The sequence below is a fragment of the Castanea sativa genome, chromosome 12, assembly GCF_040712315.1.
Source record: "Castanea sativa cultivar Marrone di Chiusa Pesio chromosome 12, ASM4071231v1".
NCBI lineage: Eukaryota > Viridiplantae > Streptophyta > Magnoliopsida > Fagales > Fagaceae > Castanea > Castanea sativa.
Genome location: NC_134024.1, coordinates 49,284,584 through 49,385,739, shown reverse-complemented (window position 1 = coordinate 49,385,739; position 101,156 = coordinate 49,284,584). Strand labels below are relative to the sequence as shown.

The window sequence follows — 101,156 nt, the reverse complement described above, 5'->3', positions numbered from 1 at the left end:
AAACATTGCTTTCTAATTAGGGAAAAATTTGTTACATACACGGTGTAATAACTAATAACCAGTGCACTTCTAATTAAGTGTGGCCTCAATTTCATGTTGTAGAATCTCATCTTGGCTGGCTCTGACACTACATCTCTAAACTTGACATGGCTCCTTTCCATATTATTGAATAACAAGCACGCTTTGAAGCATGCTCAGTAAGAGCTTGATCGCAAGGTTGGTAGAGACAGGTGGGTGGACGACAAAGATATCAAAGATCTAGTTTACCTCCAAGCCATAGTGAAGGAAACATTGCACTTGTACCCACCAAGCCCCCTATCAATTCCACATGAGGCCATGGAGGATTGTCATGTTTGTGGCTATTATGTCCCAAAGGGTACTCGTTTGCTTGTTAATGTGTGGAAGTTGCACCGAGATCGAATTTGGGAGGACCCAAAAAAAGTTTCAACTAGAGAGGTTCCTCACAAGCCATGCAAGTATAGATGCTTCAGGTCAACATTTTGAGTACATACCATTTGGGTCTAGGAGACGAGCTTGCCCGGGTTACACATTTGCATTGCAAGTATCTTACTTAGCACTAGCTCACTTGCTTCAGGGATTTGAGTTCACGACACCATCAAATATGCTGGTAGACATGACGGAAGGGTTAGGCATTACCTTACCTAAGGCAACTCCCCTTGAAGCTCTTCTCACTCCACACCTTGCTTCCAGACTCTATCAATCCCAGATAAAAATATAAACCATGCTTTCCAAAAGTATCTGTTTTCAATAAGCTTGCACATGCAAGGAGCTTTATCGTTCAACAATATTGTTTGTCTCCTTTATATGGAGAACTCAATTCAATCTCCGTTCGATTGAATGTAACAATAATTATAAAAGAAAAATAAGCTTGCCCGCTTTTTTGACTTCATGCCATATATATGGATGGATTTGAGCCCCTAATATGGTCACATGTCACAACTGTAAGTTGAAGGATCATGATCGGTTGGATGGCATTATTGTTAATGGTGAGGATGGACCTATTGGTTTCAATGTTTTTTAAAAAGGATTTTACTAAGAGACACCCTTAGGAACTTTTTATGGGAAAAAGAAAAAAAATAATTAGTTTTTTTTAGCTTTTTTGTTTAATTTTTTTTTTTATACAAGATAGAATTTATACTCTAGCCTAATCTAAGTGTATATATTATATTATATAAATATATTGATATCTTATAAATGTTTGATGTGCACATTGTATGGAAACGTTGACTATTTGTTATATGAAAAAGTTGTGAGACAATCTAGACTTATTTAAATTTGTATGTGTGGAGAAATCTTTGTATTTTTTAGTATTATGACTGGATTATTTGTTGTGGACATTTTGAATTTATTTTAAATCCTATGGCAAGTTGTGATTAAAAGCTTAGTGTTGTGTTAGTCCTTAGTAAGAAAATATCATATTGTAACTAGTCCTTAGCAAGGGACAGTTTCAGAAAATGGAGCAATGCACACTTGGTAGCTCGTTAGCAGGTATGATTTTCCCCTGCTCTAAATTTAGAAAGTTTGAATATTCAATGGCTAGCAATTGTCCCACACTTACAGGAAAGACATGGGTTTGCACATGAAGTTATTTTAGTACCTAGTCCATGAACCTAATCTATCACTATATTAGTGGGAAAAGGACTCCTATAATTGTTATCATACTTAGACTAGGCAAGTACATATAGGCTTGTGTCACGGAATGGAGCTAAGAGGCGTCGGTCTCATGAATCTCCACCTATCCTTGTATTAATGGAAAAGATGACCTATAATTCTTATTGTATTAGATTAGGTGGCAAAATATGATTTTTTAGACTCACCCACATTTTTGTTCTGACCAATGACCAGAGTGTTATGTAAGGTTTAGTACCGAAAAAATGGGATTCAATTGCCTTTGGGTACTGCATTTTAGGTACTGCTGATTATGGATGCAAATTTTTGTTGTTGTCTTCGGGTTTACATCCTGTACGTGCCTTTTAGGAGCAAATTGTCTAGAGGTTCAAATTGACAGTACTCGAGGATTTACTAATGTTGCTTTAATGTTGGGGCTTAATAATTTTTGAACTATTTGTTTACGTTTGTTGCTTGAGCTGTTAGTATAACTAGAGTTTGGGAAGTTTTTCCTCCAATCAAATGATTAAACGTAGATGAATCAGATGTTAACGCGAAACTTAAAATAGAAAATAAATTTTATAAGATCAATAGATCATGGTAAATGGAAAGCTGAAACTATACTTGGTTGACTGTTTGTTAATTTAGAGCAACCATCAACGAGAATGAATCTCTAAAGAGAATTTATGCTGCTTAAAATGAGTACTATCTAGAACAAAAATCGATCACCTGTCTCCTCCCTCATTGAACATAACTTTTCATTGAAATTATTATTACTATTATTATTATTATAGGGAAAATGGGCTTTTGCCCTTTTCACGCAAAAAAATCAGCGTATTGCCCTATTTCCCAAACTAATTAGGGAAATGCCTTTTTTAAAGACCTAGAGTAGCGTTTTGGAACTCGAGTTTCCATGCAAGTTTTTCTTTTTCTTTTTTTTACCTATAACTTGAGTTCATGGAGCTCGAATTCCAAAACGCCACTATAGGCTCCTTAAAATGCCACCATAGGTCCTTAAAACGCCATTATAGGGCTTAACTTGATTTTGAGAAAATCAAGTTTTAAAATAGAGGCATTTTCTTAATTAGTTTGGGAAAGGGGGCAACACGCTAATTTTTTTGCATGAAATGAGCAAAAGCCCATTTTCACTTTATTATTATTATTATTATTATTATTATTATTATATGTAATAGGGACATGAGAGTAATTTTATACAAGTTACATTTTCTATCATCTTATTTTTTCTTTCCAATCTAACAAAAAAGTTTTCTATTCCTTTACTTTTTCATCCTTTCAACTAAACACACATGAGCAAAAACTAAGGTTATGTCTGGTAACCGTTTTTGTTTTTTTGCTTTTTTGTTTTCAGAAACTTGTTTTTAGTAATAGAAATAAAAAATACCTTTCTTCTATTTTCAAAGTCAAAATTTTAATGTAAAGATTTTGGTTTTATTTTTTGTTCCCACCAAGATTTGAATCTTGGACTTCACTTAAGTGCATAGTTACACTTGTTTTCTTTGTTTTTTCAAGCTCCCTTGGAAATTGAAAATTAAAAACACCGATTTGTTTGTTTTACTTTCATTTGCAAATTTTGATGTGGAAACTGTTGTTTTTTTCCTATTTGTTTTCAATTACCAAACAAGTTTTCAAGTCTAGAAAATAAAAAATAAAAAAATAAAAAAATTGAAAATAGAAAACTGGGGAAAAAATAGTTACCAAACTATGGGGGGTCAAGAACACAAAGCTACGATAACTAGCTTTGAATTCAGGATCAACAAAACTAATTTCTTGACGATGGAAGATGGAATCCACAAGGGGAGGATCACAAAGATAATTGGTGACGAATATAACTAAATTAAGGCTTTATATGCATAGAAACCGTATTCTCGAGGTACAAACAGAGGTTTTAAAGGATATACAAGTGAAGATTCTTCTCACTTTCACTCTCCTGTTGTTCCTTTGATTTTTTATGGATCCCCCTTCTTGTTGCTCTCCTCTTTCTTTTATAGCGATCCTCCTCTTCTTTTAGCTGTCCTGCTCTTAACTTGATTTAGGGGGATACTTGTCACAAGAGCACATTCTCCAGCCATTTCTTGATCATGAAGATAGACTTTTGTGATTGTTTCCATTATCCAAACCAATCATTTAACATTCAATGTGGCTAACATTAGGTGAGAAAAGCCCTTAATGCAAAAGTGGTTGTTATATTGGGCTCTATGTTTTCTTCGACGTGATTCCCAGGAAAATAGGTGTATAAAGGGTGTTCTTGGCAAAGAGAATGACCGCTTCTCAGCTGAGCCATGTTTCCTCGGGAGGATGAGTCTCACGAATTACCTTTGTAGTGGGCCCAAATGGTCTTTTCTCAACAAGAAGTCATTTTATGCCTCATTGACCCCTAGGTTGGGCCCACTCTGCGGATAGGGTTTCTTGGGACTTCCTTTTTGGGCTAAGGTCTTCGGGGAAAATATAGATCCAATCCCCCACACAAACATACCCTAAATTTTTTTTATCACCTCACTATTTTATATCACACACACACTTTTCCATCCCAACCAAACAAAGCCTAAAGTGTCGGTCAATCAATCTTGAGGCGCGGGCAATTTTCTCCATTACAATTAATATTTGAAAACTATTAGTACATTAAGGATTTAATGTTTGAAAAAAAAAATCAAAATTTCAATGACTTTTTGTGCAATGGGAAAGGTTTTGCTACATATATTGATATGTGGTAGCAAAAAGAAAGCAACATGTGTCTAAAGGTTATGTGCAATGTACATATTATTAGCTAGACCCCTAGACACTTGTCTTTCTTTTTTTTTTTTTTTTTTTTTTTTTTGCTGCCACATAAACCTATATGCAACAATTGTTGCATACAAGTATGCAGCAAAACCTTTCCTTTATGTAATAGGCAATGATGCATAACTGTGGGCACAACCACAAAATGAGGCGTCTACAATAATATACTTTACAACAACCAATCACCCAGATCATATCTCTTCACTATTCCATCATTTAAATCAAACATACACAAGTGAAAACTTTTTTTTTTCCTTCTTTCGCACACATTTTCATCCCCTCACCATTTTATATCTCACACTTTTCCATTCTCAACCAAACAAAGTCTAAAGTGTTGGCCAATCAATCTTTAAGGGGCAGACAATTTTCTCCATTGCAATTAATGTTTGAAAACTATCAAAATCTCTAGGATTATCTCTCTCTCTCTCTCTCTCTCTCTTTATATATATATATATATATATATATATATATATATATATATATTAATAGGCAAAACTTAGAGAATGTCTAATTAAAATTTCAAATTAAAGTCCAATTTTATGCCATGTGCCTCAAATTTTTTATTTTTAGAGAATTTTATTTCCTATTTTTTTTTAGATAATTTTATTTCCTAATTTAGAATCAAATGTGAGACTACATCATAAATATTCACCCAAGTGAGTTATTGAGTACAAAAACTAAAATGAGTCTAAAAAAAGCTTCACAATAACAAAAATTAAGAAGTAATAAAAAAAATGAACAGTTTATATTTTATACCTAATAATATTCTTACAAAACCTTTTTTTTAAGTTGAAAAAAAATAATAATAACTATCAATAATATTTAATTATATATGTAAGAATAAGACTATGCATCTTAGGACCCATTTGATAAGAAATTTTTAGTAACATTATTTAAGTGTTGTGAAAATACATGTGGATGAAAAAATGTTGTGAAAATACGTGTACTGTAGTTTAAACAACAGAACCAAACAGATCCTTAATGTATATGATTAAGATTTTGAGTTTGATTTTAGAGTCCATAATTAACGTTTAGCTTAAAATGCACTTTGTCTTCTTTGCTCACTCCACGTTCCTGGAAAAAGATGATAGTGGAATGTTGAATGTAGCGTACGTAGAATGTAGATGGGATCATGGGATGTTAAAAGGAGTACAGCGACGTGGGTCTAACTTATCGAGTGTCCTCTCGCATGCTACAAGAAAAAAATATTGACCGAAGAATTTGAGTACCTAGGCTGTGTTTGAGATAAGCCTGGACAGTTGTTTTAATATCTAACTTATTTTTACTATTATTTGTGAGTTTTATTACACTTTTTGTACTATTTATAAGTCCTACTGAATTATTTTAGCTAATTTTTAACTTTATTAACAATACTTTCAACAAAATATTTTCAATTTCAACTAAATAAGTTGTTTATAAACAGACACTTAGCTGCGTTTGGATTGTGTTTTGAAGAAAAGATTTTTGCATTTTGCTAAAAATTTGGTGGGTCTCATGTTATTGTTTATATACTTTTTTGTACCATTCATGAATTTCACTGTACTTTTTAGTACTCTTCATGGACTATATTGTACTATTTCAACTAACTTTTATACTTTCAGTAATAAAATTTTAGTTTCAACAAAATAAGCGGTATTCAAACACACTAGCCACCTGAGTTACCTTTGTGCTAGTTTAATGTAATCGCCTAATAGTTAGTGATGCACAATATATTTTACAACCCCCGATCACCCTGGTCATATCTTGAGAGAGGGAGAAAATTCCACTCATTTCCACGTTTCAAAGGGACATTCCACACTTTTCCATCCCTAAACAAACAAAGAAAAAAGCGCCGGCGGCAGACTATTCTTGAGGTGGCGGAAAATTTTCACCACGTTCTAAAATTCTTCAGTACTTCAAAGAATTTAATGATCGAAAAGGACGAAGGAGACTGGCAGAATTAGACTCTCGCAGTCTGGCTTTGATGCAAAGGGTCCTGAACGTGTCAAATCAAGAAAAATCACGGCCGCCTAAACTGGGTCCTCACGTTTTTTTATTTTTTTATTTTAGTTTCATCATTCTCTTTTTTGTCTTCTATATATAGATTGCATCAGACCCGATATTTGATATACTATTTTTTTTTTAAAACAAAACTTTAGAAGTGAGTTCCTAGCTGCTACCATTAACTTGTAAAAAAATAATGCCTGTATTCGGTAGGCTAGAGACTGAAGTAGCGGCTACGGCTCCTGCTCATAAGTTCCACGAGGTTAACAGCAAGAGAATACATGAGACAGCCAAAATTTGCCCCAAGTATTTTCAGAAAATTGACTTAAAAGAAGGTGAATGGGGAGGAGAGGGCTCTGTCACGTGCTGGTATTTTGTCATTGGTAAGTTAACTAAGATTTTTAATTTGTTGTTCATCTTCATCAAGTATCTTTGGATTCTCTAACGTTTTATATGTCAGGTTGCATGAAAACTTTTAAGTTCAGTGGCAGCTCCAAAACTTTTTTCTAGAGGATTCAGTAGTAGTGAAGTTAGGAATTTGTCACGGGACGATTAAAAAATAAAATCATTAATTTTTTTTTTGTATATATACAACTTCCATATTATATACAATAATCCAAAATAAATACAATTTAGTCCACAATACAACTATACCGAATGATAGTCTAAAAAATTTATTAATAGTTTAAAGATTAGTAAGACAACAACCATTAAATGCATAATAACTTGTTCTTTTTATATGTAATATTAATTAAATAAAAATATATGATAAAGAAGAATATTTTTTTATAAACAAGATAGAAATTCTATTATAATTTAATGTAAGTGTATATGTGTGTAGATAAAGAAGAATAATAACAAACCTACGAGTATGTGAAACTAAGAAAAAAAATTGATATAAATGTTTACTTTTGAAGTGTATGACTTTTTAACCATACACGTGGTCACTCTCTTAGAATTGGAGCAAACAGAGATAAAAGCTAAGAAAACTACTTGATCAAACAAAGATAAAAGCTAAGAAAATATAGAAGGGAGAAAGAGAGATAGAGAAAATGAGGAAATAATCACAGATATAAATATAAATATGCTGGTTGGAATGATAGTGTAAATTTTTGTTGACAAGGAAGAAAAGTGCAGGGAAAAACAGCTTCATTTTGCTGTCAACTAAAAAGTAAGCCAAAGTCCCAGATAGAAGGTTTTTTTTTTTTTTTTTTTTTTAACGAATGAGCAAAAATTTGAAACATTTTTTTATTATAAAATTAAATATTTTAAGAGTAGTGCTATTGACACAACACTTAGACAAAAATTTCACACCAAAATATAGGTGACAAGTTGTTAAAGGTAGGTAAAAAAAAGTGATATATTTGCAAAAAAAGAAAGGTAAAATAGTGTGTCAGTTGTGTGTCAAAGTAAAAAATAGTTATAACTTATCACTGAACTTCCATTATAAAATTAATTATTGTGAAAATATTGTAAAAGTAGTATTAAAATGATCATATTCAAGTTTATTTTAGTTGAATTTAAACTAAATTTAAGGTAAGGATGTTCAAATATTTATTTTAGGGGAGTCAAATTTTTTTTTTTTAATTTAATATAAAAAAAATTGTCAGGCTAGGGGGAACCCCTAGCCAGCGCGTAATGCCGCCCCTGTTTACGTTGTATAATATAGATTCTCCTCTTCTACACATTTTTAGTTAACTTTATATTGTGGATATTGACAATTATATATATATAAATATATAATGAGAAACCATTATATATTTTATAAATGTATGGTTTAAAAAATATGCAAACTAATATTGTATATAATTTAAACCGTATAATTATGATTGTTTTTAATTGTACCCATGCAAATGCACCAGATTACAGGCTAATTTTCTTAATAAACGAAGAAAATTAATAATTATGGTTCTCTTGAAACAATTTATAGGTATAAAGAATTCGAATCTGCAAGATTTTTATTCCAATTTTTTTTGAGTAAAAGTGCATCCAAATATTGAGAGGATGGGTCGAACTCTGATGTCCAAAGAAGCCGATTTCAAAAATTTTATTTTTCTTTATAAAAAAATTTCTTCCAAAGGAAATCTTGATGTCCATTTTTCGCATCTTTTTTTCCCTTATCCAATCTATTTTTTCTCTCTACTAACACCACCATCATCATTATTATTATTTATTTATTTATTAGCTTTATTAATAGTAGGAATAATAAATATATATATTTTTAGAGAGCTTTAACCTATGACATCTATTCTTGATAATAGCTCTTTATCATCAGACCAAGACACTAATCAGTTATTTGTATAGGAAGAGATTGAACCCTAGATCTCTTATTCAACTATCAGAGACTTTACCAGTTGAGCTAATTGGAATCTATGGAATAATAAACATCTTATTGTTGTTATTATTATTATTGTTAGTAATTAGTCATATTATTAGTATTGATATTAGAAGTTAGAAGTTTGAACTATAATAATAATTAGTAATCCTATTTTTTATTTAAGTATAATCATTATCATTATTATTGCTACTACTACAACAATTATCATTATCATTATTATTGCTACAACTACAACAATTACTCCAAACTACTATTTACATTTTCATTCTCATAGTAAATAATAAACCCTATGAATTCAGTAATATTGTAATTTTTATGTTTTTGTTGTTATCATCATCCCTAATTCCCTATTTTTATTCTTCAATACAAAGATAGTTAAGACTGGAAGAATTTGAACGATAGATATTTCTTTATTATTTAATTATCATTATTAGTACTACTACTATTGCAACAACAATAACAACTGCTACTACTACAATTACTTGAAACCACTATTTATATTTTCATTATCACAATAAATAATAAACCCTAAGAACTTAATAATTTGTTTAATTCTTATGTTGTGTTGTTGTTATTGTTATTATTAATATTATTATCATAATAATAATAATAATAATACAATGCTTAATTTCTTTATCTATTGACGAAAAACTAACAATTGCCTCTCCAATTGTCTTACTTTTATAATATCTCAAATAAATACATTCATTCCTTTTGAGAAATTTAATTTCTTAGAACTTGGTTAAGGCAAAAAAAAAAAGTAATGCTGTTAACACAGTTTTTATGTTTTTCAAGACAAATTTCATCACTGTTGAAGTTGTGGGTACATGCATGAGTTTCATATGCCTCCATTACTTACGGATGATCACTTTAACAATTGTAAAATTTGTTGTGAGAAAATTTGAGTTCGTAGCATTATTAAAAAAAAAATTGTTATGTTAACCAATGTCTTTTGTACTCATCAAAATGGTTTCGACAAGTACCACCTGCAATGAAAAATAGTAAAAACTAAAAAAAAAATATAAGATTTAAACTAAAATTGAGTTACACGAATCCTAGAACCAATAGATTTCATTAAAAAAATTCAACTTGAATGGGATCCAAAAGAAAATACTCCTCTCTCAAGCTCTCTCAAAAATTATATATTTCAACTAGCCACTTTATTAATACATGCACTTCTTCTAAAATATATATATATATATATATATATATATATATATATATATTGTAGCTCTTGTCAACAAGTTTCATCAAACCATTTTTTTCACTCTTTTAACCTTGAACTTATTATCACAGGTCATATTTAAGATAAGTAAATTCATTTTATGTTTTGCTTAATATGCTTTATATACAATTGTTGTTAAAAACTCTATTCTTAATTTGATTTTAAGTGAATTTGCCAACTACTTGTAAAGGATTTTCTTTTTAAATTTTTTTATTAGCCAAAAACAATATATAACACAACAATTAAGTGAAAATCACACAAATAAACCGAACTATATTTTTTTTACTTAAAGTTATCACCTTAAAACTAAAATTCTATCAAGGCGGTTTGAAATGAGAAAAATTATATATAATAGGGATTTGCTTTCGTATTCAAAATTATTAGAATATATATGCACGTCCTTCAATGCCAAGCCCAAAAAATGAAAATTTTTATTGATAATCCAACAAATCCGAAGAACTTCTTCAAACATAACCACAGCTGAATCTGAGAAAAGGACAAGAGCTCGCAAAGGTAAAAGTGCAAATGATATTGAGTCTAAAAACAAACCTGAACAAACTATTTGGAAATGCCTTTTGTCTCTGAGAAAATGAGGTTTCCTTGGAGATTTTCTTTAGCCCTTTGCTCACCATGTCCTGTTCAACCCCAAATGTTTATAGATATCTTTGATTTAATATATATATAAAATTTATTTACTTATAATTTAATCTATGTTATAAATATCATATTTATATACATACTCTACTACCATCCCTAAAACATTTCTCTCTCTTACCAATATTTTTCTATATATTGTATTATTATAGCATATATTTATAATTTTATTTTTATATATCCTTGATCTATGCGGATTTGATTGATAAGTGTGTGTATTTACTTTTATTATATATGTATGTATTTGGCCAGTAGTACGTTTAAAACGTGTCTAACATGTATGGAAAACTACATACATACATATATATATATATATATATATATATATATATATATATATATATATATATATATATATATATATATTAAAGTGAACAAGAATATAAAAGGGTGAAGTTTACCGTGTCCATTCTTGTTTTGATATTTTTATATTGATTGTTTTTGTTTGAGACTGTAGATGGGAAAGCTGTAATGTCTAGGGAGATACTTGAAAAGGTGGATAACGAAAATCAGTCAGTCACATACAATGTGATTGGAGGAGTACTCAAGGAGACTTACCAGAGTTTCAAATTCATTGTTCAAGCCATTCCAAAAGATGAGGGGAGTTTGGTCCGTTGGACTTTAATATATGAGAAACTAAATGTAGATGTTCCTGATCCAAATGCAATGCTTCAGTTTGGAATTGATGTGACCGCAGAAATTGATGCATATCTAATCCAGGAGGAGCTGGAAAAAAAGACTATAGCATGATGCATATGAAATAGCATAATATGTTTTAGCAAAAAAACCAGAAGAAGAAGAAGAATAAGCACAATATGTTGTGTTAAATAAAATTTGCGGACCTACTTGTATTATTGATAATATGTACTCGCCGTATGAATCTTTTTTTTCTTTTGAAAACCCTCCTTTTGTGTACTATAAAAGTTCGGGAGAATAAAACTTACTCGTATTGTTTCTCATGTGTACTTTCATGTTATCTTTGTATGCACATGATATGGGTATCTTCCTTTATTGCCTCATGCAGCTTGTTCTCAGGATTGTACTATTGTATACTTTAAATTAATATTGCTTCCAGTTTATGTATTGAAAACTGTATTGAGTAATATTACATTCACAAACTATTTTATAACATTTTTACAAAAACGATGTTGTAGCCAACTTTTTATTGGTTCTCATTTGAATTAACTATGAACATCACCTTTTTATTTATTGAAGAGGATGAAATAGGAGATGGATCTCTCCTTGAAGCATGACAGTACGGTATTGACATGTGGATGGTCGACGAGTTAATGTTACAAGGACACGTAGTGGACGGTTGTAACATTAGGCCTCCGTTTGTATTGATTAGGCTTTAAGGATTCCTAACCGGAATCAACTTGCATCTCGCGATAAGTCTGATATGGCTTTGCTTGATCTTCACGTAAACGTGAATAAGGAGAGTTCTTGCGTCACACGTTAAACCATAATCAAAAGACTCCTATAAGGAAAAAAACTCTATAAGGTATGCAGAATCAAAGATGTGCTATCCTAAAAGGAAAGGGTTTCCTGGCCAAGGCATGAATGATAACCCTACACTAATATAAATACCCCAAAACCCTCATAAATCAAGGTATGCATAATTGACTCAACTCTGACACTTTAGGGTTGTGAAAAGTTCTAACTTGACCTTTGGAGGGTTTTTGGCTGGCACCACACCGGTGCTCTCTGATAGGTCTCTATTCTTCTTTTGTAGGTGCTGTTTCGATTTGAGAGTGCGTGTAGCTTACTGGTAATTTTTTAAGCATCATCAATTGGCGCCGTCTGTGGGAAGGATTATCAGCATCGGAGGGTAATCAGCCTTTGCTCTACCCTTGAGACAAAAAGCTGCATGGTACTCATTCGATCGATGGCAACAACCAACAATCAAGGCGACAAACCGCACGCCACAACTTTAGAGAGGCAAGTCCAAACGCTTGCGGCGAAAGTTGAGTGCCTAACCAAGCAAAATCATGATCTAGAAGAGCAACTGTGGCAAAGGAATGCACACCCAAGCACACCAGAGTAAGCCCAGGAAGGTGCAAGTGCGGAAGGGAGGAACCCGAAAGGGCCTGAGGGTAGCAACACTCCAAGTAGACCGAAATGGTAGGACACTAACCAGCCATCCATCTCAGACACCCTACCACATCACATAGCAGCTAAGATGCAGGAGATGAGGGAAAGGATGGATGTGATGATGAACGCCCTAAGAGGTCGAATCTCCAGCAACCTAGATGACTTAGTCCATAGAACTGATTCGCCTTACATAGCGCTCGTAAGTTCATGCCCCCTTCCCCCAAAATTTCGCATGCCTCAGGTGGAGAATTATGACGGATCCAAGGACCCATTGGATCACTTGGAGTCTTTCAAGACCCTAATGCATTTTCAGGGTGTACCGGATGAAATCATGTGTAGGGCTTTTCCCACCATATTGAAAGGACCTGCAAGGGGCTAGTACAGTAGGCTGACGCCTAATTCCATCAGCACTTTTAAGGAATTAGGCGCACAGTTCATATCACACTTTATCGGGAGTCACCGGCATAAGAAGTCTACCGCGTGTCTGATGAACATTAGACAACGAGAAGACGAGACTCTAAGATCATACATAGCTCTCTTTAACAAGGAAGCCCTCTTGATAAACGAGGAGGATGACAAGATCCTTGTAGCAGCGTTCACAAACGGGCTACGGAAGAGTAAGTTCCTGTTTTCTCTGTATAAGAATGACCCAAAGACTATGTCCGAAGTGTTTTACAGGGCAACGAAGTACATGAAAGCTAAGGATGCCTTGCTGGCCCGAGAGAAAAAGCCTAGAAAAAGGGAAAGGTAGGAAGATACACGACCGGATAAGGGACGGAAGATGGCTAGAACCGGAGAGCGACGGGAAGATCGACGACCCAAACTGCCCGTGGGAAGATTCACGAACTTCACCCCTCTCACAGCCCCAATCCACCAAGTGTTAATGTAGATCAAAGATGAAGGAACCCTGACGTTTCCTAGCAAGCTGAAGGGAGATCCGAACAAGAGGCCAAAAGATAGATACTGTCGTTTTCATGGCGACCATGGCCACGATACGACGGATTGTTATGACTTAAAACAGCAAATTGAAGCCCTCATTAGGTAAGGAAGGTTGCAAAGGTTTGTAAGGAAGGAGAGAACGGATCAACTCCAGGAACAAAATCCTCGACGGGAGAACAAGCATCCCAAACCACCTGTAAGAGACATACGAATGATTGTAGGGGGCATTACTTCTGCAGGGTCGTCCAAAAAGGCCAGAAAAACCTATTCACGGATGGTTTAAAGCGTCCAGTTTACAGGTTCCTCACTGAAAATGACGCGACGTGATAACCCCAGCATCAGGTTTTCGGAAGAAGATGCGCGACGCCTTCACCACCCACATGACGACGCGCTCGTCGTCAGCATACGGGCAGGGGACTACAACATGCATCGAGTTTTGGTGGACAACGGAAGCTCAGCAGATATCCTCTACTACCCTGCTTTTCAGCAAATGGGGATTGGTAGAGAATAACTGGTCCCAACGAATGCACCCCTTGTTGGCTTCGGAGGGACAAGGGTTTACCCTTTGGGCATCCTCACGTTGTCTGTGACGTTCGGGGATTACCCACAGCAAGTAACCAAGGATGTAGCTTTTCTTGTGGCCGACTGCTCTTCTGCTTATAACGTCATCCTCGGACGACCCACTCTCAATGCATGGAAGGCTGTTACCTCGACCTACCATCTAATGGTCAAATTCTCCACCCCTCCCCCCCCCCCCCCCGAATACAGAGTTGGAGAGCTGCGTGGAAATCAGGTGGCCGCATGGGAATGCTACATCGCAATGATGGAAATGGATGACCACCTACAAGCAATGAGCATCGAGGAACAGTGAACGGTGGCAGAACCAGTGGAAGAGTTAGAAGAAGTACACTTGGATGATTCTAAGCCCGAACGGACCACAAGAATCGGTACCTTGGCTAGCCAAACAGTCCGACATGCACTCGCATTATTCCTCAAGGAAAACCAAGATGTTTTTGCATGGAGTCATGAGGACATGCCGGGGATAGACCCGTCGATCATAGTTCATAGGTTGAACATGTCACCCTCTTTCTCCCCTGTCTGGAAGAAGAAAGGAGTGTTCGCCCTTGAGCGAGATCGAGCCATAGCAGAATAAGTACGGAAGCTACAAGAAGCGGACTTCATACGCGAGGTGTACTACCCTCATTGGTTGGCAAATGTAGTAATAATTAAGAAGGCCAATGGGAAGTGGAGAATGTGTGTTGACTTCACAGATCTGAATAGGGCCTGCCCTAAGGATAGTTACCCACTCCCACGTATTGACACCCTGGTAGACTCCACCGCAAGACATGAACTCTTGAGCTTCATGGATGCCTTCTCTGGTTACAACCAAATTAAATTGGATAAGGTTGATCAGGAGAAAACCTCGTTCGTAATGAGTCAGGGGATTTTCTGCTATAAAGTAATGCCTTTTGGGCTTAAAAACACAAGAGCCACATATCAGAGATTGATGAACAAGATGTTCATGCACCAAATTGGCAAAAACGTGCAAGTTTATGTAGATGATATGTTGGTAAAAAGCGTGTGGGAGTACGATCAGCTGTGGGACCTCCAGGAGACTTTCGATACTTTTCAGTCATATAAAATGAAGCTGAATCTGAGCAAATGCGCGTTCGAAGTAACTGCAGGAAAATTTTTGGGATTTGTGGTATCCCAAAGGGGCATTGAAGTCAACCCAGATAAGGTAAAGGCGATCATGGAACTATCTCCTTCAAGGACGGTAAAGGAAGTACACAGCTTGACCGGCAAAATCGCAGCCTTGAACAAATTCATATCAAGAGCGACGGAAAAATACCTCCCACTCTTCCGCATATTGAAGAGATCATTTGAATGGACAAACGAGTGCCAAAAGGCATTTGAAGAGTTAAAGGTGTATCTCCTCGCTCCGCCGTTGCTCAGCCCATCTATGCCGGGGGAAGAATTATTCCTATACCTTGCCGTCTCCTCAGCAGCGGTCAGTGCAGCTCTCATTAGAGAAGAAGGTAAGGTACAAAGGCCCGTCTACTTTATAAGCCGAGCACTGAGAGGGGCAGAAGAGAGGTACCCTCAGATGGAAAAACTCACATTTGCTCTAGTAACCATAACTCAGAAACTCAAACCATACTTTCAAGCGCATACCATAAATGTCCTGACAGATAAACCCTTACGAAGAGCAATGAGTAATGTCGAAGCTGCCAGGTGGATGGCGCTATGGGTGATCAAGCTGAGTGAATTCGATATTCAATATCAGCCACGGGCAGTCGTGGAAGGACAGATGTTGGCAGACTTCATCACCGAATTCACTATCATAAAAGATCAGGGGGCAGAAGAGACGCCCATATGGAGAGTCCATACAGATGGATCTGCCAATAAACATGCTGGAGGTGTTGGAGTTGTACTCCACACCCCGGAGGGAGATAGGATCGAATGCATGATCCGTTTGGACTTCTCTACTACCAACAACGAGGCGAAATACGAGGCCTTGATAGTAGGACTAGACTTTGCAATAGCGGTAGGAGCTAAGAGTGTGGTCGTATACTCCGATTCTCAAATCGTGACCAGCCAGGTTAATGGGAGCTATGACTGCAAGAATGAAAGGATGAAAAGGTATCTCGAGAAAGTGAAAGGTCGAACGAATAACCTCCAAATCAAGATGATTCAAATCCCAAGGGAGGAAAACCAAGAAGCCGACTGGCTCACAAAGGCAGCTTCGGCCAAACCTATGATCATCCCTAAACAGGTCTTGTCTTTTGTCCAGCTCTCATCATTATTAGATGACCTTAGCATGCAGGAGGTAAGCAATGAGTGTTGTTGGACGGCTCCAATAGTGGCGTATCTCAAGGAAGGCAAGTTACCCGATAACAAAGAGGACGTAAGGAAGTTGAAGGTTAAGGCTGCCCGGTTCGTTTTGATCAAAGACGTCCAGTACAAAAGAGGATTCTCCCAACCACACCTTAGATGCCTCGACCGCGAAGAAACGGACTACGTGATGAGGGAAGTCCATGAAGGAGTTTGTGGAAACCATTCTGGATCAAGGTCTTTAGTGCACAAGCTACTCCGAGCAAGATACTACTGGCCAACAATGCAGAAGGATGCCCACACATATGTTAGAGCTTGCAACAAGTGCCAACGATTTGGCAATTTCATAAGGCAACTAACGGAAGAACTTACCCCTATGACGGCCCCATAGCCGTTTGTACAATGGGGATTAGACATCATGGGTCCGTTCCTGACAACGATGAGGCAGCTAAAGTTCTTAGTGGTTGGTATTGACTACTTCACCAAATGGGTGGAAGCAGAGGCTCTGGCCACTATCATGGAGAAGGATATCCGTAGTTTTGTATGGAGAAGTATTATTTGCAGGTATGGAATTCTGAGGGTGCTCATTTTGGACAACGGGAAACAATTCGACAACGACACATTCAGAGACTTTTGTTCCCAGCTTGGGATCAAGAATCACTACTCGTCACCCGCTCACCCTTAGGCCAACGAACAGGTTGAAGTCGCGAACCGGTCCTTGCTTAAGATTATCAAGACCCGGCTCGAGGGGGCAAAGGGCATATGGCCGGACGAGTTACCGAGTGTTTTATGGGCGTACAGGACAATGGCGAGAACACCAATAGGGGAAACACCGTTTCGATTGGCGTATAGTAGTGAGGCTCTCATACCGGCAGAGGTAGGATTAACAAGCTACCATGTGGAGAACTACGACAAGAGTAAGAATGACGAAGCTTTACGTTTACAGCTCGACCTTGTGGACGAAGTCAGGGCCGCAGGTGCACAGAGATTAGCGCGATACCAAGACCTGATGGCAAAGCATTACAACTCCAAGGTTAGGCACATGGATTTCCAGGTGGGAGATCCGATCTTAAGAAAAGTACTCGGTGCTACAAAGGATGCCTCCCAAGGGAAACTGGGTCCTAACTGGGAAGGACCATACAGGATCATTTCATGGCATATGAAAGGAACGTACAACGTAGAGACACTGGACGGAAGAAAGCTGAGTCATCCATGGAACATGGAGCACCTGAAAAAATACTACCACCAATAGACAAAGGGCAAAGACAACAGCAACATTTACCTCCTCATTTCCAGTTTATTTTTAGATAGTCATAATTTTTACTTCCTAAAACCAAAGTTTTTTTTATTATTTTCTATAAACAATATAGTCTACTAGTCCGTTTTAATAAGAGGAGTTTGATTCAGAACGTATGGAATATGTTTTGCTCAAAATCTACAAAGTCCACATAGTGGACGGATCATCCAAAATGGATAAAAATGTATTAAGTCCACTAAGTGGACGGATCATCCAAAAAGATGAAAATGTGTCAAGTCCACTAAGTGGACGGATCATCCAAAAAGGGTGAAAGATTATCAAGTCCACATAGTGGACAAATCATCCAAGAAGGATGAAAATGTGTTAAGTTCACATAGTGGACGGATTATCCAAGAAGGATGAAAACCTACCAAATCCACAAAGTGGACGGATCATCCAAGAAGGATGAAAACCTACCAAGTCCACAAAGTGGACGGGTCATCCAAGAATGATGAAAATCTAACAAGTCCACACAGTGGATGGACCATCCAAGAAGTATGAAAGTTTAACAAGTCACATAGTGGACGGATCATCCAAGAAAGATGAAAATTTATTAAGACCACACAGTGGACGGAACAACCAAGAAGGATGAAAGTCTACAACGTCCATGATGTGGACGGATCATCCCAGGAAGGATAAAAATTGATCAAGTCCATGATTTGGACGGGTCATCCCAAGATGGATGAAAATCTACCAAGACCACGCATTGGACGGGTCATCCTATCCAGAACGCAATGTACAGGTCCACAAAATGGACGGATCATCCTCTCAAGGATGAAATGTATAAGTCAAAATTGTGAGATGGACGGACCTCACAAGTAAACGATGACTTAATCGTACATACAAGTCCACATTTGGACGGACACCTGTGATATGATTAGATTACCTATTGTACGAGCCATAAATTAAAAAATGCACGTCGGATAAAAACAAGCAAATAAGCTAGTTAAACCCTACAAGAGGAATTCTGTCCATAAACAAAATACGACGATTAAAAGTTGTCCTTAACATTTAAATAAAATAAAAAAAACTACTACTACTAATGCTGGTAGGGAGTGCTTTCAAGCTTATGTTCATTGTTTGGTTGATCTTGAGCAGGAGTCTGGCCTTCGTCCACAAGAGGAGCATTAACAGCAAACAAGTCTTATGTACTCTCTGAATGGACGGAGTGGGCTAATGTCTGCCCTTGGACGTCTATGGAGACATGGGACACGTCTAAATCTGGATACAAGGCCTTAACTTGACAGAGGGCATCATCAAATCCTTCAGCAAAAGAGCTCCCAAGTTCTGCTAAAAGAAGATCAGAGTCATGATACTCCCAGATCGCCTCCTTTTTGGCTTCACGGAGCTAACTCCTGGCGTCCGTCACCTCCTTTTCTTTATCCTTCAAGATTTGTGTTAGCTGCTCCGTCTGCTTTTCTAGCTCTCCTCTGACTTGCTCAGAACAGGTAAGCTTTCTCTCCATGCTAATCTTCCAAGCCTTCAGATCATGAAGCTTGTCCTCCATCAACTTATTTTTCTTCCTGAGACGGTCCAAGGTTGTCTCATGATTCAGACAATGACCCATCAACCCCTTCATCATCAACATGGCCTAAAAGCAAAGTCAAAATGAATACGATAAAATGACGAATAAGGAAGGACGGGTTCAAGGCTATGGACGGGTTTAAAATACTTGAGCAACGGTAAAAAGGCTCGTCTCTCCCATCGCCTCTGTAGCATGATTACCAAGGTTCTCGTAGTCGTCGACAATCATGATAGACGAGAGTTTTTCTAAGGCATACTCGAAATCTTCTCGCAGGAGGACGGGTGGTTTCTCACCAACAGGAGCTGGACCTTTCATCAAACCTTTACCCTTTCCATACCCCATAGGAGTGACCGTTCTTTTGGTCTCGGCTTCCAGCACTACGACGGGCTCAGGGGTTGTTTTCTGTTTCTTTTGTTGACGGTCCATTTTCTCCGGTTGCTTCCGTTTGGACGGAACGGATGAACTTGTCCCCTTAATATGTTGACTGGCCTTCTGTTTCTTCTTAGCTGCTTACTGCTTGCTGCTTGATGAAGGCTCTTCTTTTGGCAGCGTCCATTTCTGCAAAAAAAAAAAAATGGATGTGCAGCATTAGAAAAGTATGAGTAAAAGAAACTGAAAGTGTTTAATGACAGGCTTTCGTTTGCGAACTCTATTATTGTAACTACGGGCGGCTGAAATTGGTTCAGGACCTTCACAATACCAGTGGAGTGTGTCGAGGGTGACTAATTTTTCCCATGTCCTCTCTTCAAGCTTGGTCTTATTAAAAATCCTCTCCAAAAAGCTCCACTGCTCCAATGAAACTTGCGGACGGTCTCGAGCTGCAAAAGACGACGTTTAGAGTAACTTACAAAATATAAAAGCAAGGTTTGAGCATACACGGGAATACTAAACTAAGTGCATACCCAACGGAGGCATTATGCCCTATGTTGTGTCGACGGGCATATATTTGTTATCCCCTGGATGACACATCCACTCGTCCCCTTCCATGAAAAAATACCTACTCTTCTAGTCCCTATTAGAGTCGGGTGTATCACGTACGAGCCTCAACAACGGGCTCCTAGCCACAAAACTATACATGCCCTTTGACTTTGTGATCTCAGTAGGACGGTAACAATGAAAAAATTCTTCCACCGTTAGCCTTCGTGCACCGTCTGACATGGCCCCGTATAAGACCTCCACGCCTATGAAAACCCTCCAGGTGTTTGGGGAGATTTATGCGATGGATAAGCCAAGATACTGAAGGAGTCGATGGTGGAGAAAGCTCAGAGGAAATCTGAGCCCTGCCTTTGAGCGTGGACCTAAAATCATTGACCGTCCACAAGGGTAGCATTACGAACTCCCTAAGGCCGTCAAGACAAATTACAGATTGGACGGGGGGATCGACGCCGTCTAGGCCATCACTTGAAGCCTCCTCTGAACTATCCGACTCCAAACCTTCGTCATCTAAGGAAGGAGAAGTAGCGGATGGATTCCTTTCTTCACTTGAAGTGTCAAGGTCTTTTTGACCTGACGGGAATCCTTCATCGTAGCCCGCCCCATCGTGGACAAACGAATGATTACTTGACGCACTAGACATTACCTACATATGACGGTAAAACCTAAAACACAGATGGATCTACAGAAAGTGCGTGGATTCAAAAAAGAAAAAGTTCAGTGAAGGGAGTACATACCGGATTGAAATCAAACAGTATGAGAAGATGGAGAGATTAGAAGGACGGTACAAGTGCGCAAAGTAAACGACGGTGGTGCTCCGATTGCAAAATTTCTATAAGAAGGTGAGAATGAAGAAAGAGAAGGCAAGTTTTTATAGAGCAAAGGGCACAGAATACGAAGGGATGCCTTGCTTAGGGTGAACAGCTAATAGATGAAAGTCGCGTGTCCCTTGTCATAAATAATCTTAGCCAACCTGTCTTGATAGGTTACCATGAAAAAGGAAGACTGCCACTCCATGGGTCCGTCTAGTTTGTAGTGACGGACTCAAGGAGTGAGGGGGCAACCGAAGAGGATGAAATAGGAGACGGATCTCTCCTTGAAGCATGACGGTACGGTATTGACATGTGGATGGTCGACGGGTCAATGTTACAAGGACACGTAGTGGACGGTTGTAACATTGGGCCTCCATTTGTATTGATTAGGCTTTAAGGATTTCTAACCGGAATCAACTTGCATCTCGCGATAAGTCTGATATGGCTTTGCTTGATCTCCACACAAACGTGAATAAGGAGAGTTCTTGCGTCACACGTTAAACCATAATCAAAAGACTCTTATAAGGAAAAGAACTCTATAAGGTATGCGAAATCGAAGAGGTGCTATCATAAAAGGAAAGGGTTTCATGGCCAAGGCATGGATGATAACCCTACACTAATATAAATACCCCAAAACCCTCATAAATCAAGGTACACATAATTGACTAAACTTTGGCACTTTAGGGTTGTGAAAAGTTCTAACTTGACCTTCGGAGGGTTTTTGGCCAACACCACACCGGTGCTCTCTGATAGGTCACTCTTCTTCTTTTGTAGGCGCTATTTCGATTTCAGAGAGCATGTAGCTTACTGGTGATTTTTTCGGTTTCATCATTTACCAATAACCGTTCACCACATCATAAATTTTTCTAAAAAAGTATATATCTCTAACATTCTTCTTATATATTAGAATAGTTAATATGTGCAATAAATGGGAATGCATTGGGGCTTACAATTCACTTTGTGACTCATTCCTTTCTATCTAGTGTTCTTAACACAAACGTCCAAATGCCACCTTAGGCTAAGGATAATGTAGGGACAATATGCAAAATAATCAATGGTAACATGGAAAGCAGCCGTGCTTTTTGGAAATACATCTCAAATGGTCCAATATTGAAATAAGCTTTTTGGTGGTCTGCGATTTGAAAATGCTCAATTTGAAAATCTCGTGATTTAAAAATCTTAACAAGAAGCATCCAAAATTGAAAAGTTTCCCATTTTGAAATTGCAAACTTGCTTTTTTGGGAAAAAGCAATGAAAGCATCCTTATTTGAAATCGCAAATATGTTTTTCATTGGCAAAATCAATGAACCAAAAATGGGCCCTACTTTTATAAAGAAAAATCTAAAGAAGATTGAAAACTTAATTGATATTGACACAAGGTCTAGAAGAGGTTAGGAATGGTCATAAACTCTGCACGGGGTAGGCCTCGAGAAGAAATGAAGGGCGGAGTTGAATTTGAGAGACTAATCAAAATGCAAAATCATTTCCAACCTCATGAGAATCCCCAATATGAAATATCCAACATCCTATTTCTGTCTGTGCTCCGTAGAAGTTGGGTTTTCCAACCCTCAATAAAAGTCATGACTAAAAGTCATTTCCAACCCTCGCCAAGATGGACAGCTGATACCATTACTATCAATTATATTACAACTAGCGGTTGTCCAGTGCGATGATATTGTAATATAATATATGAATATATATAAGTAATCATAATTAATTAGACCCTAAAAATGCCACTATATGTTTATTGATTTTTTTTTATCAAGTGTACATGTATATTTGATTCTAACATTTGATGTTTTTAAAATAAAAATTCTTATTATTTTTTTTAGAAATATTTCTTTTTTTAATATAAAGAAAACATGTGAACTTTTGAAGGCTGAATATCTAAGATTTAAGGTTTTTAATTTTTAATTTGTAAAACTAAATATACATGTCAAGAGATTAAAAATATAACTGCAATTAAGCAGATAAATATAATATTATACTATTTCAAATTTTAAGTTTAATTTTATATACATTTGAGTACCTTAATCACTTATAAAGATTAAACACTTTCCAAAAATATAAATAAACACAAATAGCAAATATAAAAACTCTGTCTTCCCTAAACGTACCTTTTAGAAACTTCAAATGTTGCTGAAGCACTATATCAAGTTTTGAGGTTTAAATCATATGCACCTAAACAATTTCATACTTTTCTATCTCTCTCTCTCTCTCTCTCTCTCTCTCTCTACTTTTCTTTTGGCCCTTCAATATTTTGTGAAACTGAAATATATAAAATAATAGGTGTCATAACATGAAAAACTAACATTGAATACAAAAAATCTTTCATTTTTGAAATTGATGTAATTAAAAGTTGAAGTGTTCAAAAAGTTGGAAAAAGTGATGGAGCCAAATCTCTTAATCTTCTCCGTTTATAGCTTAAATTGGCCATTGATAAGAAGATGGGGTGAGATGAAAGGCTAAATGAGATACTACTCATACAAAGCGCCACATGGTAGAATCTCATGGTAGTCCGCATGAGGTTTCTACTTTTATTTATTTATTTATTTATTTATATATATATATATATATTTCCACTGACAGAAGCAAAAAAGAAAAAAAAAAGGAAAAAGAAAAGAAAATATTGATAAGAGATAAGTGGAAACGAAGAATAAGAATAAAAATCCTAGCCCTCCAAACATAAATTCATAACAAAAATAAGAATAACGTTATATGCACAATATTTTTACAATGAATTCATAACAAATCCTAACCCTCCAAACAAATATAATCCTTAACCCCTTAAACAAATAAACAAACAAAAAAGAGCTTAAATAATATCAATAAAAATTAGCTTAAATAACAACAAAAATAACCCAAACAAAAACAAGACTAGACAACCAAACAATAAGTGAACAAAACAAAAAGATAAAAATCTTTAATCATTCAAATTTGTAGCTCGTTCACCCATTCAATAAAAATTTTATATAATTTTATTTCCTTGGTGCTGACAGTAGTCATGCTTTCTTTGGTTTTGCAATCAAAACAATTTTTCTCTCTTTAGCGGCTCAACTCTCATTTGTAGCAAATTATTTATATAAATATAAATATATATATATATATATATATATATATTAAATTTTCTCTTCTCTATTATCATTTTAGAATCTCTTACTTTATTACTCTCTTCTCAGCATTCTTAGTTCTCACCTCATTTATTATAAATCCCTTTTCTCTTTATCTCTTTGTTAGTATAAAGAAATTGTAACTTGTTTTCTTTTTTGGTGACGTTGATATATATAAGTTATCTCTTTATGAGATTTTGTATAACTTGAATTTCTTAGTAACCACCATAAAAAAAATTCTAGAGTCGCCCTTAGTTATCTTTGTTGTTATTTGGACTAATTTTTATTGTTGTTATTTAAACCTTTTTTTATTTATTTAAGGGGTTAAGGATTATGTTTGAGGGAATTATTTTTAGAGTAATATTATATCTACAATATTTTCACTATAAATCTTTTGTGACGAATTGTTATTAGTGGGTTAAAAGTGGTGTCATTAATATTAATTGCAAATTAGAATTAGCAATTGCTTACTAGTTACTACATAGAATTTATTGTGAAAATGTTATGAATGTAGCATAACTCTTATTTTTATTAAACTCAAATTCTTGTGATTCTCAAGTTAAGGTATTTAATATTTTATTAAAATGGTTAAAATAGATTAGATTACTTTAATTTCTTTGGTATATAATGTTTTTCTAAGTGTGTGTGTATATATATATGCACTTTTTTTTTTGCAAGTCAGGACCACCTAAAATATAAGAGAGCCGCTCTTGGCTTCATCCATTCCAATTTGTTAAAAATATATTAGACATATTAGCTCAATGTAATAAGCCTAAGCTCACTCCTACTTGTACTAGTAATTTAGGGTTTAGTCGTCTATATATACTCATGTTATAGTTCATTGTAAAACAAGTTATTGTACTATACTTTTATACAATAAAGATGTAGTCTTTAAGGGTTTCTTTCGTGGATGTAGGCCAATAAAGTTGAACCACGTAATCCTCGTGTTCTCGGTATTCCTATTCTATATTTTCCCTTCTGCATTCACTCTAACATATATAACATGGTATATCACATCGTAATGCTAATATATTTAGCATAATTAAATAGGATGAGAACCCAAGTCAAGAAACTCAACACCATGGTACATTTGAGAGGCAGTGCAAGTCTACAACTATGACTTTCAGCAAAATAAATAAATTTTACAACTTTGACTAATACAAATCTCTTGTACCATAACAGTTGAGAGGCATAGCAAGTCTACAACAATGACTTTCAGCAACAAAAAAGAAGTGTCTACAACTATGACTTGTCAAGTAATGAGTCACAAAAATCAGCCCATGATTTTTTCTTACCGTTATAAAATACTACCAAGTTGTGGGTGGAAAGTTCTCCATTCCCTCAAGTTTGAGGCAATCATGGAAATTACTGCCCATCTACTTGCAATTGCAGGGTTTTTTCTATTGGCTCTATTGTACAATCAATGGAGGGTGAGAATTTGAAGTCACAAAATTAAGGGTACGTTGGCTCCAGAGCCATCAGGTGCCTTGCCAATCATAGGTCACCTTCATAAACTACGCGACCAAAATTCAAAATCTTTTCCAACCTCATGAGAATACCCAATATGAAGCTGGGTTTTCTATAAGAAGCCAGAAGCTGGGTTGGAAAAACGTAGCCAAATTCGTCGCACTCATTATAATATAAACTGAAATTTATATAACCCAAGTACTTTGATTAAGGTTTCCAAAGAAACTTTACATAATATGATAAAGTGATAACCCTACATATAGCTATAATTAAACTCTAGGCATCGAACTTTCACGGGTTCTTCTGAAATAAATGGTAAGTTGACTAGAATGAGAGAACCTATAACACCAAATTCGAGCTTTCCTGGGTCGTAAAATCCAGAAGGAACCGGAATGGCCATTGGAAATTGATCGCCACCACCGTCTGCCACTCCGTTCACATTGCATACGCAGTTGGAAAATAAATAAATAGGATGAGAACCCAAGTCAAGAAACTCAACACCATGGTACATTTGAGAGGCAGTGCAAGTCTACAACTATGACTTTCAGCAAAATAAATAAATTTTACAACTTTGACTAATACAAATCTCTTGTACCATAACAGTTGAGAGGCATAGCAAGTCTACAACAATGACTTTCAGCAACAACAAAAAAGTGTCTACAACTATGACTTGTCAAGAAATGAGTCACAAAAATCAGCCCGTGATTTTTTCTTACCATTATAAAATACTACCAAGTTGTGGGTGGAAAGTTCTCCATTCCCTCAAGTTTGAGGCAATCATGGAAATTACTGCCCATCTACTTGCAATTGCAGGGTTTTTTCTATTGGCTCTATTGTACAATCAATGGAGGGTGAGAATTTGAAGTCACAAAATTAAGGGTACGTTGGCTCCAGAGCCATCAGATGCCTTGCCAATCATAGGTCACCTTCATAAACTACGCGACCAAAATTCAAAATCTTTTCCAACCTCGTGAGAATACCCAATATGAAGCTGGGTTTTCTATAAGAAGCCGGAAGCTGGGTTGGAAAAACGTAGCCAAATTCGTCGCACTCATTATAATATAAACTGAAATTTATATAACCCAAGTACTTTGATTAAGGTTTCCAAAGAAACTTTACATAATATGATAAAGTGATAACCCTACATATAGCTATAATTAAACTCTAGGCATCGAACTTTCACGGGTTCTTCTGAAATAAATGGTAAGTTGACTAGAATGAGAGAACCTATAACACCAAATTCGAGCTTTCCTGGGTCATAAAATCCAGAAGGAACCGGAATGGCCATTGGAAATTGATCGCCACCACCGTCTGCCACTTCGTTCACATTGCATACGCAGTTGGAAAATAAATAAATAGGATGAGAACCCAAGTCAAGAAACTCAACACCATGGTACATTTGAGAGGCAGTGCAAGTCTACAACTATGACTTTCAGCAAAATAAATAAATTTTACAACTTTGACTAATACAAATCTCTTGTACCATAACAGTTGAGAGGCATAGCAAGTCTACAACAATGACTTTCAGCAACAACAAAAAAGTGTCTACAACTATGACTTGTCAAGAAATGAGTCACAAAAATCAGCCCGTGATTTTTTCTTACCATTATAAAATACTACCAAGTTGTGGGTGGAAAGTTCTCCATTCCCTCAAGTTTGAGGCAATCATGGAAATTACTGCCCATCTACTTGCAATTGCAGGGTTTTTTCTATTGGCTCTATTGTACAATCAATGGAGGGTGAGAATTTGAAGTCACAAAATTAAGGGTACGTTGGCTCCAGAGCCATCAGATGCCTTGCCAATCATAGGTCACCTTCATAAACTACGCGACCAAAATTCAAAATCTTTTCCAACCTCGTGAGAATACCCAATATGAAGCTGGGTTTTCTATAAGAAGCCGGAAGGCTGATGTACTTATCTGTCAATAAAAGTCATGACTATGTCATTTCCAACCCTTGCTAAGATGGACAGCTGATACCATTACTATCAATTATATTACAACTAGCGATTGTGCGATGCGCTCATTATTAATTAATATTGTAATATAATATATGTATATATAAATAATCATAATTAATTAGACCCTGAAAATGCCACTACATGCTTATTGATTTTTTTTTTTATCAAGTGTACATGTATATTTGATTCTTACATTTGATGTTTTCAATAAAAAAATTCTTATTATTTCTTTTTCTTTTTTTAGAAATATTTTTTTAAAGAAAATACATGAATTTTGGAAGGTTAAAGGAGTGTTTGGTTTGTGTTTTCAAACAACCATTTTAAGTTTTTAAACAACATTACACATATTTTTACACACTTTTTCACCTACACATATTTCCACAAATGTTTTCAAACAATAATTTTCAATTTTTAAACACATATACCAAATGGACCCTAACATCTAAGATTTTATTTTTTTAATTTTTAATTTACAAAACTAAATGTACATGTCAATAGATTAAAAATATAACAAGAATTGAGCAGAGAAATATAAAATTATACTATTTTCATATTTTAAGTTTGATTTTACACACATGTGAGTACCTCAATCACTTATAAAAAAGTACTTTCCAAAAATATAAATAAACACAAATAACACATATAAAAACTATCTTCTCTAAACATACCTTTTAGAAACCTCAAAATAACAGGTGTCATAACATGAAAAACTAACATTGAATACAAAAAATATTTCATTTTTGAAATTGATGTAATTAAAAGTGGAAGTGTTCAAAAAGTTGGAAAAAGTGGTGGAGCCAAATTTCTTAATCTTCTCCATTTATAGCTTAAATTGGTCATTGATAAGAAGATGGGGTGAGGTGAAAGGCCAAATGAAATACTACTCATACAAAAAGCCATATAGTAGAACATTATGTTTTCTCACATGATGTTTCTGCTTTTATATATATATATATATATATATATATATATATATATATATATATATATATATATATATATATATAAATTTCTTTCTACCGACAAAAGAAAAAAAGAAAACAGAAAAGGGAAAAAGAAAAAAGAAAAGAAAATATTGATAATAGATAAGTGGAAATGGAGAATGATGAGATAAGAGTAACAAAAATAAGAATAAAATTATATTCACAATAATTTCATAACAAATCCTAGCCCTCCAAACATATATAATCCTTAACCAATTAAACAAACAAACAAACAAACAAAAAAGAGCTTAAATAACATCAATGAAAATTAGCTCAAATAAAAACAAAAATAACCAAAACAAAAAACAAGACCAGACAACCAAAAAATAACAAGTGAACAAATTATTCAACAATAAAGCCTATTCAAAAACAAAAATATAAAATTTTTTAATCATTCAAACTTGTAACTCGTTCACCCATTCAATAAAAATAATCTATAATTTTATTTCCTTGGTGGTGAGTTTGGTGACAGTAGTCATGCTTTCTTTGGTTTTGCAACCGAAACAATTTTGCTCTCCTTAGCAACCTAACTCTCATTCGTAGCAAATATCATATATATGTATCTCTCTCTCTCTCTCAATTTTCTATTCTCTATTATCATTTCAGAATATCTCACTTTATTACTCTCTTCTCAGCATTCTTAGTTCTCACTTTATCTATTATAAGTCCTTTTTTTCTTTGTCTCTTTGTTAGTATAAAGAAATTGTAACATTTGTTTTTCCTATGATGTTGATATATATATATAGACATAAGTTATCTCTTTATGAGATTTTGTATAATTTAAATTTCTTAGTGACTACCTTGAGAAAAAAATTATAGAATCGCCCCTAGTTATTTTTGTTGTTATTTGGACTAATTTTTATTGTTGTTATATGTGTCCGTTTGAAACAGCTTATTTAGTTGAAATTGTAAACCTTTTGCTGCAAGTGTAGAAAAAATGTTAAAAAATAAGTTGAATAGTGTAGTAGGACCCATATATAGTACCAAAAATGCAGTGAGATCTATGAATAGTAGCAAAAATAAGCTAAAAGTGGAGATAATCCAAACACACACTAAAACTCTTTTTATTTATTTAAGGGGTTAAGGATTATGTTTGAGGGATCGAGCAAAGTTATTTTTAGAGTAATATTATGTTTACAATATTTTCTCTATAAATCTTATGTGACAAATTGTTATTAGAGGGTTAAAAGTAGTGTCAATATTAAGTGCAAATCAGAATTAGCAATTGCTTACTAGTTACTACATAGGATTTATTGTGAAAATGTTATGAATATAGTATTACTCTTTTTTTTATTGAACTAAAATTTTTGTGATTCTCAAGTTAAGGTATTTTGATATTTTTATTAAAATAGTTAAAATAGATTAGATTACTTTAGTTGCTTTGGTATATGATTTTATATGTATACTTTTTTTTTTTTTTGCAAGTCAAGACCACCTGAAATATACAAGAGCCACCCCTGACTTTCATGCATTCTAATTTGTTAGAAATGTATTAGACATATTAGCCCAATATAATAAGCCTAAGTACACTCCTACTTGTATTAGTAGTCTAGGGTTTAATCTCTTATATAAGTCATGTTATAGTTTATTGTAACACAGGTTATTATATTACATTCTTATACAATAAAGATGCTGCCCTTAAGGTTTTCATTTGTGGATGTAGGCCGACAAGGTTGAACCACGTAACTCTCACGTTCTCGGTATTCTTATTCTATGTTTCCCCTTTCGCAACCATTCTAGCATATACAACATGGTATAACATGTTGTGTTGTAAATATATTTAACATAATTATAGAGGATGAGAACCCAAGTCAAGTCTCAACACCATGACAGTTGAGAGGCAGTGCAAGTCCACAACTATGGCTTTCAGCAAAAAAAAGAATTGACAACATTGACGAATACAAATCTCTTGTATCATGACAATTGAGCTCCGAGCAAGTCGAAAACTATGACTTTCAGCACAAAAGAAGAAGAAGGGTCTACAACTATGACCAGTCAAGCAACGTGAGTCACAAAAATCAGCCTGTGAGTTGTTCTCACCGTTATAAGATACTACCAAGTTGTGGGCAAAACGTTCATAGTATTCTCCATTCCCTCAAGTTTGAGGACATCATGGAAATTACTTCCCATCTACTTGCAATTGCAGGGTTTTTTCTATTGGCTCTATTGTACAATCGATGGAGGGTGAGAACTGGTAGTCACAAAATTAAGGGTATGTTGGCTCCAGAGCCATCAGGTGCCTTGCCAATCATAGGTCACCTTCATAAACTACGCGGCCAAAACCCAATTGCACGAACCTTAGGTGCTATGGCTGATAAAGATGGTCCCATCTTCATGATCAGACTTGGCATGAAACCTGCACTTGTGATTAGCAGTCACGAGGCAGTGAAGGAGTGCTTCACTACAAATGACAAGGCTTTTGCTGCACGTCCAATGTCTAGCCAAGGAAAGCACCTTGGCTACAACTATGCAGTATTTGGGTTTTCCAGTTATGGAAAATATTGGCTCAAGATGCGAAAGCTAACCAAGCTAGAACTCCTCTCTAGTCGTCGGCTTGAAACACTAAAGAATGTGCAAGTATTCGAGGTGGAAACTTTGATTAAAGATTTGTACACTCTCTGCAAGAGCAACGAGGGCAACCAAGCCAAAGTGGTGATTAGTGAGTGGGTTGAGCGCCTAACCTTTAATATTATCACTAAAATGATTGCAGGGAAGAGATATTTTGATAACTTCAATCATGGAAATGATGGAGAGGCACAACGTGTAGGGAAAAATATTAAAGCCTTCATGTACACAGCTGGGGTCCCTATCATTTCGGATCTGATTCCATTTCTAGGATGTTTTGATTTGCTGGGCCAAGTAAAATCTATGAAGCGTATTGCAAGGGAATTGGACTCTGTGGCAGGAGGTTGGGTTGAAGAACATAGTATGAGAAGGCTGAAGGGTAGTGAACCAACCGACGAGCTGGACTTCATCGATGTCATGTTATCCGAAATTGAGGATGATGCCGCATTTGGCCATTCGCGTGAAACCATTATAAAGGCAACAGCAATGGTAAGTTATAGTCATTTGTCGCACAACTTAATTAATCAACCATGTTTTTATTTTATTTTGTAATTTCAGTTAGTTCAATTGGTAAATTTTTTTATTTTGTTAAATAAAAGATATAGATTAAACTCTGTCTACACTTAAAATCAATTGGGATATATATATATATATATATATATATGAGATGGGTTCAAGTTACACTTGATGTAACTCTAAAGAGTTAAACCTTTTTTAAACTATCGGATTTAAGTAGATCCAACAGTAAAAAAAAAACATTCATTAGTGCTAATATTTTTATTAGGATCTCATTAATTATTCCTCATTTATTATATTTTATATTTATTTCTAAACCCAAAAAAAGTGTTATATTCGAGAACTATTTCAAAGCCAAATCAGACTTTGTCAAAGAACCAGTTCTAGAGACAGGACTTGAGGGACTTTGGCAAAGGTTATTTCAAGAAGACGGTCCTTTGATGATCTTTAATCCATATGGGGGAATGATGAGCAAGATTCCAAAGTCAGAAATCCCATTCCCTCACAAAAATGGAACTTTGTTCAAAATCCAGTACTTAACTCTGTGGCAAGAAGCAGGTGATAAAAATGCGGCAAATATGGTGTAACTCTTTAGAGATAATGCAATATGGTGTAACTCTTTAAAGATGGGTAACATGGCTATTAATCTTTGATTATCTTGAAATTTTGCAAGCACGACGAATACATGAAGATAATGTAATTTAACGATGGATTTATCAATATTTATATCCAATTAAAAAATATTGAGTGGTGTAACATTGTTTAAAATTACCCACCTAGTAACTTATTATTGAATTAATGTTTTGAAAATCCAACCGTTGAATTACATATTCTATATGCTCTTAACGTGCATGTAAATTTTCATATCAATTGGATGTTATTTACCATTTAATCCATAAACTCATCTTTTATGCATTATTTTAAACTACAAAAACTTGAATTTTAACAATTGATTGATGACATGGCTATTAATCTTTGATCACCTTGAAATTTTGCAAGCATGACAAATATACGAAGATAATGTAATTTAACGGTAGATTTGTCAATATTTGCATCTAATTAAAAAATATTGAGTAGTGTAACATTACTAAAAGTTACATCAGGTGTAACTCTCTCTCTCTCTCTCTCTCTCTCTCTCTCTCTCTCTCTCTCTCTCTCTCTCTCTCTCTCTCTCTCTCTCTCTCTCTCTCTCTCTCTCTCTCTCTCTCGACTTTGACCCATGTTCATTCTAATTTATTATATATTGACCGTACTTTCTTTTATTTACAAAGAATATAATACCCTATAAAGAAACATTGCTTTCTAATTAGGGAAAAATTTGTTACATACACTGTGTAATAACTAATAACCAGTGCACTTCTAATTAAGTGGGGCCTCAATTTCATGTTGTAGAATCTCATCTTGGCTGGCTCTGACACTACATCTCTAAACTTGACATGGCTCCTGTCCATATTATTGAATAACAAGCACGCTTTAAAGCAAGCTCAAGAAGAGCTCGATCTCAAGGTTGGTAGAGACAGGTGGGTGGACGACCATGATATCAAAGATCTAGTTTACCTCCAATCCGTAGTGAAGGAAACGTTGCGCTTGTACCCACCAAGCCCCCTGTCAGTTCCACATGAGGCCATGGAGGATTGTCATGTTTGTGGCTATTACGTCCCAAAGGGTACTCGTTTGCTTGTTAATGTGTGGAAGTTGCACCGAGATCCAAGAATTTGGGAGGACCCAGAAAAGTTTCTACCAGAGAGGTTCCTCACAAGCCATGCAAGTATAGATGCTTCAGGTCAACATTTTGAGTTCATACCATTTGGGTCTGGGAGACGAGCCTGCCCGGGTTACACATTTGCGTTGCAAGTATCTTACCTGGCACTAGCTCGCTTGCTTCAGGGATTTGAGTTCACGACCCCATCAAATATGCCGGTAGACATGATGGAAGGGTTGGGCATTACGTTACCTAAGGCAACTCCCCTTGAAGTTCTTCTCACTCCACGCCTTGCTTCCAGACTCTATCAATCCTAGACAGAAATATAAACCATGCTTTCCAAAAGTATTTGTTTTCAATAAGCTTGCATATGCAAGGAGCTTTATAGTTCAATAATATTGTTTGTCTCCTTTATATGGAGAACGCTTGCCAAAAGTATCTGTTTTCAATAAGCTTGCATTATATGCAAGGAGCTTTATAGTTCAATAATGTCGTTTGCCTCCTTTATATGGAGAACTCAGTTCAATCTCCTTTTGATTGAATGTAATAATAATTATAAAATAAAAATATACTTGCACGCTATTTTGACTTCATGCCATATGGATGGACATGAGCCCCTAATATGGTCACATTTGACTTCATGCCATATGGATGGCATTGTTGTTAATGGTGAGGATGGACCTTTTGATTTCAATGTTTTTTTTCAAGGTTTTTACTAAGAGGCGCCCTTTAGGAACTTTTTAGCTTTTTCAATTTTCCATAAAATATTTCTTGAAATGATTTATTAATAGGTGTCCTTAATGAAAATTATGATGGAAAATAATTCTCCCATTTAAGTAAGAACAGCATAATAAACCAAACATGGCAAAAAGATTATAAAATAAACCAAATATGGCAAAAAGATTCAAACAAACATGAAAAATAATTAAACACAATTAATTAACCTAAACATAGTCAAACAGAATCAAATATCATGTGAAAAATAACTAAATAAACGGAAACAAGAATTTTTCCCTAATCTAGGTTCGGGGTACGTATGCATACTCAACTATGCGTATGCATGGTTGAACCATGCGCACGCCTACTTGATGGATGTGTACACATCCTTTAGCACAGATTCAAAAAATTACATTTATAAAGATTAATCAAAGAAAGATATAATATGTGAGATCAAACAAGCATGTTAGAAGCCTAAACACTAAATAAACATGAAGCAAATAAAACAAACATCAACTTAAAAAAAATAATTTAGAAACAAACTCAAAGAATTAAATTAAACTACATTAAATAAATAAATATGTTAAACTTTACATAAAACTAAAATAACAAACCAAGAACAAGAAGAACAGATTATAGACAACCTAAAATTATATTAGAACATATAAAAAAGATCATAACATCAATCAAACATGATAAGAACACTTATGATAACATCAAACAAAGAATCATGTGAATCCTATATAGCAAAGTGAGAAATCATGGAAGAGAGACTCACGTTGCTTTAAAATCACAGATTTGAGATAGTTTAACCGACCCCTCTGTGCCTACAACACAAATATTAGATTGAGATAACAAAAATAATTAAAGAACACAACAATGGTTAGTAATCATAACTCAAGAACAAAATATTTTGAAAATGTTTTAGAAAAACAATTTGAAAAAAAAAATTTCTGCCTTGGAACTAACTAAAGAGAGCTTTTTTATTTGTAAAAAAACGTACAAAGGTGTTGTGTTAGGGTTTTGAAAAAAGAAAATAGGGTTTTAGAGAAGATGGAGGCCAAAAAATCACTCTTTCTAACTAGGGTTTTGATTGCAGACATAAAATGAGTATTTATAAGTTAAAATTAGGGTTTTCGGAGATTTTTAATGGTCTTTGGATGTTCCCAAGGGTCTAGGGGCCGGCCCACATCAAAGAAGGCACTTAAAAATGAAGTTCTATTGCCTAGAAAATTAGCCTGCATACGCATCTTTTGAGGGTGCGCATACACCCTTGATTCTTGCGTACACATGCCCTAATTCTTGACAGTTTTAATGGCTTGACTTCAAATAGTCATAAATTACTCAATATAAATCCAAATTATGAAAAAATTGTGTTCAAATTGAAGCCAAAGATTCTACTTTCCAATTAAACAAACCTCACTAAAAAATTCTTTGTAGATCAAAAGTAATGGTCAAACAGTGACCAAATGTTTTCAACGCAATTTGAGCACTTTTAAGTTGTGAATTGTGATTACTTCCAAACTACTGTAAACTCTCTAAATACCTTTGGTAATTGACATATGTCAAGCTTATCATTGGGGCTAATGACCAAAATTTATTAACGGGTACATAATGAGGTGTATACTCCCCCTAAACAATATTATCGATTCTTTTAAGAGTAATGCTAAAGCCACAAAATTTTCTTTAATACTTTTACAAAACTTCTGATGTAATAAATTCTTATTAGTTCATATTTAGGCTCATTACTGACATCACTTTTTTACTTACTAATAACCGCTCATCACAATAGAAATTTGTAAAAAAAATTGTAACTTTAGCATTTTCCTCCTTTCAAAAACTATAAAAAAAAATTATGGATCTAAAATATAATACAAAATATTCATTCAAAAAAAAATTAGCCCAACAACAAAAATTACCAATAGTAAAGTTAAAAACAATTAAGCTTAATTAACCAATTATACCAAAAACGAACAACCCGGCCCTTTTAAAAATTAAAAAAAAAAATGTGTCCTTACCAGGAAGGAGACACACACATAAAAAATAAAAATAAATAATAAATAAAAAAATGAAAATCTCTGTAGTAGCTAAGGAGCAAAACTGGATGCGAGAGTCATTGTACACAATTTTATTTATTTATTAAATCACTAAAATCCTTAAACCCTTCAATTCCTGTTAAAGACGTGGTTCTCTCTCTCTCTCTCTCTCTCTCTCTCTCTCTCTCTCCATAGTTTATCATTTCAATCATAATGTCTTTGCATCAAGTCTCTTCTCTTGTTATTCCATTTCTAATTCTTTTGTTATTCCATTGTTTTCCAAGAACATAATGGTAAGTCTAAATCAGTTTAATTAGGGTGTTGGGTGCAAATTGCAAACTAACCTACTACTATAGATATACCATACTACAACAAAACTTTTTCAAGGTTACATTAGGCAGTGTCAATATTACAACTGACTGCACTTTTGTCACATTTAGCGGTTCTTTTATTTTTTTTTTACTCACATTTGATGGTTCTATCATCACATTAAGTAGTTTCAACATTACATATAATTGTATTTTTGTCATATTTGATGGTTTCCTTATTTTTTTTGTTTACTCACATTTGATAGTTCTATTGTCACATTAAGTATTACGCTATTACTAACATCATATATGATATAATCGTACCCAATCCACCCAATAATTGACCAATATTTAACAAAAAAACCCTTAAAACCTAAACAACTAAAAAAAATTATATAAATACTCTTAGAACCTAAAAAATGGCCGAATGACCTTGAAACTTAAAAAATGACCAAAGTGACCCTGAAATCTAAAAAATTACTAAAATACCCTTATAGCCTAAAAAAAGATTGTAATTCCCCCGAAACCTTAAAAATTATCGAAATACCATCGAAACCTAAAAAAAAAAAAAAGTGTATATTTTAGTTTTGTATTATAAATATTAGTACTTTTCCCCCCTTCAATCTGCATTTTTTCTAATTCTTTTGTTATTCCATTTGTTTCCCAAGAACATATTGGAAAGTCCAAACCAGTTTGGTCAAGGTGTTGGGTGCAAGTCAGTAAATAACCAAAATACCCCTCAAAAACATTTAAAAGGTGTAAAATATCCCTAAAACTTTGAAATAACCCAAACACACATAATGACAGTGATGATAACGGTGATGGTTGGGAGAACATGTAAGTTTAGGCCCATTGACCTAGCACATGTACGTGCTTCTATGAGTTGGGATAATTTCAAATTCAATTAAGTTAGCCCAACACTTTAATAATATTTTATAAAGTCAAAGTTGAAACGATGGTTTCCTTTTTTATATTAAATATATTTCAAATGAAATTACTAAAATAGTTAGCTTTAAATGAAACTTTAATATTAAAAATTTCAATTAATTAAAAAAACCTTCTAGTCAAAACAGTGTTCATAAAAATTTTAAAAGATCTAATAAAAGTTTGTGGGGAAAAATTTGTGCCTTTATGTCATCTAATGATTGGTATTTTCCAAATAAAAGAAGACCACTTGACTGAAACTTTCGCAATTGTTGCTTTGTGCATTTGGAACAATCAAAATGCAAAACACCATGACAAGGTTATGACAACTTGCAAAATTTATAGTAGAGCAGTGGAATTGATGCAAGAGTACCGATCTGTGATTCAGGATATTCATGTTTTAGCCAAAAAGGAGAACATCGTAATTGCTAACAAAACATTTAGAAACTGCATATAATCAAAGAGAAAGAGAAAGAATGGCCTTGTTGGTGGACTTGATGCTCACATATAAACATCTGCATTGTTCCATATACAATGATATATATATATATATAAACAGAAAAAGTAGGAGTTTATGTCAATAATATCTTTATACTACATGTAAACCATATGTGAATATGTTTGTCTAGATCAAAACCATAAAGCCCAAAGATAGCAGCTTCAGTCTCACGATTAAGAGATATCCTTGTACTGGTCAAGTTTCATATTAGCTCCATCTAATTGAGCTTCTACATGAAAAAGAATAAAATTCCCTTGGCAACATATCATCCCTTGAAACACCAATAAAGATATATGTCAGTATAGGCTGTAATGTGTTCATTATAGGTTCACTACAAGTTTTTGAAGCTATTACCTCACTGAGGAAAGCCAAAGGAACCTCGGAATTTTCATCAGCCAAAGAAATCCATAGAAGATCAATGTTCTAAATTACCATCTAATTGACATGCATTAGATTTTTATTTCAAGCAAATTTTAAATTTTTTTTATTGAGTTCTAACGTTTAACAACAATAAGGAAATAAAATTCAAGACTTAGTATTTACCTCAATTTTTACTAATATTTTAAATATTTGAGTTCAAAATTGAGTGCAAAATATCGTATCTTGATACTATCAATTGTTGAACAGTACTCAACATCCTTAGACAGTTAGACCACGCTATCTTTTCTCTTAATAGAATTTCTTAAACACAAAGATAACTTGATTCTCTCTTCCCTTTAATCTATTGTCAATGGACTTCTGCTCCAGTGCACTATTTGCATCTCCTTAGTCAGGGGGAAAAAGGAACTAATTAAAAACAACCAAATCTATGAAATAAAAACATTATCAAAATATGTCAGACCAGAGAATCCAATGAGGGCATAAGCCCAACACATATAGTAGTAGTCTCTCCAAAAAATTTAGACATTACATGATACTACGCTTAAAAAAAAAATGTTTTTGCTATTGTCCTCAGCTAGTAGTATAACTGAATATCAATAATCAAGTCATATTTTGACAACTCTGAACTTTAATGTTGGAACCCAAAAATCTTGGTGTTGCTTCTAAAGTTTACAGACTCATAGACTAATCAATAAAAATAATCAGATCATTCAAACCCTCAACAACTACACCAAGTCAACATTTTTACATTCAAATAGATATTCCTAGAAGTCCTTCAATGTCAAGGTTTTATACAAGAGATAAAGTTAATTATGTTAGAAAGCATGCAAAAAAAAAAATGTTCTTCATTACATTAATGATCAATTGTGACAAACACCACTATAAAATGCACAAATGAACATTCTAATTCACATTATGTGCCAAATTGCGAATATCAAATTTTCTAAACAATTGAAAATAAAAATAATTGAATACGCAATTGAATTTAGTAGCTAAAATCATGCCCACGACATTATCAAACATAACATAAAAGTCAAAAAGTAATGAACATAAGTTATCACAACTAATTCCTGCGAATGTAATCCAAGAAGCTGATTTCCAATTCTCTTTTGCACTGAATGTGCCCTCAAGACTTGTAAGCACTTCCAACAAAACCAGTAAAGCAATAGTGTACCTAAAGCCTAGTTTATCATCATACACATAAGACCATCTGCATTTTCACCAAATTCACACAGTTTTATATTCAAAGTACCACTAAACAAATACAGTCCCTAAAGCATTCAGAGTAAATTTCACAAATTAGAGAGATGTCACTTAATCATTGAAAGGCTTGTATTTTCATTGATACAGTTGTAAAGAAACTATTTCTTGTGGAAAGCTGTAGAACATTCTTTTTTTTTTAGAAAAGGCGATAGAGCTGTACATTCTTACATGTTGAACTCTCATTATAATTTCATTTATTATTTTGTTTGTTTGCCTTTTTGTTCTTTGATTTAGGTAGATTTTGTTCCTTTTAACAATCTTGTCATAAATAGGTTTTAAATTTATGATGTTACCCTCCAATTATATGTTTTGTGGAAAGTAATTTTTGTTATAATTATGTTTTAGGGCGGAGGCTGTGTCTACACTTGTAGGCCATCCACAATGCGTATCTTCTGTGGTGATATAAAGTAATTTCTTAATAGGAAACAATATATTCTGCATCATGGGATCATTCTGTTAGATTATGGGATGCCAAGACTGGCAAAATAATCTGACATAAAATACAATGATGTGATATAAAGTAATTTCTTAATAGGCCGACATGATAATATTAACATTTCCCTTAGGTAGTGCGATACCCACTATAATTTACAACCATCAATCACCCTGATCATATCTTGAGGGGTGGAAAATTGCACACTTTTCCACGTTTCAAAGGAGTATTCAACCCTTTTCCATCCCTAAACAAACAAAAAAATAAAGTGCCGGCGGCGGATTAATCTTGAGGGGGCGGAAAATTTTCACCCCTTCTTAAGACTTTCAGTACTTTTAAGAATTTAAAAATCGAAAGCGATGAAAGAGATCTATTGACGAAAACGAGAAGACTGGTAGAATTAGACTTTGACTTTGCTGAAAAAGGTCCTGAACAGAATAATAGAGTAGTTAGATTGTCAAATCAAGAAAATCCACAGCCGCCTAAAATGGAAAAAGGGTCCTCACTCTTTTGTTTTTTTCGTTTCATCATTCTCTTTTCTGTCTTCGTTATATAGATTGGATCGGACCCAATATTTGATATACTACTCTTTTTTTTTTTTAAACAAAACTTTAGAAGTGAGTTCCTAGCTGCTACCATTAACTTGAAAAAAAAATGCCTGTATTCGGTAGGCTAGAGACTGAAGTAGCGGCCAAGGCTCCTGCTTACAAGTTCCACGAGGTTAACAGCAAGAGAATACATGAGACAGCCAAAATTTGCCCCAAGTATTTTCAGAAAATTGATTTAAAAGAAGGTGAATGGGGAGGAGAGGGCTCTGTCACGTGCTGGTATTTTGTCATTGGTAAGTTAACTAAGATTTTTAATTTGTTGTTCTTCTTCATCATGTATCTTTGGATTCTTCAACGTTTTATATTTCAGGGTTGCATGAAAAGCTTTTACGTTGTATAATATACATTCTTCTCTTCTCCAAATTATTAGTTAGCTTTATATTGTGAATATTGACAATTTTATATATAAAATGAGAAATTATTACATATTTTATAAATGTAAAGTTTAAAAAATATGTAAACTAATACCATATATAATTTAAACTATATAATTATAATTATTTTTAATTGGTTTACAATGAGTTACAACCAGTAAGATTAAGAGAGGAGGTAATAAGGTAGCACATGTTTTAGCTCAATATATTAGAAACTTAGATTTTGATTTGTATTGGATGGAGGATTCTCCCCTACCAGCTTTGAAAGCTTTGTATCAGGATTTTATTTTATTATAATTGAATGAATGGCATTCCCTTCTCAAAAAAAATTGTTTTTAATTGTACTCGTACATATGCATGAGATTATACGCTAGTTTTTCTTAATAGACGAAGAAAATTAATAATTATGGTTCTCTTGAAACAATTAATAGGTATAAAGAATTCGAATCTGCAAGATTTTTATTCCAATTTTTTTTTTTGAGTAAAACTGCATCCGGATCTTGAAAGGATGGGTTGAACTCTAATGTCCAAAGAAGCCGATTTCAAAATTTTTATTTTTCTTTATAAAAAAATTTCTTCCAAAGGAAATCTTGATGTCCATTTTTTGCATTATTTTTCTCTTATCCAATCTCTTTTTTCTCTCTACTAACACCACCATCATCATTATTATTATTTATTTATTAGCTTTATTAATAGTAGGAATAATAAATATATATTTTTTTAGAGAGTTTCAACCTATTACGCCCATTCTTAATAATAACTCTTTATCATCAGACCAAAACACTAATCGATTGTTCTCTTTATCATCAGACCAAAACACTAATCAATTGTTCGTGTAGGAGGGGATTGAACTCTAAATCTCTTATTCAACCATCAAAGACTTTATCAGTTGAGCTAACTGGAATTCATGAAATAATAAATATCTTATTGTTGTTGTTATTATTATTGTTGTTAGTAATTAGTCGTATTATTAGTATTAGTACTAGAAGTTAGAAGTTAGAACTATAATAATAATTAGTAATCCTACTTTTTATTTAAGTTTAATCATTATCATTATTATTGCTACTACTACAACAATTATCATTTTCATTATTATTGCTACTACTACAACAATTACTCCAAACTACTATTTACATTTTCATTATCATAGAAAATAATAAACCCTATGAATTTAGTAATATTGTAATGTTTACGTTCTTGTTGTTGTTATCATCATCCCTATTATTATTCTTCAATACGAAGATAGTTAAGATTGGAAAATTTGAAAGATAGATATTTCTTTATTATTTAATTATCATTATTAGTACTACTAAAACTGCAATAACAATAACAACTGCTACTACTACAATTACTTGAAACCACTATTTATATTTTCATTATCACAATAAATAATAAACCCTAAGAACTTAATAATTTGTTTAATTCTTATGTTGTGTTGTTGTTGTTGTTATTATTAATATTTTTGTTATAATAATAATAATAATAATAATAATAATAATAATAATAATAATAATACAATGCTTAATTTCTTTATCTATTGACGGAAAACAGCCAATTGCCTCTCCAATTTTCTTACTCATATAATATCTCAAATAAATATATTCATTCCTTTTGAGAAATTTAATTTCTTAGAAATTGGTTAAGGCAAAAAAAAAAAAGAAAGTAATGCTGTTATACAGTTTTTATGGTTTTCAAAACAAATTTCATCACTGTTGAAGTTGTGAGTACATGCATGAGTTTCATATGCCTCCATTATTTATGGATGATCACTTTAACAATTGTAAAATTTGTTGTGAGAAAATTTGAGTTTGAAGCATTATTGAAAAAAAAATTGTTATGTTTACCAATGTCATTTGTACTCATCAAAATGGTTTCGACAAGTACCACCTGCAATGGAAAATAGTAAAAACTAAAAAAGAAAAGATTTAAACTAAAATTAATTTACACGAATCCTAGAACCAATAGATTACATTAAAAAAATTCAACTTGAATGGGACCCAAAAGAAAATACTCCTCTCTCTTGCTCTCTCAAAAACTATATATATATATATATTTCAACTAGTCACTTTATTAATACATGCACTTCTTCTCAAAAAAAGAATAATATTGTAGCTCTTGTCAACAAGTTTCACCAAACCATTTTTTTTCTCTCTTTTAACCTCGAACTTATTATCACAGATCATATTTAAGATAAGTAAATTTATTTTATGTTTTGCATAATATGCTTTATATACAATTGTTGTTAAAAACTCTATTCTTAATTTGATTTTAAGTGAATTTGCCAACTACTTGTAAAGGATTTTCTTTTTAAATTTTTTTATTAGCCAAAAACAATATATAACACAAAAATTAAGTCAAAATCACACAAATAAACCGATTTTTTTTTTTTTTTTACTTAAAGTTATCACCTTAAAACTAAAATTCTATCAAGGCGGTTTGAAATGAGAAAATATATATATATATATATATATATATATATTTATATAATAGGGATTTGCTTTTGTATTTAAAATTATTAGAATATATATGCACGTCCTTCAATACCAAGCCCAAAAAATGAAATTTTTTATTGATAATCCAACAAATCCGAAGAACTTCTTCAAACATAACCACAGCTGAATCTGAGAAAAGGACAAGAACTCGCAAAGGTAAAAGAGCAAATGATACTGAGTCTAAAAACAAAACTGAACAAACTATTAGGGAATGCCTTTTGTCTCTAAGAAAGTGAGATTTCCTTGGAGATTTTCCTTAGTCCTTTGCTCACCATATCCTGTTCAACCCCAAATGTTTATAGATATCTTTGATTTAATATATATATTTAATTTATTTACATATAATTTAATCTATGTTATAAATATCATATTTATATACATACTCTACTACCATCCCTAAAACAATTCTCTCTCTTACCAGTATTTTTGTATATACTATATTATTATAGCATATATTTATAATTTTATTTTTATATATCCTTGATCTATGCGGATTTGATTGATAAGTGTGTGTTGTGCGGGTATTTACTTTTATTATATATTTATGTGTTTGGCCAGTAGTATGTTTAAAACGTGTCTAACATGTATGGCAAAACTACATTGTACATACATACATACATACACACATACATACATACATACATACATACATACATATATATATATATATATATATATATATTAAAGTGGACAAGAATATAAAAGGGTGAAGTTTATCATGTCCATTCTTGTTTTAATGTTTTTACAATTGATTGTTTTTGTTTGAGACTGTAGATGGGAAAGCTGTAATGTCTAGGGAGATACTTGAAAATGTGGATAACGAAAACCAGTCAGTCACATACAATGTGATTGGAGGAGTACTCAAGGAGACTTACCAGAGTTTCAAATTTATTGTTCAAGCCATTCCAAAAGACGAGGGGAGTTTGGTCCGTTGGACTTTAATATATGAGAAACTAAATGTAGACGTTCCTGATCCAAATGCAATGCTTCAGTTTGGAATTGATGTGACCACAGAAATTGATGCATATCTAATGCAGGAGGAGTTGGAAAAAAAGACTACAGCATGATGCATATGAAATAACATGATATGTTTTAGCAAAAAAAACCAGAAGAAGAAGAAGAATAAGCACAATATGTTGTGTTAAATAAAAGTTCGGGAGTATAGGACTTTGTATTATTGATAATATGTACTCGTCGTATGTTATATTTTGTATGCTAATAAGCACAATATGTTGTGTACTATAAAAGTTCGGGAGAATAAGAGTTACTCGTATTGTGTCTCATATGTACTTTCATGTTATCTTTGTATGCACATGATATGGGTATCTTCCTTTATTGCCTCATGCAGCTTGTTCTCAGGATTGTACTATTGTATACTTTAAATTAATAATGTGTCCAGTTTATGTATTGAAAACTATATTAAGTAATACTATATTCACAAACTATTTTAGAACATTTTTACAAAATGATTTTGTCATGTTGTAGCCAACTTTTTATTGGTTCATATATGAACCAACTACGAACATCACTTTTTTATTTACTAATAACCGCTCACCACACCGGAACTTTTTGTAAAAAAGTTTTTCTCTAACATTTTTCTTATATATTAGAATAGTTAATATGTGCAATAAATGAGAATGCATTGGGGCTTACAATTCACTTTGTGACTCATTCCTTTCTATCTAGTGTTCTTAACACAGACGTCCAAATGCCACCTTAAGCTAAGGATAATGTAGGGACAATATGCAAAATAGTCAATGGTAACATGGATAGCAGCCGTGCTTTTTGGAAATACATCTCAAATGGTCCAATATTGAAATAAGCTTTTTGGTGGTTTGCGATTTGAAAATGCTCAATTTTCAAATCTCGCGATTTGAAAATCTTAACAAGAAGCATCCAAATTGAAAAGTTTCCCATTTTGAAATTGCAAACTTGCTTTTTTGGGAAAAAACAATGAAAGCATCCTGATTTGAAATCGCAAATATGTTTTTTATTGGCAAAATCAGTGAACCAAATGGGCCCTACTTTTGAAAAGAAAATTCTAAAGAAAATTGAAAATTTAATTGATATGACACGAGGTCTAGAAGAGGTTAGGAATGGTCATAAACTCTACGCGGGGTAGGCCTTGAGAAGAAATGAAGGGCGGAGTTGAATTTGAGAGACTAATCAAAATTCAAAATCATTTCCAATCTGAGAATCCCCAATATGAAATATCCAATGTCCTATATCTGTCTGTGCTCCGTAGAAGCTGGGTTTTCCAACCCTCAATAAAAGTCACGACTAAAAGTCATTTCCAACCCTCGCCAAGATGGATAGCTTATACCATTACTATCAATTATATTAAAACTTGCGGGTTGTCTGGTGCTATGTGCGTGCTCATTATTAATTAATATTGTAATAATATATATATATATATATATATATATGTATATATAAGTAATCATAAGTGGATTCCAGCTAGTTCAACTGGTAAAGTCTCTGATAGTTATATAAGAAATCTGGGGTTCAATCCCCGCCTACACCAAAAACTGATTGGTGTCTTAGTTCAATGATAAAGAGCTATCATCAGGAGTAGACGTCATGGGTTGAAACTCTCTCCAAAAAAATAATAATAATCATAATTAATTAGACCCTAAAAATGCCACTATATGCCTATTGATTTTTTTTTTTTATCAAGTGTACATTCTTACATTTGATGTTTTCAATATAAAAATTCTTATTATTTCTTTTTTTTTAGAGAAATATTTCTTTTTTTAATATAAAAAAACATATGAACTATTGAAGGTTGAACATCAAAGATTTAAGATTTTTAATTTTTAATTTGCAAAACTAAATATACATGTCAAGAGATTAAAATTAAATATAACAGTAATTAATCAGAGAAATATAAAATTATACTATTTCATATTTTAAGTTTAATTTTACATAAATCTGAGTACATTAATCACTTATAAGATTAAGCATTTGCCAAAAATAGAAATAAACACAAATAACACATAAAAACTCTATGTCTTCCCTAAACATACCTTTTAAAAGCTTCAAATGTTGCTGAAGCAATATATCAAGTTTTGAAGTTTAAATCATATGCACCTAAAATCAAAGTCAATTTCATACCTCTCTCTCTCTCTCTCTCTCTCTCTCTCTCTCTCTCTCTCTCTCTCTCTCTCTCTCTCTCTCTCTCTCTCTCTCTCTCTCTCTCTCTCTCTCTCTCTCAATTTTCTCTTCTCTATTATCATTTCAGAATGTCTCACTTTATTACTCTCTTCTCGGCATTCTTCGTTCTCACTTTATCTATTATAAGTCCTTTTTTTTCTTTGTCCCTTTGTTAGTATAAAGAAATTGTAATTTTTTTTTTCTTGTGATGTTGATATATATATATAAAAGTTATCTCTTTATGAGATTTTGTATAATTTAAATTTCTTAATGACCACCTTAAGAAAAAATTATAGAGTCGCCCCTAGTTATGTTTGTTGCTATTTGGACTAATTTTATTGTTGTTATTTAAGTGTCTGTTTGAAACAGCTTATTTAGTTAAAGTTGAAAACCTTTTGCTGCAAGTGTAGAAAAAATGTTAAAAAATAAGTTGAATAGTACAGTGAGACCCATGTATAGTATCAAAAAATACAGTGGGATCCATGAATAGTAGCAAAAATAAGCTGAAAGTGGAGATAACCCAAACGCACACTAAACCTCTTTTCATTTATTTAAGGGGTTAAGGATTATGTTTGAGGGAGCAAAGTTATTTTTAAAGTAGTATTATATTTACAATATTTTCTCTATAAATCTTATGTGACAAATTGTTATTAGAGGGTTAAAAGTGGTGTCAATATTAAGTGCAAATCAGAATTAGCAATTGCTTACTAGTTACTACATAGAATTTATTGTGAAAATGTTTTGAATGTAGTATTACTCTTTTTTTTTATTGAACTCAAATTTTTGTGATTCTCAAGTTAAGGTATTTTAATATTTTTATTAAAATAGTTAAAATAAATTAGATTACTTTAGTTGCTTTAGTATATTATTTACCATTTGATCCATAAACTCATCATTTATGCATTATTTTAAACTACAAAAAGTTGAATTTTGACAATTGATTGATGACATGACTATTAATCTTTGATCACTTTGAAATTTTGCAAGTATGACGAATATATGAAAATAATATAATTTAACAATAGATTTGTCAATATTTGCATCCAATTAAAAAATATTTATCATATAATGACCGTACTTTCTTTTATTTACAAAGAATATAATACCCTATAAAGAAACATTGCTTTCTAATTAGGGAAAAATTTGTTACATACACGGTGTAATAACTAATAACCAGTGCACTTCTAATTAAGTGTGGCCTCAATTTCATGTTGTAGAATCTCATCTTGGCTGGCTCTGACACTACATCTCTAAACTTGACATGGCTCCTTTCCATATTATTGAATAACAAGCACGCTTTGAAGCATGCTCAGTAAGAGCTTGATCGCAAGGTTGGTAGAGACAGGTGGGTGGACGACAAAGATATCAAAGATCTAGTTTACCTCCAAGCCATAGTGAAGGAAACATTGCACTTGTACCCACCAAGCCCCCTATCAATTCCACATGAGGCCATGGAGGATTGTCATGTTTGTGGCTATTATGTCCCAAAGGGTACTCGTTTGCTTGTTAATGTGTGGAAGTTGCACCGAGATCGAATTTGGGAGGACCCAAAAAAAGTTTCAACTAGAGAGGTTCCTCACAAGCCATGCAAGTATAGATGCTTCAGGTCAACATTTTGAGTACATACCAATTGGGTCTAGGAGACGAGCTTGCCCGGGTTACACATTTGCATTGCAAGTATCTTACTTAGCACTAGCTCACTTGCTTCAGGGATTTGAGTTCACGACACCATCAAATATGCCGGTAGACATGACGGAAGGGTTAGGCATTACCTTACCTAAGGCAACTCCCCTTGAAGGTCTTCTCACTCCACACCTTGCTTCCAGACTCTATCAATCCCAGACAAAAATGTAAACCATGCTTTCCAAAAGTATCTATTTTCAATAAGCTTGCACATGCAAGGAGCTTTATCGTTCAACAATATTGTTTGTCTCCTTTATATGGAGAACTCAATTCAATCTCCGTTCGATTGAATGTAACAATAATTATAAAAGAAAAATAAGCTTGCCCGCTATTTTGACTTCATGCCATATATATGGATGGATTTGAGCCCCTAATATGGTCACATTTCACAACTGTAAGTTGAAGGATCATGATCGGTTGGATGGCATTGCTGTTAATGGTGAGGATGGACCTATTGGTTTCAATGTTTTTTAACAAGGATTTTACTAAGAGGCACCCTTAGGAACTTTTTATGGGAAAAAGGAAAAAAATAATTAGTTTTTTTTATCTTTTTTGTTTTTTTTTTTTTTTAATTTTTATACAAGATAGAATTTATACTCTAGTCTAATCTAAGTGTATATATTATATTATATAAATATATTGATATCCTATAAATGTTTGATGTGCACATTGTATGGAAACGTTAACTATTTGTTATATGAAAAATTTGTGAGACAACCTAAACTTATTTAAATTTGTATGTGTGGAGAAATCTTTGTATTTTTTAGTATTATGACTCGATTATTTGTTGTGGACATCTTGAATTTATTTTAAATCCTATGACAAGTTGTGATTAAAAGCTTAGTGTTGTGTTAGTCCTTAGCAAGGAAATATCATATTGTAACTAGTCCTTAGCAAGAGATGATCCAAGAAAAGAGAGCAGTGCACACTTGGTAGCTCGTTAGCAGGTATGATTTTCCCCTGCTCTAAAGTTGAAAAGTTTGAATATTCAATGGCTAGCAATTGTCCCACACTTACAGGAAAGACATGGGTTTGCGCATGAAGTTATTTTAGTACCTAGTCCATGAACCTAATCTATCACTATATTAGTGGAAAAAGGACTCCCAGAATTGTTATCATACTTAGACTAGGCAAGTACATATAGGCTTGTGTCACGGAATGGAGCTAAGAGGCGTTGGTCTCATGAATCTCTACCTATCCTTGTATTAATGGAAAAGATGACCTATAATTGTTATTGTATTAGATTAGGTGGCAAAATATGATTTTTTAGACTCACCCACATTTTCGTTCTGACCAATGACCAGAGTGTTATGTAAGGTTTAGTACCGAAAAAATGGGATTCAATTGCCTTTGGGTACTGCATTTTAGGTACTGCTGATTATGGATGCAAATTTTTGTTGTTGTCTTCGGGTTTACATCCTGTACGTGCCTTTTAGGAGCAAATTTTCTAGAGGTTCAAATTGACAGTACTCGAGGATTTACTAATGTTGCTTTAATGTTGGGGCTTAATAATTTTTGAACTATTTGTTTACGTTTGTTGCTTGAGCTGTTAGTATAACTAGAGTTTGGGAAGTTTTTCCTCCAATCAAATGGTTAAACGTAGATGAATCAGATGTTAACGCGAAACTTAAAATAGAAGATAAATTTTATAAGATCAATAGATCATGGTAAATGGAAAGTTGAAACTATATATACTTGGTTGACTGTTTGTTAATTTAGAGCAACCATCAACGAGAATAACTCTCTAAAGAGAATTTATGCTGCTTAAAATGAGGACTATCTAGAACAAAAATCGATCACCTGTCTCCTCCCTCATTGAACAAAACTTTTCATTGAAATTATTATTATTATTATGTAAAAAATGGGCTTTTGCCCTTTTCACGCAAAAAAATCAGCGTGTTGCCTCATTTTCCAAATTAATTAGAGAAATGTCCATCTTTTAAAACTCGATTTTCTTAAAATCGAGTTTCAAAAAAAAAATTCTGAAGCCTTATAGTGACGTTTTAAGGAGCCTATAGTGACATTTTAAGGACCTATAGTGGCGTTTTGAAACTCGAGTTCCATGCAAGTTTTTCTTCTTCTTTTTTTACCTATAACTTGAGTTCATGGAGCTCAAATTCCAAAACCCCACTATAGGCTCCTTAAAACGCCACTATAGGTCCTTAAAATGCCATTATAGGGCTTAACTTGATTTTGAGAAAATCGAGTTTCAAAAGAGGGGCATTTTCCTAATTAGTTTGAGAAATGGGGCAACACGCTAATTTTTTTGCACGAAATGAGCAAAAGCCCATTTTCGCTTTATTATTATTATTATTATTATTATTATTATTATTATTATATGTAATAGGGACATGAGAGTAATTTTATACAAGTTACATTTTCTATCATCTTATTTTTTCTTTCCAATCCAACGAAAGAGTTTTCTATTCATTTACTTTTTCATCCTTTCAACTAAACACACATGAGCAAAAACTAAGGTTATGTTTGGTAACCGTTTTTGTTTTTTTGTTTTTTTGTTTTTAGAAACTTGTTTTTAGTAATAGAAATAAAAAATATTTTTCTTCTATTTTCAAAGTCAAAATTTTAATGTAAAGATTTTGGTTTTATTTTTTGTTCCCACCAAGATTTGAATCTTGGACTTCACTTAAGTGCATAGTTACACTTGTTTTCTCTGTTTTTTCAAGCTCCCTTGGAAATTGAAAATTAAAAACACCGATTTGTTTGTTTTTACTTTCATTTGCAAATTTAGATGTGGAAACTGTTGTTTTTTTCCTATTTGTTTTCAATTACCAAACAAGTTTTCAAGTCTAGAAAATAAAAAATAAAAAAAATTGAAAATAGAAAACTGGGAAAAAAATAGTTTCCAAACTATGGGGGGTCAAGAACACAAAGCTACGATAACTAGCTTTGAATTCAGGATCAACAAAACTAATTTCTTGAGGATGGGAGATGGAATCCACGAGGGGAAGATCACAAAGATAATTTGTGACAAATATAACTGAATTAAGGCTTTATATGCATAGAAACCGTATCCTCAAGGTACAAACAGAGGTTTTAAAGGCTATACAAGTGAAGATTCTTCTCACTTTCACTCTCCTATTGTTCCTTTGATTTTTTATGGATCCCCCTTCTTGTTGCTCTCCTCTTTCTTTTATAGCCATCCTCCTCTTCTTTTAGCTTTCCTGCTCTTACCTTGATTTAGGGGGATACTTGTTACAACAGCACATTCTCCAGCCATTTCTTGATCATGAAGATAGACTTTTGAGATTGTTTCCATTATCCAAACCAATCATTTAACATTCAATGTGGCTAACATTAGGTGAGAAAAGCCCGTAATGCAAAAGTGACTATTACATTGGGCTATATGTTTTCTTCGACGTGATTCCCAGGAAAATAGGTGTATAAAGGGTGTTCTCAGCAAAGAGAATGACCGCTTCTCAACTGAGCCATGTTTCCTCGGGAGGATGAGTTTCATGAATTACCTTTGTAGTGGGCCCAAATGGTCTTTTCTCAACAAGAAGACATTTTATGCCTCATTTGTAACACCCCAACCTAATTGCATAATTAAATTCATGAGTTTATATGTTTGTTATTACCTTAATTATTTTAAGTGCATTAAAACTTTGCTATTGTGATATTATAGAAGACATATGCTCTTTTAATGATGTAGAAAAGAAATGCTAGAAAGATAAGGATATATATATATATATATATATATATATATATATATATATATATATATATATATATACACACACACATACACACACACACATACATACATATATGCAAAGTTATATTGTCATTGGACCTTTCTTGAAATATAAGTTTATATGGGGTGAAAAGTATAAATGCCAAAAAGTGGAAAAGAGTGGGAAAAAGTGGTCTTTGATTTTTTTCTCCTATGCTATACACGTACAAGCCCTCAAAGTCAATTCCTCATCTTTTCTTCTGCTGTACCAGAAGCTTCTTGCTTCATTTCTCTTGCTTTTTCTTTTCTTTCTCTCTTTGCTTTCACATGGCAAGACCTCTCTCTCTCCCTCTCTCACCAAAACAATAAATCTCACTCTAAAGAAGGATTTAAGAGCCTAAAACTAAAGTTTCAGCTTCAAATTGGTGGGTAAGTAATTAAAACTTTATTTGATTTTAGAGTATTTTGATAGTTTAATTGTTTTCCCTTCTTTGTTCTCAAATCTGATTTTAGGGGCTAAACTTGTGATTCTGTTTTTGTAAGTTGAAAGTTTGATGGTGTTATGGTCTATTGGATGCTTAATAAGTCATTTTAATGTTTATTTTATTGGTATAAAAATACCCAAATGAATTGAAGACCATTTGAATTTAGTTGATGAATTTTGTATCAACATGCACTGAAGCTGTCACTGTGACAGATTTGATGTTCACTACAATAAAATTCTGTATTAAATCATTTGCTGTGAATTAGGATGCTAGGAGTAGTTTTTATGAATCCTAAGACACATATGGTTGTTTTGGAAGTGGTCTCACTGAATTTGGATTAATACAAAAATAATGGTTTAATTTCTAAGTTGTATGATTTTCTGTCAGGACAGATTTGAGCACGTTGCCTTGTACGATTTTTAATAAATTATGTTTTTATGCCTTGACTTTGAAATTTATATTACGGTATATATTAGACATACAGGGGAGTATCTCTGTAAAATTTCATGACAATTGGATGTGTTTTGACAGCCCATTAGTATTTTACAAATGGGGAATTTGCTACTGGAATGATCAGTAAACAGTGTAGGATAACTATGACTTTGTAGATTTAATTTTGAAGTTAGGGTAAAGGTTTTGAGCTATAATTTAATGTGCTTATCTTTTGGTATGTTTAGATCATATATGAATTTTTATGGCTTGGTTTCTCTATGTTTTGGTATGTTATGAGTTTGGTTATTGTACGTTGTTTTAGGGGAAACTCTATGTGATGGGAATTAAGATTTTACTAAGTTGAGAGTTAGGTTGTGTTTGAGGTATAAGTTTATATTTTAGGAAGAGTTGTTAGTAATAAGTTTTGGTCTTTCATTTAGGTGACGAGAACGAGAACACGGACACTTGAGCTCCTCTGGTACAAATCTCTCGCGTCTTCTGTTTTCAGGTAAGGGATTTGTGACATGTGCGTTTGATAAGTATAAGGACTATTTAGAAAACTATAATGCATTAAAACCTTTTAATTAGAGATATTACATATAAGCATGATTCAAGTAAAGATTTATGCTCGTGACTTATTAAATCCAATATATATATATATATATATATATATATATATGATAATTTTAGCATATTGATGCTGTGGGGAGTAAAAAGACCCTGATGGAGATGTGGGCCTTTGGGCCATGCTAAGGAAGGCCGACCTGCTCTTGGGTTTAGAACTTGTTAGTATTACGGGTCGGCCCATACGCCGAGAATCCGAGGATCCAGCCGAGGGTGAATTTCTCTTCGGACGGACACCGGAGAACCCGGGACTTCATGGTAAAGGTTAGGGAATGACACGGTCAACACCAATGGTTAAAGGGGGCAAACCCTTGAATGTCCTAGAAGCACCGATGTTAGAGAAATACCAAAGATAAAGGCTGCCACCTCCACATTAAAGACCCTGCACCTACCACCCTGGCCGCATTAATGGGGAAGTGACACCTGAACAGTGGAAGGGAAACTTCTGGTTACTATTCAAAGGCACTGAGAAAGAAATATCTAGGCTAAGGGGGAGTTGGGGCAACACGTGTACAAAGTATCAAAAAGATGAGTATTTAAGGAGCAACTTAGAACAGAAAGGGGGGCTCCCTTCTTTGTAAGCTAAAAAGAAAAAGAAAAAAGAGAAAGAGAGAATATAAGAACATCTCTCAGCTTACGTCCGAGCAGGTTGATTTACAATATTCCTTGTTGTTTTCAAGTGTTTGCAATCTTTGACTTGTCATTTAATCCTCAAACACTTCTAACCTGGGTTTCAAGCCCACACTCTACAAATTCATATTGTTTAAGGTTCATTGGGCCTGAGCCCGTAACTGTTCTTGGGGCCAAGTGCAATTGTGCACTTACAATTGTCGCCGTTTGTGGGAAATCTAGTCTAGAAGAGGTAGGGATACTATGGCAGGCTTAGGTGCTCACCATGCAGAGTTACATGGATCACAGCCAGAAGATCATTTCGAACGTCTTGAACATCTAAGGGATCGTAAGGGGAGTGTCCATACAGAATACCCAGGCGCTAGCCATACTCATGGTGGGGGTAGAGCCCCCCAGGAGGATGGTTCTAAAGTCATGCAGAAGGAGATCAACCATTTAAAGAGAAAGCTACGCCGCGCCAAGCGTAGGCTTTCACCGTCTTCATCTAATCCCTCCTCAGAGGAGGATAGGGGAGGTGGCTACAGCTCAAGGTCACGCTTTCCCACCAGTGCAACATCCTCCGGTGAGGAGGACGACCAGTCAACTCGCAGACGTAAGAAGCCTCATTCTAGGGGCTTAGGCAACGATGCTATGAGTTGCACCAGCTCTCCAAATCTCCATTCACACGGAGGATTGAGAAAGGAAGGCTTCCCAGAAGGTTTACCCAGCCCACTTTCACCATCTATAATGGCAGGACTGATCCGGTGGAGCATGTGAGTCACTTTAACCAGAGGATGGCGGTGCATTCTCACAACGAGACCTTGATGTGTAAAGTTTTCCCCTCTAGCCTGGGACCTGTTGCTATGAGGTGATTCAACGGCCTTAAGTCGAGGTCTATAAGTTCGTTTGGGGAGCTTACTAGAGCGTTCCCTTCACGGTTCATTACGTGTAGCAAAGTACCACGGCCATTGGACTCGCTATTATCCATGACCATGAGGGAAGAGGAGACGTTGAAAGCATACTCCGACCGTTACTGGGAGATGTTTAATGAAATAGATGGCGACTTTGATGAGGTGGCGCTTAATACCTTTAAGGTAGGCCTTCCTACTGATCACGACCTGAGAAAGTCTTTGACTAAAAAGCATGTTCACAGTGTACGTCGCCTCATGGACCGTATTGACGAGTATAAGAGAGTGGAGGAAGACCAACAGCAAGGAAAGGGAAAGGAAAAGGTTATCCCGCAGAAGAGAAGGGATTTCAGGTCGGACAGATACCACAATAACAGGCCGAGGAGAGATTACGTCGGACAGTCCGCCTCGGCAGCACCTCAGGCCGTGAACACTGTATTTTGGGAACCAGTACATCAGCTGTTGGAGAAAGTTCGTAAGGAACCCTTCTTTAAGTGGCCTGATAAGATGGCAGGAGACCCTGCGAAGAGGAATCAGAACCTCTTTTGCCAGTACCACCGGGATGTGGGCCATACTACTGAGAACTGTCGGACCCTTTGGAACCACTTAGAGCAGCTTGTCAGTGAAGGAAAACTGAAGCAGCACCTGTGCCAACCTAGCGGGCAGGGCAGTCAATCTGGTTCAAATAACCAGAGGAACAATATATCTCAGCCAGCATTGGGAACAATTAATGTTATCTTCGCTGCACTTGGTAGGACCAGCTCAGGCCCCACTAGGGTGATGGCGGTTTCCCATCCTCAGGCCGAGGATGTGGGTCGCAGGCCGAAGAGGTTGAAGGGCACCTTGCCCGTCTTAGGTTTCTCCGAGTAGGATAATGTAGGGACTATCCAGCCCCATGACGATGCTCTTGTGGTCACCCTCAGGATAGGGAACTATGATGTGAGAAGGGTGATGATAGATCAGGGCAGCGGTGCAGATATCATGTACCCTGATCTATTTAAGGGGTTAAGGTTGAAGTTGGAAGATCTTACTCCTTATGATTCGCCGCTTATAAACTTTGAAGGGAGAGCCGTTGTGCCGAAGGGACAGATCCATTTGCCCGTTCAATCCGGCCCAGAAACGGTTGAGGTGGACTTCATCGTGGTTGATGCGTACTCTCCATACACGGCCATCCTCGCCAGGCCTTGGCTGCACGCTCTGGGAGCTGTCTCCTCTACTTTGCATGTTAAAGTTAAATTCCCCTCGGGAGAATGTGTTGAGGAAATCCTCGGCAGCCAATCGGTAGCCAGGCAATGCATATCGGCTGCAGTACTGCATCAGACAGAAGCCGAGTCTTCGGCTTTAATCACCGAAGACTTATAGCAGTTAACAGCTCCTGGTTCATCTGGGGTGGTGACAGGAGAGGAGACACATTGTGAGGAGTTAGAGAAGTTTCCAGTAGTTGATAATCCAGAGAGGTTCTTCCAGGTCGGCATACTCCTGCCACACCGAGAGAAGATCGAATTGTTAAAATTTCTGAAGGACAATATTGATGATTTTGCGTGGGATCCTTACGAGGCTCCAGGCGTTGATCCGAGCTTCATTTGTCATAATGTAAATGTCAACCCAGCTATTGTTCCGAAAAGGCAGTCACCTCGGCGCTCTTCCAGAGAACATTCCGAGGCTGTGAAGGAAGAGGTGCTTAAACTCAAGAGGGCTGGGGCTATCAAAGAAGTTTTCTACCCAGAGTGGTTGGCCCATACAGTTGTTGTTAAGAAGAAGAATGGAACGTGGAGTGTATGTGTAGACTTTACTGATCTGAACAAGGCCTGTCCCAAAGATTCGTTCCCAATGCCGCGTATTGACCAACTGGTGGATGCCACTGTCGGACATCCTCGGATGAGTTTTTTGGACGCTTTCCAAGGTTACCACCAGATTCCCTTGGCATTGGAGGACCAAGAGAAGACTGCCTTCATTACTCCGACGGGGAATTATCATTATAAGGTCATGCCATTTGGTCTGAAAAATGCTAGGGCTACTTACCAAAGAATGATGACCAGGATGTTCGAACAGCAGTTGGGCAAGACTATTGAGGTGTATGTAGATGATATGGTGGTAAAGAGCAAAACGATACCTTCACACGTGAAAGACCTGGCTGACACCTTTCAGGTGTTAAGAAAGTACAGGTTGCGCCTTAATGCCTTAAAATGTTCTTTTGGCGTTGGGTCTAAAAAGTTTTTGGGGTACATGATCACTCATAGAGGTATAGAGGTAAACCCAGCATAGGTGAAGGCTATTCAGGACTTGCAGCCTCCTCGCAACCCATAGGAAATCCAGAAATTGACTAGGATGATTGCCGCGCTAAATAAGTTTATCTCTCGGTCAGCTGACCAATGCCGTCCCTTCTTCCAATTATTGAATAAATGGAAAGGGTTTTAATGGACCGAGGACTGTGTGTTAGTTTTCTAGCAGCTTAAATAATATCTTTCTCGGCCACCCATTTTGTCTCGCCCCGAGGCGGACGAGGTCTTATTTGCTTATCTGGCAGTGGTCGTACACGCGGTTAGCCTGGTCCTTATCAAAAATGAAAGTGGGATGCAAAGATCGGTCTACTATGTTAGTAAGTCTTTGGGTGAAGCCGAGGTGCGCTACTTGCTCTTGGAGAAAACGCTTCTGGCCATAGTTCATGCCACGCGGAAACTTCCTCATTATTTCCAGTCTCATACTGTGGTTGTTCTAACCTAATTGCCTCTCAAGGCAGTGTTACGCAGCGCCGACTACACTGGTAGGGTAGCAAAGTGGGGAACCATATTAGGAGCTTTTGATGTTAAATACAAACCTCGCACCTCGGTGAAGGGCCAAGTCCTCGCTGACTTGGTGGCAGAGTTTACCGAACCATTGCTAGAAGAAACTCTAAAAGAAGCACACATGGATGAAAAATCAGTTGGTGTGATTACAGCTGCCATGCCTCCGATTTGGAAAGTGTATGTGGATGGGGCGGCTAATCAGAGAGGATTTGGTGTTGGACTTGTTCTAACGTCCCCTGAGGGAATTGTCTTCGAAAAATCTTTGAGATTGGCGTTCTCGGCTACTAACAATGAGGTTGAATATGAAGCAGTCTTGGTAGGCATGCAGATGGTACGTAAGATGCGTGGAAAAGAAGTCCATGTGTTCTTGGACTCTCAGTTAGTTGTCGGCCAGGTCAGGGGGACCATGGAGGCTAGAGACCCAAGAATGCAAGAATATCTGGCCCAGGTTAAGCGTCAGCAAGCAGAGTTCGACTCCTTTGTCTTAGCTCACATCCCTAGGAGTAGGAACACTCATGCCGATTCCTTGGCTACGTTAGCAACATCCTCGGCTCAGGACTTGCCTAGGATTGTTCTGCTGGAGGATCTGCTGGAGCCTACTCTTATCATTGCCAATGCACCTCACATCCATCTAATAAGGCCTGGACCTAGTTGGATCGACCCGGTCATATCTTTTCTTAGGAATGATGTCCTTCCTGAGGACAAATCTGAAGTAGATATGATACGCTGAAAGGCACCACGTTTCTGGTTGTCCAAGGACCAGAAACTGTACAAACGATCCTTTTCAGGACCGTACTTGTTGTGTGTACACCCTGATTCAACGGAAGGGCTTCTAGAAGAATTGCATGAAGGGATTTGTGGCAGCCACACTGGGGGTAGGTCCTTAGCCCACAGAGTTCTGACTCAGGGCTATTGGTGGCCCAATATGCAAAGGGAGGCTCAAGACTATGCCAGGAAATGTGATCAATGCCAGAGGTTCGCCCCTAATATTCATCAACCTGGTGGGGTTCTTAACTCTCTCTCCAGTTCTTGGCCTTTTGTGCAATGGGGATTGGACATAGTGGAGCCATTTCCGAGAGCAGCAGGAAATAAAAGATGGCTCCTTGTGGGAATAGACTATTTCACCAAATGGGTTGAAGTCGAGCCCTTAGCAAATATCAGAGATATTGATTCCAAGAAGTTTGTTTGGAAAAATATTATCACTAGATTCGGTATACCACACACACTTATCTCCGACAATGGCGTTCAATTTGACAGCAAGGCCTTTAGGCAATATTGTGGTGACATAGGTATCGTAAACAGATACTCCACCCCAGCGTATCCTCGGAGAAATGGGCAAGCCGAGGCCGTTAACAAGGTCTTAGTAAGTGGGCTTAAGAAAATGCTGGACGATGCGAAGGGCAGATAGGTAGAAGAGCTCCTTCATGTTCTATGGACGTATCGGACTACACCGCGCAGGTCCACGGGAGAAACGCCATTCTCTATGACTTATGGAGCCAAGGCGGTGATACCTTTGGAATCTGGTTTTTCCACCCTAAAGACGAGCTCCTTTAGCCCAGAAAATAACAATGGACTCCTGGAGAAAGATCTTGATTTACTCGAGGAACGACGTGAGGCAGCTATGGTCCAAATGGCTTATTATCAACAGAAGCTAAAACAAGGATATGATGCCCACGTGAAGCTAAGGCCACTTGCACCTGGTGATCTTGTGCTAAGAAAAGTTGTGGGCACCTCTAGGAACCCAGCTTGGGGTAAAGTAGGAACCAACTGGGAAGGCCCCTATCACATTGTTTCAGTAGCAGGCGTAGGGTCATATCGGCTAGCCGACCTAGATGAAAAAATTGTATCACGCCCATGGAATGTAAATAATCTTAGAAGGTATTATTATTAATAAAATGTGCTTTTGTTAGTTAACATTTCAAAGTTATGAGTACCTCTGACGCATGAAGTTACTACTCTTAAGAATCAAACAGAAACTTGGTTAAGTGTCGTCCTCAGACCATAAACCTTGTGGAAATTGATATCTTTTCATTTGTTAAACAGAACCTTAGTTATGCCGGGTCCTCAGACCTCCTACTTTGGGAAAATTAACATTTGAAGTTACTGTTCTTAAGAATCAAACAGAAACTTGGTTAAGTGTCGTCCTCGGACCACAAACCTTGTGGAAATTGATATCTTTTCATTTGTTAAACAGAACCTTAGTTATGCCGGGTCCTCAGACCTCCTACTTTGGGAAAATTAACATTTGAAGTTACTGTTCTTAAGAATCAAACAGAAACTTGGTTAAGTGTCGTCCTCGGACCACAAACCTTGTGGAAATTTATATCTTTTCATTTGTTAAACAGAACCTTAGTTATGCCGGGTCCTCAGACCTCCTACTTTGGGAAAATTAACATTTGAAGTTACTGATCTTAAGAATCAAACAGAAACTTGGTTAAGTGTCGTCCTCGGACCACAAACCTTGTGGAAATTGATATCTTTTCATTTGTTAAACAGAACCTTAGTTATGCCGGGTCCTCGGACCTCTTACTCTGGGAAAATTAACATTTGAAGTTAATGGTCTAAAGAATCAAATGGAAAATTAGTTAAGTCTTGTCCTCGGACTATAAACTTGATCAAAGTTAAACTTCTTATTGTGTCTGGGAGTTAGTACCTTACCGTTCAATAACTCGGATCTTATGTTTTATTTCTTTAAAAGTATTAAGCAAATTTATGTGAGGAAGGAATGGTCCTCGGATCTTACATCTTGCTAAAAACAATGCTACACATTATGAGGTTTTAATCGTTATATGAGGTCTCTCTTTTTTAACCAAGGCATTGTTTAAACATATTAGCCATTTCACTTTTTATTAAATTTTTAATAACACGTGAATGACTGCTTGGAGGTTATGATTGTGCAAAAATTGAAGTTAGATTTGTTTGCTCTGCCCCTTTTTGACCATGTACTAATGGTAATCTTTATGACCAATATAACAAGAATAAAGTAAAATGGATGCGACATAAATCAGGATCAAACAAAATAGTTCTTCATTAATCACTTAAATGTACATTACATATTTAATCCAGATGTAGAAAAAGAAAAGTCCTAAAGCTAGGTCCTAAGCTTTTGGAGGGGGGTCTTGCTGAGAGGTACTAGTGGCCTCGGTCTTTCTCAACTCCAGCTCAAAGGGAGTCAGGACTTGCTTTCTTTTGTTTGCTGTCTTCGTTGGAAGGACGTGGGGTTCCACTTTCTGGCTCAAGTCCTTCTCTTCATCCTCGCCTCCTTCCTTCTCTTTGTTGGAACCTGAAGGTTCTGTAGGATCTTGAATTAGCTGTGGGACCATCAGAGGCAGAGCAGGGAGAGTTGACTCAGGGGTAGGAGTAGCAGCAGGAGCCTCTTCAATCTCCTGTATCTCTAGGGGAAGCCAAACGTTCTCGGACTTCCTCAGATCCGAGGATAGAGGAACTCCAGCTACGTTTAGGGCTTCCCCCCAGACTTTCTGACAGTACTCCCGGCACAAAGCCGCGAAGGCCTCTGTCAGCTGCTCCTCGGTGTTGGCTACCCCTTCCTCGTAGCTCGTCTGCTTGGCAGCTTGTAAAGAGCGATGGAATGAGCTGGCTTCTTCCTTCATCAGCGCAAGTTCCTTTTCCAAATCCGAGCGTTCCCTTTGGGCTCGGGAGAGCTCATCATCTTTTTCGTGAAAGAGCTTGCGCTACCCTTCTATTTGGGTCTTCATGGTCTTCAGATTCGCCTCGGCCCCATTCTTCTCTCTCTTTAGATCAGCCACTTCTGAGGTAAGCTTCTCATTCTGAGCAAGGGCTGTGCCCAAGGACTTCTCAGTCTCCATCCTAATCTCTAGCTCAGTTCTGGCCTTCTTCCGAGTGTCTTCTATGAACTTCTCGGCTACAAAGACCTCCTGAATGGCCTGTAACAAAGTATGATGGAATCAGGAATAGTAAAAAAACTTATGAATATTGTTAAAAGTGGAATCTTCCTAAAAAGGGGTAAACTTACCAGCGCTAAGTCTCTTTTTAAAGAGAGGAATAGTTATGGCTGGCTCATTTTTTCCAAGGTCTCCATGTCCTTGGGTAGTAGAAGAGGGCGCTCCAACACTTCGGCCAAGTGGTGGGCATGGCCTTGTTGAACCGCCCTTATACTGGATTGACAAGAGATGGGTGCGCCATCCAATCTTAAGTTAGGGGACCAGGTGACCGGTGCTTGGCGCACTTCGGCCTCGTCCCTGATCTCCCCGCTTTCAACTGAGCGGGCCCTACCCTTGCCTTTCTCCAACTTCTGCTGCTGAATCGGTTGAGGTTGTTGTCATGGTTTCTTGGGGTCCTTGTTGATCGTCCCCTCTGTCTCCCCTTTTCTCTTCTTTTTATGATCCTCGGCTGGAAGTTTTGGCTCAACTGGAGGAGGGGGAGGTGGCAAAGATTGAAGAGCTTGGGACCCCCCCGTCTTTCTTTCCACAACCTTCGCAGCTCTATTGGTTAGGAGACCCTTCATCCTGTCCATATCCTCCTCGGATTCGTCCTCTGGTTGGGCAACGACTAGCCCTGCAATTCCAGAGGTCTCGGTGGCTTCTTCCTCCTCGTCAGAAAGTACGACGAACTGATTCCCTCGAGGTCTTTCGGTGTCTTCAAGTTGGAATTGATCTATCTCTTCGTCTAGTGTATGTGAAGAAGACACCTGCTCTTCTGGAACAACAGTTGCCTGAGAGTGCACGGCGAGGGGAATTGCCGCTATGGGCTGGTTGTACAAAACGGTGTGAGGGGCGTCAGGTAGATTGTGGTCGTCCAAAAAGTGGGGCCGGGCTACGTTTATTCTCCTTCATCTTCGGTCACCCGCGATTATGGCATTTTCTATCTCCTGGAAGTCCGAAGAGATGGGATTGTACCCCAGAATCAGATGAGCAGCTCTAAGTTGTAAGTCCTCGCTGACAAACACCTCGGAGCGAAACACTCAGTTTAGATCGGCAACGCTGCAGTGGCTCAAGCGCAGACGCACGTGTTGCTTATCTGCAAAGAAAGACGTGAAAGTGAACAACATGGTCAGATTCACACAGCCAGTGATAAAGTTAAACAAATGTAAGCACATGTTAGTGTGCATGTTTGTGAGTATTAAAGGAAGTTGTGAGATGGGGAGGTTAATCCTAAGGTGTCGCACCTGGATTTCCCCACTCAACTGGGCAGTGGAGGCCGTCGTGCCAATTCCCAAAGACGATCAGGTAGTCATCCTTCATGCCTTTGTTGGATTTGGGCAGACAGGAGATTAGCCTAACGACGCTGGAGCGGGATTTAATATAGTAACCTACGTTGGAGAGTTTATGGGACTCGTACAAAAAGACAACATCATGCCAGGTGAGGTTTAGACCCATCTGCTCGTTTAAAGCATCGACGCTACCCAAAACTCTAAAAACGTTTGGAAGGCACTGATCGGGACACAACCGGTGGTTGCGAAGGTACTCCCTAGTTACAGGCCTCATTGGGAGGGTCATCCCACCCTCTATAAAGGCTATCATTGGGATGATAACCTCTCCCTCCTTTCTAGAGCTGGCCACGGCTTCCGCCGGGCAATATTTTAAACCTACATCGCCGGGAATGTGATACTTGGCTCTAAAACCTTCCATTCTAGCGGCGGTATCAACTAGACACTTAAACCTACCCATCAGAAAAGAATGAAAGGCTAAACTCTAAAGTGGAGAATATCTACGAGGACAGCCGAGGACTATATCTAAGGAGAAGAGGTTAAAGATAGAGAGAGCAAGAACTTACAAAGTTAAAGGCGTGCAAATTTTCACGGTTTTCTGCAGGTAAAGTATGATTACTGATGTTTTGATGGGATTAGCCCCTGGGGAATTAAATGAAGGTGCAGGTTCCCGAAGTGTTACGATGTGCAGAAAAGCGGCCTCGAAATTATATTTGTCCCGCCCAAATTTTCGTGGAGTAACAAGGACCGTTGGATGACCATCTCGCCGTTGAACCTGGAAGACAAAGTGTGACTTACAGCAATAAATGCACGCGTTTTTGAAAATAAAACCGCCAAGTGGCATCTTCTGGGACGCGAAACGATTTCCACACGTGTAATCACTCACAAAGTGTGTGGAGTAGGTTCTCGTCAGATCAAAACCCTATTTTTCTCCTCGGACGTTGAAAATTAGTGTTTTGAGGGGCTATTGTGGGGAGTAAAAAGACCCAGATGGAGATGTGGGCCTTTGGGCCATGCTAAGGAAGGCCAACCTGCTTTTGGGTTTAGAACTTGTTAGTACTGCGGGTCGGGCCATACGCTGAGGATCCGAGGATCCAGCCGAGGGTGAATTTCTCTTCGGACGGACACCAGAGAGCCTGAGACTTTATGGTAAAGGTTAGGGAACGACACGGTCAAGACTAACGGTTAAAGGGGGTAAACCCTTGAATGTCCTAGAAGCACCGATGTTAGAGAAATACCAAAGATAAAGGCTGCCACCTCCACATTAAAGACCCTGCACCTACCACCCTGACCGCATTAATGGGGAAGTGATACCTGAACAGTGGAAGGGAAACTTCTGGTTACTATTCAAAGGCACTGAGAAAAGAAATATCTAGGCTAAGGGGGAGTTGGGGCAACACGTGTACAAAGTATCAAAAAGAGGAGTATTTAAGGAGCAACTTAGAACAGAAATAGAGGCTCCCTTCTTTGTAATCTAAAAAGAAAAAGAAAAAAGAGAAAGAGAGAATATAAGAACATCTCTCGGCTTACGTCCGAGCAGGTTGATTTACAATATTCCTTGTTGTTTTCAAGTGTTTGCAATCTTTGACTTGTCATTTAATCCTCAAACACTTCTAACCTGGGTTTCAAGCCCACACTCTACAAATTCATATTGTTTAAGGCTCATTGGGCCTGAGCCCGTAACTGTTCTTGGGGCCAGGTGCAATTGTGCACTTACAGATGCTATTACTCATATCACGAACATAATGTTTAAAGAAAGAATTGGATATGCTACTGTTATTAAATAGTTATGTAAAAGTATAGTATCTGAAAAGTATAGTTTTTAGTTATTCCATTGTCATGATCTGAACTCAGCCAGTAGGGGTTATAGTACTGGTATTTCCATGGAGATTCTGTTTGACCATTATAAGTGGGACTGGCTCTGCTGTACCCGCCCTTGTTGGTAACCGCCAACTTGTGGAGGATGTCAACCTACCCCCATGGTTGAAAGTATGTATTATGATATGATTCCGGAATTACCTAGCATTGTGGGGAATGCTGGATGCCTGGCACTAAGTGCTGGAAGCCTCCCAAAGTTGTGACAGACTTACAATTGGACTAACTAATATGTATTATAAAAGAGCTATTAAGCTATTTGGAAGTTATAAGAAATGTATGATGATAAGAAAAGTATGTTGAATTATGTTTAAGTTCCTTATCATGTTCTTTTATTATTATATGAAAGGAAAATGAAGTATTTTCATTTGAAAGTTCATAAGTTAATTTAAGAACAATATGAATAGTAATGAAGGCTATTTTATCAAAGCTAGCATGTCCGTAAAATATTTGATTTACATGCATTCTTATCAAAGGCCCATGGAGCTTAAAAACCTTACTGGGCTTCGCAGCTCACCCTATTATATTTCAGTGCACAGGTTCTTCCTGGAAGCAGCGAAAGTATTAGAGGTGGCAAGATTCTGTGATTCTCTTTTGTTTAGATTGTATAGTCTTTTTTTTTGTTGTATAGTAGTTTAGCTCTTTTGTTGTATAAGAGGAATCAAGATGTACTTGATTCTTCGAGCACAGATGTAATTCTGAACTTTAGTTTGGTTTGAACCCCAGTGGTATGTCTTTGGGGTTGGGTTTGTAAATAAGAGTTTTTGCTAAAGGTTTAGCTATGTAATATTTGCACGAATACCTGAAGTTTCAGCCAAGTGGCAATCTTGCAAAGTTCAAATGAAATGAATTTTCAAGGTTTTCACATTTTTGTATATTATGGCTTTTATGCAAGAAAATAAGCAGGTATACAGGAAACAATTCTTGATAAGCACCTTCTGTTTAGGTTGGTTCGTGTTAGTATTAAGGTAAACTTGATATTAACATGCTGGTCATGCTCTAAATTCTGAAGTACAGGTTTGGGTCGTGACATCATTGGCCCCTGGGTTGGGCCCACTCTGCAAATAGGGTTTCTTGGGACTTCCTTATTGGGCTCAGGTCTTCGGGGAAAGTATAGACCCAATCTGTCAGGACCCAAATTCATGAAACATGAATTTAGACACATGACTAACTTGCTAACCTTACCTAACTCAATAAACATAATTTATTTAAACTTAATTCAATAAAACTTCAAATAAACAATGCTTCTGATAAACCTCTTATAATAACTAAAATCCACAATTTATAATAATCTCCAAAATATTGCGAAGTCTAAGCAGAAAAAAAAAATAACTAATAATCTTTTCAAAACTCCACAAATTGAAAATGTTCTCCATTATATAAAAAGTGAACTACAAAACAAATGTAACTAAAATTTTTATGAGTTTTCAAGTAACACTGAAGCCACCTACAACTTCCACGCTCTACCTTGCACCTCACAAAGCGATCCAAGGGTTCTATATTCCCAACTACACTTTAATCTGAAAATAGTGATTGATGGGGTGAGCCACACATCTAGTAAGTAATTATACAGAATACACAACGGAATAGAGTCAAGCAAAGCACGAGTTTGATTTCACAATTTCACTCAAAATATCCAATATAGTTTTCAAAACATGTAAAGAATCACTTAATACACATATAATCATATCTTAAGTCTTTTGGAAACACATACAAATAATTGATCAGAGCACAGTGTCACATATACACATCACACATTCTCACATACAATCCTGTAAGCAAATACCAACATCTAACCCCTGCTGGTAAGGGATCAACACATATTCTCACATACAATCCTGTTAACGGATTTACACATATATCTGATCAATTTTAAAAACACTCATTTTGAGTCACATATCACAAACAATAAAGTTTATACAACATATAATAATTTTCTCAATATTAACAATTGTTCCAACAATAAAGACATATTGAATATCACAATATCAAACTGAAACATAAATCAAAAGATGCTTGACTCTCTTAGGGAACGAATAGGAACTAAAGAGTTTATATAAATATTTTTTTTACAATTCTTGAGTAAGTTTGAAAATCCAGTTTGCTAAAAGGAACGTCTTAAATACCATTTGAAAAACAAGAATATGACTTCGAAATCACTTGGTTTGAAACAATTTAAAGAACAAAAATCTTTTTAGAAAACTTACTGTGTGGAGCAAAAGGACCCTGGTGGGAACGTGGGCCTTTTGGGCCTTGTTAAGGAAGGCCGACCTGACCCTGGGGTTAGAGATTGTTGGTGCTATGGGTCGGCCTATACGCCGAGGATCCGAGGATCCAGCCGATGATGGTTTTCCCCTCGGACTGACATCAAAGAACCTGAGACTTCATGGTAAAGGTTAGGGAATGACACGGTCAAGACCAATGGTTAAAGGGAGAGAACCCTTGAATGTCCTGGAAGCGCCGATGTTGGAAGAATATCAAAGGTAAAGGCTGCTACCTCCACATTAAAGACCCTGCACCTACCACCCTGGCCGCATTAATGAGGAAGTGACACTTAAACAGTGGAAGGGAAACTTCTAGTTACTGTTCAAAGGCACTAAGAAAAGAAATATCTAGGCTAAGGGAGGAATTGGGGGCAACACGTGGATAAAGTATTAAAAAGAGGAGTATTTAAGGAGGGACCTAGGACAGAAACGGGACGGAACTTTTTGTAACCTAAAAAGAAAAAGGACAAAGAGAGAGATATAATATAAGAACAGCTCTCGGCTTACGTCCGAGGAGGCCTATTTACATTACTCCTTTTTGTTTCCAAGTACTTGCAATCTTTAGTTTGTCATTTCATCCTCATACACTTCTAACCTGGGTTTCAAGCCCACACTCTACAAATTCATATTGTTTAAGGCTCATTGGGCCTGAGCCCATAACTGTTCTTGGGTCCAGGTGCAATTGTGCACTTACACTTACTTTGAAACTCAATTATTTTTAGAAAATAGTTTTGTTAAAAATCATCTTTTAAATGGGTTTTGGACATTCAAAACGTTATTTAAAATTTGAAATTTCTTTTAAAACATTATTTAAAAGCCAATTAAAATTTCTCTTTCAATAGTGTAAAAATGCTTTTTGATAAACTTTTAAAAAATGTAAGCTTAAAAATATAACTTTGAAAATCTTTAACTTCTAAGAACCTAAAGAACAAAACTTGTGCATATTATGCATAATTACCTACCGCACTCGAATCACTCTGAAAGTCCAGCCAAAATAATCTCCAAAGAGCCTCAAGACACTCTTAAATAGGACCTATAATCAATCATGAAAATATACTCAATATTCTCTACAACCATAAAGCTTATAGAACTATACATCTAACTCACTATGATTATATTTTGTTGGACTTATTAATAACACCAATGTAAGGAATCTCTGCCCAAAATGTTTTCTTGAATTTATCAAACCTTAGAGGCAGTAACCAATATATGGTAACTCAGGATTTGATATATGCCCCTACAAAAGTAAACCTTATACATTATTTAAGCTTTAAAATCTTGATTTTTGCTCTAGAATACAAGTTGTAGTAACCCTAGGATTTAATATATGTAGATATATAAAACCCAAAGAACGTAAAAGCCTATTTCAACTCTAATATATATAACCTTAAGGCATAGCATAATCACAAAAAAAAAGTCCCAGAGGCAATGAAACATAGCCGCATTATTTGACTTCTAGGCTTCTAGCATAATCTCAAGGAAAGGTCTCAGAGGCAAAACACAACCGCAATCTTTGACTTCTCCTATATCTATTATATATGTGTGTGTGTGTGTGTGTGTGTGTGTGTGTGTGTGTGTACCAATTCAATGGAAGAAGAATAGCCGCATTGTTTGACTTCAATCTAGGATTATATGTACAAATCCAATGGAAGACTTAACCCAAATTATTGATTCGTGAAATCCCATGGCTCAAGTCTAACATCTAATCCAGCAGCAAATCTAAACGTTAGAATATAAATTTTAGGATCAAAATCAAATTTCCAAATAACCTTATAAAATTCTTTTTTTTTTTTTTTTTTTTGTTTCTAATTGTGAGAAATCTTACCTTGAACAATTTGATTGTCTCTTCAATTGTATGTGCTCTAACTCCAAGGAAAACACCTTTCAGCTTCTTAGATAAAACCCTGACTATCTCTTCCTCTATCCTATAGTTTGTATTATAAGATGTGGGCTTAGTGGGTAGTGGGCTGCAGTCATAATTAAAAGAAAGCCTATAGTCCATCAATTATATTTCAAAGAAAACTCTTAAATAAAATTATGTGGGGTATTACAACATACCCTAAATTTTTTTTTAATCACCTCACTATTTTATATTACACACACACACTTTCCCATCCCAACCAAACAAAGCCTAAAGTTTTGGTCAATCAATCTTGAGGTGCAGGCAATTTTCTCCATTACAATTAATATTTGAAAACTATTAGTACATTAAGGATTTAATGTTTGAAAAAAAAATCAAAATTTCAATGACTATTTGTGTAATGGAAAAGGTTTTGCTACATATATTAATATGTGGTAGCAAAAAGAAAGCAACATGTGTCTAAAGGTTATGTGCAATGTACATATTATTAGCTAGACCCCTAGACACTTGTCTTTTTTTTTTTCTTTTTTTCTTTTTCTTTTTTTTTTTTTGCTGCCACATATACCTGTATGCAACAATTGTTGCATGCAAGTATGCAGCAAAACCTTTCCTTTATGTAATAGGCGATGATGCATAATTGTAGGCACAACCACAAAATGAGGCATCTACAATAATATACTTTACAACAACCAATCACCCAAATCATATCTCTTCACTTTTCCATCATTTAAATCAAACATACACAAGTCAAAACTTTTTTTTTCTCCTTTCGCACGCATTTTCATCCCCTTACTATTTTATATCTCACACTTTTCCATTCTCAACCAAACAAAGTCTAAAGTGTTGGCCAATCAATCTTTAAGGGGCAGACAATTTTCTCCATTGCAATTAATGTTTGAAAACTATCAAAATCTCTAGGATTATCTCTCTCTCTCTCTCTCTCTCTCTCTCTCTCTCTCTCTCTCTCTATATATCTATATATATATATATATATATATATTAATAGGCAAAACTTAGAGAATGTCTAATTAAAATTTCAAATTAAAGTCCAATTTTATGCCATGTGCCTCAAATTTTTTATTTTTAGAGAATTTTATTTCCTATTTTTTTTAGATAATTTTATTTCCTAATTTAGAATCAAATGTGAGACTACATCATAAATATTCACCCAAGTGAGTTATTGAGTAAAAAACTAAAATGAGTCTAAAATAAATGAATTTAAAAAAAAAAGCTTCACAATAACAAAAATTAAGAAGTAATAAAAAAAATGAACAGTTTATATTTTATACCTAATAATATTCTTACAAGATTTTTTTTTAAAGTTAAAAAATAATAATAATGACTATCAATAATATTTAATTATATATGTAAGAATAAGACTGTGCATCTTAGGACCCATTTGATAAGAGATTTCTAGTAACATTATTTAAGTGTTGTGAAAATACATGTGGATGAAAAAATGTTATGAAAATACGTATATTGTAGTTTAAACAACAGTACCAAACAGGTCCTTAATGTATATGATTACGATCTTGAGTTTGATTTTAGACTCCATAATTAACGTTTAGCTTAAAATGCACTTTGTCTTCTTTGCTCACTCCACGTTCCTGGAAAAAGATGATAGTGGAATGTTGAATGTAGCGTGCGTAGAATGTAGATTACACGAATCCTAGAACCAATAGATTACATTAAAAAAATTCAACTTGAATGGGATCCAAAAGAAAATACTCCTCTCTCAAGCTCTCTCAAAAATTATATATTTCAACTAGCCACTTTATTAATACATGCACTTCTTCTAAAAAAATATATATATATATATTGTAGCTCTTGTCAACAAGTTTCATCAAACCATTTTTTTCTCTCTTTTAACCTTGAACTAATTATCACAGGTCATATTTAAGATAAGTATATTCATTTTATGTTTTGCTTAATATGCTTTATATACAATTGTTGTTAAAAACTCTATTCTTAATTTGATTTTAAGTGAATTTGCCTACTACTTGTAAAGAATTTTCTTTTTAATTTTTTTTATTAGCCAAAAACAATATATAACACAAAAATTATGTGAAAATCACACAAATAAACCGAATTTTTTTTTTTTACTTAAAGTTATCACCTTAAAACTAAAATTCTATCAAGGCGGTTTGAAATGAGAAAAATTATATATAATAGGGATTTGCTTTCGTATTCAAAATTATTAGAATATATATGCACGTCCTTCAATGCCAAGCCCAAAAAATGAAAATTTTTATTGATAATCCAACAAATCCGAAGAACTTCTTCAAACATAAACACAATTGAATCTGAGAAAAGGACAAGAGATCGCAAAGGTAAAAGAGCAAATGATAATGAGTCTAAAAACAAACCTGAACAAACTATTTGGGAATGCATTCTGTCTCTGAGAAAGTGAGGTTTCCTTGGAGATTTTCCTTAGCCCTTTGCTCACCATGTCCTGTTCAACCCCAAATGTTTATAGATATCTTTGATTTAATATATATATATATATATATATAATTTATATACTTATAATTTAATCTATGTTATAAATATCATATTTATATACATACTCTACTACCATCCCTAAAACATTTGTCTCTCTTACCAGTATTTTTGTATATACTGTATTATTATAGCATATATTTATTATTTTATTTTTATATATCCTTGATCTATGCGGATTTGATTGATAAGTGTGTGTATTTACTTTTATTATATATGTATGTATTTGGCCAGTAGTATGTTTAAAACGTGTCTAACATGTATGGAAAACTACATATATATATATATATATATATATATATATATATATTAAAGTGAACAAGAATATAAAAGGGTGAAGTTTACTATGTCCATTCTTGTTTTGATGTTTTTATATTGATTGTTTTTGTTTGAGATTGTAGATGGGAAAGCTGTAATGTCTAGGGAGATACTTGAAAAGGTGGATAATGAAAATCAGTCAGTCACATATAATGTGATTGGAGGAGTACTCAAGGAGACTTACCAGAGTTTCAAATTCATTGTTCAAGCCATTCCAAAAGATAAGGGGACTTTAATATATGAGAAACTAAATGTAGATGTTCCTGATCCAAATGCAATGCTTCAGTTTGGAATTGATGTGACCGCAGAAATTGATGCATATCTAATCCAGGAGGAGCTGGAAAAAAAGACTATAGCATGATGCATATGAAATAGCATAATATGTTTTAGCAAAAAAACCAGAAGAAGAAGAAGAATAAGCACAATATGTTGTGTTAAATAAAATTTGCGGACCTACTTGTAACCATTGGGCGCTGCCAGGATGAATCTTTTTTTTCTTTTGAAAACCCTCCTTTTGTGTACTATAAAAGTTCGGGAGAATAAAACTTACTCGTATTGTTTCTCATGTGTACTTTCATGTTATCTTTGTATGCACATGATATGGGTATCTTCCTTTATTGCCTCATGCAACTAGTTCTCAGGATTGTACTATTGTATACTTTAAATTAATATTGCTTCCAGTTTATGTATTGAAAACTGTATTGAGTAATATTACATTCACAAACTATTTTATAACATTTTTACAAAAACGATGTTGTAGCCAACTTTTTATTGGTTCTCATTTGAATTAACTATGAACATCACCTTTTTATTTACTAAAGATGATGAAATAGGAGACGGATCTCTCCTTGAAGCATGACGGTACGGTATTGACATATGGATGGTCGATGGGTCAATGTTACAAGGACACGTAGTGGACGGTTGTAACATTGGGCCTCCATTTGTATTGATTAGGCTTTAAGGATTCCTAACCGAAATCAACTTGCATCTCGCGATAAATCTAATATGGTTTTGCTTGATCTCCACGCAAACTTGAATAAGGAGAGTTCTTGCGTCACACGTTAAACCATAATCAAAAGACTCCTATAAGGAAAAGAACTCTATAAGGTATGCGGAATCGAAGAGGTGTTATCCTAAAAGGAAAGGGTTTCCTGGCCAAGGCATGGATGATAACCCTACACTAATATAAATACCCCAAAACCCTCATAAATCAAGGTACGCATAATTGACTCAACTCTAACACTTTAGGGTTGTGAAAAGTTCTAACTTGACCTTTGGAGGGTTTTTGGCTAGCACCATACTGGTGCTCTCTGATAGGTCTGTCTTCATCTTTTGTAGGTGCTGTTTCGATTTGAGAGTGCGTATAGCTTACTGGTGATTTTTTTGGCATCATCAGTTGGCGCCATTTGTAGGAAGGATTATCAGCATCGAAGGGTAATCAACCTTTGCTCTATCCTTGAGACAAAAAGCTGCATGGTACTCACTCGATCGATGGCAACAACCAACAATCAAAGCGACGAACCGCACGCCATAGCTTTAGAGAGGCAAGTCCAAACGCTTGTGGCGGCGTTTGAGCGCCTAACCAAGCAGAATCATGATCTAGAAGAGCAACTGTGGCAAAGGAATGCACACCCAAGCGGACTAGAGGAAGACCAGGAAGGTGAAAGCGCAGAAGGGAGGAACTTGGAAGGGCCTGAAGGTAGCAACGCTCCGAGTAGACCGGAACGGCAGGACACTATCCGGCCATCCATCTCAGACACCCTACCACATCACATAGCAGTTGAGATGCAGGAGATGAGGGAAAGGATGGATGTGATGATGAACGCCCTAAGAAGTCGAATCTCCAGCGACCTAGATGACTTAGTCCATAGAACTGATTCGCCTTACATAGCGCTCGTAAGTTCATGCCCCCTTCCCCCAAAATTTCGCATGCCTCAGGTGGAAAATTATGACAGATCCAAGGACCCATTGGATCACTTGGAGTCTTTCAAGACCCTAATGCATCTTCAGGATGTACCGGATGAAATCATGTGTAAGGCTTTTCCCACCACATTGAAAGGACCTGCGAGGGACTGGTACAGTAGGCTGACGCCTAATTCCATCAGCACTTTTAAGGAATTAGGCGCACAGTTCGTATCACACTTTATCGGAAGTCATCGGCATAAGAAGCCTATCGTGTGTCTGATGAACATTAGACAACGAGAAGACGAGACTCTAAGATCATACATAGCTCTCTTTAACAAGGAAGCCCTCTCGATAAACGAGGTGGATGACAAGATCCTTGTAGCAGCGTTCACAAACGGGCTATGGAAGGGTAAGTTCCTATTTTCTCTGTATAAGAATGACCCAAAGACTATGTCCGAAGTGTTTTACAGGGCAACGAAGTACATGAAAGCTGAGGATGCCTTGTTGGCCCGAGAGGAAAAGCCTAGAAAAAGGGAAAGGCAGGAAGATACATGACCGGATAAGGGATGGAAGATGGCTAAAACTGAAGAGCGATGGGAAGATCGACGACCTAAATCGCCCGCGGGAAGATTCACAAACTTCACCCCTCTCACAGCCCCAATCCACCAAGTGTTAATGCAGATCAAAGATGAAGGAACCCTGACATTTCCTAGCAAGCTGAAGGGAGATCTGAACAAGAGGCCAAAAGATAGATACTGTAGTTTTCATGGCGATCATGGCCACGATACAACGGATTATTATGACTTAAAACAGCAAATTGAAGCCCTCATTAGACAAGGAAGGTTGCAGAGGTTTGTGAGGAAGGAGAGAACGGATCAACTCCAGGAACAAAATCCCCGACGGGAGAACAAGCATCCCAAACCACTTGTAAGAGACATATGAATGGTTATAGGGGGCATTACTTCTGCAGGGTCGTCCAAAAAGGCCAGAAAAATCTATTTACGGATGGTTCAAAGTGTCCAGTTTATAGGTTCCTCGTAGAAAATGACGCGACGTGATAACCCCAGCATCGGGTTTTTGGAAGAAGATGCGCGACGCCTTCACCACCCACATGACGACGCGCTCGTCGTCAGCATACAGGCAAGGGACTACAACATGCATCGAGTTTTGGTGGACAATGGAAGCTCAGCAGATATCCTCTACTACCCCGATTTTCAGCAAATGGGGATTGGTAGAGAACAACTGGTCCCAACGAATGCACCCTTTGTTAGCTTCGGAGGGACAAGGGTCTACCCTTTGGGCATCCTCACGTTGTCTGTGACGGTCGGGGATTACCCACAGCAAGAAACCAAGGATGTAGCTTTTCTTGTGGTCGACTGCTCTTCTGCTTATAACGCCATCCTCGGACGGCCCACTCTCAATGCATGGAAGGCTGTTATCTCAACCTACCATCTAATGGTCAAATTCCCCCCCCCCCCCCGAATACGGAGTTGGAGAGCTGCGTGGAAATCAGGTGGCCGCACGGGAATGCTATATCGCAATGATGGAAATGGATGACCACCTACAAGCAATGAGCATCGAGGAACAGCGAACGGTGGCAGAACTGGTGGAAGAGTTAGAAGAAGTACATTTGGATGATTCTAGGCCCGAACGAACCACAAGAATCGGCACCTTGGCCAGCCAAACAGTCCGACATGCACTCACATTATTCCTCAAGGAAAACCAAGATGTTTTTGCATGGAGTCACGAGGACATGCCGGGGATAAACCCGTCGGTCATAGTTCATAGGTTGAACGTGTCACCCTCTTTCTCCCTTGTCCGACAGAAGAAACGAGTGTTTGCCCTTAAGCGAGATCGAGCCATAGCAGAAGAAGTACGGAATCTACAAGAAGCGGACTTCATACGCGAGGTGTACTACCCTGATTGGTTGGCAAATGTAGTAATAATTAAGAAGGCCAATGGGAAGTGGAGAATGTGTGTTGACTTCACAGATCTGAACAAGGCCTGCCCTAAGGATAGTTACCCACTCCCACGTATTGACACCCTGGTAGACTCCACCGCAAGACATGAACTCTTGAGCTTCATGGAGGCCTTCTCTGGCTACAACCAAATTAAATTAGATAAGGTTGATTAGGAGAAAACCTCGTTCGTAATGAGTCAGGGGCTTTTCTGCTATAAAGTAATGTCTTTCGGGCTTAAAAACGCAAGAGCCACATATCAGAGATTGATGAACAAGATGTTCATGCACCAAATTGGCAGAAACGTGCAAGTTTACGTAGATGATATGTTGGTAAAAAGCGTGCGGGAGTCCGATCACCTGAGCAAATGCGCGTTCGGAGTAACCGTAGGAAAATTTTTGGGATTTATGGTATCCCAGAGGGGCATTGAAGTCAACCCAGATAAGGTAAAGGCGATCATGGAACTATCTCCTCCAAGGACAGTAAAGGAAGTACAAAGCTTGACCGGCAAGATCGCAGCCCTGAACAGATTCGTATCAAGAGCAACGGACAAATGCCTCCCACTCTTCCGCATATTGAAGAGATCATTTGAATGGAAAAACGAGTGCCAAAAGGCATTTGAGGAGTTAAAGGTGTATCTCTTCGCTCCGCCATTGCTCAGCCCATCTATGCCGGGGGAAGAATTATTCCTATACCTTGCCATCTCCTCAGCAGCGATCAATGTAGCTCTCATTAGAGAAGAAGGTAAGGTACAAAGGCCCGTCTACTTTATAAGCCGGGCACTGAGAGGGGCAAAAGAGAGGTACCCTCAAATGGAAAAACTCGCATTTGCTCTAGTAACCGCAACTCTGAAACTCAAACCATACTTTCAAGCACATACCATAAAAGTCCTGATAGATAAACCTTTACGAAGAGCAATGAGTAGTCTCGAAGCTGCCGGGCGAATGGCGCTATGGGTGATCGAGCTGAGTGAATTTGATATTCGATATCAGCCACGGGCAGCCGTGAAAGGACAAATGTTGGCAGACTTCATCACCGAATTCACTATCATAAAAGATCAAGGGGCAGAAGAGACGCCCATATGGAGAGTCCATACAAATGGATCTGCCAATAAGAATGCTGGAGGTGTTGGAGTTGTACTCCACACCCCAGAGGGAGATAGGATCGAATGCATGATCCGTCTGGGACTTCTCTACTACCAACAACGAAGCGGAATACGAGGCCTTGATAGCAGGACTAGACTTTGCAATAGCGGCAGAAGCTAAAAGTGTGGTCGTATACTCCGATTCTCAAATCGTGACCAGCTAGGTTAATGGGAGCTATGACTACAAGAATGAAAGGATGAAAAGGTATCCTGAGAAAGTGAAGGGTCGAACGAATAACCTCCAAATCAAGATGATTCAAATCCCAAGGGAGGAAAACCAAGAAGCCGACCGGCTCGCAAAGGCAACTTCGGCCGAACCTATGATCATCCCTAAACAGGTCTTATCCTTCGTCCAGCTCTCATCATTATTAGATGACCTTAGCATGCAGGAGGTAAGCAATGAGTGTTGTTGGACGGCTCCAATAGTGGCGTATCTCAAGGAAGGCAAGTTGCCCGATAACAAAAAGGACGTAAGGAAGTTGAAGGTTAAGGCTGCCCGGTTCGTTTTGATCAAAGACGTCCAGTACAAAAGAGGATTCTCCCGACCATACCTTAGATGCCTCGACTGCGAAGAAGCGAACTACGTGATGAGGGAAGTCCATGAAAGAGTTTGTGGAAACCATTCTGGATCAAGGTCTTTAGTGCACAAGCTACTCCGAGCAGGATACTACTGGCCAACAATGCAAAAGGACGCCCACACATATGTTAGAGCTTGCGACAAGTGCCAACGATTTGGCAATTTCATAAGGCAACTAACGGAAGAACTTACCCCTATGACGGCCCTATGGCCATTTGCACAATAGGGATTAGACATCATGGGTCCATTCCCGACAATGGTGAGGCAGCTAAAGTTCTTAGTGGTTGGTATTGACTACTTCACCAAATGGGTGGAAGCAGAGGCTCTGGCCACTATCACGGAGAAGAATATCCGTAGTTTTGTATGGAGAAGTATTATTTGCAGGTATAGAATTTCGAGGGTGCTCGTTTCGGACAACGGAAAACAATTCGACAACGACACATTCAGAGACTTTTGTTCCCAGCTTGGGATCAAGAATCACTACTCGTCACCCGCTCACCCTCAGGGCAACGGACAGGTTGAAGTCACGAACGGGTCCTTGCTTAAGATTATCAAGACCCGGCTCGAGGGGGCAAAGGGCATATGGCCGGACAAATTACCGAGTATTTTATGGGCGTACAGGACAATGGCGAGAACACCGACAGGGGAAACACCGTTTCAATTAGCATATGGTAGTGAGGCTCTCATACCGGCAGAGGTAGGATTAATAAGCTACCGTGTGGAGAACTACGACAAGAGCAAGAATGACGAAGCTTTACATTTACAGCTCGACCTTGTGGACGAAGTCAGGGCTGCAGCTGCACAGAGATTAGCGCGATACCAAGACCTGATGGCAAAGCATTACAACTCCAAGGTTAGGCACAGGGATTTCCAGGTGGGAGATCCGATCTTAAGAAAAGTACTTGGCGCTACAAAGGATGCCTCCCAAGGGAAACTGGGTCCTAACTGGGAAGGACCATACAGGATCATTTCATGGCATAGGAAAGGAACGTACAACTTAGAGACACTGGACGGAAGAAAGCTGAGTCATCCATGGAACACGGAGCACCTAAAAAAATACTACCACCAGTAGACAAAGGGCAAAGACAACAGCAACATTTACCTCCTCATTTCCAGTTTATTTTTAGATAGTCATAATTTTTACTTCCTAAAGCCAAAGTTTTTTTTATTATTTTCTATAAACAATATAGTCTACCAGTCCGTTATAATAAGAGGAGTTTTATTCAAAACGTATGGAATATGTTTTGCTCAAAATCTACAAAGTCCACATAGTGGACGGATCATCCAAAATGGATGAAAATGTATTAAGTCCACTAAGTGGACAGATCATCCAAAAAGATGAAAATGTGTCAAGTCCACTAAATGGACGGATCATCCAAAAAGGGTGAAAGATTATCAAGTCCACATAGTGGACAAATCATCCAAGAAGGATGAAATTGTGTTAAGTTCACATAGTGGACGGATCATCCAACAAGGATGAAAATGTGTTAAGTTCACATAGTGGACGGATTATCCAAGAAGGATGAAAACCTACCAAATCCACAAAGTGGACGGATCATCCAAGAAGGATGAAAATCTAATAAATCCACACAGTGGACAGACCATCCAAGAAGGATGAAAGTTTAACAAGTCACACAGTGGACAGATCATCCAAGAAGGATGAAAATTTATTAAGTCCACACAGTGAACGGAAAAACCAAGAAGGATGAAAGTCTACAACGTCCATGATGTGGACGGATCATCCCAGAAAGGATAAAAATTGATCAAGTCCATGATTTGGACGGGTCATCCCAAGAGGGATGAAAATCTACCAAGACCACACAGTGGACGGGTCATCCTATCCAGAACACAATGTACAGGTCCACAAAATGGACGGATCATCCTCTCAAGGATGAAATGTATGAGTCAAAATTGTGAGATGGACGAACCTCACAAGTAAACAATGACTTTATCGTACATACAAGTCCACATTTGGACAGACACCTGCGACATGATTAGATTACCTATTGTATGAGCCATAAATTAAAAAATGCACGTCGAATAAAAACAAGCAAGTAAGCTAGTTAAACCCTACAAGAGGAATTATGTCCACAAACAAAATATGACAATTAAAAGTAGTCCTTAACATTTAAAAATTAAAAAAAAAAAATTAAAAAAAAAAAAAAAAACTACTACTACTAATGCTGGTGGGGAGTGCTTTCAAGCTTATGTTCGCCGTTTGTTTAATCTTGAGCAGGAGTCGGGCCTTCATCCACAAGAGGAGCATTAACAGCAAACAAGTCTTATGTACTCTCTGAATGGACGGAGTGGGCTAATGTTTGCCCTTGGACGTCTATGGAGACATGGGACACGTCTAGATCTGGATACTAGGCCTTAACTTGACAGAAGGCATCATCAAATCCTTCAGCAAAGGAGCTCACAAGTTCTGCTAAAAGAAGGTCAAAGTCACGATACTCCCAGATCGCCTCCTTTTTGGCTTCACGAAGCTGACTCCTGGCGTCCGTCACCTCGTTTTCTTTATCCTTCAAGATTTGTGTCAGCTGCTTCGTCTGCTTCTCTAGCTCTCCTCTGACTTGCTCAGAACAGGTAAGCTTTCTCTCCATATTGATCTTCTAGGCCTTCAGATCATGAAGCTTGTCCTCCATCAACTTATTTTTCTTCCTGAGACGGTCCAAGGTTGTCTCATGATTCAGACAACAACCCATCAGCCCCTTCATCATCAACATGGCTTGAAAGCAAAGTCAAAATGAATACAATAAAATGACGAATAAGGAAGGACGGGTTCAAGGCTATGGACGGGTTTAAAATACCTGAGCAATGGTAAAAAGGCCTGTCTCTCCCATCACCTCTGTAGCATGGTTACCAAGGTCCTCGTAGTCGTCGACAATCATGATAGACGAGAGTTTTTCTAAGACATACTCGGAATCTTCTCACAAGAGGACGGGTGGTTTCTCACCAGCAGGAGCTGGACCTTTCATCAAACCTTTACCCTATCCATGCCCCATGGGAGTGACCGTTCTTTTGGTCTCGGCTTCCAGCACTACGACGGGCTTAGGGGTTGTTTTCTGTTTCTTTTGCTGACGGTCCATTTTCTCCGGTTGCTTTCGTTTGGACAAAACGGATGAACCCGTCCCCTTAATATGTTGACTGGCTTCCTATTTCTTAGCTGCTTGCTACTTGCTGCTTGCTGCTTGATGAAGGCTCTTCTTTTGGCAGCGTCCATTTCTGCAAAAAAAAAGACGAATGTGCAGCATTAGAAAAGTATGAGTAAAAGAAACTAAAAGTGTTTAATGATGGGCTTACGTTTGCGAACTCTATTATCGTAACGACGGGTGGCTGAAATTGGTTTGGGACCTTCATAATACCAGTGGAGTGTGTCGAAGGTGACTAATTTTTCCCACATCCACTCTTCAAGCTTGGTCTTATTAAAAATCCTCTCCAAAAAGCTCCACTGCTCCAATGAAACTTGCAGACAGTCTCGAGCTGCAAAAGACGACGTTTAGACTAACTTACAAAATATAAAAGCAAGGTTTAAGTATACACGGGAATACTAAACTAAGTGCATAACCGACGGAGGCATTATGCCCCATGTTGTGTCGACGGGCATATATTTGTTATCCCCTGGATGACACAGCCACTCGTCCCCTTCTATGAAAAAATACCTACTCTTCTAGTCCCTATTAGAGTCGGGTGTATCATGCATGAGCCTCAACAACGGGCTCCTAGCCACGAAACTATACATGCCCTTTGACTTTGTGATCTTAGTAGAACGGTAACAATGAAAAAATTCTTCCACCGTTAGCCTTCGTGCACCGTCTGACATGGCCCCGTACAAGACCTCCACGCCTATGAAAACCCTCCAGGTGTTTGGGGAGATTTATGTGACGGATAAACCAAGATACTGAAGGAGTCGACAGTGGAGAGAGCTCAAAGGAAATCTGAGCCCTACCTTTAGCATTTGCTCATAAACCCCAACACCTTCAACACCCTTATAGTAACATATCTCAGATTTATAGGGGAGACGAAGACGGATGTTGTCAGAAATTTGGTACTTGGCCCTAATAGTTTTGAAATGAGATTCTTTGACCGTGGACCTAAAATCATTGACCGTCCACAAGCGTAGCATTCGAACTCCCTAAGGCCGTCAAGACCAATTACAAATTGGACGGGGGGATCGATGTCGTCTAGGCCATCACTTGAAGCCTCCTCTGAACTATCTGACTCCAAACCTTCGTCATCTAAGGAAGGAGAAGTAGCGGACGGATTCCTTTCTTCACTTGAAGTGTCAAGGTCTTTTTGACTTGACAGGAATCCTTCATCGTAGCCCACCTCGTCGCGGGCAAACGAATGATTACTCGACGCACTAGACATTACCTACATATGACGGTAAAACCTAAAACATTGACGGATCTACAGAAAGTGCATCGATTCAAAAAAGATAAAGTTCAGTGAAGGGAGTGCATACCGGATTAAAATCAAGTAGTATGAGACAACGGAGAGATTAACAGGACGGTACAAGTGCTCAAAGTAAACGACGATGGCGCTCTGATTGCAAAATTTCTATAAGAATGTGAGAATGAAGAAAGAGAAGGCAAGTTTTTATAGAGCAAAGGGCACAAAATACGAAGGGATGCCTCGCTTAGGGTGAATAGCTAATAGATGAAAGCCGTGTGTCCCTTGTCATAAATAATCTTAGCCAGCCTGTCTTGATAGGTTACCATGAAAAAGAAAGACTGCCACTCCATGGGTCCGTCTAGTTTGTAGTGACGGACTCAAGGAGTGAGGGGGCAACTGAAGATGATGAAATAGGAGACGGATCTCTCCTTGAAGCATAACGGTACGGTATTGACATGTGGATGGTCGACGAGTCAATGTTACAAGGACACGTAGTGGACGGTTGTAACATTGGGCCTCCATTTGTATTGATTAGGCTTTAAGGATTTCTAATCGAAATCAACTTGCATCTCGCAATAAGTCTGATATGGCTTTGCTTGATCTCCAAACAAACGTGAATAAGGAGAGTTCTTGCGTCACACGTTAAACCATAATCAAAAGACTCCTATAAGGAAAAGAACTCTATAAGGTATGCGGAATCGAAGATGTGTTATCCTAAAAGGAAAGGGTTTCATGGCCAAGGCATGGATGATAACCCTACACTAATATAAATACCCCAAAACCCTCATAAATCAAGGTACGCATAATTGACTAAACTCTGGCACTTTAGGGTTGTGAAAAGTTCTAACTTGACATTCGGAGGGTTTTTGGCTGGCACCACACCGATGCTCTCTGATAGGTCTCTCTTCTTCTTTTGTAGGTGCTATTTCGATTTTAGAGAGCGTGTAACTTACTGGTGATTTTTTCGATATCATCATTTACCAAAAACCGTTCACCACATCATAAATTTTTGTAAAAAAGTTTATATCTCTAACATTCTTCTTATATATTAGAATAGTTAATATGTGCAATAAATAGGAATGCATTGGGGCTTACAATTCACTTTGTGATTCATTCCTTTCTATCTAGTGTTCTTAACACAGACGTCCAAATGCCACCTTAGGCTAAGGATAATGTAGGGACAATATGCAAAATAATCAATGGTAACATGGAAAGCAGCCATGCTTTTTGGAAATACATCTCAAATGGTCCAATATCGAAATAAGCTTTTTGGTGGTCTGTGATTTGAAAATGCTCAATTTGAAAATCTCGTGATTTGAAAATCTTAACAAGAAGCATCCAAAATTGAAAAGTTTCCCATTTTGAAATTGCAAACTTGCTTTTGGGGGAAAAAGCAATGAAAGCATCCTTATTTGAAATCGCAAATATGTTTTTTATTGGCAAAATCAGTGAACCAAAAATGGGCCCTACTTTTATAAAGAAAATTCTAAAGAAGATTGAAAACTTAATTGATATTGACACGAGGTCTAGAAGAGGTTAGGAATGGTCATAAACTCTACGCGGGGTAGGCCTCGAGAAGAAATGAAGGGCGGAGTTGAATTTGAGAGACTAATCAAAATTCAAAATCATTTCCAACCTCATGAGAATCCCCAATATGAAATATCCAACATCCTATTTCTGTCTGTGCTCCGTAGAAGTTGGGTTTTCCAACCCTCAATAAAAGTCACGACTAAAAGTCATTTCCAACCCTCGCCAAGATGGACAGCTGATACCATTACTATCAATTATATTACAACTAGCAGTTGTCCGGTGCGATGATATTGTAATATAATATATGAATATATGAGTAATCATAATTAATTAGACCCTAAAAATGCCACTATGTGTTTACTGATTTTTTTTTTTTATCAAGTGTACATGTATATTTGATTCTTACATTTGATGTTTTTAATATAAAAATTCTTATTATTTCTTTTTTTTTAGAAATATTTCTTTTTTTAATATAAAGAAAACATGTGAACTTTTGAAGGCTGAATATCTAAGATTTAAGGTTTTTAATTTGTAAAACTAAATATACATGTCAAGAGATTAAAAATATAACTGCAATTAAGCAGATAAATATAATATTATACTATTTCAAATTTTAAGTTTAATTTTATATACATCTGAGTACCTTAATCACTTATAAAGATTAAGCACTTCCCAAAAATATAAATAAACACAAATAGCACATATAAAAACTCTATCTTCCCTAAACGTACCTTTAAGAAACTTCAAATGTTGCTGAAGCACTATATCAAGTTTTGAGGTTTAAATCATTTGCACCTAAACAATTTCATACTTTTCTGTCTCTCTCTCTCTCTCTCTCTCTCTCTCTCTCTCTCTCTCTACTTTTCTTTTGGCCCTTCAATATTTTGTGAAACTGAAATATATAAAATAATAGGTGTCATAACATGAAAAACTAACATTGAATACAAAAAATCTTTCATTTTTGAAATTGATGTAATTAAAAGTTGAAGTGTTCAAAAAGTTGGAAAAAGTGGTGGAGCCAAATCTCTTAATCTTCTCCGCTTATAGCTTAAATTGGCCATTGATAAGAAGATGGGGTGAGATGAAAGGCTAAATGAAATACTACTCATACAAAGCAATACATGGTAGAATCTCATGCTAGTCCGCATGAGGTTTATATATAAATATATATATATATATATATATATATATATATATTTCTACTGACAGAAGCAAAAAAGAAAAAAAAAAAAAAAAAGGAAAAAGAAAAGAAAGTATTGATAAGAGATAAGTGGAAACGAAGAATAAGAATAAAAATCCTAGCCCTCCAAACATAAATTCATAACAAAAATAAGAATAACTTTATATTTGCAATATTTTTACAATGAATTCATAACAAATCCTAACCCTCCAAACAAATATAATCCTTAACCCCTTAAACAAATAAACAAACAAAAAAGAGCTTAAATAATATCAATAAAAATTAGCTTAAATAACAACAAAACTAACCCAAACAAAAACAAGACTAGACAACCAAACAATAAGTGAACAAAACAAAAAGATAAAAATCTTTAATCATTCAAATTTGTAGCTCGTTCACCCATCAATAAAACCAATATATAATTTTATTTCCTTGGTGCTGACAGTAGTCATGCTTTCTTTGGTTTTGCAATCAAAACAACTTTTCTCTCTTTAGCGGCTCAACTCTCATTTGTAGCAAATTATTTATATAAATATATATATATATATATATATATATATTAAATTTTCTCTTCTCTATTATCATTTTAGAATCTCTTACTTTATTACTCTCTTCTCAGCATTCTTAGTTCTCACCTCATTTATTATAAATCCCTTTTCTCTTTATCTCTTTGTTAGTATAAAGAAATTGTAACTTGTTTTCTTTTTTGGCGACGTTGATATATATAAGTTATCTCTTTATGAGATTTTGTATAACTTGAATTTCTTAGTAACCACCTTAAAAAAAATTCTAGAATCGCCCTTAGTTATCTTTGTTGTTATTTGGACTAAGTTTTATTGTTGTTATTTAAATCTTTTTTTATTTATTTAAGGGGTTAAGGATTATGTTTGAGGGAATTATTTTTAGAGTAATATTATATCTACAATATTTTCACTATAAATCTTTTGTGACGAATTGTTATTAGTGGGTTAAAAGTGGTGTCATTAATATTAATTACAAATTAGAATTAGCAATTGCTTACTAGTTACTACATAGGATTTCTTGTGAAAATGTTATGAATGTAGCATAACTCTTATTTTTATTAAACTCAAATTCTTGTGATTCTCAAGTTAAGGTATTTAATATTTTATTAAAATCGTTAAAATAGATTAGATTACTTTAATTGCTTTGGTATATAATGTTTTTCTAAGTGTGTGTATATATATATATATATATATATATATATGCACTTTTTTTTTTTTGCAAGTTAGGACCACCTAAAATATAAGAGAGCCGCTCTTGGCTTCATCCATTCCAATTTGTTAAAAATATATTAGACATATTAGCTCAATGTAATAAGCTTAAGCTCACTCCTACTTATACTAGTAATTTAGGGTTTAGTCGTCTATATATACTCATGTTATAGTTCATTGTAAAACAAGTTATTGTACTATACTTTTATACAATAAAGATGTAGTCTTTAAGGGTTTCTTTCGTGGATGTAGACTAATAAAGTTGAACCACGTAATCCTCGTGTTCTCGGTGTTCCTATTTTATATTTTCCCTTTTGCATTCACTCTAACATATATAACATAATATATCACATCGCATTGCTAATATATTTAGCATAATTAAATAGAATGAGAACCCAAGTCAAGAAACTCAACACCATGGTACATTAGAGAGGCAGTGCAAGTCTACAACTATGACTTTCAGCAAAATAAATAAATTTTACAACTTTGACTAATACAAATCTCTTGTACCATAACAGTTGAGAGGCATAGCAAGTCTACAACAATGACTTTTCAGCACAAAAAAAAAAAAAAAGAAGTGTCTACAACTATGACTTGTCAAGTAATGAGTCACAAAAATCAGCCCATGATTTTTTCTTACCGTTATAAAATACTACCAAGTTGTGGGTGGAAAGTTCTCCATTCCCTCAAGTTTGAGGCAATCATGGAAATTACTGCCCATCTACTTGCAATTGCAGGGTTTTTTCTATTGGCTCTATTGTACAATCAATGGAGGGTGAGAATTTGAAGTCACAAAATTAAGGGTACGTTGGCTCCAGAGCCATCAGGTGCCTTGCCAATCATAGGTCACCTTCATAAACTATGCGACCAAAATTCAAAATCATTTCCAACCTCGTGAGAATCCCCAATATGAAGCTGGGTTTTCTATAAGAAGCCGGAAGGCTGATGTACTTATCTGGATGGAGACGTCCCCTCAATAAAAGTCATGACTATGTCATTTCCAACCCTTGCCAAGATGGACCGCTAATACCATTACTATCAATTATATTACGACTAGCGGTTGTCCGCTGCGATGCGCGTACTCATTATTAATTAAGATTGTAATATAATATATGTATATATAAGTAATCATAATTAATTAGACCCTAAAAATGCCACTAAATGCTTATTGATTTTTTTTTTTTTTACCAAGTGTACATGTATATTTGATTCTTACATTTGATGTTTTCAATAAAAAAATTCTTATTATTTCTTTTTCTTTTTTTAGAAATATTTTTTTAAAGAAATACGTGAATTTTTGGAGGTCAAGGGGGTGTTTGGTTTGTGTTTTCAAACAACTATTTTCAGTTTTTAAACAACATTACACGTATTTTCACACACTTTTTCACCTACACATATTTCCACAAATATTTTCAAACAATAATTTTCAATTTTTAAACACATATACCAAATGGACCCTAACATCTAAGATTTTATTTTTTTAATTTTTAATTTACAAAACTAAATATACATGTCAACAGATTAAAAATATAACAAGAATTAAGTAGAGAAATATAAAATTATACTATTTTCATATTTTAAGTTTGATTTTACACACATGTGAGTACCTCAATCACTTATAAAAAATTACTTTCCAAAAATATAAATAAACACAAATAACACATATAAAAACTGTCTTCTCTAAACATACCTTTTAGAAACCTCAAAATAATAGGTGTCATAACATGAAAAACTAACATTGAATAAAAAAAAATCTTTCATTTTTGAAATTGATGTAATTAAAAGTGGAAGTGTTCAAAAAGTTGGAAAAAGTGGTGGAGCCAAATTTCTTAATCTTCTCCATTTATAGCTTAAATTGGTCATTGATAAGAAGATGGGGTGAGGTGAAAAGCTAAATGGAATACTACTCATACAAAGCGCCAAATGGTAGTATCTCATGCTCGTCCGCATGAGGTTTCTGCTTTTATTTATATATATATATATATATAAATTTCTTTCTACCGACAGAAGAAAAAAAGAAAACAGAAAAGGGAAAAAGAAAAAAGAAAAAAAATATTGATAATAGATAAGAGGAAATGGAGAATGATGAGATAAGAGTAACAAAAATAAGAATAATATTTTATTAACAATATTTTCACAATAATTTCATAACAAATCCTAGCCCTCCAAACATATATAATCGTTAACCACTTAAACAAACAAACAAACAAACAAAAAAGAGCTTAAATAACGTCAATGAAAATTAGCTCAAATAACAACAAAAGTAACCAAAACAAAAAACAAGACTAGAAAACCAAAAAATAACAAGTGAACAAATTATTCAACAATAAAGCCTATTCAAAAACAAAAATATAAAATTTTTTAATCATTCAAACTTGTAACTCGTTCACCCATTCAATAAAAATAATCTATAATTTTATTTCCTTGGTGGTGAGTTTGGTGACAGTAATCATGCTTTCTTTGGTTTTGCAATCGAAACAATTTTGCTCTCCTTAGCGACTTAACTCTCATTTGTAGCAAATATCATATATATGTATCTCTCTCTCTCTCTCTCTCTCAATTTTCTCTTCTCTATTATCATTTCAGAATCTCTCACTTTTTTACTCTCTTCTCGGCATTCTTAGTTCTCACTTTATCTGTTATAAGTTCTTTTTTTCTTTGTCCCTTTGTTAGTATAAAGAAATTGTAACATTTTTTTTTCCTGTGATGTTGATATATTTATATATATATAAGTTATCTCTTTATGAGATTTTGTATAATTTAAATTTCTTAGTGACCACCTTGAGAAAAAAATTATAGAGTCGCCCCTAGTTATTTTTGTTGTTATTTGGACTAATTTTTATTGTTGTTATATGTGTCCATTTGAAACAGCTTATTTAGCTGAAATTGTAAACCTTTTGCTGTAAGTGTAGAAAAAATGTTAAAAAATAAGTTGAATAGTGTAGTAGGACCCATATATAGTACCAAAAATGCAGTGGGATCCATGAATAGTAGCAAAAATAAGCTGAAAGTGAAGATAATCCAAACACACACTAAAACTCTTTTTTTATTATTTAAGGGGTTAAGGATTATGTTCGAGGGATCGAGCAAAGTTATTTTTAGAGTAATATTATGTTTACAATATTTTCTCTATAAATTTTATGTGACAAATTATTATTAGAGGGTTAAAAGTAGTGTCAATATTAAGTGCAAATCAGAATTAGCAATTGCTTACTAGTTACTACATAGGATTTATTGTGAAAATGTTATGAATATAGTATTACTCTTTTTTTTATTGAACTAAAATTTTTGTGATTCTCAAGTTAAGGTATTTTGATATTTTTATTAAAATAGTTAAAATAGATTAGATTACTTTAGTTGCTTTGGTATATGATTTTATATGTATACTTTTTTCTTTTTCTTTTTTGCAAGTCAAGACCACCTGAAATATACAAGAGCCACCCCTGACTTTCATGCATTCTAATTTGTTAGAAATGTATTAGACATATTAGCCCAATATAATAAGCCTAAGTACACTCCTACTTGTATTAGTAGTCTAGGGTTTAATCTCTTATATAAGTCATGTAATAGTTTATTATAACACATGTTATTGTACTACATTCTTATATAATAAAGATGCTGCCCTTAAGGTTTTTCTTCGTGGATGTAGGCCGACAAGGTTGAACCACGTAACTCTCACATTCTCGGCATTCTTATTCTATGTTTTCTCTTTCGCATCCACTTTAGCATATACAACATGGTATAACATGTTGTGTTGTTAATATATTTAACATAATTATATAGAATGAGAACCCAAGTCAAGTCTCAACACCATGACAGTTGAGAGGCAGTGCAAGTCCACAACTATGGCTTTCAGCAAAAAAAGAATTGACAACATTGACGAATACAAATCTCTTGTATCATGACAATTGAGCTCCGAGCAAGTCGAAAACTATGACTTTCAGCACACAAAAAAAGAAGGGTCTACAACTATGACCAGTCAAGCAACATGAGTCACAAAAATCAGCCAGTGAGTTTTTCTCACCGTTGTAAGATACTACCAAGTTGTGGGCAAAACGTTCATAGTATTCTCCATTCCCTCAAGTTTGAGGACATCATGGAAATTACTTCCCATCTACTTGCAATTGCAGGGTTTTTTCTATTGGCTCTATTGTACAATCGATGGAGGGTGAGAATTGGTAGTCACAAAATTAAGGGTATGTTGGCTCCAGAGCCATCAGGTGCCTTGCCAATCATAGGTCACCTTCATAAACTACGCGGCCAAAACCCAATTGCACGAACCTTAGGTGCTATGGCTGATAAAGATGGTCCCATCTTCATGATCAGACTTGGCATGAAACCTGCACTTGTGATTAGCAGTCACGAGGCAGTGAAGGAGTGCTTCACTACAAATGACAAGGCTTTTGCTGCACGCCCAATGTCTAGCCAAGGAAAGCACCTTGGCTACAACTATGCAGTATTTGGGTTAGCCAGTTATGGAGAATATTGGCTCAAGATGCGAAAGCTAGCCAAGCTAGAACTCCTCTCTAGTCGTCGGCTTGAAACACTAAAGAATGTGCAAGTATTCGAGGTGGAAACTTTGATTAAAGATTTGTACAATCTCTGCAAGAGCAACGAGGGCAACCAAGCTAACGTGGTGATTAGTGAGTGGGTTGAGCGCCTAACCTTTAATATTATCACTAACATGATTGCAGGGAAGAGATATTTTGATAACTTCAATCATGGAAATGATGGAGAGGCACAACGTATAGGGAAAAATATTAAAGCCTTCATGTACACACTTGGGGTCCCTATCATTTCGGATCTGATTCCATTTCTAGGATGTTTTGATTTGCTGGGCCAAGTAAAATCTATGAAGCGTATTGCAAGGGAATTGGACTCTGTAGCAGGAAGTTGGGTTGAAGAACATAGTATGAGAAGGCTGAAGGGTAGTGAACCAACCGACAAGCTGGACTTCATCGATGTCATGTTATCCGAAATTGAGGATGATGCCGCATTTGGCCATTCGCGTGAAACCATTATAAAGGCAACAGCAATGGTAAGTTATAGTCATTTGTCGCACAACTTAATTAATCAACCATGTTTTTATTTTATTTTGTAATTTCAGTTAGCTTAATTGGTAAATTTTTTTATTTTATTAAATAAGAGATATGGGTTAAACTCTGTCTACACCTAAAATCAATTGGGAAATATATATATAATATATATGAGATGGATTCAAGTTACACTTGATGTAACTCTAAAGAGTTACACATTTTTTAAACTATTAGATTTAGGTAGATCTAACAGTTAAAAAAAGACCCTTATTAGTGCTAATATTCTTATTAGGATCTCATTAATTATCCATCATTTATTATATTTTATATTTATCTCTAAACCCAAAAAAAGTGTTATATTCAAGAACTATTTCAAAGCCAAACCAGACTTTGTCAGAGAACCAGTTCTAGAGATAGGACTTGAGGGACTTTGGCAAAGGTTATTTCAAGAAGACAGTCCTTTAAATAGGGCTGTCCACGGGGGAATGATGAGCAAGATTCCAGAGTTAGAAATCCCATTTCCTCACAAAAATGGAACTTTGTTCAAAATCCAATACTTAACTTTGTGGCAAGAAGCAGGTGATAAAAATGCAGCAAATATGGTGTAACTATTTAGAGATAATGTAATATGCTGTAACTCTTTAAAGATGGGTAACATGGCTATTAATCTTTGATCATCTTGAAATTTTGCAAGCATGACGAATACATAAAGATAATGTAATTTAACGGTGGATTTGTCAATATGTATATCCAATTAAAAAATATTGAGTGGTATAACATTGCTTAAAGTTACCCACCTAGTAACTTGTTATTGAATTAATATTTTGAAAATCCAACCGTTGAATTACATATTCTATATGTTCTTAACGTGCATGCCAATTTTCATATCAATCGGATGTTATTTACCATTTGATCCGTAAACTCATCTTTTATGTATTATTTTAAACTACAAAAACTTAAATTTTAATAATTGATTGATGACATGGTTATTAATCTTTGATCACCTTGAAATTTTGCAAGCATGACAAATATACGAAAATAATGTAATTTAACGGTGGATTTGTAAATATTTGCATTCAATTAAAAAATATTGAGTAGTGTAACATTGCTTAAAGTTAAATTAGGTGTAACTCTCTCTCTCTCTCTCTCTCTCTCTCTCTCTCTCTCTCTCTCTCTCTCTCTCTCTCTCTCTCTCTCTCTCTCTCTCTCTCTCTCTCTCTCTATATATATATATATATATAGTGACTTTGACCCATGTTCATTCTAATTTATTATATATTGACCGTACTTTCTTTTATTTACAAAGAATATAATACCCTATAAAGAAACATTTCTTTCTAATTAGGGAAAAATTTGTTATATACACTGTGTAATAACTAATAACCAGTGCACTTCTAATTAAGTGTGGCCTCAATTTCATGTTGTAGAGTCTCATCTTGGGTGGCTCTGACACTACATCTCTAACCTTGACATGGCTCCTGTCCATATTATTGAATAACAAGCACGCTTTAAAGCAAGCTCAAGAAGAGCTCGATCTCAAGGTTGGTAGAGACAAGTGGGTGGACGACCATGATATCAAAGATCTAGTTTACCTCCAATCCGTAGTGAAGGAAACGTTGCGCTTGTACCCACCAAGCCCCCTATCAGTTCCACATGAGGCCAAGGAGGATTGTCATGTTTGTGGCTATTACGTCCCAAAGGGTACTCGTTTGCTTGTTAATGTGTGGAAGTTGCACCGAGATCCAAGAATTTGGGAGGACCCAGAAAAGTTTCTACCAGAGAGGTTCCTCACAAGCCATGCAAGTATAGATGCTTCAGGTCAACATTTTGAGTTCATACCATTTGGGTCTGGGAGACGAACCTGCCCAGGTTACACATTTGCGTTGCAAGTATCTTACCTGGCACTAGCTCGCTTGCTTCAGGGATTTGAGTTCACGACCCCATCAAATATGCCGGTAGACATGATGGAAGGGTTGGGCATTACCTTACCTAAGGCAACTCCCCTTGAAGTTCTTCTCACTCCACGCCTTGCTTCCAGACTCTATCAATCCTAGACAGAAATATAAACCATGCTTTCCAAAAGTATTTGTTTTCAATAAGCTTGCATATGCAAGGAGCTTTATAGTTCAATAATATTGTTTGTCTCCTTTATATGGAGAACGCTTGCCAAAAGTATCTGTTTTCAATAAGCTTGCATTATATGCAAGGAGCTTTATAGTTCAATAATGTCGTTTGCCTCCTTTATATGGAGAACTCAGTTCAATCTCCTTTTGATTGAATGTAATAATAATTATAAAATAAAGATAAGCTTGCACGCTATTTTGACTTCATGCCATATGGATGGACATGAGCCCCTAATATGGTCACATTTGACAACTGTAAGTTGAAGGATCATGATGGGTTGGATGGCATTGTTGTTAATGGTGAGGATGGACCTATTGGTTTCAATGTTTTTTATCAAGGATTTTACTAAGAGGCACCCTTTAGGAACTTTTTAGCTTTTTCAATTTTCCCTAAAAAGATTTCTTGAAATGATTTATTAATAGATGTCCTTAATGAAAATTATGATGGAAAATAATTCTCCCATTTAAGTAAGAACAGCATAATAAACCAAATATGGCAAAAAGATTATAAAATAAACCAAATATGGCAAAAAGATTCAAAAAAAACATGAAAAATAATTAAACACAATTAATTAACCTAAACATCGTCAAACAGAATCAAATATCATGTGAAAAATAACTAAATAAATAGAAACAAGAATTTTTCCCTAATCTAGATTCGGGGTGTGTATGCATACTCAACTGTGTGTATGCATACTCAACTATGTGTATGCGTATGCATGGTTGAACCATGCGCACGCATACTCGATGGATGCATACGCATCCTTTAGCACAGATTCGAAAAATTACATTTATAAAGATTAATCAAACAAAGATATAATATGTGAGATCAAACAAGCATGTTAGAACCCTAAACACTAAACTAACATGAAGCAAATAAAACAAACATCAACATAAAAAAATAATTTAGAAACAAAATCAAAGAATCAAACTAAACTACATTGAAATAAACATGTTAAACTTTACATAAAACTAAAATAACAAACCAAGAACAACAAGAACAGATTATAAACAACCTAAAATTAGATTAGAGCATATAAAAAAGATCATAACATCAATCAAACATGATAAGAACATTTATGATAACATCAAACAAAGAACCATGTGAATCCTATATAGCAAAGTGAGAAATCATGGAAGAGAGACTCACCTTGCTTTAAAATCACAGATTTAAGATAGTTTAATCGACCCCTCTGTGCCTACAACACAAATATTAGATTGAGATAACAAGAATAATTAAAGAACACAACAATGGTTAGTAATCGTAACTCAAGAACAAAATATTTTGAAAATGTTTTAGAAAAAAATTTGAAACACAAAATTTCTGCCTTGGAATAACGAAAGAGAGCTTTTTTTATTTGTAAAAAACCTACAAAGGTGCTATGTTAGGGCTTTGAAAGAAGAAAAAAGGGTTTTGGAGAAGATGGAGACCAAAAAATCACTCTCTCTCTAACTAGGGTTTTGATTGGAGACATAAGATGAGTATTTATAAGTTAAAATTAGGGTTTTTGAAGATTTTTAATGGTCTTTGGATGTTCCCAAGGGTCTAGGGGCCGGCCCACATCAAAGAATGATATTTTGGGCACTTAAAAATGAAGTTCTATTGCCCAAAAAATTGGCCTGCATACGCATCTTTCGAGGGTGCGCATACACCCTTGATTCTTGCGTACACATGCCCTAATTCTTGACAGTTTTAATGGCTTGACTTCAAACAGTCATAAATTACTCAACATAAATCCAAATTAGGAAAAATTTGTATTCAAATTGAAGCCCAGGATTCTACTTTCCAATAAAACAAACCTCACTAAAAAATTCTGTGTGGATCAAAAGTTTTGGTCAAACAGTGACCAAATGTTTTCAACACAATTTTAACACTTTTAAGTTGTGAATTGTGATTACTTCCAAACTACTATGAACTCTCTAAATACATTTGGTTGACATATGTCAAGCTCATCATTGGGGCCAGGGGCCAAAATTTATTAACGGATACATAATGAGGTGCCTACTCTCCCTAAACAATATTATTGATTCTTTTAAGAGTAATGCTAAAGCCACAAAATTGTCTTCAATACTTTTACAAAACTTTTGACGTAATAAATTCTTATTGGTTCATATTTAAGCCTATTACTAATATCACTTTTTTACTTACTAATAACCGCTCATCACAATAGAAATTTATAAAAAAATTTGTAACTTTAGCATTTTCCTCCTTTTAAAAACTATAAAAAAAAAAATTATGGATCTAAAATCTAATACAAAATATTCATTCAAAAAAAAATTAGCCCAACAACAAAAAATACCAAGAATAAAGTTAAAAATAATTAAGCTTAATTAACCAATTTTACCAAAAACGAACAACCCGGCCCTTTTAAAAATTAAAAAAAAAAATTTCCTTACTAGGAAGGAGACACACACATAAAAAACACAAATAAATAAAAAATAAAAAATAAAAATCTCTTTAGTAGTTATGGAGCACAACTGGATGCAAGAGTCTTACGCAATTTTATTTATTTATTAAATCACTAAAATCCTTAAACCCTTCAATTCTTGTTAAAGACATGGTTCTCTCTCTCTCTCTCTCTCTCTCTCTCTCTCTCTCTCTCTCTCTCTCTCTCTCTCTCTCTCTCTCTCTCTCTCTCTCTCATCGTAGTTTATCATTGCAATCATAATGTCTTTGCATCAAGTCTCTTCTCTTGTTATTCCATTTCTAATTCTTTTGTTATTCCATTTCCAAGAACATAATGGTAAGTCTAAATCAGTTTAATTAGGGTGTTGGGTGCAAATTGCAAACTAACCTACTACTATAGATATACAATACTACAACAAAACTTTTTCAAGGTTACATTAGGCAGTATCAATATTACAACTGACTGCACTTTTGTCACATTTAGCGATTCTTTTATTTATGTATTTTACTCACATTTGATGGTTCTATTATCACATTAAGCAATTCCAACATCACATATAATCGTATTTTTGTCATATTTGATGGTTTCCTTATTTTTTTTTTTTTTTCACATTTGACAGTTCCATTGTCACATTAAGTATTACACTATTACTAACATCATATATGATATAACCGTACCCAACCTAACCCAATCCACCCAACAATCGACGAATATTTAACAAAAATACCCTCAAAACCTAAACAGCTAAAAAAATTATCTAAATACCCTTAGAACCTAAAAAATGACCGAATAACCTTAAAACCTAAAAAATGACCGAAGTGACCCTGAAACCTAAAAAATGACCGAAATATCCTTATAACCTAAAAAAAGATTGTAATTCCCCCGAAACCTAAAAAATTATCAAAATACCCTTGAAACCTTAAAAAAATTGTATATCTTAGTTTTGTATTATAAATATTAGTACTTTTCCCCCTTCAATCTGCATTTTTTCTAATTCTTTTGTTATTCCATTTGTTTCCCAAGAACATATTGGAAAGTCCAAATCAGTTTGATCAAGGTGTTGGGTGCAAGTCAGTAAATAACCAAAATACCCCTCAAAAACATTTAAAAGGAGTAAAATATCCCTAAAACCTTGAAATAACCCAAACACCCATAATGATAGTGATGATAATGATCACAAAAATCCCAAGCTTTTCTTGGCCTTGATTTTGATTGGGCTAAGCTTGGTGCTAACAGTGATGGTTAGGAGAGCATGTAAGTTTGGGCCCATTGACCTAGCACATGTACGTGCTTCTATAAGTTGGGGTAATTTCAAATTCAATTAAGTTAGCCCAACACTTTAATAATATTATGTAAAGTCCAAGTTTTTTTTTTTTTTAGAGAAGGTTGTAAAGTCCAAGTTGAAACGATGGTTTCCTTTTATATATATTAGTTAGCTTTAAATGAAACTTTAATTTTAAAATTTTTAATTAATTAAAAAATTCTTCTAGTCAAAACAGTGTTAATAAAAATTTTAAAAGATTTGTGCCTTTATGTCATCTAATGATTGGTATTTTCCAAATAAAAGAAGACTACTTGGCTGAAACTTTTGTGATTGTTGCTTTGTGCATTTGGAACAATCAAAATGCAAAACACCATGACAAGGTTATGACAACCTGCAAAATTTATAGTAGAGCAGTGGAATTGATGCAAGAGTACCGAAGAGAAAGAGAAAGAATGGCCTTTTCGGTGGACTTGACGCTCACATATAAACATCCGCATTGTTCCTTATACAATGATATATATATAAACAGAAAAAGTAAGAGTTTATATCAATAATATCTTTATGCTACATGTAAACCATATGTGAATATGTTTGTCTAGATCAAAACCATAAAGCCCAAAGATAGCAGCTTCTGTCTCACGACTAAGAGATTTCCTTGTACTGGTCAAGTCTCATTATTAGCCCCATCTAATTAAGCTTCTAAATGAAAAAGAATAAAATTCCCTTAGCAACATATCATCCCTTGAAACACCAACAAAGAAATATGCCAGCATAGGCTGTAATGTATTCATTATAAGTTCACTACAAGTTTTTGAAGTTATTACCTCACTAAGGAAAGCCAAAGGAACCACGGAATTTTCATCAGCCAAAGAAATCCATAGAAGATCAATGTTCTAAGTTACCATCTAATTGACATGCATTAGATTTTTATTTCAAGCAAATTTTAAATATTAACTTTTTTTTATACTGAGTTCTAACATTTAACAACAATAAGGAAATAAAATTCAAGACTTGGTATTTACCTTAATTTTTGCTAATATTTTAAATATTTGAGTTCAACATTGAGTGCAAAATATCATAACTTAATACTATCAATTGCTGAACAACCCCAATTAAAAAACAAGACATGAAAGAGCTAAAGCTATCAATGTTTTGAATATCTGATTTCTAATTAACAGTACTCAACATCCTTAAACCACACTATCTTTTTTTTTAACAGAATTTCTTAAACACAAAGATAATAACTTGATTCTCTCTTCCCTTTAATCTATTGTTGTCGGACTTCTGCTCTAGTGCACTATTTGCATCTCCCTAGTAAGGGGGAAAAAGGAACTAAGTAAAAGCAGCCAAATCTATGAAATAAAAACATAATCAAAATATGTCAGACCAGAGAATCCAATGAGGGCATAAACCCAACACATATAGCAGTAGTATCTCCAAAATTTAGACATTACCTGATACTACGCATAAAAATAAAATGTTTTTGCTATTATCCTCAACCAATAGTATAACTAAATATCAATAATCAAGTCATATTTTGACAACTCTGAACTTTAATGTGGGAACCCAAAGATCTTGGTGTTGCTTCTAAAGTTTACAAACTCATAGACTAATCAATAAAAATAATCAGATCATTCAAACCCTCGACACAAGTCAACATTTTTACATTCAAATAGATATTCCTAGAAGTCCTTCAATGTCAAGGTTTTATAAAGAAGATGGAGTAAAGTTAATTATGTTAGAAAGCATGCCAAAAAAAAAAAATGTTCTCCATTACATTAATGTCCAATTGTGACAAACACTTGCAAAACCTTCTACCACTATATTCTAATTCACATTATGTGCCAAATTGCCAATACCAAATTTTCTAAACAATCGAAAATAAAAAATAATTGAAGACCCAATTGAATTTAGCAGCTAAAATGATGCCCACAACATTATCAACCATAACAAAAAAGTCAAAAGCAATGAATATAAGTTATCACAACTGATTCCTAGAGTGTAATCCAAGAAGCTGATTTCCAATTCTCTTTTGCATTGAATGTGCCCTCAGGACCTGTAAGCACTTCCAACAAAACCAGTAAAGCAATGGCGTACCTAAAGCCTAGTTTATCATCATACACATAAGACCATCTACACTTTCACCAAATTCACAAAGTTTTGAATTCAGAGTACCACTTACAAATACAGTCCCTAAAGTATTCAGAGTACATTTCACAAATTAGAGAGAAAAAGTACATTAAAAGAGAACTTAGATGGAAACCAACTGACCAAATCCCATCACAAGTGGCTAGAACAAGAAACTCATTTCAGAGACAAGATAGATTACTTTTTAGTAACTAACAAGCTTGGAAAAAAAAGATAGTTTTGGCTCGGTTTATAAGCGTAGTTTCCTCAAAAGAGACCCAAAAATTACTTAAAATTATTTCAAGTTTGTTAATGCATCACAAATTTTATCCTAAATGATGGAGCCTTGATCGCACGGAAATTCTTAACCAACAACATTGTGGTACTCCGTGTGGTGAGGAACATTGAGTTACAGAATCTTATTTTTCAATGTATATTATGTGGGTGTAAATTTTATTGTGCAATCTCATCATAGTCCTAGGTTTTTCAATGATTGAAACGAACGAACTTAGAGACTCTTCTATTTTTTTTTTCTTTCTAAAGGTTAATAATTTTCATTAATCATAATTTGGAGTTACTGCATTCTTCAATCATAAGGATACCTAGGGGTGTAATGAGATTTCTATAGATAAAAATTATTTCACCCACAAGCGCATAAATCTTATTACACATCTACGTATTTTTGTGATTGAAAAATGTTGCAGCTCCGAATTATGATTAATAGAAATTATTAACTTATAGAAGAAAAAAAAAATGCTTCTAAGCACACGCATGAGCACATGCTTAAAGGCTAATATTATTATTTCACATGCTTGAAGTTTCATGACAATATGCTAGATTTTTAGGGTTTTAGATTCTATAGATTTCCTAGAGTACTCCACTAGTAAATTTCTTTAAATCCCAGCCACTCTTTTATGATTTATAAGTCTAGATTCTGCCATGTCAGCACTCCACTAACAATATTCTTAATTGTTTTGTTTGCAACATTATTTTATTATTTTAAGAGTATTGTTAGTAGAATGTTTATATGACAAAATCTAGACTCTCAAATTATAAAAAAATGGTTAGGATTTAAAGAAATCTACTAGTAGAGTTCCCTAAGAAATCTAGAGGATCTTATTCCAATTTTTAGATATTTCGATTGAAACAAAATTCAATCATATGTTGTCAAATGAAATTAGTTGCTCACAACATTGGTCATACCAAAGTCTTAGTCTACCATGACATAAATTTCACATGTCATGATCTAAATCATTTTATTAAACGTCGAAATCTTATAAACCTGACATGTTCCTAAATGATGCAGGATATAAGAAATGCAAAATGATCTTCTAACAAATGATTCAATAAATATATTCTACCAAAATTAAACCATGACTATCACATCCTACTTATTGACAAAATATAATCTAAATACATATGGAATCAAGAAATCACATTATTGTTTTTTTTTTTTTTTTAACCAATGAAAAATGGGTTAGCCCGTCTTAACACAATAAATCATTCCATTTCTTTTTACTTATAAGTAAGATCAACATAATAAGTATATTCTTCTTTAAAAAAAAAAAACATAATATCATTATATTTTACCTAAACCAAAGATCGATTGCAATCACTATTGAACACGTTCTTGATGCAATGCTCCATGCGTAAATTGACTATAATCCTATCAAACAAGGCTTATCGATCTTTGTCTTTATTTTAATAGAGTTAAGTAAAGTAAATTTACTTACCCAACATTTACTCCAAAGCAGTACCACACATTGCACTTTCCTTTTTTTAATTTATTTGGATGAAAGGTTGGAACATTGCAGTTTCCTTGGCTTAGCTTATTTGTATTTTGTACCCCACATGGACATAGCTTTTGGGACATAATACAACGCACTACCCCATAGCATTGTAAACACAAGTGACATAAAATGTCATCATACCAAAACCAGCCTCTATGTTCTAAAACCTTGAAGGCATTCCCATCACACACACACACACACACAAAAAAAACCTTGAAGGCATTAGGCATAGAAAGACGAAAGCACGTGAACTTGACAAAAAATAAAGGCCTTTGAGCAGTCTTTTTCTTCCTTTCATTTTCTTTTTTTTTCTTTTTTCCGTTAAAGCCTGTCACAGCGAGCAAGCACGCCAGGCATGTTTGCCATATTTTAAGCACATTTGGTCCTCCAGTCCAAGTCTAAAATGGGCACCCACATAAACAAATCAAAAGAAGTAACTTCTCAATTACTACATTATTACAACAAAAAATAGTAAACACACGTCATATAAGACTTTCCCCTCCCTCCTATAGAGGGAGAGATGAAGGCAACATAATAAAACAATAGATGCTAAGTCATAATCTGAATGTAGATCATCAAATGTAGATCAAACAGCACTTTGATATACACTCTTGTGGGAGGTCCTAAGATCAAATTTCTAGAACATGTGAATTTGTAAGAATATTGGGTCTAGTTCTATCATTTTAGAAAGGGAATAAATGACAACAAGATGACTG

At 35.5% G+C, this 101,156-nt stretch overlaps 5 protein-coding genes and 1 long non-coding RNA gene across 7 annotated transcripts; all 6 read left to right on the top strand.

The window, feature by feature from the left end:
* The first annotated feature begins 6,529 nt into the window (after positions 1–6,529).
* LOC142619174 (MLP-like protein 43) lies at positions 6,530–11,659 on the top strand. The gene is made up of 2 exons (XM_075792251.1): positions 6,530–6,791; positions 11,083–11,659. Exons 1-2 carry the CDS (start codon positions 6,605–6,607, stop codon positions 11,373–11,375), a joined length of 480 nt encoding a protein of 159 aa, XP_075648366.1. The 5' UTR covers positions 6,530–6,604; the 3' UTR covers positions 11,376–11,659.
* A 3,749-nt stretch (positions 11,660–15,408) lies between these two features.
* On the top strand, positions 15,409–19,031 carry LOC142620836 (uncharacterized). The gene is made up of 3 exons (XM_075794134.1): positions 15,409–16,592; positions 17,292–17,467; positions 18,886–19,031. Exons 1-3 carry the CDS (start codon positions 15,409–15,411, stop codon positions 19,029–19,031), a joined length of 1,506 nt encoding a protein of 501 aa, XP_075650249.1.
* Positions 19,032–30,660: 11,629 nt separating this feature from the next.
* On the top strand, positions 30,661–33,886 carry LOC142621277 (cytochrome P450 CYP82J17-like). The gene is made up of 2 exons (XM_075794598.1): positions 30,661–31,631; positions 33,051–33,886. The coding sequence occupies exons 1-2, from the start codon at positions 30,690–30,692 to the stop codon at positions 33,675–33,677; spliced, it is 1,569 nt and encodes a 522-aa protein (XP_075650713.1). The 5' UTR covers positions 30,661–30,689; the 3' UTR covers positions 33,678–33,886.
* A 6,605-nt stretch (positions 33,887–40,491) lies between these two features.
* Positions 40,492–72,396, top strand: LOC142619141 (MLP-like protein 43). 2 transcript variants are annotated; one of them, XM_075792217.1, is made up of 2 exons: positions 40,492–40,762; positions 71,855–72,396. In XM_075792217.1, the coding sequence occupies exons 1-2, from the start codon at positions 40,576–40,578 to the stop codon at positions 72,130–72,132; spliced, it is 465 nt and encodes a 154-aa protein (XP_075648332.1). In that variant the 5' UTR covers positions 40,492–40,575; the 3' UTR covers positions 72,133–72,396. The 2 variants fall into 2 exon arrangements, with proteins under 2 accessions (XP_075648332.1, XP_075648330.1); XM_075792215.1 differs by lacking the exon at positions 71,855–72,396 and adding an exon at positions 44,170–44,839 and having other exon boundaries at positions 40,499–40,762.
* On the top strand, positions 52,173–65,696 carry LOC142618678 (uncharacterized). The gene is made up of 3 exons (XR_012841327.1): positions 52,173–52,351; positions 53,280–53,347; positions 65,362–65,696. It is a non-coding gene; the product is annotated as an uncharacterized LOC142618678 (long non-coding RNA).
* A 17,279-nt stretch (positions 72,397–89,675) lies between the features above and the next one.
* Positions 89,676–92,958, top strand: LOC142619240 (cytochrome P450 CYP82J17-like). The gene is made up of 2 exons (XM_075792305.1): positions 89,676–90,730; positions 92,156–92,958. Exons 1-2 carry the CDS (start codon positions 89,681–89,683, stop codon positions 92,780–92,782), a joined length of 1,677 nt encoding a protein of 558 aa, XP_075648420.1. The 5' UTR covers positions 89,676–89,680; the 3' UTR covers positions 92,783–92,958.
* Positions 92,959–101,156: the final 8,198 nt, after the last annotated feature.

Excerpts from the sequence above, each read along its gene's own strand:
- LOC142619174 (XM_075792251.1), top strand. The coding sequence starts at position 6,605 with ATGCCTGTATTCGGTAGGCTAGAGACTGAAGTAGCGGCTACGGCTCCT. Across the intron at positions 6,792-11,082 it reads GTGCTGGTATTTTGTCATTG|ATGGGAAAGCTGTAATGTCT; the intron begins GTAAGTTAACTA and ends TTGAGACTGTAG.
- LOC142620836 (XM_075794134.1), top strand. The coding sequence starts at position 15,409 with ATGGAACTATCTCCTTCAAGGACGGTAAAGGAAGTACACAGCTTGACC. Across the intron at positions 16,593-17,291 it reads TTGAAGGTTAAGGCTGCCCG|GACAATGGCGAGAACACCAA; the intron begins GTTCGTTTTGAT and ends ATGGGCGTACAG. Across the intron at positions 17,468-18,885 it reads GGACGAAGTCAGGGCCGCAG|GAGTCTGGCCTTCGTCCACA; the intron begins GTGCACAGAGAT and ends GATCTTGAGCAG.
- LOC142621277 (XM_075794598.1), top strand. The coding sequence starts at position 30,690 with ATGGAAATTACTTCCCATCTACTTGCAATTGCAGGGTTTTTTCTATTG. Across the intron at positions 31,632-33,050 it reads TTATAAAGGCAACAGCAATG|AATCTCATCTTGGCTGGCTC; the intron begins GTAAGTTATAGT and ends TTCATGTTGTAG.
- LOC142619141 (XM_075792215.1), top strand. The coding sequence starts at position 40,576 with ATGCCTGTATTCGGTAGGCTAGAGACTGAAGTAGCGGCCAAGGCTCCT. Across the intron at positions 40,763-44,169 it reads GTGCTGGTATTTTGTCATTG|ATGGGAAAGCTGTAATGTCT; the intron begins GTAAGTTAACTA and ends TTGAGACTGTAG.
- LOC142619240 (XM_075792305.1), top strand. The coding sequence starts at position 89,681 with ATGAGTCACAAAAATCAGCCAGTGAGTTTTTCTCACCGTTGTAAGATA. Across the intron at positions 90,731-92,155 it reads TTATAAAGGCAACAGCAATG|AGTCTCATCTTGGGTGGCTC; the intron begins GTAAGTTATAGT and ends TTCATGTTGTAG.